The 129,681-nt window shown below is 36.9% G+C and overlaps 7 protein-coding genes across 7 annotated transcripts; 5 read left to right on the forward strand and 2 right to left on the reverse strand.

The window, feature by feature from the left end:
- The first annotated feature begins 5,015 nt into the window (after window positions 1–5,015).
- LOC146729062 (uncharacterized) lies at window positions 5,016–7,505 on the forward strand. Its single transcript, XM_085495786.1, has 2 exons — window positions 5,016–5,559; window positions 6,196–7,505. The coding sequence occupies exons 1-2, from the start codon at window positions 5,016–5,018 to the stop codon at window positions 7,503–7,505; spliced, it is 1,854 nt and encodes a 617-aa protein (XP_085351912.1).
- A 5,111-nt stretch (window positions 7,506–12,616) lies between these two features.
- Window positions 12,617–36,461, forward strand: LOC144350865 (uncharacterized). Its single transcript, XM_085495556.1, has 16 exons — window positions 12,617–12,749; window positions 12,930–13,055; window positions 13,412–13,509; window positions 28,661–28,807; window positions 29,226–29,336; window positions 29,553–29,810; window positions 29,926–30,052; window positions 30,257–30,476; window positions 31,518–31,701; window positions 31,908–32,101; window positions 32,623–32,883; window positions 33,009–33,178; window positions 33,830–33,950; window positions 34,132–34,335; window positions 35,226–35,286; window positions 35,495–36,461. The coding sequence occupies exons 1-16, from the start codon at window positions 12,646–12,648 to the stop codon at window positions 35,863–35,865; spliced, it is 2,757 nt and encodes a 918-aa protein (XP_085351682.1). The 5' UTR covers window positions 12,617–12,645; the 3' UTR covers window positions 35,866–36,461.
- A 15,287-nt stretch (window positions 36,462–51,748) lies between these two features.
- LOC146729063 (uncharacterized) lies at window positions 51,749–69,352 on the forward strand. Its single transcript, XM_085495788.1, has 6 exons — window positions 51,749–52,103; window positions 63,196–63,342; window positions 68,152–68,262; window positions 68,432–68,689; window positions 68,788–68,914; window positions 69,118–69,352. The coding sequence occupies exons 1-6, from the start codon at window positions 51,749–51,751 to the stop codon at window positions 69,350–69,352; spliced, it is 1,233 nt and encodes a 410-aa protein (XP_085351914.1).
- Window positions 69,353–69,791: 439 nt separating this feature from the next.
- LOC144350864 (uncharacterized) lies at window positions 69,792–95,484 on the forward strand. The gene is made up of 47 exons (XM_085495626.1): window positions 69,792–69,912; window positions 70,102–70,295; window positions 70,454–70,711; window positions 70,826–71,034; window positions 71,257–71,377; window positions 71,532–71,717; window positions 72,281–72,493; window positions 72,959–73,233; window positions 73,345–73,477; window positions 73,691–73,909; window positions 74,010–74,178; window positions 74,358–74,647; window positions 74,827–75,027; window positions 75,144–75,279; window positions 75,447–75,633; window positions 75,855–76,067; window positions 76,179–76,362; window positions 77,199–77,401; window positions 77,526–77,760; window positions 78,630–78,836; window positions 78,998–79,103; window positions 80,244–80,360; window positions 80,481–80,648; window positions 80,745–80,893; window positions 81,309–81,437; window positions 81,588–81,726; window positions 84,988–85,174; window positions 85,351–85,562; window positions 85,659–85,771; window positions 85,862–85,981; window positions 86,139–86,267; window positions 86,545–86,766; window positions 87,187–87,324; window positions 87,448–87,625; window positions 87,715–87,849; window positions 88,052–88,198; window positions 88,303–88,433; window positions 88,670–88,814; window positions 88,933–89,093; window positions 89,570–89,807; window positions 91,030–91,551; window positions 91,776–91,985; window positions 92,133–92,323; window positions 92,455–92,560; window positions 93,095–93,417; window positions 94,136–94,337; window positions 95,175–95,484. Exons 1-47 carry the CDS (start codon window positions 69,807–69,809, stop codon window positions 95,438–95,440), a joined length of 8,823 nt encoding a protein of 2,940 aa, XP_085351752.1. The 5' UTR covers window positions 69,792–69,806; the 3' UTR covers window positions 95,441–95,484.
- Window positions 95,485–97,810: 2,326 nt separating this feature from the next.
- LOC144353822 (uncharacterized) lies at window positions 97,811–98,281 on the forward strand. The gene has a single exon (XM_078010102.2). It carries the CDS (start codon window positions 97,811–97,813, stop codon window positions 98,279–98,281), a length of 471 nt encoding a protein of 156 aa, XP_077866228.2.
- Window positions 98,282–104,972: 6,691 nt separating this feature from the next.
- Window positions 104,973–119,856, reverse strand: LOC102807761 (NXPE family member 1-like). The gene is made up of 5 exons (XM_006817706.3): window positions 119,770–119,856; window positions 119,029–119,480; window positions 117,626–118,174; window positions 107,575–107,627; window positions 104,973–107,419 (listed from the first exon to the last, which is right to left on the reverse strand). The coding sequence occupies exons 1-5, from the start codon at window positions 119,854–119,856 to the stop codon at window positions 106,689–106,691; spliced, it is 1,872 nt and encodes a 623-aa protein (XP_006817769.3). The 3' UTR covers window positions 104,973–106,688.
- Window positions 119,857–124,553: 4,697 nt separating this feature from the next.
- On the reverse strand, window positions 124,554–124,943 carry LOC102807653 (uncharacterized). The gene has a single exon (XM_006817705.1). The coding sequence runs from the start codon at window positions 124,941–124,943 to the stop codon at window positions 124,554–124,556; it is 390 nt and encodes a 129-aa protein (XP_006817768.1).
- Window positions 124,944–129,681: the final 4,738 nt, after the last annotated feature.

Consider the following 129,681-nt stretch of genomic DNA (forward strand, 5'->3'; position numbering starts at 1 on the left):
ATAAAATCTACTATTATGTTGCATCATTACTACTGTCTATGGCTAGTTTATTCAATTATTAATCAACAATGCGAAAACAATTCAGCTAGTCAGTGATAATCGGCTATTTATTACGACTTGTTTTATATTATAAACGAGAACAGAAGACCGAGTCACCATCCCATCTTACAGAATGTCATTATTTCTTACTAGTACTTGAATGCTGCGAGCCTGAAAAGATGACAATAGAGTTGAATTATAACTCCTTTACACCGTTTATTGTCGTTATTACACCTCATGTCAGACCATTAATTAAATGAGAACACACTAGAAACAGCGTTTGTATTAAGATGGCATGGCCGAGTATGAGCTCACTCAAATCGGACGTGCTTGCCAAAGGAGAAGACGCACTTTCAACCAAAAGTCCTGACGAATATTAAATTATTATATATTCATTTATTACGGATCCAAACACAATATTTAGATGAAATACAATTATGCTATTGAACGCGACTTCTTCAGATTTGTGATATTCCGAATGATATTTATTCGAAAAACAACTCACAGGAACGATAATCTGTTTCAGAGTGATGTGGTATATGATGTGACTTTGGTCTACACAGAAAATAATACGGATCTTCTTGTATAACGTTCAATGATTCATTGTCTTACTTAGCTACTTTCTACGAGACTTGTTAGGAATTTGTTTTTTTACAAATCTCTTGTTTTATACCTCCGGATCTATGCATCATTCTTTCACTAATTTTACCATTAACTGTATTGTCTGTGTTTTTTGGATGCAATTTTTGTGTCCGTGAACTTGTATTTTTCGTATGTGACTATTACTTAATGATCCAAGGTTGGATATGTTATCTTTCATTTTACTAAATACCGATTATATAACGGTTTCTGGGTAGGTGAGTGTTGTATTTGATATTGTAACTTATAATTGTCAATGTAATGGTTTTGTCTTGTATTGCGCGTTTTAGTAAGACACAATCGTCTAATTTTGTAATGCTGTCATAATTCATCATAATAGAACTACTGATGGCATATATCGAGTACAATTAATACCAGTGTAACTATTCATGGTATTATTTTACAGTATAGCTAATTTAATGTGTCTTATTTCCTTAATATCACAGCTGCGATAAAAAAAATCTACCATCTAAAAAATATAAAAATGACCAGTCACTAATGTCTGTTCCGACGAGCATTCACTGCCACGCTTTCTTCTCAAACTGCCGTTATTATTAGAAATACAGATCATATCACAATAATGACATTCCAGGTGAGTTCAGCTATCGGCGAAGTACCTTACCCAACATGTAATACGGTGAGTCCACAGTAGCAAATAATCGACTCTATGTTATCTACACCTTTTCATGTGACCGAGCACACAAACGAAATGAACCATATATACATCATGCATAACCTTACAGCGAGGTACATGCGTTATTAAGGCAGCGATTGGTTTGAAGGCTGTCGTGTTCGATCGGGTGTGGGCATGGAACAGAAACATGCGTTATTTGTATTCTGAATAAAAACATATGAAATACGAATTCATGCAACTCTCATTTTGTCAATTTCGATATTTTTGCGCAGCTTTTTGTTTAGATTCCGTGATTTATTCGTATTCTACGAATAACCGGTTGTTTCGATCAACCGTGAACAAACACATTTTGTGATAACTCTTTAGCATTTAGAAAATAATTTATTGGTATAGACTTAAAGCATATCATGGCTGCTATAAATGTCTCTTTGTAGCGCCAAACCGTATTTAGGTATTTAGGCGCCATCTAACGCCATTTTCGTATACTCGTTTGTTTTTATCTGCACATGAAGTGCAAATACTGCTGTATTTAAGCTTATCAAATTATTATATTGCTTTCAAATCGATTACAATACAAAAATAAATTATTTCCAATACGTTCCGACATTTGTTTTGATTTAGCAATACTTTTGTTGATATTCTGAATACTCCTACTGTGCCTACCAATAAATGCTCAAATCATGCAATTTTATGAACCCATTGCATGATGGGAATTATATGCCCATAGGCTGATTCTGTGAACATTCAGTATCTTTTTTCTCAAGTATATGCGTAATTTTGCTGTACGCTGCCCTCCATGTTTTATCGGTGTTCACACTGCGTACTTTAGTTTTTCGTCCTGCGGGTCACTGCAATGAATTATAATGAAACAAAGTAAAAATGTATCCGACTATTAGTGTATCTGAGGGCATTGGTGTATCTGAGGGCATGCTGTATAATGAATGGATATAATATGACAGTTGGCTGCATTGCAATATAAAGAGCTGGCGGCTGACTATGCAGAGATGTATTGTTGTTTCCAATAACTAATTTTCGCTGGGAGAGTGCTAGCTTGCACAAGATTCCCAAGCCAGGCTTGTATGCATACGTGCGGACAAGTACTTGTAATTATAATTTTTACTAGGTCTCATTTTTTAATGTTTAGGCAATATCGTTCAAATCAGTCCTGTATTTTGTGCCCGTTTTCAATGAGATAAATACGTTTCTCAGTGATTGTACACAGTGACTTCTTATTTTTGCTCAGTTTTCTCAATGTCAATTATGAGATAATTGTGCTGATGTATTGCAAACCATGTTATAAAATTCATATTATATACAGAGAAAACTAATGGATAACTTCTTTTACTGCTGTGCAGATTACTCTAAACAGATAATAATAACGATGTCTGAGAAATATGCCTTTGTTGTAATGCTCGAGCTTATAGCATATACAGGGATGTGAAAAAACAGGGGTTCTGTATGAAAACGATATCACCGAGTGGACTCTATACCACATTGTGTTCCATCAAACACACTCACACAATTAACAAAATATTTGGTGAGTAGGTCATAAGAGAGCGAACAGTATTGATTTCGTGGTTTTAATACTGCGTCTTCATTGGAAACAGACTATGAATCAAACGCATATAGCTTTGATGACAAAAGCTGTGTTATGTCAATGCACCTTATAATGCTCATAACATGTTAGATGAATTGTACATGTCGATGTATGTGATTGCAATAAAATACGTTGTATTTAGAAATAGGAAAATAGTTCAATAAAATACGGAGTATACCAGCCAAGGAATGGTCACCTAAATAATTGTACGTATTCTGTAACTTTTTCTGTGGGCCAGTTGTGCTCGAACTTGACAGGAAGGTTATACCTGCTCTCTAGCCAGGTGTAGAATACTGGCAAATGCATCTCCTCCTATAAATGTAGGAGTAAATATCTAGGACATATTTTGTTTTACACTGCTAGTATTTTTTTTCTTGATATCATTCTTTGTTACAAAGAAATTTGATCCGGAATTTGGGATAATTTTTTTCGTTACAAACGGTGTCAGAAATAGATTTAATCATTTATGTAACTTTATACATTTATATGAAACTCCGAATGAAACCAGCTTGACACGACTAAATTTCTGGTATTGTTGTCACCGTGACCGCGATCGTTTTTATCACGTGTGAGCTCGACCCCGAGCAAAATTTCGGGTATCTTCGGAGATCACGTGGGTATTTGATGAGAGAGCACACCAGGTGTACGAATATCACGAAAAAGGCGAGGCAGTTTTTGTGAGAAGTCTTCGAGTTTCGTTTGTCCGGGAACAACACTTTTACATGGGAAAGTTCTTCATAGACACGGCGTTGGATTACAGGGAGTGCCAGACGACTAATACAGGTGTGTTATTTCATGGGCAAGTCCCTAATTTATGTCATATCGGGAAAGGGCCACGTCATTGTTTTCCGGCGTGGTTGACTTGAGACATATCGCTGTATACTTCCAGGGAAATAGCCGTAAAGCCCGAGTTGGTTGGTTAGGAAGTGAGTTGAAGACGGATAAATAACCGCAGTAATTAAATATCGCTTTGTGGTATTCGCGAACGCAGACTTTCGGCGATTCTGTTACGAAAACGGGTTATTTGTGGTCCCAAGTGTGCGTGCTTTGTTCGGACAAAACGTTGTTGACATCGTGTCGCGTGTCATCATTGTGGATTGCTTGCTGTCGCGTGCCGCGTGTTGTGTCATCGTGTTGATTGTTCAGGTCGTGTGCCGTCTCCATTGTTTACCTGCTTTCGCGTGTATGCGTGTATCGGACGTTCATCGGTCGTTCCGCGTTGATGCGTACTGCTTCGTGTATCGAGAGACAATATCGCTTATTATTATAAAAGACATACATCGCCGAGAACTCTAGATAAGTGTATCACTTTATTGTTAAGTCTTTTAGAGCTTAAACCATTGTAATGATTCGTGAGCTCACCAAGGTTGTAAACCATTGCTTGGTGACATAAATTACATGCTGTATTTGTCATGCTCTTGATGATTATTAGAGATAAATTTAGTCTGTGCAGTTTGCCTTGAACTCAGTCGCAATTGTCATTTTATTTCGTTTTGTTCATAAAGTGGCGACCACCACGGCCGCTTTTCCGCCATTTTGTGACAACTGATGCCGAGACCAGGATTCACTTTAAGCTAGTTTGTGAGGACTGATATAAATTCTTTCTAAACACTATTTAGGCTCTTGGCGACTTGAGCTCATTGGCAACTGCCAGTTTTGGAGCTCGTCTCTAAGGCACACGTTGTAAATATTGGTAGGTCAATTTGTCAGGTCATCGTACAGAATAATGGATTACGAAAAATGGGTGATATTAGGAGAAAGGGCGGGACTGACTGGTGTGTCTCTTATAGAATTCGTTGAGAAGCGTGAGCAGCAGGTCATTGAGAGGGAGGAACGTTCTCAGAAGAGAGCAGAACAAAAACTACTGGAGGAGGAAAATAGAAAAAGAAAGGAGGAAGACAAGCAAAGTGCCCTCAGAAGGGAGGAGGAGGAAAGGCAGATCAGATTAAGTGAAATAGAACTGAAAATAAAAAAAAAGAACTGGCACAGATACAGCGAGAGGATACAGAGAGACTTGCACAGATCTAGAGAGAAGAAGACGAGAGGGAAATACAAATTTTGGAATTGAAGTCTGAGTTGCTATCAGTCCAAACCGGTGAGTCCAAAATGAATGCAGGGGAAAAGACTCTGCGTCCTAAACTAGCAAAATTTGAGGAAGGTGATGATATGGATGCCTTCATAGAAAGGTTTGAACGCTTTGCAAAAATACAGGGTTGGCCAACAAACACATGGGTGGTTAGTCTGAGTCCACTATTAGCAGGCAAGGGACTGGAGGTTTATGCCAGTATGCCGTCTGATGCGATGGATGACTATGATCTTCTAAAGAAGGCGCTGCTGAAAAGGTATGAGCTAACCGAAGAGGGATTTCACAAGAAATTCAGAGAAAACAAACCTGAAAAGGATGATACAGTGTTCCAGTTTATTGCACGGCTCAATCGATTCCTTTCAAGATGGATTGGAATGACAGGTATAGTTGAAACGTTTGAAGGACTAGTAGATTTGTTGATACGGGAACAATTTTTACATGTATGCTCCCCTGAACTTGCCCTGTTCCTGAAAGAAAGAGTACCTAAGAGTGTTGCAGAAATGACATGTTTAGCCGAGCAGTATGTGGAAGCTCATGGGGATAGCATTTCCCGGCTAACAAAAGGTAACCAGGGTAGCGTGAACAAAATAAACACGAAACCAAAATTTAATTCTCAACGGAAGCCTATGGATGCAAATGGGAAGAAAAAGGCATGTTTTATTTGCCATAAGGAAGGCCACTTTGCAGTGAAATGCCCAAAAAGAAAGAAGATGGCAGCCATCTGTGGGGTATAATAATACGCTTCAGTTGAACTTGATGGCAGAATAAAATAGTCAATGTGGATGCAAAACACGGTATGGTTTCTTGCTGGATAAACTGGCATAGAAACATGTAACACATGAATAAGGAGCCCCGAAACTCCGAAACTAGCCCTTTATATAGGTGCGAATCGAACGTGAGAGAAAACACGTAAGCGGGAAATACAAAATGAAGTATGCGGGAGAAAAAGATACAATACAGAGTAAAATGATTGGCTGAAATTAAATGATTCTAATTGGTCGAGAATTACTCAGAGGAATCCTTCATGCGAAAGGTAAACGAATTAACTATAGCGAAATGACATGTAATAATAATATTAGCAATATGAAAACGAATACAAATATATACTATGAATCTCCGACACCATCATCCCACAACTGCAAAACCAAGACAGTACCCTTAATGAACAATCAAAGCTGTCTCCCCACGATTCACTGTTAGAGTGTGTAGAAAATGGAAGGTTGAAACTGGCAAATGGAACAAGTGTACCTCTAGTTACTGGTGCATGTGATCAGCATCGACAGCCGGATGCAGACCATGGGCTGCCTGTATGTCGGGGATATGCGAATAAAACATTGGTGAGAGTGTTGAGGGATACAGGATGCAGTGGGGTAGCCATTAAGCAGAGTCTTGTGAGTGATGCTCAACTAACTGGTGATGAACATTTATGTACACTGATTGATGGCACTGTGCGAAGATTCCCAATTGCAAATGTTCATGTAGACACTCCGTATTATACGGGAGATGTCAAGGCAATGTGCATGAGAGAACCCATTTATGATTTGATTACAGGAAGCATTCCCGGGGTCAAATCGGTGCCAGATGAAAGGTGGTGCCCAAAAGGTGAGAGAGCCGCATTATCTGCAGTAACTACCAGGGCACAAGCTGAGCAAGGAAAACACCCTCTCAAAGCACTGAATATTCCGAAAATCAGAGTGGATGCCATTGGATTAGAAGAGCTAAAAAGAGCCCAGATGGAAGATTTGTCGCTTGGTAAATTATGGGAGGCAGCTCATGAAAGCAAGATGATGAAAACCAAAGGGCAGGGAAAGTATGAGATGGAGGTGAGAAAAGGTGTGCTGTATCGCATATACCATAAACCAAGAGGGCACATGTTCACAGAAGTAAAACAAATTGTTGTACCAACTAAGCTTAGAAATCAACTGATGATGCTGGCACACGAGTCTTTGGTAGGCGGGCACCTGGGCATGAAGAAAACCCTAGATCGACTAACTACAAGTTTTCACTGGCCTGGAGTCACCGCGGATGTTACTCAGTTTTGCAGATCATGTGACATTTGCCAAAAGACAATACCACGAGGAAAAATTCCCAAAGTACCGCTTGGTGTAATGCCGATAATTGATGAGCCATTTCACCGGGTGGCCATAGACCTAATTGGCCCAATAAGCCCGATATCGGACAAAGAGAATAGATACATCCTAGTCGTGGTGGACTTTGCAACAAGATACCCTGAAGCAATCGCATTACCAAAGATTGAGACTGAAAGAGTGGCTGAGGCATTGTTGGAGATATTCTGTCGGGTTGGGTTCCCAACAGAAATACTGAGTGATCGTAGGACACAATTTACATCCGATTTAATGAGGGAGGTTTGTAGGTTGGTGTCAGTTAGACAATTATTCACTAGCCCATACAATCCAAAATGCAATGGCCTATGTGAGCGAATCAATGGTGTGTTGAAGGGCATGGACCGGAAAATGTGCCAAGAGAGACCTAAGGACTGGGATAGATAACAGCCCGCCGTTTTGTTTGCCTATCGCGAAGTCCCACAGTCTAGTACTGGCTTTGCACCATTCGAGCTACTATATGGGCATACTGTGAGGGATCCAATGCAGCTTGTGAAAGAACTGTGGACAGAACAAGAGACACCAGAAGTGCGGAACACATACCAGTACGTTCTCGACCTTTGCAGTAGGCTAAAAGAAACATGTCAGTTAGCCCGAGACAGCCTGTTTGAGGCCCAAGGCAAGTACAAACACCATTATGATAAACGGAGCAAAAATCGAACATTCCAAGTTGGACAAAAAGTCACTCTACTCTTACCAACCGATCACAACAAATTATTGTTGCAGTGGAAAGGACCTTATGAGGTGGTACAGGTAATAAATTCTATGGATTACCAAGTTAATGTCAACGGCAAGCTCAAAGTATATCATGCCAATCTTTTGCGACAATATCATGAACGAGAAGAGGTGATGAAAGGGTTGGAGAGCAAACCTAGCCAAAAGGTGGCAGGTGTTGCAGTCATTGAGGCAGAGATGGCAGATGACTTAGGGGTGGTAGATGACGAGAATCTACTTGAACTTGGGGATATTGGAGGCAGAGAAACCTATCAAGATGTAAAAATCAGCAAGGATTTGACGGAGACACAAAGGAGTCAAGTTACTGATCTGATATACAAATACCGTGATATTTTCTCAGAGAATCCCGGTACAACACACCTAGGGACACATAAGATAGACCTCACTACTAACCAGCCCATCAGGGTAAAGCCATACCCTATACCATATGCTAAGAGAATTGAGATGGAGCAAGAAGTCCAGAAAATGCTTCGTGCAGGCGTGATTGAACCATCACAGTCAGAATACAATTCTCCAGTAGTAATGGTCAAGAAAAAGGATGGGTCCAACAGATTTTGTATTGACTTTTGTCGCCTGAATACAGTGACTAAGTTTGATACAGAGCCGATGGGTAACATTGAGGACACCCTTTCTGGACTCCGTCATGACAAGTATTTCACCAAGATAGACCTTAGCAAAGGCTACTGGCAGATTCCAGTAGAATTGAGTGCCAGGCACCTGACTACCTTTTCTACTGACTCAGGTAGTTACCAGTTCAGAAAAATGCCATTCGGCATGATAAATTCCGGGGCTTCATTCAATAGAATGATGCGGAAGCTTCTACGTGGATGTAGTGATGTTGAACACTACGTAGATGACATCCTTGGACATAGATACCTGGGAACGGCATTTAGAGCTTCTAACAGATTTGTTTGATTGAATTAAGAGGGCAGGACTGACAATAAGACCATCAAAATGCTTTATAGGCTACCATACTCTTGACTTTGTTGGTCATGTGGTCGTAAATGGGAATATTACTACAGACTCAGATAAAACCGTTAGAATACAAGAGGCAGAACGACCAAAGACAAAGAAACAGGTACGCTCATTTATGGGGCTAGCCGGGTTTTACAGCAAGTTCATTCCCAACTTTGCTGAAGTTGCTGTACCATTGACGGACTTGACCAAAAAAGGGCAACCAAACTTGGTGAGGTGGGGACAGCCACAAGCAAGAGCATTCCAAACTCTGAAGGACCTGCTGACTCGATCCCCAATATTGAGACTACCCAATTTTACCCGTCCTTTCATTGTACAAACAGATGCATCTGATGTGGGTGTGGGTGCAGTTTTAATGCAGGAATTTGAGGATGGACGCTTCCCTATAGCGTATGCCAGTAAGAAGTTGTTAGATAGAGAAAAAAATTACTCTACAATAGAGAGGGAAGGCTTAGCTATTGTTTTCGGCATCCGAAAGTTTCAGAAATATCTTTATGGAACAGAGTTTGTATTGAATACTGACCACAGACCACTTATGTATATGCACACTAATAGAGGTGAGAGTGGTAGACTCTTAAGATGGTCGTTATTTCTCCAAAGCTATAAATTTAGGATTGAGGCCATAAAGGGTTCAGAAAATGTAGCGGCAGACTACTTAAGTAGGCAGCAATAAACACTGGAAATCTATTTTGGGTTTAGAAAGTGGACGAGCACTTTCTGAAGGAAGGGTTTGTTGTCAGAAATAGATTTAATCATTTATGTAACTTTATACATTTATATGAAACTCCGAATGAAACCAGCTTGACACGACTAAATTTCTGGTATTGTTGTCACCGTGACCGCGATCGTTTTTATCACGTGTGAGCTCGACCCCGAGCAAAATTTCGGGTATCTTCGGAGATCACGTGGGTATTTGATGAGAGAGCACACCAGGTGTACGAATATCACGAAAAAGGCGAGGCAGTTTTTGTGAGAAGTCTTCGAGTTTCGTTTGTCCGGGAACAACACTTTTACATGGGAAAGTTCTTCATAGACACGGCGTTGGATTACAGGGAGTGCCAGACGACTAATACAGGTGTGTTATTTCATGGGCAAGTCCCTAATTTATGTCATATCGGGAAAGGGCCACGTCATTGTTTTCCGGCGTGGTTGACTTGAGACATATCGCTGTATACTTCCAGGGAAATAGCCGTAAAGCCTGAGTTGGTTGGTTAGGAAGTGAGTTGAAGACGGATAAATAACCGCAGTAATTAAATATCGCTTTGTGGTATTCGCGAACGCAGACTTTCGGCGATTCTGTTACGAAAACGGGTTATTTGTGGTCCCAAGTGTGCGTGCTTTGTTCGGACAAAACGTTGTTGACATCGTGTCGCGTGTCATCATTGTGGATTGCTTGCTGTCGCGTGCCGCGTGTTGTGTCATCGTGTTGATTGTTCAGGTCGTGTGCCGTCTCCATTGTTTACCTGCTTTCGCGTGTATGCGTGTATCGGACGTTCATCGGTCGTTCCGCGTTGATGCGTACTGCTTCGTGTATCGAGAGACAATATCGCTTATTATTATAAAAGACATACATCGCCGAGAACTCTAGATAAGTGTATCACTTTATTGTTAAGTCTTTTAGAGCTTAAACCATTGTAATGATTCGTGAGCTCACCAAGGTTGTAAACCATTGCTTGGTGACATAAATTACATGCTGTATTTTTCATGCTCTTGTTGATGATTATTAGAGATAAATATAGTCTGTGCAGCTTGCCTTGAACTCAGTCGCAATTGTCATTTTATTTCGTTTTGTTCATAAAGTGGCGACCACCGCGGCCGCTTTTCCGCCATTTTGTGACAAACGGCGTTTAAACTTTTCTGTTATTTATTTGGCTGGGCCATTTAAAAAACAAACACACATCTGTCCTTCCAAATGTCTGCCCTGGCATTGCCATGGCACTGCCTTAAAACTTAAAACTTGGCCATAGCTTTACGAAAAATAATTCTTTTAGTAAACATTTCGGGCATGTATATCTTTTATGTGTGTGTGCCCGAATTTACGATTCTGCTTTTACGTCAAGGCCAGTGCTTCCTCATAGGTCGACTACATACATGCATTTCAAATTGACGAAATAAAATCGAATCATTGTTTGCATCAATCAGCTTATCGTCGAACAGCCCGACTGCTTGTAATGTTTTACCTATTCGATAAATACCAAATCTAGTTGAATGTTCACCAGCAAATTTCACAGAAATAAATGTCGCATTGGCTTCCTAATTGAACAATACGGTGGCATCAATGACATCATTTTTTCACACAGAAATAGAAGCACTGTCGATCTTTAGTAAAACTGATAGAACATAACTGGTTTCTTGTAGAGAATATTAGAATAACGATCTTGGCAAGTATTATTGACAGTCACGATCTTAGTTGGGGTGAACCTTTTAATGCAATAGCAAGGGCATTTGAGATGGTGTATTTTGTTGTCATTTGTTTATTTTAGATTTTCAGAAACAGAATTTATTAAAATGTATTTTAACAACGGCTCAAGTGAATGTCAAATATGCCATATCCTTCCTCCCTTCCTTCTCCCTCTTTCCCTACTATTGTTACTGGTCTACGCCTTACTTGATGCGACTATGCACATTAATGAATTTATGAATTAATTACCGCTGGAATTGAATGTGTTAAATTATTATGTAACACTTCTATGAGTTTTAGTATGGCTGTGCATAGTGAAAGTAAAAATCCAATGAAATCAAGCGAAATTTGATAGCAAATTAGTTTTAATGAATTCAGTAACAATATTATAAAATGAAATAAATTAAATAGAGATAGTATGTATATATTTGTATGTGGAAGACTTGACTAGTGCATTCAAAAATATTATGATTTGGGGTCTGCAGCTTTTTTTTTTCGTTCTCATTTTTTTATTGTGAAAAGAAAATGGTGTTTTTATGACTGCAAACAATAAAACACTCAGAGTGCAATGCTATATCACCAACATGTCTCGCATGTTTCTTTTCATATTTGAGTGTTAACATAGAATTAATAACCTCAGTTGGATATAATAACTCCATCTATTCTACAGTATTATTTATTAATTTTATTTATTTATTTATTTATTTGGTGGTTTGTTTATGATGCTTTCGGTGGTGAGATTGCATGAGATATTTGACGTTCATTGAGCTCAGGGGAAAGCACATGGAACAAACGGTTTGTGCGGCACCATCAGATATGACGTCATTATCACAAACCTGATTTGACGTGCTCTGATGATCGCCATAAAAGCTTACCATCAAACATGGTGGATATGTGATGTATATCAACAACCAATGGCAATACGCCCTGCGTTTATGTATCAGTGGTTACACTAGGTAATTAAGCACTTGACAGTGGGCAAATTACAAGTAAATGAATTTTATTTAAGAAAGCACCTACAATTCAGATTTTACAGACTCTGTTGAACAGAGCTACAATGTAGGGATGTTTACAAGTCATAATCGTTTCATATGGTGCTTATGTTTTAGGTATTTCAAAATTCAGTAAATGTTTAAAGAGCGGTGGTCGTCGTGCAGAGTCCTGTTCGATATATGATTTATAGCGCTGTACACAACGCGTGTAAAATACATTGTTTACATGAAATTCGAACCCACGCTGCGTGACGACAACCGCCCATTAAACACTGTCACGTGTGGGCGAATCTTACAGACTGTTGGTGTACACATATTTGCCTGGTCATAGGGCAGCTTCAGTGTCTTGCCGCGTAAACTCGTAGTGACTTCATTGTTCGGACGCCGACGAAGTGAAAGTAAGTCAACTTGTAGGTGTGAAGCTATGACCAACAAGTACCGTTGCGCCTTTAAAAACAAAACGAATTGGGCGAACGTTTGTGTTTTCATTCTTTTCCTGTATCTCAGAACGAAGACGACATGCGCATGGTGAGTTCCCTGTACCCTTGTTATATAAATACAAACGTACACAAGGCAAGCTGACAGTCGTGCACACTAACCAATATAATCTAGCACACCAATTGATAGCTTCACTATATTCAATATCAGTGTAATAAAAATATATTGATACTATTCATGCATAACTCTATCTAACTTCTACTTTTATAGGCCAAACAGTTGTACTTTCCGAAATACCTCGAGTCAGCAGTTGTCTACATTGACAACTGTTTCTTACCAAGGACGATATTCGACAAGCTGTGGAATTTTGGGTTGGGATAGCTGCACTCGTTACAGGTTAGTTTTATCTACAAACGTACACTTTTGCATTTGATTTTCAACAGACTTTTCACGTGTGTAAATTAGTAATAAAGGAGTTAATGTTTGTCGAAATTGTCAATTGGGTAGATGATAGTAAAACTATTTCGTAATTTACCCTGTTCCTGTCAGCCCAAAGCCTGACATTTGATAGCCCAAACGAAAATATACACTTTTATCAACATAGGGGTTGACAGGCTTGACATTGGTTTATTTGTAACCCTCTATTACTAATTACAACTGGTGAGTTTGGTTGAACGAAAATAATAAATTTTTGTAACGTGGATTTAGATGGTATATAGTTCAACTTTTCTTTAATTTTATGCACCATACAGAACGTCTTATAGATACCAAAGACAGTACTATACAGGATACTACTATAGTTACTATCAGGATGATTGTGAAGGATATTGCGACTCATACCGATGTAACGGTAGGATATTGATTAATTTATAGTTGTATTCAAGTGTATGTTGTACAGTAACGACAAAAATGAATGAATTTACCTCGCCCGTAATGACAATATATGTTATTCCGCTGTCCTTTTTTAAATAATTAATTCAGTTGAGTGATGAAGTATATTTCTAAAGAGGCGAGTGAATATGTGGCTTCAAAATGTCTTTAACCTATTTATATTTGTTAAATAGTTCATGGTAATGTATGGTATTCAAATAGATATGATTAGTCCTTCTGTAGTAATTATAGTAGTTATCTCAACTAACATGAAGCATTAACTACTGTAGCAACCTATTTTCATACAATATGTTATAATATCGACTTACTGGTTCATGTACTACGAGGAGGCTGTAACTATTCCAGTGATGGATCTGCAAATGTCATCTGAAAGTATACATGATGTCTAGTGGCCGTCGCTTTGTTCGTTTTTTTTTCAGACGGGTTAACAAAGGTCATTTCCTGGTCTAATCTTGTGTTACAGTTAAACATAGGTGACATGTAACGACCAGATACAGACTATGATCTAAAGCAGGTTAAACACCCATAATTAGGATCGATTCTTCAATACCATCTGTTCTTGCGGGTTGTCTCGACCATCGTATTTTCAAAACATACAGTCATCTTAAGCATTATTTAAACTTGTATGTATTCGTTGACGTTCAAAATGCAAATATGACATGGCTGTCCTGGCTCTTATGACAGTCTTGATAAGAGACAGTTAACACATTCAGTTTCATAGCCTATTATTTTATTTACTGGGTTCTTAGCCGTCACACAGGATCTGACGATGTTCATTAATTCATGGAGAGCAGTTGTTTTGACGCATGCGCACTATTGTTCTTTGAATATACAGGGGTTACGGAATCGACTAGTCATGATGAACTATATCTGTAATGCCCACCAAAAATAGAAGTCCTCTAATTAGAATTCGTTATTTATTTATTCTTTCATTTATATATTTTTTTATTTATTAATTTATTTGTTTACTTACTTATTTAATTGTACAGTATTTACTATCTGTGCAATTTCTACATTTACTGTTGTTTTGTTTTTTGGTGAAATAAAAGTGTACTCAAACTAGGCTAATAATGTTAAGGTTCGTTTCTGTATTAATGCAAAGAATTTACTGTTGATCAAAATGAACACTCGTATGTAACATAGAAAACGCACAACAGACACGTTGAATTTGTTATTGTGTACCCATTAAAACGCCAGTATTCGACAGACTGGATTTGACAGTAGAATATGACTGAATATATTTCATAAAAGTTAATAATTACTTAATAATTAATAAAAGAAAATTATCATTTCACTTTAAAATTATAAATGTATGGGATATGTATGAAAATGATTTTCTTATCCAATATGGCCACCAGAAGACTTAATTAACATAAAGCATATATTTGATTAGGGGTTATAACAATATAGAGACTATGTGACAAATTTTCAAACGTTTCCCAAACCTAAATGCAATTAATATATAGAATGGTTTTAGAAAAACAATATTTTAAACCATTTTGCATTTGTACACACTATTTTTCATCCCTGAAATAGATAGCGCACATGTCAATGCTGATGCAATACTTAAACTTCTTATAGATAACAATATGCAAATTAATTTACACATACAATCAATGAGTCGAGTATCCAAACTTGTACACGAATTTGAAGACTCATTAACTACTTCCAATCCAATACAATACTAAACAACATCGTCAGAAAAATATTGAAATTCATAAACCGAGGGCTTGCTTATTTTAGTATAATGTTAAATGAGTTTGAAATACAAGCCTTGTAATGCCTTATAAAGAATATTTTCAAAATGGCGCGAATTACCTTCTTGTTTACGTGACGCAAAGTATCCCACTGAAGATATGGTTAAACATCAATACCAAATGTAGTTGAGAATACATTGATTGTAAAGAATTGTATTCAGTTTTGAGTTATATTCTCGGTGTTACCAACACCGGTATGACGTATATGTAATCGGCAGTTTTCAAACTTTATTTCGTTAGCTTCGAGAAACATACTGAAAAAAGACAGATTCAGCCAAGTGTACCAACATATATCAACCGACAGAACAGTGGTAGGACGGATGTCAATTGTTACTACTCAAATTTCAGGGTCGACGCGTATGACACTTGTTAACAGAGTAATTAGGTCGTTGTGAATAGCTAGCTACATGTACTGTAAAAGGGTTAATTATTCACTGGGTTTTAATTTTGCTTACATCGCTGACTAGAAAATGCGCTAAATTAAAACATAGTAAATATGTAAAATTGAGCATAGAACACATTATCTAAATGATAAAACCATGAATTTAAAACCAACTGACTATGCCAGAAATGCTAAATTAGTCATATTAGAGTATTTGAATGTTAAAAGAAATTTCCGGTACCTGAACTAATTTCTGTTAACTATGGACCTCGGTTTTTAGATTCGAAGTGGCGAAAGGGCGGTGGTCGTCGACGTGCAGCGCGTGCTCGAATTTCATGTAAGTAAACAATGTATATTACACGTGTGGTATACATCGCTATGAGTGCCTTATCGAACATGAGGCAGCGTGACGACCACCGGCATTTAATCGGAGGAAAAATCACAACGTCCCTTTTCTGTGGAAAACCGTTCGCGTACCCTTCATTTATTTAATCTTTGCCATTTTTTTTGATAGAACCTTCCGCTCAGCAACATTAGCTATTTCTATGCGCATTTACTAGTTATCCGCGTCATTCCTTCGCGTTCCAGACGCCTAACACTGATTATTCTCGTAATTATTCTCGTACTTATACTAGTGGTAAGTAACATAATGCGATGTAGGAGGTGACATCGGAATCGTATTATTAAAATACATCCACCGTGACAGTAGCCGAGGCAATTTATATAAGGTGCTATATTACGTATAATCATTTGACTATATCATTTGAAAATCGTGTACGCGATTCTATCGAAGTGTGGACCGGTTTGATGAGCAGTCGTATTCGCAAGAGTAGCTGAATTTAGTGAAATTGTTGGCATTTATAATACACAAATTACGCTTATCTCAGATCGGTTTAGTCCACTTTTAACCAGAACAGTTACAGACTCTGTACAATAGTCCATTTCCGGGTTCAATTAGACAAAGAATGAGATGCCATGTTATCATACATGCCCCAGAGAAATAATACCACTCAAACGACCTATATACACAGGTCTAACGAACTCAAACAACTACCTCAATTGTCACTTGTTATCACTCGGGGTTATCAAGTGACCCGATTAGCGTCTGCAGGTTGTATTGGTGCTTTAGCTTTTATGTAATGATATGGTCTCATGATGATATACCATTCCAATCGCCAAGCGTAAATGATATATTAAACGTGACCCGACAAACACATGGGGGTTGCATGGGTGCCGTATTTCTTTTCCCGCCAATATGGTACACTGAAGATGCTAATGAAAAATCACATGCTAAGAATCACACAATGCGCAAATCAAATTGTTGACTGGTGGTTATTATATTTACTAATGGCGTTATACGGAATGTACACACGGGTGTCGCGACTCAATGAAGCGTTAACGACTTATTGAATTACTCAAGTTGAGCCACTTAAGTGATTCTTATCTGCTTCAAGAAACCGACACCATTGCCTCAGATGAGCCGCAATGGTAAGATGGGTGATGGGAACCCACGCTCTGTTTTCATGAGACTACACATTCCACTGGTATTGCTATGTTAGTATATTATTGCCGTTATAATGTTGTCTAAATGTAGATCTAACGGTATTGATTAATTACAGGCGAGGTTTACCTCTAACAAATAATCACTGCTTGCCCTGAGGAGGGTCAGCTTCCTTAGTGATGTCGGCGTATGGTGATTACGCTTCTGCCTAAAAAGGGCAGCAATTGTTTAATGAAAAACTAGAGACCTGTGAGTATTCTAAGTGCGGAATACAAGATTCTAACGAAAGCATCTCAACCAGGCTAAGATCTGTAATTGGTAACATCATTCAGGATGATCAAAGCTACTCTATACTTGGAAGGCAAATTTTGACAACATACACCTAGTGCGCGACGTAAATACGTTCCCTAACCCAAATGATATTCAGCTCGTTATTGTCACAGGGGAAAGCCTTTAACCGGATAAATCATTTCTATTTAAAACACTCGAAGCCTTTGGTTTTGGCAATCAGTTTCTAAAATACACGAAACTGATATATACTGGCACATAGAGTCTTGTACGCATAAAAAATGCCCTTACAAGCCATATACCTTTTTCACGAGGCAAGCGCCAAGGTTATTCATTCTCCAGAGAACTCTATTCTATTGCAATAGAACCAAATCTGCTAAAATAAGAAGCAAGAGCGATATAAATGTTGTTGAAGTAATTAACTCCGGTGGACAACACGTGAATCTCATCGTTATGATGATATCAGCTTCTTTCTTACCCAGCGATTTTTTATACACCAGAAATGTCATATAGAGGACTCTATCAGCTCTTCGCTTCAAAGTTATTACACCGGTTTATGTGTCTGTGCCCGCCGAAACATATGGTTGACTACTTGCATACTCTTTTTATTGAGTTCTTTTGGCAGGGACGCAACTGGATCCCAACCAAATATTACTTTATATGTCAAACCATGAAGGTAGACAGGGTTTAATTACCCCTCTTCACGAGCAGCTACTTACCGCCTACAGTATGTAAACGGTATCTCTATTCTGGTTTAAAGCATCCCAGTTTTATTTTCACGGACTATTTTTTAAGACAAGTGATTTGCTTGAACTACAATAAACAGCTATTTGTTATTACTCCACCCAAATTGTGTCTCTGATTTCTATAGCGATATACGAGTATTGAAAACCTGGTACTTATGTACACAATAAAGGAAAAGTGAACCACATATCAAGAAGTATGTGGAGAAACGTTATTTTCAACAATCTAATTGTGCAACCATTACAACACAAACCACTAAATATTTTGCGCTTTCGTGAATCAGGACTGACGAAAATTGAAGATTTGTTGGGAAATTGTAACCGGTTGAATTACACGGATCCGTGTCGATTTATTCAAAAAGACTGCTATATATCGCCCTCAACATTGTACATAGAGCCATACCACCACAATGGATTTTTTTAAATAGACATGGCATTGACAGTGACATCACATTACATCACTTTACCTAAAATACCCACTTGAGCTAACGTATATCGATGATGACAGCGATATTCTTTTAAACTGTTCTCTATAAAAATTCGAATAGGGGGAAATATACAAAAGCAAAACATCAGGAAGTACAAGAGCCTCTATGATACTGTATGGGGAATATCGTTATCGTTCAACCACGAAGAAATGACCAACTTCAAAGACTGCTTGCTTGCTCTGATCACAAAGAAAGACTGTGGTCTGATTTTTCTTAAGTCTAAATTACGTAACACAGATGCATGTCTCTTTTGTCATGAAACCCATGATATGGGTCACATTATCAACCACATTTCAATGACAATCCATAGACTACTTTACATTGGCAAAGTTCAACAATCCTCCAAGTCACCATATCTTATGCTATTTATTCACAACTATGAGAACGGCTACCCACGTGAACAGGAATGACAACATGAAAAAACAATTTTCAGACTGATGTTCGCAAAGGTTAAGAAATGAATACAACTACCACATGGTGAATTGTTCTCTAAATAATTGTATATCGCTGTGGTGCATCATCGATGCCTTATCCACCATGGACTACACCGTGTGCCAAAAGTTGGTTCACATTTATTAGCAATCAATAAAATAAAAACATACTGACACAATCCCATAATCCCACTGTATCCCCCTTTCATTTTAATAACAGATTTAAGCCGCTCAGACACAGAGTGCACCAATTCCTTAAGTATCGAGGGCTAAATGTTCTCCCATTCCTTCACTACCTTTGCATTTAGCTGCTTCATGGACATAGGGGATCGAAAGCCGAAGATTCTGTCATTCAGTATCCCCCAGCAGTTCTCAATTGGATTTAATCTGGTGAGTTGAGGGCCATTCTTCTTTACGGAGAAAGCCAGAAAGTTTTCTGAAAACACCACTCCTAGCTCACCCGGGCGGTATGAGCAGGTGCATCATCTTGCACGAACACCATGTCTGAGCATCGTTCTTCCGGCCGGTGAAAAGATTACTCTTCTTCTTTCTGCTCATGCTGGGCACCAGTGTCGGTACCAGTATCTCCTGTAGATAGTATTAAGCGTTTACTGTGGTCTCTGTGGGACTATGTGAAGCACAGATATCCCATCGTACGGGCACTCACTTCACCTGCGCAGAAGGAGACACGTTATCAGCACTATCGGTGTAGAACCGATCATTTTTAAACAAATACAGTTCTTCCAGTCCTCTGGGATCAACTTGGCATACTTTCTGACGAACGACAGCTTCTTCACTTTGTGGATCTCCGTCAGTCCTTGTATTTTTGGTCTTTTGTATGCCCTCAAACTCTGGCAGTGAGTACACAAGGACGTCCAGATCGGGGTTTATATTCAAGGCCTGCTCATTTCTTGTGACGCTTGGTCCACCCATCTTACAGTCCTCCCCAAGGATGTGGCAACCTGCTCACAAGTGTTGCCCACACTACAAAGGGCAACCAGCTGGTTGACCAGGTGGTGTCGGATGTGAGAATAATAATGGGTAAATGCCTGTAGTTGAACAGTACAACCTTTGTATATTGTTTCGTAAATGAAGTGTTTACGACGTGAATCGCTAACAAAGACTTGTAATTTTTCATTTTCGCTCTTTTCAAAGATTGTTTTAAATTATTTTGTGTACATACCTTTATTAATGCATTGCAATATTAATTTTCTTTTAAACTTGGGAATATAAAACTCAAACGCGTCACAGTGACTACATGTGGCATTGAAAAACAATTCATCTACGTAGCTCATAAGTAGAGACTAGGCATTCACACAACACCTTGAAATCGTTGGTGTTGACGTTCAAAAGTATTTGTTATTAATAATGAGGGGGAAAGATATAATCCCCAATGGGATCGGTTGAGCACGGTATATTGTGTGAATACAGTTAGTTGTTATTTATTGTTATGCATCTATTCACCTATGTAGTTTAGGTGGGTTTCGTGTTCCTCCGCCCAACACACTAGTTTCAATATTAATTCATTCCTCATTATTAATATTTTCAATGGAGAATAATGTATTACCCCCTCCCCTTAATTCATACACTCATTTAATTAATGTGTCCAAGAATTGCCTCGGACGACATGCGGCGCGAGTTTGAAATCATAAAACAGATAAATATATATCTCGCGAGTTATTGTTAATGATCGATGAAACAATAAATGTAATCAAATTATCGTGTCCTCATTGGCAAGCTGTTTGTGAATTATAACTTAACTGGTAGCTTCTGACGTTTGATGGCGTTATATATGGGGAACCTTTTACCCGCGTATGAGCGAAATTGATCGCATAGTACTTATTTCCTAGTAAATTATCACGGCCTGTTTCCGGGTTCAATCTTTCGTTCTCGAATCAGGTCAGGTAGGTACTGGAGATTATAGTCTAGATTTCCACGCTCTGTTTCTAGGCTGTAGCCGACGACTGGTGAACCTTAACAATACTCTTCTCACGGCGAAATTCATTTTACAGTTCTAGAAGCTCTCGCTAACTGAGACTGAAAGGAAGGAATTAAAATCTGTTCATAACGTGCTCTTCGTCTAAAATTCCAGAAAATGTTTAAACAAATGCATAATTGTCTTCTGCCCTCAAACAAATCTTCTTTGAACAACATTCTCCTACATTGTGTGCGTTACTTACAATTATTTTAAATCAGTTACTGTCTCCGAATCAGAAAGAAGCATGCATACTAAACTAATCAGATCCTGCCAACTCGATAAGAAGCCCGGGATTGTGTCACCGTCTTCTGCCAACTTGTTACAAAGCCTGTTATTGAGTAGCTGGGGTTTGTCAACCCCGACACGAAGCCCGTTAAGACCAAGAGCTGGGATTAATCGCCAGATCCTGACAACTCTACACGAAGCCATGGATTTAGTTGTCAGATCCCACCTGCGAATTCGACATGAAAACTAGGTGCGAGTCATCGTCTTCTGCAAACTCACACAAAGCCCTGGTGTGTGTCAACAGATTCTACTTATTTTAAGACCAGGGTTGAGTCGTCGTATCATGCTAATAAAAAATAAGCTCCGGCTTCATTTACCAGATACAACTTAATACAAATACCGGGTGTCTCATCAGATCCGGTCAATTTGACATAAATCCCGGAGTTGACTGTGTCAAAATCATGCAACTGCCACGGCTCACGATGGTTCAATTGTGATGTCTAGTTTTCGGCGCTAACTCGGAATATCTAGGCTGCCAGGACTCGTTTAAAAAGTATCAGTTGTTTGAATTTCTGAATATAAATCACCCCAGTAATTTATACTTCATAAAGGAAACCCACACTATTCCCTCCGATTAACGAACTTGGCAAGTTATATGGAGGGCCCCTGTTTTAATATTATGGTCTTGACCAACAGCCCGAGGGCAGACAACAAATTATGTCACTGCCCGAATGACCATGTGTTATCAGGTTTATCACATCTAACAGACATCCACCATGCACAATTCCATCTACTATTACATCTCCTACAAATTACTTATATTTGAAGTATCATTACTCAATACCATATATACATCGTTTACTAAAACATACGGGAAATACGCACAGTAGTAAATGTTATTTTATTATACTTGTTTTAATAACTGTGTTTCAGCAATGTGAATCACTCAATTTATCGAGTATAGCATTTTTGAAATGAATTGAGAAAATATCAAATTTACTCCACCACTCGCCAAATAAAAATCTCAGAGTCACTGAAATTACTTACTGACGAAAGTCGCACACCTTCTTTTCACAAGCCACACACATTTTCGGTGAGCATGTTTGGGAAAAAATATCCGTATTTTTCGTAGTTTTTACAGCATTGACATTCCATACATGTTATACAATTTAGCTGTGAATATAGAATGGCAGCATCTTTCTGCGACAATTTTACCACAATGGTGCAAACGATGTGTTTTTGTCGAAGGAGTCTCCTCAAGTACGTGAATATGTTTTTACACGAACCTCTATAATCTACAAGTAACCTGTAGAATGCTGTGTGGGTCATATTTTTATATTGATTTTTGTTGCAAATAGTTACCAAACAATGAGAAATATATAGGATTGAATATTAGACCTCTCAGGTGGCTTCACATGCATAGTTCAAGACTGCCTAACCGGTGCTTACACCAGGTTTTAGTTACAGCACCTAGACGGTCTGTGGTTACAGCTTCATGTTCCGAGTAATCGCATGAAATTGACATGACAATAGAAATTCATGAAAGACTGGCACTCCCATGCAATTAACAGCAAGTGAAATTCCTGGGATTGAAACATATATTTTGAAGTCACTGATGTAGGCAATGAAAAACTTCAAGTTGACATAAAGACAAGGTACTAGTAGTTTATTTCATCAGTGTTCAACTAGATTATAATTAATTTGTTTATTTCAATTTCTCCTGAAGTCAAATAGAATACACTGGTGAAACACGGAAGTAACCGTGGGTGAAAGGATGTTTTGGGGTGTAGATTACATTGTGTATGGAGTGGTAGGGTCGGGTGTAGTTTGTTCATATCCAACTCTTATGAAGTCACGTAGAATTTCACTTAATTTATTTTCAAACATTACATGTGAATCCAATTTTCACTGTGCTGTGTCTCAATAGAGTATGAGGGAAATGGAATTTTCACTGAAATTTAGTTCAGGGGAAAAATGTTTTTAGTGATAATGAAGTATTATGACAGAACCCCATACCCTCGCCGTGGCTTTCAATGCGTATGGAAGTTATTTTCACGAGTGATGCTGCCGTACTTTCACTAGCGAAGCCACGGGGAGGGCGTGGGGTTCTGTTATTATTATATATGTCTCATATTCTATTACTTGATGTTAAAGAAAGAACGTGCAACAAACCGGGATAGAAATTTAGGTCTGGGAACCCAATTGCCCATTAATATGCTCCAAGACAGTACTGCGACCTAGCAACGCGTGTCAGTGTAGAACGCGTGTCACTACGTGTGAAAATAAAATAATCAGACATCTGATTTGAGTCATTGTCCAAATAAATAACTCGTGGATTTTTAAGCGCGGTGGTCGTCGCGCAGCGCGTGTTCGAATTTCTTGTAAATAAACAATGTATTTTACACGCATTGTATACGTTGCTATGAGTCCCATACCGAACAGGACGCGACACAACGACTGTCTCCCTTTAGTTGGGACCACGATAGAACCAGAACTTATGCTCCAGTCAATGTCAACCCCCCGTGACCCTCCCAACCTCGGGGTTTAGTAGGGGATTTGGAAATTATTGTTGTGAAATTTGCGAAATGCCCCACCTTCTGGGGCAAGATGGATAGGAAAATCCGCACCCAAAACAAACCCCCACATTTCTCCCACCGATCGCCACTGTCTGCCATGCTTGCTATCAGCAGAGTACTAGCGATGCTAGCGTCGATGACGGGACACAAAACACGGCTATCCCCCCCCCCTCCACGGGCACAGTTTGGCTGTAAACCCTGTCTGATGCCCCACATTTGTCCCGCATTGCCCAAGGTGGGAGGGGTTGGGGTTTACATTGACTGGAGCATTAAACTGGGCTACTACGATACACGGTTTATGTTGAAGTTAAAAGTTCCTCCACAGATGCCGTGCAACTGCGGTACTTCACTGACGGAATGACTTTCGTTGACATCGGTCGTCGCTGACTCGTGAGCTGCACATTACAACTACGTTTGTGATGTTGCTTGCTGGTCGTGGATAGACTGAATCTTGGTTACCGGTAAATGTTGCTCATTTGGCGTTGGTAATCTTTATTTGGAACTGAGTAACGCCGCAACGTCGCCAGCAGAAACCTCCTGGTATCTCGATAGTTGCGGCTCCATAGTTGTATGATTTTACTGCGGGTCCAGGCTGCGGGTGAATCTTCCGAGAGCCCTTTAAGATTTATAAAACTCAGTTTCCAGGTGGTAAACATACATTAAGTTCTCCCAATCCTAGTTTTCTATGTGATGTACATGTAACATGCCAACAATGCTGGTGAATGATTTGAACCTGACAAAAATAGCAGACGGAAATGTGTTTACAAAATAAAAATAGTTCGGTAGCCAATGGAAATACCATGTTTATTTGCATATCGACCGTGAAAATATCGAAAACATTATTGCGTGGGTGACATGCAAATTAGTTTTAATCAAAATAAGTGACTGCCTAAAATTACCATTACTGTATGTACTGCAAGTATATTTATGTACCCCAAGGGAAAAATATTGTATTTCTAAATATTGTTTATTTCGGCTATGTTTCGAAAAACAGTACTCCTGAAGGGACTACTTTATTTGCGCTCAGACCTCATTTGCATTGCATTTGCATATTAATGCGAGATGTAGACGCACCCTATTATAGTAAAAATATCTCTATATCCACAGACTTTGTTATATCCTACATCGTCTACATCGCGCATTAAAATCTGCATATAACATTAGCGAGTAACAAAGATTGTGATGAAGGAAAGAGTGGTATAAACAAATATCAGTGATTACTTGAAATAGATACCAGGAAGGGGGGGGGTAAAAGAAAAGTTATATAACATTTTATTATTCAATAATTTATTAAAATACATAAGTTTGCCCAACTCCCTGTGATACAACACCTCAGACATAGCTCATTGTACTCGGCTTGAGTGTGGGCACAAAGTTACTATTTGGATTTTTGATATCTTTTTTCATTAATGAGAAAGTTGACCCCAAAGTTAGAGGAACTGTTCACCTGGAATGGCTTTTTAACTCTTCTGTGATTTTTTTGGCTTGGCTGATTTTGTTCATACTTGACAAGTAGGTCGTACCATCACTAATTGGAAAAACAATCCTGACCCACCGCTACCATGCCAACAGCCAAAATCTGTTTTTTGAATACTCTCGCCTCAAATTTATTACCTCCTACCAGTCTTGTAACAGCAGTGGCCAAATGATCATGCCTTTTATTCTGGCTACGTTGCGCACTGGTAAGAGATCACCGGCGCCGACATTGTTACACTGTATCAACGTAATTCCAACGCAACTTCGAATAAACTGTAAATGCTGCCTCCAATCTAGAAAATACTATCGCAAAACGGTTGGAAATAATACATTTAACGGCTGAATACGTCCTAGCAATAAAATAAAGTGACTTTTAAAGACTGAATGTTATTTTGCGAACCTCGTATATGGTGCCTAGTTTTAGTTATAAACCGACGTTAGCTTCACGACGTTCATGTCCTTCCACGGTAACAGCCGAAAACATATTGCTTGTTTTTTACCGGCTTGTTTTCATTGGCAACCTAAGTATTTTTATTTTGTAAACAAATTTTCATCTGCTATTTTTATCCAGTTCAAATCGTTCAGCAACATTTTTGGCATATTAGGTGTACATCACATGGAATACTACGATTGAGCATCGTCCGCCTGCACGGTGTTGTTCCGTTCGGACATTCCTCCCTCTACAACACCGTGCGGTAATGAGTCACGTGGTTGCGCGATAGAAGGTTTACCGACCAATAGAATGCTTTGTTACAAAGACTGCCAGAAAGCGCTCGGAGCTCTGCATTTCTGATATTTTTGGCTTCATTACTGCCGATATGTGTTGCAGTGATATCACAAGCTTTGGGGTATAACACCTACTCTTCTATAATAGTCAACAGTGGTGACAACACTATTACCACTATTATTAAGTAAAGCTTGAATAGCTTTGGTCTGAATATCAGTGACTTGCATGATGTATGGATATTGTCGCTGTATCGCCTCGACATCCAAGCCAACACAGATTTAGCTGTGCTCAGCGACATTTATTCTCGGGTCAGGCATTTTCACCACCTGGCAACCATCATGGTGAAACAAAGACCACTAAATTAACAGAAAACGGTATTTTGGGATGGTTGTTGTTACCCCCTGCATATGCAAACTATTTAAATTTGGTTGGATTTCTTCAAAGTTAAGTTTGTGCTGTTTTCTCGATTTTTTGACCAGTGCACAGCAGCTCGCGCAGTCCATAGAAATACATGGTAGAGTGGTGCGCGTCTTAAATAGCAACGTGGGGCGTTTAGTGACTTAGCTCCGCCTCGAAGATTTTGATAGCTTGACCAAGCGCGTTGAAGAAAGAAGTTATATGATTGGCTGTTGTTAAACTGATTCTAAACTGTGAGGGCATTGTCACATACACATAGTCCTAATGAAATACTTCAAGGTGATATAGAGTGGAGTGCTTCGCCGGAACATTCACCTTGAAAATTCAAGATGCGATTGAGAGAACTTGATATATGTTGACCGAGTTTTATCATAGTACGAAGTACCAGGAGGCTTCTGCTGGCAACGTTGCGGCGTTACTCAGTTCCAAATAAAGATTACCAACGCCAAATGAGCAACATTTTAACTGGTAATCAAGATTAATTTAATCCATGACTAACAAGCAACATCGCAAGCGAAGTTGTAGCATGCAGAACTAGTAAGTCATCCCGTCAGTGGAGTATCGCAGTAGCACGGCATGTTTGCCTTCAGCATTGTATGCAAATGAATCACGTGGTGTGCCGTTCTCGTTCAAACCCAGGGTTCGATCAATAGGGGAGTTTCAGTAAAAAACACATTACAAATCATGCAAGTTCAACATTTTCAAACCAATATACTAAAACTGAAACGCTCAGCGATGTAAAAAAAGATAGATATTACTTTTCAGTATACACATCTCTGATTATACAATCCCTCACATATTCTACTCCCAATTATTCCTGCGTAAAATGGAATAGCCTCTTTCCATGTTGACATTCTCAGTAAAATCATGTGATAGGCTTTTACAATTGGCTGTTACATACTATTTCGCCGGTCTGGAAAATGTGTTTAATTAGCCCTCATTCAAGCGACAATGCACATTTCCCAGTGGGAGTGAACCTAGCTCGAATCTGCCATTAAAAAATAGGGGTGTTTTCAGCAAAAAACGAATAATCCTTGAGTGCACACAATACACTGAATTTTAGAACAAATATTGCATTAGTTACAGCAGCAGAATACCACAGAAATATCAGACGAAACATGAAAACACTATATATTGTATTTCGGTCTGAACCCTCTCTGTTGCAATTCCAGGGATTACCCCCTTATGTGCAACCATTTTCCACCTTTGTATCACCCAACCCTGAAAACAAATTCTTAATACCACGCTGAAGCGTTTGGTAATAAGATGGGTTGAGGATTTCAATTACTACATTTCCAAGGATGGTATACATTTGTAAACAAATCATTCACTCATGGACGTTCACAGAAGACATTAATAGAGGATGTGTTGTGAATGAAGACCAAACGCACACAGCGTACTTTGACTAAAACGTCATGATGCTATGTAAATCACTTTTCAACGAGCGAAGTATAATATAGACAATTTATTGCACGTGATATTGAAACTCAGCAACGCCATATTTCTATTCATGTTTACTTTATCACACGTGTTTACAAGTATTTGATTTATTTGTGATTCATAATCTCTCCAGTTATGATAGATTGAATACATTGAACCCCAATTAGGTTAATCCCATACGGCTAGGCAGTTCAGTGCAATAGTGCAATGCAGTAATTATCTGTATTTCAATAATTATAATGCAAATTCCGGTCTGCTGACTGTTTATGGATGAGGCAGATTGAACTGTTGACATCATACCTATGGTTCAACTGTAGTAGTGCATTATTTCACGATATAATTGCGTACAATCAGTTTTAAGTAAAAAGCTCAGATGTTATTAATTGGAACAAGTAATTATTTTGTTTGATTACTGCAAATATTTGTCGATATAGAGACGACGTTTGGCGCAGAGTTACATTTTTTGGCCAATACATTCTGTTTTAAAAGTTATGTACATTTAATCAGTATCAGTGCTAAATACGAAATTATGTGATTTTTTCACGGTATTTGCATATTTCACGGTCATATTACATGGTCATGGTCAAACACTCTGAACTGCATATCTAACAATACTAACGCATATATATATAGCATTACAAAATACAATACAAATTTTACTTTCACTGTTTTTACTTACAGCTTGTATAGCTATTGCTAACTGCCAAGAATTACGTTGTACTTCATCAACGAATCATACATGTGAACGATGTATCTATGAGAGAGGTCCGAATATTACTGCATATCAATTGATAGATGACGGTGGATATTTTAACAGGATATGTGAACGTAAGTTAATGTCACACTATGATAGTATTACGCGAATATGTGTATTTTCCATTGTGTTGTGATCTGTTCACCATGTAAAACATCACAAACAACAATAGATATAATTATATAATTGGTATAATTATTCATAAGAGTATATGACGATGATAGTCTATGTACTTGAATGTACACTATTTGGAGATTGTTAAAAGTCCGACGGCCACGAGAAGTATTTTTGCCCCTCAAATAATGCATCAAATGGTATTCCATTTTCTACCATCCGTACCGCGTCTACTTCCACTGGCCAATATGTGCAGCCATGGCAACGACGGACACGACAAATGAACATATCCCGTGGCGTTCTCGCTCCCAACGAGATCTCGACTGCCATTTGTGAATGCGGGATACATGTACTTACCATATACACGTACAATTACAGAGAGATGCTCCTGGCGTCCAGATAGTCAGTTTTGTTACCCTGGACGATGCACGACAACGCCCTCAACGTGTTCATGTGCACCGAACTTCAGTGGAAATAACTGCCTGCAAAGTAGGTGTATATATTTCATAACTGTGAAATAATGAACAAGTTCTGATAAAAATATTTCACTATTTGCTTTTTCGTGCCATCATATTTATCGTTTTGCCGTGTTTATTTTCGTTTCAAAATGTTTGGCTATTATCAGATAACATTTAAATTATAATACCAATATTGAATTTATATCTCTCTCCAATGTAGTAACATACATGTATTCTTATGTTTCAGTGAATACATCTGCCGTCATGCAATACTGTTCAGGAACACTGATTCAGACGACAGGTGACTACAGAGTGAACGCCGACTGTGACGATTACGTGACGGCACCTACAACTGTTTACACAAATATCCAACCAGATCGTATCCAGGTTGAGTGGCATAACAGTTACACAGGTCCTAACGCCGCTGATTGGCCACAGCAGTATTATGTGGAAGATTTCAAAGTTGGCGTCATTTCAGCATCTTATGATTGGTGGGTTATCAGAGGTAAGATTGCAGACAAGTTGAGTTTATCATTTTATATCGAGTTAATTAATCGAGTTTTTGAATGTTCGTAAATTTGTACTCAACATCTAATATTTCCGGTATTTTGTTTATCTAGGTGCAAATTATGTCAAAAATGGGAATGTCACATGTTTTATTGGATACAGTCAGGACAATCCACATCAAGCTATGCACGACTGTGACGTCACAGGTGATATTGTTTTCAGCTTTCAACATGGGGACAGGTACGACTACAAATAAGGATATAAAACTTTGCTGCGATAAATTGCGTTTTTTAATGTTGCATCTTGTAAACTAAACAATTGATTAATTTTAGTTTACATACGAATTCAAACTCGCCTCACCAAATCAAGTGACAGTACACTCAGCCACTCAAGTTCGAAGTTCATTTTGTCATATTATTCATAATAGAATTTTATTTTTGACAGGATTTACTTCACAGCAAAGGCTCGCAATGGTGGATACATTACTATAAGGAATTATGACCCACCTTCCAATTATACAATTAATCCAAAGAATTATTACACAGGAATAGATATAGCACATACCGCAGACTTTACCCTGGACTATCAGCCTCCAGAACATTGTACAGTTACCAGAAGTTGCTCTGATAATATGCTCGATAGGGGCCCAGCGATAACTAAAACTGTGAGTCAACTTTGTTGCATTAAAGTTGCATTCTTAATTTTATTATATGCAAAACACTGATTATTGTGACCACCATAAAATATAATAAAATCAGTCGGTTTGGCAAGAAATCCTGAAATAATGTAATAGAGAAGACGTCAGTGAATGCCATGGTGTGTATTACCCGAACCTAACAAAATGTTGTAATCACTCAAAGTCTGTTTAGGAATGACTTCTAAACTCAATTTCGTGATCACATGAATACTGATACTTAAATGGTCAGTGAGTTTTTTTTACAGATCATACAATACGTCATATATTGTTACAGATTGGTTCTTCACCAAGAGTCTGTAAATGTACGTTTCATCAAACGCGCACTCCAAAATATACTACCCGTTCTTACCAAAGCCACGAATAGACTACTGCTACAGTGAAATCATATACGGAGCGAGTGTGAATTGTTCGACAAACATGAATGTATGGTCGGATATCTCGATATCTTAAGGCTGGTCGTCTCGTTGCGAAGTGCCAATGCCACTTGACTAATTCACACTCTTAAGTGGCAGAGATAACTTCGCCGAGTGTTGTCTGTTGTAGTGTTTTTTTCAAATATTGCATTGTTGCCAATCCGTGCCCAATACACTCTTTTGCCTCCTATTTCCTGTGTTCGCGGCATTTCTGGACAATAGCACTTTGCCTAACTGATGCTAATGGAATTCTACCAAACTCAAAATACACTAACTTGTGAAGACGGCAGCGAATGTTCACATTGTTTGGTTATTTTTTTTTCTCCGCACACATTCTGCTGATATGGTGCTATAAATACCAAGCTTCCAGTTAGCTACTTTTGGTAGCCTGAGTACGCTCCACCACGTCGTGTCACAGGTGACTGTCACATTTGAAACATTGAACCCGCCTACTGTCATTGTAGGCCATGTCCACTTTCAACTACGAATAACTCAACTTGTGGTAGTGTTATTACGTAGTTGTTAAACTTTGTTGTGTGTTTGATTGCTTATTAAAAATCACTACTACTTCTTAATATTTCTATTATCACCACAGCGTGATATATCTGTTCAGTATAGTGGTTGGCATGACGATCTGTCTGGTATACTACGATATGCGTATGAAGTATATAAGATGCAAGCATATGGTGATGTATTAGGATATAGGTCAATACCCCCCGTGATGAGTGGACAAGTAGATCCACCAGCTACACAGTTTACTATCACATTAAATCACCCAGGTATAGTAGATCTACCAGGTACACAGTTTTCTATCCAATTAAGTACCCCAGGTATATTATATCTACCAACTACATAGTTCACTATCTCATTAAGTAACCCAGGTATAGTAGATCTACAAGCTACACACGTACAATACAATTACCGCCCATAGAAGTGATAAATTCAACATATTAATTAAATAAATTAATATATCCTTACATTCCAGGAGTGTATTGTGTTATGCTGACTGTTGATGACGTAGCTGGTAATCATAATAGAGCCAGGCGATTCCTAATATTTGATGATGTCAACGGAGTTAATACAACAGACCAGTTCCTTATATGGGTTGACTCTGCAGCGGAAAATACCACCCACCTTTGGCAAACTGATCTTCAAGATTCAAATAATACTGGGCCACAAGTAAGAGGTCGCTGTCTTTCTCCTTTAGTCCATAGCTGCAGGAGGCCATTGGTGCACCCATGATCACACGTACCTCCTCCAGCCATTTCTGTCATCAGCAAGATGGTAAAGCTGCTCCCCATTCTCTATCCATTCTTCGATGTCACCTTCCCATTCTCTTCTTGGCCGTCCACTGTTTCTGCATCCTTCAACCTTCCCTTGCATAACACAATATGTTTTGTTAGACTGTTTACAGAGGACGCTGTAAACAACACCAAACTACAACAATAAGTGTTATGCCATAGAGTGACAGACACGTACGTCGGCACGAAAAGCAGGCGTACGTCGTTTCGGTGCAACCTGGTCTGTCGTGATGTAGTGCTATGAAGACAGAATCGATGAAACGCCGACCACGACATTAGTTGGGTTGGCCAATTTTACATATACATTACCAGCTAGTACGTCATATACATCTCATTGTGTCTTATGTTGACGGTATTTCCTTTTATAGACTATAAATATATGCAATGACTCCCTCACAGGTTGTGCTGCACTGGCCAGGACACTTTTATAACTGGTTTCACAAGGAACACAAATTTCTTAATGCCATTGAAGATAATTCACCTCCATTGACGCCAGATTATGAAGAAGTCACAGGTCAACCTCCAACAACCAGATCACGTGAGGCAATACCGAATGTCAACGCCATCGTTCGATTCGAAGTAAATTACGGCATAGACCACCAGGGAGGGCGTACAATTACTTCTCCTTCTGAAAACTGGCATGACGTTGAGAATATTAAGGTGAGTGGTGACGTTCAATCCGCATACCACTACGAGAGTATTTTTTTGTCCTAAACCTTGTACATTATCTGGTCTCTGATTATTTATGTCCTTTGTCTTCAACTAACCTTTCTTTTTTTCTACAGGTTGAAAAGCAAAGAATTAATATACCTCGCCGCGATGGCGATTCCATTCATTTATGGGTGAGAGCTACAGATGTGATGGGCAATACAAACCAGGACGATGTACTGATTCACGTAGATTCGTCACCGCCAGCGATTCATGACATACCAAGGATCGATGAATCACAGACAAGGTGCATTCTTTTTGTTTCGGTACAATATATCGCATATAATTTCGGAAATATAACATCTCAGCCGAACTCAAATCCGGGCTTGACTATCTAAGCTAACGTCCCCGCTCGATTGAATTCATAGTTTTGCAGCTTTATTGGTCGGGAAGTATACCCTTTTGCTCGAAAGCTGTGCGAGTTCCGCCGGGATAAAACGTTAAAAATGAATTACAATGTCATCATTTATAAATGAAGTTATTAATTCATCGCTAAGGCCCTGTGATGAGTCATATAAATTCTTAATCATGCTGTAAAGCGGCAAATGGGAGACATGTGTCAAAAGAAGAAACGTATGTTTTCAAAATTGTCTGAAGAAAGTGTTCTTCTCCACGAGTCTTCCCTTTACTTTGGTCAATAATTACTTCCCACACAAATAACAGATAATCAAACTGTGATTAGAAAATGAAATTACATTCTTTACACCCACCTTACGCTCACTTGTCTACAAAACGTGTGGCGATATTGATGCATGAAAACACGTGATACGCATTTGTTATTTGCATATTCCTAATTCACGACACACCATACATATAAAGCCCCTCCACATGTTCCAGAATTTTGGACACCATTTTCTCACGTTTGTTGGTTTTAAATACCCATTATTTTCGCATCCAGGATTATTTTTCGAACCTACGACGAGCATAGTGGATTACTTAATATTCATTGGAATTTGACTGCCATGTCTGACGTCAACGTTTCACTTGGCGAGGAAAACATAGCTATCAGAAGGCCACTGGTATGTCCGTATAATTAGAACATAATTTGTGTACATACGCCAAATAAGCACATATACCGCTCGCAAATGAACGAATAACAATGTTGTTGTGTAAAGTCTAAAGATAAACAATTTATGAACCGCACGGGTGTGTCTAACGCGATCCTTGCTATGCATTACCGATGTATATCTTCGTTTTCAGATCGGCATTTCGTTGTGTGATCTTCCAAGCTGTGCTTGCATACCGAAAGATGGCGAGTGTTATTTTAGGGATTACGACGTGGAACTCAATGAAGACTTGCTGGGCATAACAACCGAAGACCGCGAAGAAAATAAAGAATATGATTATTTATTTACAGTCACAGTAACAAACAATGCCATGCTCACGACGACAAGATCGGCCCAGGTACAGTTAATTCAGAAAAGCATAATTTATACCAAACAGAATATGGTTATTTTACGCGTAACTTAAGCATGGTGGACACTTGCTCAACTTTTGGCCACGATTTTGTCGTGGCAAGTCGTGCCACGGCTTTGTTGTAAGCATGTTGTCTCTGTGATGAGTTGTCTCTTCGCTGGCAATCTCTGGAATGGCGAACTCGTCGTGAGCTGCTCGTTCCATGCGCAAACTTTTCGTGAAGTGCGTAAAGTAGTCGTGAACTATTCGTGCCATCAATGCAGAGACAACTTATATCACAGAGACAACATGCCTAAAACAAAAGAGCCAAAAAATAACCAGGGGTTGGGGAGGACCCCTTTTTATATTACTTGCCCAAGTCGGCACGACACCGTCCGAATTGCGCAAACTCGTCGTGCCAATGTGAGAAGTGCGTAAATTATGCGCAAACTATGCGTAAACTATGCATGAACTCGTGCCAGTTCGTGTTAACGTGGACACTGAGGGGCACGCATTCGTGAACTCGTCGTGAACTATGTGTGAGCAGTGCGGGAGCCTCCCAGTACGTGCCCCAAAATGGCACGAAAAGTCGTGCAAGTGTCAGCCTTGCTTTAAATTGTCATAGAAGGGTCGGTCGAGCGGATATATGTGACCCACCCCGTCCTAGTTAATGTGCATATACAGGTATACTGTATCATCTGTGGCCATTATTTATTTACACGCATTATCCCAACTGCATTTTAATGAAACGATACAACTATATATTACCAGACCAGTTCATATGCTTAGATAATTTCACGTAGATGCAATAGGTAGGCCTAAATCGATTTTTAAGGTAATAGATTGTACATGGACATGTGTTAAACATTTTAAGCACGTTCACTTATTATTTTATTCAGATTACGGTAAATGCAAGTGCACTTTTTGTTGGTCCGCTGATTACAACACCCGACTACATAGGTGAGGAAATCTCAAGAAATTATCACATGCCTAATAGAAAATTCGTGATTTGAAACACATTAGGAGATGGGTTTCTGATGAAAGTTGATACTGTTGGTAGATAGTGGGTAAAATATTGAAGTACACAGCATGTGTATAACAGTAGGAGATGACTTACCGGTGTCAGTATTTTCTCAAATAACATTGTTATATCCATTTTCTTTTGCAGACCCCAATATTTTGTTACCATCTGCAAGTGCTACAGGGACTGCCTTGGTTGTTATAGTGGTTACTATTATAGTTGTAGTTGTCTTATGTCGCAGAAAAAGGACAAGTAAAGAAAAAGGAAGAGACAGCATTGACAACGCATCATCAACAAACCAGCTAAACAATACCGTTGGCAGCCATTACACTGATATCACAGAAAATGACCAGCATTACATGTCCATCATTAAGAATGACGTCAAAGTGAATGAATACGAATCCATCGTTGGCGGTAAACAGCACTACGCTGATGTCAATAAAAACGACATCCAGGAGAATATCTACGAAACTCCTACCAATGTAAAGAATAACGAGTATGAATTAGTACGATACTGAGTTGATATCCTAGGGTATCTAACCATTATAAATGTAACATGGCAATCATATGTAGACAAGAATTAATGAATCACTTTTAACGGCTACAACGCGCATGCGCATTGAGTAATACAATTTTCAGAAATCATTACAACCGGGTGGGATATGATGCATCAATATAACCAGTCCTTAATTTACATCTAAAAATGGCCGACTCAACTACTATCATGAAACAAATGCAATGATGATGTAATTTACAGACAATGCAACCCTTTTTGTATACTCGACTTTTTGATCATTCATTTCCACTACATGCATTATTACTCTTTAAATGAATAAAAACCAGTTGTTTAGCTTCATGTGTTTGTAATTTACGTAGTTACTAATAGTAATCGAAACATTTGTTTTGAAGTTATTAACCTTAACATTTACATTACTGTCGTTAAGCATTTCTCAACAAATGACAATATTTTATTGTAATTAGTGTCTGAGGCTTGACTTGTATGACTTAACCGCAATATGATAGCAATTGGATTATTATAAACAGATATATGTGTTCGCTGTGTTAAGTTGTGAAATACGCTTAAATAAATATACTCTCTTCAATTTTCAAGAAATATACTCTAGTCCTTTAAATTTCCATACACCCATATTATTTGAATTGACAATATTACATGTGATTGCCATAGAGAATAAGTTAATGCATACTATCAGTCATAAACACTTGTGATTTTTGCAACTGTATGCAGACGTGCACCACGCTCAGCTACAGTAACTGACACATAAAAGGTATGGGCTAAATTGTGTGTAATCTACAAGCAGTTACAAGCTAGGACAAACATTAACATATTATTAGCTTCCACTTCAGTAGATTTTTCAGTAGAAAGCGAGGGGTATGTTTGTCCAATTTAGTCTATTCGATAGGACCTTGCTGCAATTCGTGATAGTTCATTGGTATGTAGCCGCATGGCCAGTGGTGAGTCTACATGGTCATGTTCGGTCTCTGCCAGCAGTGCATATACCCCACATTGGATCTACTTATACCATGCATGGCTTTTATTCTGTCAGGATTTCATCGGAACATTGGCCTGATTGGTTGCTGAATCAGACTCTAGATGGAGCATGGTTAGTCTTGAAATTTGAAGGCAGACATGCATTCAACACTTTGTGGTTTGTATCTAGACCATGTGCTTGGCCATACTGTCATCGCCGCCGACTTGCATCTAGGGCAACAATTTGTCGCTAGTTTTCAAGTGAGCTGGTCACAGACTTCATGCTTGAACACACGTGAGAAGAGCAATCTATCAACATCACACATGGTCCAGTGAAAGATGTCACACATTTTAATTCACACCTATATATAATGTAATAGACCATTTTCCGGTCAATGCGAGACCCCGCGTTATGCGTGAAATCGAACGTAAAAATAGAACAAACAAAGGTCATAGCGTCGTAGTGACGACGAACATCGCGTGGGATTTGACAAACGCAAAATTATTTAGGGCAATATTTGCATAATGTACTGTACACATTTTATTATGACAAATTTCGATGAAGTAAGGGTATTCAAACGGAATATTGCCCTTTCAAAGATCGTCCGTTCGATGTGAGCTACGAAATAAAGAAATTCTAGTTAAAAATCAAATCGTTCGATTTTTGTGGCAGACGTTCGGCACGCGTGTTTCATGCAATTCGCGAGATCTCGCAATTGTGCGGAAAATCACCTATTACCACTAAGACTGTTGACACCAGAAAATCTGAGATCATATGGTAGAGGTGCAACCTCTGATTCCACCGCCACTTTTCACAGAATACCACACTTCATAAGCCAGTGTGCAAGACCGAATGGCTACATGTACATGGTGGCTCTTTGTCTTAGGAATGCATATCTGGCAAACACCTTCACACCCTATTGAAGTTTACAGTAAAAAATGACTTACAAATTTAATGTATGTATATGGTTGGGTCCACTGGTGTTTACAAGGATGTGCGAGGCTTCAGTCGTTTAACTCCACACTAGGTTCGTAGTTTATTTACTCATACAGCGACAAATTGATTCTCCATTACTCAGGGGAGGGTACCCTGTCTGGGAATTGTCAGTACAATTACAGTTGAGGTTCAAGGCATCCCTGAAAGTACAGATCTGGATGCTCCCATTACTTGCCAGACAAATAAATGAGATACAATTCACCCATTCATTGCGGACTGTTCCAATCTTAACCTGTACATAGGACACGTATAATGGACCTGCACGATCAAGGTCTCTATGGCACTTTCTACTTTTACAGCTACAGGAACTTGAATGAGCTGGAAGTGACCGAATTTATATTTTGAACATTCTTTAAAAAATAGTAATCAACAGTTTGTTTCAGACTGTTATGGGTTGGTGAAACTTACCTGACATTTCAAAACCATCAAGTGCTTCTTTTTTCCGAGATGTTGTAAAATTGCTATGCCTTCGTTCAACTCTTTCTTGCCACTCACTGAAGTAATCCAGGAAATCGTCTTCAAACCACTAAAAATAAAATCTATATGAACAACTGATACAATTGTATTTACTATCAAGTACTACAGCTTCAAAATTGAACTTACAAACTATATTGTTTTTTTTATTTAACACTATATAACCTTTAGCCAGGTTCGATTTACTTTTCCTCATATGCTTCTCCTTGCATGGCACATTGAGATAGTCAAAAAACTTATCCATATACATAATAAATTTGGCGGTTTCCGATGCTTCAGGTCGTCGCAATCATTGCACAGCATATGATACAGTTTCACCCAACGAAAGTTCATACAAGAAGCAATGGAAAAAGTCAAATTCTGTACAGTGTTACTGAAACAAGGCTGTGAGACATTGTGACGTCATTTAATCGAACATTGATACAAAACTGTAGAAAGATAGAAAATGTTAACAGGTTAATTACTTAAAATGAAAGCTGCAAAATTAAGGCAATTAAAGCGTGTTATTTGGATGCGCCGTGGGCGTTCCAGGCTGAATTTTTGGCCTTCATGAAATTGACTGCTCAACCTTTCTTAAATTACGTAATATTCAATGGTACAAATTTAATGCAATTTCTTTGTGAATACCTGATACAAAATAGAATTCGAGCATACGTTTCGTCTATACACAATACATACTCGATACAAAAATAGAATACATTCCGATGCCGTGAAATATCATGCACCTGCGAAATAGATATATCTTTCAATGTACATTTCAATCACACATGCACCACGACTACAAATACCACAATTACTTAGCCCGATTAATAAATCGGTGATTATGATACACATGAACAAATTTCAAACGGTTATACTTAATCAGAGCTAATTATAAACAATAAAGAAACAAGTTCTTCAACACATTGACGAACCACTAAGGCAAAGGCACCACGCTGGCTATGTGCCCCGTGTATTACTACAACTGAAGTTGCCAAAAACTGTTTACATGTTACGAAATATGGTTGAATGACAAGTTGATATCGTACTGGTCATACAATACACAGGATTGAGACTGGATGACATGGTTTCGGTGCACAAACCAAGAAGGACAAAGATATTACCAAATTCGGATACCCACAACGTGTTACCATGATACAGACCACGAGCCCAAGTGACCAGGGTGATTGAATATTGATATTGACTGGTCTGACAGATTAGGCAATTACAATCAAATTTTAACACATTTCACTGAATGAGGAAGAAACACATTCAAAATAAAAAGCTGTTTTCCCTAATGTCAGTCACCCTCTATGGCATACATACATAAACATACAAATCACTCATAATTTCCATAGCCCGACAAGAAGTAGCAAGTATAGGAATGTAAGTTACTCTTGTTTGTACCCTTGTGTTGATACCCTTTGTAATACAGTTCGAATAAAGTTCATTACGTTTTCATTAATTACAAATAGCGAATATTTCAAGACACATATCACATGCTGTAAATTATAGTACAATAGCTTCACTAACCTATTCAGATAATATTGGTGAAGTATTGTCATATACCATAACTATAGTGCCAGCAGGAAATCTTGTCTTGACAATACTGATGGGTGTTTTGGCGATTCATGGCTGGTCATCAATTCAAATCCAGAACAGGTGGACAAAATACTGTAAATTCCAAGGTATAGGAAGGGATGTAAAACTCATAGCCTAAAACACCAGTCCTTGATAAACAAATATTCTGTCCATAAAAGTATTACCTGTGTAGATTTGGCAATCCTGACAAAATGGCAGCTGATTCACAGTACACGCTTTAGCGAGTTGCCTTCACGTAACTTCGTTTGCCTGGGTTAATGAATATATAGCATACAAAATGAGGTTGAGAAAACAAAGTGGCAGTGATGTGTGGGCCATTATTTTTTTTCAGGAATGTAGAATTGCAGGAGTAAATCCAATAATCAAAAAGTCTAAGAACAATGACATAAATTGGCGAGTTATTGCTGAAGTTCCCTAAAATTCTTATTACCTATTATGCTCTGTTAAATCTATGGCAATCACATCTGCTCGTGCCTTGCATTTTTTCTCCTTTCGTAGTTTTTCATCAAATTTGAAAATTCTGCATAGAGATTCCTCGTTAATGAATGATTTCTGAGCAGCTAGTTCCTTTAACTGTGTTTTCAGCCTATATTAGACTCGCCTAATGTCATTTTGTTGTTATCAGGTAATGTTTGTTACACCCAAAAATGTTCCATCGCAAACAATCAACGATGGTACATTCCCACAACAGCCAGGCCAATACATCTCTGAACTTAATGTCAAGTCGGAGCATGTGAATGGAATACGCCATTATATATGACATTAAGCTTTTGTTGTTAAACGTCACAGACCTGTTAAAAATATTGAAATAATAAGTAAATCAAACACGGTTATTCCGAATCTCAAATGAAAAATTGCAGTGTTGATGTTACACTATACACCCCCATTGTCTTTTAAAGTTAGTCCTGAATGTACCTATGCAGATATGGGTACTAAAAACAATTAGTTTATTTATTTACGTGTTACGCGGTACTTACGTGATCTGTTATGATTAGCATAGCCATTTAATAACGTAAAGTATTTAGTAACAAAATGAATGTAGCGAAATTTCTGGTTTTTATTTTTCTTGTACTGCGGTACGGAAAAGACATACGTTTGGCCCGCATCTGTTCATAGCTAAATTGTCTATAAGCAGTTGGCAGTATCGGTCCCACACAGTCTTCAGAGAATAGACCTCTCCTTTATACAAGCCTCTTTGCAATTCTTCCATCACGTTGCGGAAACAAAAGATAGTGTCATCGATTCCTCCTTCTATGTCAGCTAGTTTAGAATTACGACGCTCAAAAGTTCTGTAACAATTCAAATGATATTACCCTTCAGAAGCAGGAAGATCATAGATATCTGCAAGTCTGTATCGCATCACCTTATCACGTATTGACAATTTAATTATTTTTCTGGAAGTAGCCAATGTCTGACACTGAGATAGTTTTATAACAGGCTTCACTTCTTGACAGAGCATGCATTTATTCCAGTCAACAGCAATACGTCTTGGTCGCTTAGCACTAGGACTTTCTTGAACTGGATCAACGGATGATGATTGCTGCATTCTGTTTATGAACTTGTTTTTCAAACATCTAACATTGGTAGCATTAGTCAGTGACGAATAACAAGAATGGTGCCATTTCAGCTGTGATGATAACTTTTCCATATTATTATGATGGATGCGGTCATACAATTTCATAAATGTATCATCGTCATACTTCTGTCTTTCAGTGGATTTTTCTATCAGTTTTTCAAGTCCCATGACTGTAGCATTGCGCATCTGAGAGACCTGGTGCTAGAATTTGGGGAAAATACACATTGGCATATAACACACTTGCTGAAATCAATGTCTGTGCCATTTCCATCTCTTTTTTGTTCAAGTGACAGAGTAGCTTCCATCTTTTAACAGCTGTATCATTACTGAAAACATAAAGAAGAGAAGATACATCTAATATTCCGAACTGGGAAAGTTATAGAATTCATGACTTTTGGTAGAAAATTGATTCACATACCCTTCAGGTTTATAGATTGGCAATTTGTCCAAGAAAACGCTCTCAACTAAAAAAGTTTTAATCTAGCCCTCCAAATAATGGCATCATCGTAAACGTAGGCATCAAATATATACATTTTGACTCTAAAAAATAATTTCTACCTTATGTAGTTACTGAGATAATTAAGTTTATTAAACAGGTGATTTCATGGCGGCCATTTTGAAATCCAAGATGGCGACCAAAACAAACCCAAAATGCCCGGATGCCAACAACTTTTTTCATGAACCTAAGTAGTATTAGAATCAGTTTATATAGGTTGGCATATTCTAACAAGAGTCATGGTCTCATTTCATTTCTAGAGTATTTTTTTCAGAATTCCATCCTGACTACAACTACTTAATATTTCTATTATTTCTACAGGGTGATATAACTTTACAGTATAGTGGTTGGCATAACGACCTTTCTGGTATATTACGATATGAATATGAAGTATACAAGATGCAAGCCTACGGTAATATATTTGGATACAGATCAATACCACCTGTACTGAGTGGACAAGTAGATCTACCAGATACACAGTTTACTATCACTTTAAATGACCCAGGTATAGTAGATCTACCAGATACACAGTTTACTATCACATTAAATGACGCATGTATATGTAACCCTCGTTTAACGCTGCATTTCGGCCCCTGGTTATGCCAGCTTGTATTCCCATAGTCTGTGTGCACTGGTGCATACACGTAATTGGTTAGAGCTATATGAGGCCCTCACTGTTTGTGGTTCCAATTACGTTTGTTGGCTGTATGCCAACCTCTTCCTCGGGAACCTTTGTTGTGAGTGTAATGCAGTGTGGCTATTGTCGCACATGTGCTACTGTGCGCTATACTCTTTTTTTGGATATGTGATTATATTTAGAGGTTGATTTGGAAAGTAGTTTTTATGACATTTTTATGAGCATTACTTGTGTTGTAATTTACTGTGTATTACGGAACGACTTAGTTGTTTTGGGGGTGTACAGGGCTGAGAGCGAAAGGGCTCTCTCTCCTGGCGCCGAGCGGTCAACAGCACATGGCACATTGGCAGCAAGCTACAATTCTTGGAAGAAAAGAGAAAGAAGTAGGAAGCGGAACGTGAAACACTGTTGTTACGGTGCCTCGTTGGAACGCTAAATCAATCCATGACCGAACTTTTATCGCAGCTGGTAGGTGAACTATTACTGTTCGGAAAGGAGCCCCGAAGCATCTTTGATTGTAATCGAACGTTGAACAATTATCACGTGAACTTTTGTTGCATCAAGACTTTGTGATCTACATCATTGTAGCTTTTTGTGGGTAGTGAGAGCACTTTTTCCCGTCTTGTGTAGTTGTGGCCGCCGAGATTGCGTCATTTTCCCGTAGCACGCCCGTGAATTTTCTCCGTGCGTTGCCTTGGCCGTTTTGGCCGCCGCTTGTGGTCGTTATCAAAGGTAGTTCTCTACCATTGCGCGTTTAGTATTAGGCCTTTGCACTATGTTGTTTCGGCTGTTTTTTGGCGAGATTCGTTTTGGTCACTCTTTTTGAGAAACCACAGCGAGTTTCTTTGATAGATTAGTTAAGCTGTTCAGATAGTCGCATTTTGTGATTGCTGCTGTGAGGTGATTTTACTGATTTTATTGTGACGTTGTGTGTGTGTTGATCATTGTATTTACCCCGCCTTGTTTGTGTGCGTGTTTGGGTACATGTATGTGTGTTTATACCGAGTTGGGGATTTGGTATTTACTCTGTGGACGTTGTTAACTTTTTTCATCCACACGCCCTGCTTCTTGTATAGCGTGGAACTGCTGTGGGCGGCATTTATTGCTTTGTTCGAGGTGTTTTATTTGTATAGCAGTTAGGCATTTTACTGTGCTTGGCTTGAGTGTTAGGCACTGCCAGGTTAATTTAGTTAATCACTAGGCAAGTTCCTGGTAGGTTAATTTTATGTACTTTAATTTTTCCAGTGACAAGGCGCCACTGGGTTAATTTGGTTAGCCTGTTGGATTGATTTATTTTGATCATTGACCTGGTTTAATTGCAAGGTCCTGTCGGGTTAATATTGTGTACAATTTAATAGTAGGCTTTACTTCATTGTATTGTGTGGTAAGGCTCATATTGACGTTATTGCATTGAATCGAGAGTAAACCAGTAAATATATGTGTTGGCTGAATTTTTGCGTTGACTGACTCATTCCCTGACTGTATCTGCATACCAACTTCTCTACTTCAGACCCTCAAGTCTGTTCTTGGACTGGTGAACGGAGGTTTCATAATCTGCCTCACCCCGTCGGAGTCCCATGAAAGCTGGAGAGCGATGGTGGCAAATTGGCGCCCAAATGTGTTGGCTCGGTTGGTAATTGTACAACAAAATTGGTGTTTGTGCGTGTGGATCGTTGTTCGGTTACATTGGAGCAAGAGTGGAACAGAAACCGTCCATTGTTGGTTTACAGTCAAGGATGATCAGTCGTTATTCGGTTGTGGAATTGGGTTCACTTTGTGCTTGTGGTGGAGTAGTTCATCAATTTGAATACTCTTGTGTTGGCTCTTATCTTTTTTTGGTTATTGGTATACATTGGTCAAAATGGCAGAAAGTGGTTCTTTTTTGGATACACCTGCGTGGGGTGGAACAGTACCATCACCTGCGTCGGGTAATATGTAACGTACCAAGATATACAGGCAATTGCTCGATGAGAGTGAGGCCGCTGAGCTGCACGAGAGAGCCCACAGATTGGTAGACAAGGAGCTTAAAAAGAGACAAACTGACGAGATTCTCAAGGAGGTAATGCACAAGGAACGTGAACGTCGCTCTCGTGAGATGGGTAGTCTGCGTGACGGAGTCTGCCTGAGGGAAAGCATCATTGAATGCCCTGTAATGGAAATGCTGAAAAGTGCAACACCACCTGCGAATGGCATTGAATGGGGAGAACGCATCCGATATGCATTGGCCCTGGTGCAAACGTAAGACCTCATGTGCCTACATTCTCCAGCAGTGACCAATGCAAGGGGGATGTGGCCTTCCGACAATGGAAGTATGCTATTGATTGCTTGAGGAAAGACGAGACTTTGTCACTAAGCATGTTGAATACCGAAATAAAGGCGTCGTTGAAGGATGAATTGGTTATGAATATGGGTGAAGATGCGCACATTGGTGACATCATTTCGACATTGGAAATTCCTATGGCCAGGTGGAGAGTGGTTCGATGGTACTAAAGAGGTTTTACAAGGACAGTTGGCAGAGGGAAGGTGAAGGTATAAAGGACTACTGCATGCGCTTGCAACTCGTGCTCGCGCGGAGGCATTGCCGCTGCCGAGGTAGACCAGACATTTAGAACTGTTTTTTGGCATAATATGCGCAACAGAGATGTTGACCTTTCAACAACTATGGTGTGAGACTCTCAGGGCTGAGCAGGATGAGCAGGAATGCTCTGACAGGACAAGGAGTAACAAGACTGCTGCTGTCAAGGGTCATGTATCACTGGCTGGATGATCGTGATGATGATAGGCAACATGATGATGCAGAGAAAAAGATTATGATGGCGCTGTTGAAGCAGCAAGCCGATGTCATAGAACTGATGAAGGAGAGATTAATAGTCAAAGATGCAATGGTGCCAGTGTCTGGTGAGGGTGCCCAAGCTTTCAAACCTGAACCCCGTGACAAGACAGTGCGACGGCCCCAGGTCGATGTTATGTTCGTGGTGAGTTGGGTCACATAGCCAAGAAGTGTCCAACCAGGATGGGGAAGTACAGTAATTTAACGCAATTGGGCTTCCAATCTCACACTGTGTTTCAAACGCATAATGCTCTAACCCAAGTTATAAAAAGCACATTGTGCATATAAAAGTTGAGTCTATACTAGTAGTACACAATGATTGACAGCATGAACAGCTATGTACAATGGCGTATACGAATGCAATCAGATACTAAAACGTCATAGCTTTGAAAAGTACCCGGATGTTGAATATGTTGGATCGTTATTCATTCCCCTCCATGAATGGACTCCATGGTGTTTAATTGCAAGCACTTCACATGTCTTTCCAAGCTACAGTTATAATTAAAACGAAATTAAACCACTGCAATATTATTTCGAATATAGTTTAAAATATACACAACTATAAATTATGGCCGCATTTATGTTCGCTTTAAACATTCACCTGAGAGACAGATGTGTCTTGTATAACATTCAAGGTCCAACGACGAAGTGCTTCATGATCAGGTTTTTCAGGAATGCCCACGTTGTTTGCCGCGGATGCTGCACCGAACGAAATGAATGCCATGGGGTATAGAAATGCATCCAAATCAAGTACAGCTTAATAACTGACGCACATACTGTAAAAAAAAACTATCCAGCTGGCATTGGGTGAAATTCCCTGGCTTGCTAAGTAAGTAAGTATGCAAGGCTTGAATGGGGCACAATTGATCGTTATTGATTTATGACAATGTCTTTATGGCAATGTTCTGTGTTATACGTTTTAAGTCTGAGAAAGGCACAAACGCTGGTAGTGAATGTAACGTCTTCCAAACATAAATTCAGTATTGAACCAAAAATGGATTAGACACAGCACATGATAAACAGCCAAAGACAAAACAGCATCATTTAAAAAGCATGGTATGCATGTATGATGTGAATACACGTATTCTAAGTGTTTCAAAACAACGTGCTGCAACATCTGCTGTGAAAGGTGATCTCGATCTCGCACTCAAGTGCACGTGTCTGAAAAATTTGTTACAAAGACCATTATCACATTCTCGGAAATCATAGGAAGACAAGTCACTGAGCACATAACATTATGCAAATTAAATCTGATAAAATATGATAATCCAGTATACTTGTCTAGTATTCTATGTCACCAATCAATTCCGCAATTGTCTAATCTCCTGGGCTTAGGAGTATGGTGGACCACGTGTTTTCTGCAGTATGAGAACCAGGTACCGGAATATCTGCAATGATAGAGAATGGGAGAGTGAATCAGCAATATCATTTTGAACTTCAGGTAGGTATAGTGTAGCGATAATTATTTTCTATGACTGTCATAAGTTTATTGATATCATTGCACTGTGAGGATATCCTTCTCTTTTTAATGATTTGCACCATAGCCTGTCCATCTCAGCGGTACCTAACATTTTTCTGTAACCAATAGCTACACCGCAACAATGCAACAAGAACCACCTAGTGTACAATTCTAAGAATGCTATGGAGAATGTACTATGGGATGACTTTTAACTTGTTCCTATAGATTTTGTAGCATAGGCGCAGTGAAATACTTGTGCGATATATGATTTCTCAGGCAGTGATTGAGCTTTAGTTCTGAAATTAAAATAAAATATTAAAATTAATTCATTACATCTGTTCTATTTTTTATAGAAGAACCTTCCCAAATAAAAGAAATTCTAAAATTTAAAAACATAAGAGGTAGTCACTAAACCATGTACTTTCACACTCAAGCAAGAGAATAGACATGTTGGTGAACTTGCCTTGCACCGTGAGTATTTTATTGTTTACACTCTGTAACATACCATTTTTTCACAAATAAAAAAAATTAAAAAAAAAGAACTGCAGACCTCACTTCTTTATATTTTTGAGTGGGCCAGCATGTTTCCCCGTACAAACATACACATAATATTTCTATTTGGTTTATTTTATTTAAAAAAAAAGTATATTTTAGAAGCATAACAATACAACGACTAGATTTGGTGTCACAGTTTGCTCCCATTTCATACTGGAATATTGCCAGCAATAATTAATAAAGCTTGTTCAGAAAACCATTAATTCCCGACAACATATTCAATGGCTAGTTCTCAGGATTTACAACAGTAAATAAATAAACAGAAATCAGTTTGATGCCATGTTTTTAGACGACACTGCCACATCGCACATATATTCAACACTGCCATATCGAATTTGGATTTGGACCATAACATTTCAAGCTGCAGGGTGTCTGAACAATGACTCAACAAACAATAAACACATCTTCCACCTACCACACACATTTTAGCCACAATTGAACAACCAAGAAAGCAACAAATATCAGGCTGCATCCTGAAAACAACGAGATACCGCATTACAACCAGTCAATACAAACATTAAATCCTCCACCCCTCCTAGTACACCATACAACATTAAAGGTTCCTATACTCATTTGCATCTATGTACAACAATCTTAGCCAATAGATGCACCTGACTCATCAAACTTTTGACCAACCACTCATTCTAAATATTGTTGAGTGAGGCCGCTATTTACTAATCAGAGGAATCTTTTAAACAAATTAAAGATATATATATATATATATGTTAAATGTTTACCTTAAGATATTATAAAAGGTATAGACATAATATAGATCTAGACACACTTGTTATTATTTTAATCACATTTCTAACAGGTAATAAACGAGATATACACAAGTTACCACTTACAGAACAGCACAAAGTTGTGTGATAAGTACTTTGATTTGAATAATTACTAAATAAAGCAAACATAATGTTGACATAATTTTGTAATTAGGAATCGCCCATGTATTCGTAAGTGGTGTCTTGGCAATACAAGTAATGTCATGCGCTTCGAGTATATACTCGAATATATATTGAGTAGAATAAAGTATTTGTTGTTTCTTCTAACAAACACTAATATGTTATTTTACTATAAATCAAAATGTAAACCATACGAAGCATTTACTTAGGATAGACATGAATAATCAATCCTGAAAAAAGTCATTGAAAACAATTGAATCGTCTAGAAGTTAAATAGTTTGAAGTTGAAATTTTGAGTAAAAAATAAAACTGAGATAATCGCCATTTTGTAAAAAAAAGTGATAGAACGAATCATTCATTCGCTTCATATGTGTAAAAGAAACTCATAGAAATACACCATACACCAACATTTGTTGATGTGTAATCGTCAGGTAAAAAAATAAAACAAAATATTTACAATTCGAGGGAAAGTCTGTTATCAATTCAACTGAGGGAGCGGCACAATGTATTACGTAAAGCCGATGAGATATTCATACAGTTATATAAACATAGCGATCGCCATTGGGGGGGGGGGGGGTGAGTCTAAATTTACCTTCCCCTAAATCTTTAAAAAATACTTTTTATGACGCAGTTTCCGCGTTACTCGGTGAATTGAACCGTGCGAAGGTAGATGACCCGGTTGAAATGGGCCCTATTATTTTTTGCTACACAACGGCTATTCGCAGTTTTTACTACTCAATAACCCAAACGCTGGTGAAGCAAATTCGAAATAAAGTCACATTGGAAGGGGAACTATTGTAAATCGAGGCAGGTATTATTTAACTACAGACAAGACAGGTCGATGAAAATTAAACAAACACTGACCTCTGGAAATACCTCATTCATAGAGTGCCTTAGTACCAGAGGTCACCGATTACGGCCATACAACGTACTTTGCGACATCGCTACCGGTGCATGCTAGCTGACAAGGGGGTTTCCGATTAAGGTACCCAATATGGCATTGCAGAGTGCATGGTTTTTCCGCGGTGTTTAAAAACAGCATCTCGTTGCGGATTTTTCTGTAATTTCCTGGGTATTTTTTTTTATTTTTAATTAACCGAGCATTTTATGCTTGTGTATCGATGACAGCAACAGTAGTGTTGTTTGTCAATTGCATCGCAATTCTATCAGCACGGTTATCGTTACAGCGAAAAATATTTACTTCAGTTTTAAAATGCCGTTGGAGTAACTAGGTGTGGAAACATTTTGTAGTTTCTCCCACGATGTGAAAAAGCTTGAAATCTATGCACTAAGAAAACAAAAAAAATTGTGGCCTTGTGTTGCGCAAAAATTAATTCGCCCTTTCAGGACTTCCTCCTACATGAAAATAAATGAAAAATCAAATTATTCAAAGGGTGAAAAAGTTTACTTGTCATTTACAACTGTATGTTTTGTTTCATTCCGCTTGCTTGGTGGAAGCGTCTACGTCTTGTCCGTAACTGAGGCCAGGTATCATTTGCATATAACATCAACAGTGACTTGTCAATCAAAGAGCAACGTAAACAAACTTTCGGGACTTTTAATCACATACGCCTGCCTCGGTTTAATATATTTTAAAATTGATTTTTGAGTATGTTCCCGCATTAACAAAACTCCGAAATTTAACACTATCTAGCCAAGACTGTCTGAGTGCCTACGAACCTGCATCTCTACCTTAAATACGTTCCAAAACACCTAATATTTTCTTAGTATATTTCATACTAAATTGTGTTACTTGTGTACTGTACGCTAATAAAGGGCAGTCCTATTTTGGATTAGATCTCTAAAAAAGATAAATAAATCCGGCAATGTATTCTATTGGCGGTGATTATCGATATGTACCATGAGTCTGTAGCGTGAAATCCGAAGAAGATTACGTTATATAAAAACTGATTCACCTAAATTGCATGTTCCATCTGATATGATAACAATATCAGATATTTGATCCATGTGGTATGATGGTATCTCCTGATATCAATTGTCCGCAGTGGAATAATATCGTATGCTCTATTATCACATGAACAAGCAGCATTTACCCTGTTTAAAAAAATAAGCGGCTTTTATACCTTGGCCGTTCTACGTTGTAGAATCTAATAATTTTTTCGCGTATGTTTCAAGCATGAGATGGTGACTTTGATCGAGATTATCTAGACCTTTACAACGTAATAGTGATATTTCTGACGTGACGTCAAAACTATAGACGATAAGATGCAATCTCCGGGTTTTTTTTGCCGATAATAAAGTAATTTTTTGTCATCTGCTCTGGTAATTGTCTAATTCAGTGTACATATACAGTATTCCAATCAATAACATAGTTGTTCGGTAATATGTCTCTGCTACTGACGATTTGTCGTGTTGTTCAACATGTACAATTACAATATTATTTACTTACAGCAATTTAGAGATTTTAATTTCGCCAAAATTCATGATACTGAGAATATTATAGTGCCACTTATTGAAAGGTTTTTGGGTTGGTGTTTTGGGTTGTAGACAAAATATCATGGTTGCCGCGAAGTTTTAGGCACCTGTTAGTCAAATTACACGTTTGTTTTTAATCTGTGTAAGATACCACACGTAGTAGAAAGCGATAGATTAAGTAGCGCCTGGTCTGCATGAGTCGTCTAAAATCACGATAGAGTACAATTTCTTTGTGTATTTCTAGTTGACCGTCGGAAACTTAGACACACATGTTTGGTGTTATTGACAACGGCGATTTATTAGTACTTCGTCTGGTGCTGTCTTTTCGTTGGTTACACTTTATGGGTATTGTAAATTATTCGCACTGAATAGTTTTTATGACTAGTATTGTTTTTTTAATGGTCAAACTATTCATGATTTTTATAAAGTTATCATTAGTGGATGGCGTATCATGTGCATATCATTGATATTCTGATATTGTACTGACTATTGAACTATGTATATTAACGCATTTTTTGTAGTTTATCTGTGTACTGACGATTTATTTAGTTGCTCAGTTACGAGAAATTATGTAGGTTTTCATCTTTGTGTATGTACTTTATCTAGGGTTAGGGTCTTTCATAGCTCTATTGACAATACTTATTATTTGTATTTTTTATTGCAGTTAATCGTTCGTCATATGGAATAAAGTTACAGCATCAAGGTTGGGGCTTTGTTTCATCACTGAGGAAGGAATTGGAATCACCCGCCAGTTGACAAATATGGACAGCTAATTTATTAATTATTCAAGTAGGTAACCTCTGATCATGTCTCACATGATCAAAGGCCAAAGGTGCATATGTGCATATTCATAGTGGGCTTAACAGGTATCGTATAGCAAGCGGAGAAACAGACGGGGGAAGCTGGGCCATCGCATCAACAGTTCCCAGCGTGATTGCAGAAGTCACACCATTGTATGTTTGATCCACCATGCATCCCATGCGCTGTGTGACGTTGTTACTAGTAATATTATCACTAATCAACGAAAGCGAAACTATAATTTTTGGTCGCCGCCGTCGACGTCGTTCACCAACACCTTGCAGTCCAAGTGATTGTGTCGTCAGCGATTGGTCGTCATGGGGAGCGTGCTCCATTCCGTGTGGGACGACTGGTACACAAAACAGTACCAGAACTGTGATAACCCCCGACAGTTGTGGTGGCTCTTGTACAGAATCACTTTCTAGATCCCAATCGTGTAACAACCCCGGATGTCACGGTCACGGTACTCCTCTGTCATCGAGTTGTAGTTGTGAGGATGAGTGGCACGGTACATGCTGCGAAAATCGTAAGTTGACGAGGTTATAATTCAGAGCTAATATGTAACAAGTATATCCTTTGGTGCTGCACAATTACGCAATAACTGAACATATGTTTAAATAGTTACATCATGACAAGTATCCAATAGTGCAAGCAAAGAGTGTATTGATTAAATTGAATATATCTCTCGATTGTTGACGTTTAACACACGCATTTGCCTATGATTGCCCTAAGAAACGCACACCCCATTTGTCATGGCATTGTGTAATTCAGTTATATGGATTTTATGTTCTGCTTGTAAGCATGGGAGTGGTTCGTACTGGACTGTCGACCTGACACATGACATTTGAGACTCCCAACAAATGTGTATGTGTAGCTTTGGGGTGGCAGAGTTCAAGTCAGATAAACCACCCTGTCTGTTGATTTTGTGGGGGGGGGGGGGGCGATAAAATGGACATTTGTCTTCATGTGCCTTGATTTTCAAAACAATTACATATAATTATATTATCAAGCAAATTAAATTGAATTGTCATTGGGAAGTGACGTCAATTTATATTTAAAGTTAATTAAATATCTGACCAAAAACTCAAACTTGGACTATTCTGTCAAATTAAACACATACTAAGTTGGTTTCCATTTCAAACAATGATTCAGTCTCATAATCTAGCGAAAAGTGGTAGAAATTAGTTTTAGCAATAATGTACCCAAGAGATAACATAACAATAAGCGTGTTGCCTTGTATGAGTAGCATAGTGGGTTTGATTCGCGGAGGCACCTGCTTACTCAGTAGTATAAATCAACTTACCGACTGCCCTGCCTTATAAACACGCGTTGTGAGGATATAAAGAGCACGTCCAAGTAACATTTAAATAAAACCATCAAACAAGACAACAGTACATTCAATGTACAGAGATGTTCTCCATATTTGAAATTAAATTGGAATAAGGAAAATCACAATTTATGTCGTTATTTCCATTCAAAGTAAACAACTACAAATACAAAATTACCCTCTCTACATCCATTTCAATTCTGTATTTTTTTTTTATTTTCATTCTTTAAAACAACCACATGCAATTTAATTTTAGAACCAACAATGATCTATTGTGAAAAATATAATTTTGAAATTACTTTGTACTTATTATGTTGTTCTTGTATTATCTTGACCATTCTCACTAAATTCATATAGAAAGATGTAATAAAATAACTGTCGTGAAGCACAATCTTACGTGGCGAATAAATGAATCATATTTGTACAACGTGGAAATGTTAAAACCCACTTTTCCTGGCCCGTTTTCCCCAGTTTCCTTCTTCGACTGCTTTTCACGGATATGACGTTGATTACTCTCCCACCACCTTGAATTTGCCATCTAAACACCGACTGTATTCGATGTAGTCATATTAACTCAATTATGATGAAAGCTCGGAATAAAAACAAAGATGCTGCGCATATCATCCAAGAATTGTTCGATACCCTTAGTGATAGTCTTGGTTTGTCCGATCACATAATCACATATCTTACCATTTGATGACATTATAGGGGCAGTGGAACTATTTAAAAAAAATATTTTTATTGTGCGGTATCAATCTAAAAATATCAATATTTATATCAATGACTAAATATCAATGACTAATACAGACAGTAATTTTATTTTATTGACATGGTCCTAACATGAGTTGTATGCAAAGGAGTCTCTTGAATGAAAACACGTGCATAGTGATCTGTTTAATCATATCCAATTTTTAACCCGAAATGAAATTGGCACATGTTCCTTATAAACGGGACAAAGAAACAAACAAGTATAAATTTAAGTATCAAAAATCTGACAGATTTGGTGATTTCTTGTAGATAAGTTCAATTCTCTATTTTTAGAAAATATTTTGCCACTTTTGTGAAAAATTATATTTTCAACTTGTTCTTGAAAACAACGGGTTTAATTGCTATGATACTTCGTATGTAGTTTTTTTTGGTAGAATTTTGGCGATTTGTTCATTTAATAATATCTTCAATACCTTATTTTAGATAAATATTTGTGTCACCTTTGATAAAAAATGAGATTTTCGACTTCTTTTTGAAGACTACAAACCCGATTGCTTTGATATTTTAAGTTTGTTTGAGGAAGTTAGTTGACATATTTCTGAATAGCCAGAACCAAACCACTTTTTTGTGTTTAAACGCATTTTGTTCTATGGCTGTGCGTAACTCGTTTTGACTGTCATAATGCAATTGTAGGACAGCGGAGTTCTCTTGACCGTCAGGTCTTTTGTTTTGCAGTAAAACACAAATCTTTTGAATAAAAACAAACACATGCATTGTGATCTGTTTAATCATATCCAATTTTTAACCCGAATTAAAATTGGTACATGTCCTTATAAGTGAGACAAAGAAACAATCAAGTATAAATCTACGTATCAAATGAACTTTAGATTGCTCTTATCAAACAATTGAGCATTAGATTTATGGTGAGAGATCACAATGCACAGCTTAACTAATGATTAATCACATTTAAACAACACGTAAGCAGTTCACCTGGGTTAAGGCTCCAAAGATCACAACATACTTTTCAAGGTTGTAACAAAGAAGGTTGCATATTTATTGTTGTGAATTTATTGCGAATGAAATCAGAATGTTCAGAACGTGTATCACAGAGTCGATCGAGAATGGAAAAAGTGCTTTTCGACTACTTCTTGAAAACCAGCAGCTCATTGCTTTGATACATGGTATGTAGGTGCCTTGGGTGGCTCTCTGTCGGATTTGGTGATTTCTTGTAGATAAGTTCAATTCTCTATTTTAAGAAAGTATTTTGCCATTTTTGTGAAAAATTATATTTTCAACTTCTTGAAAATTACGGGTTTAATTGCTATGATACTTAGTATCTAGTTTCTTTTGGTAGAATTTTGGCGATTTGTTCATTTAATTATATCTTCAATACCTTCGTTCAGACAAATATTTGTGTCACCTTTGATAAAAAATGAGATTTTCGACTTCTTTTTGAAGACTACAAACCCGATTGCTTTGATATTTTAAGTTTGTTTGAGGAATTTAGTTGACATATTTCTCAATAGCCAGAACCAAACCACTTTTTTGTGTTTAAACGCATTTTCTTCTATGGCTGTGCGTATCTTGTTTTGACTGCCATAATGCTATTGTAGGACAGCGGAGTTCTCTTGACTGTCAGGTCTCTTGTTTTGTAGTAAAACATAATTTTTTGAATAAAAACAAACACATGCATTGTGATCTGTTTAATCATATCCAGTTTTTACAATCGTTTTCACTAAACATTGGACAATCAGATTGTGGTAAATGTTGATACATCAGAGCAAGTACCTAATGAAATTGCCACTGATTTTATCACTACTAATCAAAACATTATAACTGTAGCCTAAACATTTTTGATACAATGTATACCTGTCTGAGTCCAAGGCGCCATTCTCTCTTTTATTGTTTGCGCAAGACATTTCGTTTTTTTAGCATGAACAGTGTGAATTCTGACCAGCATTGCTAATTTACAATGATCTTTGGACAATGGCTGAATATCTTTTCAAGCTACATTTTACTTATTACACGGAGGACAGAATTGTTCCCATCTATGTTAAAGAAGACGAGTTTATGTGCATGTCATATCAACATTTTGTTGAATATCCATGCGAACAGATTGCTTTTTTAAGGCGAATGCAGGCTATTCGTCTGCAAATCATCAAGGAAATACAAGTGAATATATATTGTTTTAATACTGGTACAAGTTGACTTCCATTTCAGTTCGTATTGACCAGTTTTTGGCGGAAAGCAAATCACACTTTCTCTATCAAAAATTTGACATGCCCTGGGCGTGATGTGACCAATGGCGTCTGCTATAGCAAACTCAGTAAATCTATAAGAAAATTCCTGGTTTCCCCCCAAATACGATTTTATAGACCGAACACATTGTTCACAGATTATACTGCGGACTGTATGGTGGTTGAAAAATTAGGTGCATTCCTTGCTGTTGTAATAAATGTACCAAATTAGGTTCGACAATCCTGGCGGAATGAAAACCACAATTATCCTTGATTACACAATATCCCGGTGCCAAACAACGATTTCCAACATGGTCTTCTACATTGACTGCTTCAAAGAAAAAGTTCATCATTTCTATAGCATTGGAAGGTCCAACAATGATATCAGATTGTTCGACACCAAATATACTTGTAAGCAGGTTTATTGTGTAATTAATATTAGACGCAAACCGCTGTATTTCTGACGCCGGTGTACCAATTTCTGCATGCCCGTAACACCAGTTTCCAGTAGACTAAAAATATATACGAATGACAGACGCCTCGTCAAACCAGTGCAGCTGTTCTGGTCTAAAATCAGAAATGTTATCGATAAAATCAAGCATTTGTTGTTCGTTAATGTCAGTCGTTGACTTTGCAGCAATTACAAGGTCGTAGGAAGCAAAAAATACAAGTATTTGGTCTGGCCATCCATCGAGGGCCGTAGGTCCGAGGCGTATGTTGACGTGGGCCTAAGGACCACGTCTGCTAGGGGGATCCGTGGTGGCACACATTATCTTGGCGTAACTTTGACCGAATTTCACGCCGATAAATACTAGGCTGTCGCCGTTTATAAAATTCAATATGCTGTAAAATATTGCCAGTCAAGCATGTTCTGTTACCACGTTTTCGTCCGTGCTTCCCAGCTGAAACATCACTGCTAGTAATAAGTTTAGTGCATATATTATTCGCAGTACTTTTTGACACCCTAGTTTGTTGTGCAAAACTGCAAATTGACAATTTTCTGTCGTACACTAAATTGTGTGTCGAATTATGAGACTGCATTTTTTCACCAAATTACATGTACTCCTGACTTTCCCGCGTTATATGCTCTGGGTGTCTGGACACACTACTGGGACACGCACAAACGTAACATTTTATGTAAATGAGTTGAGTACAGACAGTTATACATTGTATCAAACATGTTTAGGCTACAGTTATGATGTTTTGAATAGTAGTGATAAAATCACTGGCAATTTCATTAGGTACTTGCTCTGATGTATCAACATTTACCACAATCTGATTGTCCAATGTTTAGTGAAAACGATTGTAACCCGAAATAAAATTGATACATGTTCCTTATAAACGAGACAAAGAAACAATCAAGTATAAATCTAGGTATAAAATAAACTTTAGATTGCTCTTATCAAACAATTGAGCATTAGATTTATGGTGAGATATCACAATGCACAGCTTAACTACTAATTAATCACATTTAAACAGCACGTAAGCAATTCGCCTGGGTTAAGGCGCCGAAGGTCACAACATACTTTTCAAGCTTGTAACAAAAAAGGTTGCATATTTATTGTTGTGAATATATTGCGAATGAAATCAGAATGTTCAGAACGTGTATCACAGAGTCGATTGAGAGTGGAAAAAGTTGCTTTTCGACTACTTCTTGAAAACCAGCAGCTCATTGCTTTGATACATGGAATGTAGGTGCCTTGGGTTGTCCTCTGTCAGATTTGGTGATTTCTTGTAGATAAGTTCAATTCTCTATTTTTAGAAAGTATTTTGTCATTTTTGTGAAAAATTATATTTTCAACTTCTTCTTGAAAATTACGGTTTAATTGCTATGATACTTAGTATCTAGTTTCTTTTGGTAGAATTTGGCGATTTGTTCATTTAATAATATCTTCAATACCTTATTTCAGACACATATTTGTGTCACCTTTGATAAAAAATGAGATTTTCGACTTCTTTTTGAAGACTACAAACCCGATTGCTTTGATATTTTAGGTTTGTTTGAGGAATTTAGTTGACATATTTCTCAATAGCCAGAACCAAATTACTTATTTTGTGTTTAAACGCATTTTGTTCTATGGCTGTGCGTTTCTAGTTTTGGCTGTCATTGTAGGACAGCAGAATTCTCTTGACTGTCAGGTCTTTTGTTTTGTAGTAAAACACAAATCTTTTGAATAAAAACAAACACGTGCATTGTGGTTCATTTAATCATATCCAATTTTTAACGCGAATTAAAATTGGTACATGTTCCTTATAAATGAGACAAAGAAACAATCAAGTATAAATCTAGGTATAAAATAAACTTTAGATTGCTCTTATCAAACAATTGAGCATTAGATTTATGGTGAGATATCACAATGCACGGTTTAACTACTAATTAATCACATTTAAACATCACGTAAGCAGTTCACCTAGGTTAAGGCTCCAAAGGTCACAACATACTTTTCAAGCTTGTAACAAAGAAGGTTGCATATTTATTGTTGTGAATATATTGCGAATGAAATCAAAATGTTCAGAACGTGTACCACAGAGTCAATCGAGTGTAAAATGCACTTTTCGACTACATTTGATAACCAGCTGCTCAATTGCTTTGATACATGGTTTGTAGTTGCCCTTGGGTGGAACTCAGATTTGGTCATTTTTTGTAGAATTTAGCAAATATTTTGTAATTTTTATGAAAAATGCAATTTCGACTCATTGAAAACTACTAGCTCAATAGCTATGATACTTTGTATGCAGTTACTTTTGATAAATTTTGTCAGCTTTTTTTTCTTTTAGTGACGGTATCTGCAATTTATTTTTGACATTTCTCACTTAGGGTAAAAAAAATGATATTTTAGAATTCTTCTTGAATTTGAGGTTGGTTTGAGAAAGTTAAGTTGACACATTCTCAACAATAAGAGCCAAACTACCTGTTGTTGTTAAAGGCACATTGTTCTATGGCTGTACATTCATTGTTTTGGCTGCCATAATGTTCTTGTAGGACAGAAGGAATATTCTATCCATCAGGTCGCTTGTTTTGTAGTAAAACACAAATATTGTGAATTAAAAAAAAAAAACACGTGCATTGTGATCCATTTAATCAACTCAAATTTTTAACCCGCAATACAATTGGTACATGTTCCTTATAAACGAGACAAAGAAACAATCAAGTATAAATCTAGGTATAAAATAAACTTTAGATTGCTCTTATCAAATAATTGAGCATTAGATTTATGGTGAGATATCACAATGCACAGCTTAACTACTAATTAATCACATTTAAACAGCACGTAAGCAGTTCACCTGGGTTAAGGCTCTGAAGGTCACAATGTGCTTTTCAAGGCTGTTACAAGGAAGGTGCCATATTTATTGTTGTGAATTTTATTGCAAATTTGAAAATCAGAGTGTTCAGAACGTGTATCACAGAGTCAATCGAGTGTAAAAATGCACTTTTCGACTACTATTTGATAACCAGCAGTTCAATTGTTTTGATACATGATATGTAGGTTCTTGGATGCACGTCTGTCAGATTTGCTCATTTTGTGTAGATAAGTTGAGTTCCTTAACTTTAGAAAATATTTTGCAATTTTTATGAAAAATGCTATTTTCTACATAAGCAGAGTCGATCGGGTATATGTATTAGAAGCCAGTTCAATATTAAATTAGCGTATCAAATGCTATATATATATATAAGACATATTTATCATTATAAGTTTATTACGAAGATACCTCAAAGTATGCACGCAGGCAGTACAGCGGCAGTATCGACCGACTGCCAGTGAAGGTCGATGCGACAGCGTACTGTTTGAGTGCATACTTTGAGGTATCTTCGTAATAGCCTTATTATTATACATCTTTTCCTTCCAAGGATACATCATGGGGAATGCCAAAATCTAAAAAGTTTAGAACAAAATCAGCTAACTTCTTTGTATGGAGTCCGGTCAAACCCTGGTGGCTGCCATGTTTGTTATTTTATCAAAGGACGCTTACGCGGTATTTCACGGGGTATTTTCCTCCTATCATATTAGAAAATGCGAATTCCAAATATGGAATGATTACGCGCGTAAGCGTTCTCTAATAATAAAAACAAACATGCCACCAGGGTTTGACCGGACTCCACTGAAAGATGTTCGCTGATTTTGTTCTAAACTTTTTGGATTTCGGCATTCCCATAGTGTATCCTTGGAAGAAAAAGATGTATAATAATAAGGTTATTACGAGAATACCCCAAAGTATGCACTCAAACAGTACGGCACGCATTGAAGCTGTGCGTTGGTCGATATCCCAGCTGTACTGTACTGTCTTCGTGCATACTTTAAGGTATTATTGTAATAACCTTATATTATTTTATACCAGTATATTGATGATGTTAATCTATCGATTTGATTGGTCCAAACAAAAAAAATTGCATATGCAAATAATTGTATATTTGCTAATGCACATTTGCGCTAAACAAAGTGGCCCTGGAACATGAATCTACTACAGGTTTAATGCGGAAATACATAAAACCGGTAGTATTTGATTTTTAGGGAAATTAGAGGTTGAATTTTGGAAACATGTTGGAATAATTATCAAATTAAAAACATCTGAAAAATGATATACTCATACATAATATTGCTTTTTGTTAATGGCGAGCGTCGGTCTTTGGGTGATAGTCGTTCGCCAAACAAACCTAAACGAACGCCAGAACGTCTTATCCTCAGTGTTGGGACTTTGAATTGCGAACCTCCAACAAAGAAAACACGATCTTTAAGTTTAACTGGTGACCAACTAGATGAGATTGAGGGATTGAAGAATGACAAAATGAAAAATTGTACAAGGCACAAGCAACAATGATTGCCACCAATGACAACCGGTGCCCCGTAGCTGCGTTCGAATTCTAGCTGACAAAATTGCACCCGGGTAAGTGCCATCTGTTTCAAAGACCACGGGATAACGCATAATTGGACGACGATATATGGTATTGTACTTCTCCGCTGGGAGTAATTAAATTAGGGGAGATAATGAGGTAATTTCGAAAGCTGCAAATTTGTCCCGAGTGTACACTAACCACTGTATGAAAGCGACGGCGTACAGTTCTCCATTCGGGCAGAGTTGAAACAAGCATACCATGTACGTGTCACAAAAACGATGCGAGCATCCGATCTTGTACCAACAAACTTACCTCAGAACAACGACATAACTTGTCTGGCATACTATCTCAAAACCTTGGTTATACCAAAGATGTATCCAGCTCAGATGGTGGGCCTGAGGTCAGGAAGGTCACCTTTTGTTATGCAACTAAATCGAGATCGCACGATTATGTGCACAGTTGTTGAATGTGTGCGTGTGATTAACTGATCAAAACAGAGAAAGCTGGTACAAGTACTACTAATACCAATTATTATTGTCAAAAATGGTAATATATTGCTAGAAAACTCCCAGTGAGGAACGTGCTCGTCTATTGTATCATAACCTTCGACCGGAGCACGTGACGTCATTGACACGTCTGTTTCGTAAATCAAGGTAAATGCAAAGCAACACAACAACTAAAAAAATGTAGTATTAATCAATATATCCTTCATTTATGTGTGGAGATAGTGGATGATCGGTATTACCGCTAGTTGGAAATGTTGTCATGCACCTCGTCCATCTGCGCGTATGTTCTATTGAGTGCGTTTTGGTCATTACAACAAAAACAAAATCAGAATCAAACAAATCATCAAACAAAGGCGCCGACCACGCGCGCTGGAAATAAATAGAACACGTTGCGACAGTCTCACCAGCCCCGTTCAAACACGCACTATAATTATGCTGCCATTGGCAGCGTTTGTTTTGTCATGTCTCACAACTGAAAGTCCAAGCTGACTTTGTTTTGGCTGTAATAAATCAATGCCTAGAAAACATTATATTGATGCCGCTAAACTGTGATTGATGCCGCAAACATACTTCCGATGCTGCAAGATTCATAATCGATGCCGCAACGACTCTAAGTTGTAATTCATTCGAAGGCGTTAAAATAACAATTGATGCCGACAAATATCTTGCATACAGTTTGGGCATGTAATTAGAGTCGCGTTCAGGCTTACGTGAGTAGACTTATGCAGCACGCATCCTGCTCATTGGTCAAGCAATCAATAATCAGACAACAACTAGTCATACGACTGGTTGATTAATAGGCAGTACATTGAACGTAGCGCATTAACCGACAGTCATATCAAAACACTTACGTGCGTGCTCGACCAACAAAACCAGGACAGATATGGGACAAGGAATTAAACTTTAACAGCCGTTACTATTTTAGTTTGAAACACAATTGAATGTTTAAACGACATTTAAGACGTACTACATAAATAAGCATTGCCTTGTTTTCTAATAATTACGACTCTCCGTTTCGATGTAAATCTTATTAAACATATTTTGAACTGGTCCCGACAATTATTATCAGATACGAGGAAAATATTAGCATCCCTGAAATAGTATACTTCTAAATGTTAATATCGAGAACAGAAATGTTGTCAACCATGAGTGAGCTGTGTGGTTGATATATTTCGATACCTTTAAACAAGGCAGGTGTTTGTTTAGCGAAAACTGTCATAAAACGCTTAAACATTCTTCTCGTCAGAGCCACTAAACACACTAATCTGTGTATTTTACACATTTAAATCGGTCAAAATGTTTGGCCGTCATATTTGATTATTCAAATGCTTAATTTTACTTAATTACTTAATTTATTTAAATTTAATTATATCACTTGACACGCAATCTGGTGTGTATCATATATGTCAAACATAACTTCTCAAAAACACATCCAAATTGGACATGTGCTTTGATGGCCATATTGTATTTTTATGTTGCACTTGTGCATGCTGGTGGGCGATAATCCTGTGTATTAAGCTGCCATGGTACATTGGTGACGTAACATCTATTTTCTGATCAAGAAGTGTGTCACAGTAGTTCTCCTAGGCTGTTGGTTAAAATTATGCTCATTGCTGTGCTTACCGCAAACAGTTGTAGGACCCTAGTTATTTTCATAGTGAGAGTCATATATTACAAGAAACACACATGAATGTGGTGATACATGTTTATTTTAATTCAATTAAGTATTGGATAACAGAAACAAAATTGTCAAAATTAATCGGTGTCAATCAAAAGATCACATTGCGGGTTTCATGGTCAGTGTAATTCGGCAACTGTTCTGAAAAGTTATTTTGTATGAAATCACCTGTTTAGTATGTTTAAGAATAATGACTAAAATGAACATTAAACTCGTGGTTTGTCGAAATAATTTCATTTTTAATTTTTTAAAAGAAATAATATCTAAACATATTCACAAATTGCGATATTACATTCGATAAAAATGTAACTGTTGTTGTTACTTACAGCTTGTACAGCTATTGCTAACTGTCAGCAGTTACAGTGTACGTCATCAACGAATCAAGCATGTCATCGATGTAATTATGACAGAGGTGGAGATATTATTGCATATCAATTGCTAGATTACGGTGGATATCCAAACAGAATATGTGAACGTAAGTTCTTTTCTTACTATTATAGTGTTACAATGATACACCAAAAAGTATGCGGTATTTTCGAGCTGATTCAGTTTTTCCACTCAGGCATTTGATTTGATAATCTTTAATATAATTTTCAAGAGACATATCTTGAGCGCCCGTGATGTGTCTGGCGTCAGCAGGCACACAAGTGATAATAAAATAAATAAGACAACATATGAAAATTTGTGCTTACAACTGGTTTTTAATCCGTGTCGAAAACGTGCACAGAATGGTCGTTTTGTGCACGTTATCGACACGGCTTATCAGCTACCTCAAGTGCCAAATCCATGAAATAAACAACCAATGTCAATAGAGTAGCCTAGGTGTTAAAAATGGATTAAGTACTGGCAAACCAACTTCTGCATAGGTATGTTTCTAAACGCTTGCTTTTTAGCTGATTTAGTCATCATTTTTGAACTCAGAAGCCCGCAAAACCTGATATTACATGTGAGAACGAAACAAATCCGTCGAGATTTCACGTTTTCCCGTAAAAGGGATGCTGGCTGTTCCCTCTCTGGACTCCCTCCCCGCGTATACTAGTACTGGTACTACCATGGATTAGTACCTTCCATGGTACTACCAACTCTAACCATGTCCCCATTTGGTGACGCATGTCAACTATAAATGGGCATCAATACTCATTTCGCCCAATATTTCGCTTTTATAACATTTTATAACATTTTATAACATATCACTTAATTTCCGACCGGAAACACGACCATGTTTTTATCCCTTTTTTTTCTCACTCGCTTATTAAAAAACACTGACCGCTTGTTCAAACACTGAACACTGGCACATGAGTTGTCGAAATGGTTGTTTTAGTGCTAAAGTTATTATTTAATTTCGAACGACACTTCCAAACCATCATACTTTGTTTCGTTCGCGAACGTACAGCGGGACTGTGTTCCGTTTGAATCCAGGGCTGCTATATCGTTTCAACAACATGATTATCGAGACAATTACGTGATACAGGCAATGCTAACTCCTTAGGGCAGAGAGCAGATACATCAGGAACATATTGATGCCACGGCCATGTATTTAAAATGCGAGTATGCAGACGGGCGATATTTCTGGGTTCGCGCGCTCGAAAAAATAAGCGAAAATTATTCAACAGGCGGTTGCAAAAGCGATTAAAAATGATAATCGAAAAGCAGAAGCGAGCAGGAGGTTGGGTGAAATAAGTGCTGTACATTCAGGTCCTTTGTAAAAATACGATCGGCCAAGATCTATATAATTCTGAGGCACGCTAGAGACAGACAAAATGCAGTTTTAAATATTGACACCGTTCGTATTTTTTAAATGAGTCAAAAAATAAATAAATTGTATGCTGCTTAAGCGATGATGGATCGAAACAGACTCGTTTTGCAAGTTTTATCGGCTACGTTCTGCTGAAGATATAAGACTTCACTTTCGGAGTTATTACCGAAGATAATGTACAACAGCAAAAAACAACAACATTTGGTTATGTGAAATAGAGTAGCATTCATGTAGGTTCAATCAGTACTGTTGTATCGCCTATTTCGTCAACCGAACGTTACTACCCGTACCTGCTCGTCGATTATTATTGCAAATGTCATTTTTTTTCCAGAATCAATTGGGTGTAAGTACGTTATTTTAGAATGATTTTCATTTGGTTTCACCAAAGACAATTGTCTTTGGTTTCACGTGATAGTTAATCTGATTTATCATATATCATTACAAACACGAAGTCCTCGGCATGGGTCAGAGTACTAGTATACCCCAGACCACTCGTTTTGATGAATGGTCTGGGTCACGTGGGTCGGGGTGTGGCTTGTGGGTAAGAATAGAAAATGAATTTCGGTGAGGTTGTGATTATTTGGATTTTTGAGAACGGATTTTTACTATTGAAATGAAATTATCACGTCTAGGGGTGAATTGTTAATAGGTGAAGTGATGTTAAAAACATAAGTAGTTCATCTTCTTGCGTACACTGCAACAACAAAGGTTTATTTTCTAACGCAGATCTCCAGTCAAGAGGGTGGCGTTTGGACGTAACCCCGGAGTTAAACCATAGACAATATAGTAGGAAGGACAAGCAACTCCAGCGATTCTATTGTAGCAGGGTAGGCTGGAAAAAAGTTAAGCTGATTTAAACTAACCGTTAACATAAACTAAATATTTATTTCCATTTCTCGTTAAGGTAGAGATGCCTGACAGGTGTTTTAATTAGTTAATTAGGCAATCAAGATGACCTCCCTTGTCTACAAAACTATATACAACCAAAACAAAGTCAGCTTGGACATTCAGTTGTGAGACATGACAAAATAAACGGTGCCAGTGATAGATTTCGCGAATAAAAGAACAAAATAAACCTAATCAAAGGAGCCGACCACGCGCGTTCGAAATATATAGAACTGACGAGAAATTTCGCCTGCATCTTTCACTCACGCAAACGCACACACATGCTATTTCCGTATATTGAATACGATCGCAACGGAAGGGACTAGTTTAAATCATCTTTGTATTAACACAACTTGAAAGCAACAGTCTCACACTGAATATATGTTTATAAATTATCAAACTAAACAATCAATGAAGCGGACTGCGTAATTTCGTTGATGAGAGTCGCCTACGGTATTCCATCGGTATTCTAAATGGCCGTTGCTGATCACGAGTCCCCGTGTGTAGATGATTTACTCGATGTTTTTTTTTTTCGGATTTTGATGACGGTGGAAATGATAGTGAAGAAGATCCAAACGCAGTAGACACAGCAATTCATGTTAACAACTCTGTGTGTGTGATTCAGAGCCCGGGCATCAACATCGAAAATAGCGAAGATTTGCGTTTTCTTGATCGTCACGTAAAAGAAACCCTTTGAAACGCTAACAAAAAACCGAAAATAGTGAAAATAAAATAATAAAGACAATCGTGCCTCATTTATTCACAAGTATTCGAGTTATTTTGTTGAAATTATTAATAAAAACAGGGTATAACGTAGGTAGACGTGCATTCAGGCTGAAAGACTGGACGTGTAGTCAAGATGGCGACAGACGTGAAAACGGAAAACGGAATGAAACTCTATTAAAGAAATGCGAGACAGACAACAACAAAAAACAAGTGTAGTCAGTGAAAATAACAAAATTTGACGATTCATGCATCATGAAAACAATAATATTCGTGTATTTTGTCGAATACGGGGTACAAACTTACACATGCATTCCGTTTGAAAGAGTGTGAATAAGTAGTCAAGATGACGACAGACATGAAAACGGACGGATTGAAAGTTAATTTCAAAATAAGTGCAAGACAGAGAACAACAAAAACCGAGCACAGTCGGTGGAAAATAACATAATAAGAAGATTCATGCATCATGAAAACTAAAATATTCGAGTATTTTGTCGAAAACGGGGTACAACCTTAGACATGACATCCGGTTGAAAGAGTGTGAGCTATTGTCAAGATGATGACAGACGAGAGAACATACGGATTCAAAGTCTGTTTGAAAAAAAAATGCGTGGCAGAGAAAAATAAAAAACGAGCATAGTCGGTAAACAATAACATAATAAGATTCATGCACCATGAAAACAAAATATCCAAATATTTTGTCGAAAATGGGGTACAGACTGAATATAACATGTACAGAAACATTACTGCCGTCTGAAACTAACTTTAAATTTTATTCAATTAATTAGTGACATCGCATGGAAGTAAATATGAAGTCATGGTTTACTTGCTCATCATAATATTCCAGCCCTGCTTACGTTGGGCATACGGCGTTTGACATTGGTGTTACTATACTACTATACTGTCTATGGTTAAACAGGGCCCAAATTGATAGGGAGTAAAACACGGAAGTGGAAGAGCTGTCCATGCATTGACCAATCACACAAGAGCTCACAAACACCAACGAAATATTTGTTGTTGTACTTAACAAAGGGGTTTGGCACTAAAAACAATGGAACGTTTATAGGCTTAACGTTGGATTTAGATCGTGTTATAATCCAAATCCCCTACTAAGACTTGTAAGCACCAATTTTCATATGAAGTTGATAAACGGGTATTTCAGTTCCTACAAATCTGAAAAAAAAAACTATCCAGTTGGGCAACATTAAGCCATCCGCTCATAAAATTCGTCCGAATTCGTCGTTTTTGTATGGAAAATACCTAATTACACGAAGTACATAGAGCACTTTCTCGGAGTATTCGCAACCGAAACCGTCATCCAGCTGTAAGACATGCGCTAATTGGCTCCCGAGTTTTCAAGATGGCTGCCTATATACTAAATATCGGTAAATAAATCGCATTTATTTTCTTATCACTTGTACGCCAGCTGACTGTGTGTGATTCCGATTCTATTGCATCGATTTGCCAGTTTACAATATAAAACATCGCATATATAGTATATAACAGGTAATGCAGTTAGTCTATTCAATGTACTTGCATATACCTCATTAACGAGATTGTCATGGAGACCTCGTTGATAATGAGAGAACCACGATACTTACTTTTGTATTGCAAATAATGCATCAAATAGTTCTCAATGGTCAACCATCTCCACGTTCACTTTTCCAATTACTATGCAGGCACGGTACGTGGAACCGTGGATGTGAAACATATGGGAAAAGTTCCTTTTGTACCTCCACACTTAAACCTAACTCTAGGCCTCACCACGCCCCCAATTCATTCTTATATGCCCCCTTTAGATAACTTAGGAGAGACGCCGGCGTGTAGGGAGAGAGTTGGTGTTAGAGTTAGGGGGGTACAAAAGGAACTCTTTCCTAAATATGAATATGGTATATTGACCGTGTGCATGTACATTTGCAGAGAGATGCTCCTGGCGTCCAGATAGTAAGTTTTGTTATCCTGGTAAATGTACGACAACGCCCTCTACGTGTACATGTGCACCGTACTTCAGTGGAAATAACTGTCTGCAAAGTAGGTGTATATAGTTTATCACTGGTTATTATTAATGAACGAATTATAAATCTTTGGCCGAATATTTTTCATCATGGTTATCTGAAGTGTTTAAATATTTGACATTGTGAATTTCAATACCAATATTAAATTTAGAGTAATAAAATAAACTTGTATCTTTATGTTTCAGTGAATACACCTCCCGTCATGCTATACTGTTTAGGAACACTGATTCAGACGAAAGGTGACAACAGAGCAGACGCCGACTGTGACGATCACGTGATGGCACCTACAACTGTTTACACAAATATTCAACCAGATCGTATCAAGGTTGAGTGGCAAAACAGTTACACAGGTCCTAACGCCACTGATTGGCCACAGCAGTATTATGTGGAAGATTTCAAAGTTGGCGTCATTTCAGCATCCTATGATTGGTGGGTTATCAGAGGTAAGCGTTGCAGAAAAGTTTTGTTTTATTATGTTTATCGAGTTATCTGTAATGTTCGTGAATTTATACTCTATATCTCCGGTGTTTTGTTTATTAAGATGGAGGTAATGTCAAAACTGGAACAGTCACATGCTCTATTGAATACAATAAAGACAATCCAAATCAAGCTTTGCAAGATTGTGACTTAACAGATGATATTGATTTAGATTTTCAACACGGGGACAGGTACGTACTGCAAAAAGAGTTATTAGATTTGCTATGATAACTCGTGTTCTTCAATGTTGCATCTTCTAATCCCTTGCATTCATCGATTTTAGCGCACATATTAATTCGTTTTACCAAACAATCAGCTGTGTTTAAGATCAAAGTGTTTTTTTTGTGTGTGTGAAATATTCATGATAAAATCTCCACGGTTTGCTTTCTGGTAGGTTTTACTTCAGTACAATGGCCCGCAATGGTGGATACATTACTATAAGAAATTATGATGGAACTTCCGGTTACACGATTAATCCAAAGAATTATTACAGTGGAGTTGATGTAGCACACACCGCAGACTTTACACTGGACTATCAGCCTCCAGCACATTGCAAAGTTACCGGAAGCTGCTCTGATAATATGCTCGATATTGGCCAAGCCATAACTAAAATCGTAAGTCGATTCTGAAAATGTATGTTCAAATAACACTTGAAATTTTCTGTCCTTTTGTGTTATATGTCGATGTCATCCAGCTGATTTCTGTGTTCACCATGAAATATGACACTTTCATCAAATCTTGAAAATGTTGAAGCTAGGCTGAACTAGAATACTTGGCGTTTGGTATGAAAATCAGAAAAAACAGATTTATGTATTCACTTCATGTCACTCTGTCCTATGTGGAGATCCCTTCAAAATTGTCTTGAATACGATTAACACGAACTTTACACAATAATCACACAGACAGGAAATGATACTTTAAGTCAAATAAAAAAAATGTGTAAACTGAGGCTTTATCGCACGTAAATCTTTTATTGGCTACTCAATATTTCTATTATCGTAATAGGCTGATATAACTGTGCTGTATAATGGTTGGCATGACGACCTTTCTGGTATACTAAAATATGATTATGAAGTATATAAGATGCAAGCATATGGTGATGTATTGGGATATAGGTCAATACGACCTGTATTGAGTGGACAAGTAGATCCACCAGCTACACAGTTCAGTATCTCAATAAGTGACCCAGGTAATGTAGACCTACCGGCTACACAGTTAACTAACTCATTAAGTGACCCATGTGTAGTAGATCTGCAAGCTTCAGAGCTATGTCATTAATTGATCCAGCTGATGTAGTTACAAGTACTCCATAGATAGATATGATAGATTCGATTGACACATTTTAATGTTGTCAATGTTTTATAACTCAACATTCCAGGAGTATATTGTGTCCTGTTGACTGTTTTCGACGCAGCGGGAAACCATAATAGAGCCAGGCGGTTTCTGATATTTGACGACGTCAATGGAGTTAATATAACAGACCAGAATCCTCTCTGGGTTGACACTGCAGCGGAGAATACTAGCTACATTTGGCAAACTGATCTTCAAGATTCCAGTTACGCTGGTCCACAGGTGAGGGACAGTCAAGTACTTCATATCAAGGAAATGCTACCACAATACTAATTATGTTTGCATGTGTGATATATGTGTATAAAATAAAATTTCTATCTTATATTAAATGCAAAAAATGTGTCATACTTACTGACGTGCGTTTATTGTTACCCTCACAGGTATGGCTAAAATGGCCAGGACATTTCTACAATTTGTTTCACCGTGAACATAAATTTCTTAATGCCATTGACAATTCATCTTCACTGACATCACAATATGAAGAAGTCACAGGTCAGCCACCAGCAACCAGGTCACGTGAGGCGATACCAAACATCAATGCGATTGTGCGATTCGAAGTAAATTATGGCATAGATCACCAAGGAGGTCGCACTATCACTTCTCCTACTGGAAGCTGGTTGGACGTTGATGATATATTGGTGAGTTATGATGTATAATGCATATTGGTTGAGTTGTTATCAGTCAATTCTTTGTTAGGTCTATATGAATTTAGCAATTTAATTTTAATTATTAATTTGACATATCTTCTACAGACAGAACAACAGCAATTCGACATACCACGCAACGATGGCGATTCCATTCATTTATGGGTGAGAGCTACAGACGTGATGGGCAATACAAACCAAGATGATGTTCTAATTCACGTGGACTCATCGCCACCAGAAATCCATGATATATCGTTAATGAGACATGGACTACCACAGCTAGCAGTGCACAATTCTGTTGACCTGTATGATATGAGGTTGGTGTACAACCATTTCTCTTTGCGACATTGTAGGCTATTCATGTCAGGTCAAAGGTCATAACATAGGTATTATTATTATATAGTCAAGTTTCTACTGCTTGATTATTTGTACCACAACGACAAGGTATCTGTTGTTGGTGCTACTGTTTACTTATTACCATATATTTAATTGTATGTGTACTAATCTATTGACTACTCTCCGACAACCATCCTAAACAGGGTTGTTTTCCAAACATATGACGATCACAGCGGGTTACATAACATACACTGGAAACTAGCAGACATGGCAGACGGTAATGTGGTACATGGTGAAGGTCAAGTTGCTGTCAGAAGACCAATAGTAAGTGTAGTGTCTGGTGACAAATTACGTCAATCAATCCATTAATTCCGTTCACTGTTGCAAGTTCTGCGTACATACTTATTTCGTGTTTGAATTCACTCATTCCGTATCACAGCGTCGTGGGCATTTGAACAATTTTGGCTTATTTTTTCAGGTTGGCAACACTATATGTGACCCCCCGAACTGCGGATGTATACAAAAAGACAACGAATGTTACTACAGAGATTATGCAATTGAACTTAATGCCAATAATACTTTAACTGGAAACCATGACCATGATTATATATTCACCATTACAGTAACAAACAACGCCATGCTTGTGGATGTAAAGATCTTCCAGGTAAAGTGTCGTGTCATTCTGGCAGGTTATATGTGTCTAGTTGTGTGTATATCATGCATCCATCATGTAATATATAACAATGGCACCCAAATGATGGCTGTGGAAACATAACTGGGTTGTATTTTTCATATATTTTCTATAATGGGTGAACAATAAGGGTATTCCACGATTTTAGTAACATATGTAATATATGTAATATATTGAGTTAATTATTATGACACATCTGTCACCGTAAGACCATAAGTTACAGCGTGCCGTAAATTTGCGGTATTTTACGGGGTATTTTCATCCTAAATATTAGGAAATGCAAACTCCAAATATGGAAAAATTACGTTCGTAAGCTTCCTCCAATAATAATAATAATAATAACAAACACTAGAGTTTTACCGGATTCAACCCAAAAGAGTTCGCTGATTCTGATCTAAACATTTGGATTCCGGCATTCCCATGGTGTATCAATTGCAGAGAAAAGATGTTAATAAAAAGGTCATTACGAAAATACCTCAAATTATTCTCGTAATAAGCTCATAATATTAGTATGTATATGCATTTCCTTTCACCAGATTACGGTTGACACAAGTCCGCCACATGAGGGCACTGTACACGATAGTAGGCCAGGAAATAGAGACTTGGACTATCAACAGGACACTGAAATCTTCGCATCTTGGGATGGATTTTTTGACAGAGAAAGTGGTATACTCTTCTATGTTTACTTCTTTGGCGACAGCTGTTCAGAAATACAGAATAGCACATTTGAAATTCCAACAGCAGAGCTGGTACGTTAAACATATATGTGCGTTTAAGATTTACGCATGAAGCTCATTTCTGTTCAATACATGTGAAATATATGTTTGTTATTTTTTATGCTTTTGAACGCAAAACACATATGAATGGGAATTAACAACTCATAACATTAATTCGTAGAACATCTCATTTTCATAAACAAACATCTTCCTCAAACCACCCTCACCGTCTTCCTACGATTAAGGATTATGTTTAGTATTATTGAACCTATCAACGTTAATTTCTGCGATGCACAGCTAGCCAGATTATTTGAAATAAATGTCATCAACTGCATTTGAGAGAAAACATACGTTCGATATGTACATGTTGACATTAGGAGATTTATAAATGGTGTCTCGTGTATATGGTGCATTATAAAGCACATATGTACTGCACAAATTACTATGAATATAATTGTTATACTGAATTGTTTTAAACCTTATTTTGTTTTTGTGTAGACAATGAATACTACTTCGACGTACGCAACATGGACAGCCCCAGGTACGGGAACATATTACTGTACTGTAGCTGCATACAATGCAGCATTACAACCATCAAAACAGGTTTGCTCTGATGGTGTCACGATTGATACTACGCCCCCAACAATCAGTGAAATTGTTATTGACAATGTTACTATAAAACCCGGTATGGTCAAAAATGATGATGGTGACGTGTGGATGGCGAATACGTTAAGATATCGCCACTTAGTGGTGAATGTTTCTGACGAGTGCAGGTACATGATCTTTCTCGGTTACTTGTCATCTACAACACAGTGTTCCAATAATCGAGGAATTAAACGGCACATTCTAGTTTAATTGCACCGTGTTCTTTGATCTATTAACAGAAATATAGCAAGACTTGACAGTGATATTGAACTACTGCCTTTAAACCCAACTGAAGATATCATAAGTACCGACACTGAATGCATAGATGCTGGACCTTTATCAACTGTTATATATTACCATGAAGAAAACCATGTATGTTCTACTACTTTAGTATACGCTATACAAATGATGTTTCCCTCATATAAGTCGTTATATAGTTGATAAAAATGTATTATAATTAAAACACATATACACAACATCACTTTTACGTCAAATGACAGAATGAATTTTAAATCACATGATTACATGCATTAGATAGTATGGTACATACTGCTATATCTAATTATATTATTTTTAATATCTTAGTTCTCGTTGAGTTGGCAAGGAGATGATCCCGAAAGTGGGATATATGACTATGAAGTTGGTTTAAGTTCCACATATTCTGAACTGAGTCCTGACATACTACCCTTTACCTCCACCAATTCACACAAGCATTTCTTCACTTACCATCCTAATTTAGCTGAAGGTTTAGAATTTTATGTGGTTTTGAAAGCCATCAACCGAGCAGAGTTGACACAAACAAAGGTCAGTCAAATGATTCTTATGAAGTGTGTTATTTTGGGTTCAGTGATTTTTTTTGTAGAACCAACATAATATGCAAAATATATGACTATATTGTTCACAGATTATTGGACCAGTTTTTGTTGAGGTGACACCCCCAGTCTTCACTGGCAACATCGATGTTATCTTGGAAACATATAATGAAGTAGATTACCTTGTAGCACGGTGGAATCAAGATGATTTTTTTGATTCTGAAGATAATGAGCCTCTGACATGGTTTGAGTTTGGCGTTGGTAAATAAACAAATTAAAGCTTATTATAACTCAGTTCATTTGTATATTGTAGTCAATCTCGGATTACTTTTGTATTCTGATTCATGGAATCAATTCTTTACAATAACATTCTATCCGTAAATCAGCAGTTATTGGTATAACCATATTTAATCTACATCTAATGTATTCTGGTTTTACAGGTACAACTACCCATGATACCAATATATTAGATTTCACAATATTAGACAACCATCATGACAATGATCTATGTGTATTTGAAAGACCACCTTCATGTGTTGCTATATTGGTTGATAAACTTAATTGGCATCTACATGGGGAGCATTCCTACTATGTATTCATCCGTGTAACAAACACTGCTGGGTTATTCAGTATTGCAAAGTCAGCAGCTTACAGGCATGTGATTGAACCACCATCGAAAGGCATTGTATTTGATATCCTTCCACTAAGTGAATATACCGAGTTATATGGGGTAGGTGACGTCACTTTGATGTATACAATGGATATATTATGTTTATATCAATAACCTCCGATCTGCGAAAGTAATATGTGTGGTATGATGGTGATAATAACATGTTGTTTGTTCTACATGTGGATTACTTGTCATATTGAAATAATTCACTCAGATAAGTTACGTTTATCTTTTGCCAGGAACCTAATGACATAGATTTCCAGACTTCTACAGCATCACTAAATATCAGATGGTCCGGGTTTGTCCATCCATATCTGGATGTAAATTATGAAGCTGCTTTAGGCACGATACCTGGTGGAGACGACGTTGTGGGTTTTCAAGATGTGGACAACGACCAAAGTTATTTCGAATTTGATGGACTGAACTTAGCCAAATTCAGGGTAATATTACAAAACCTACCAAACGCCTTTTTTCAAGATATGCTGATTACTATTTTTACTTGAACTTGAATAATATTTATGTTTTATTTTTGTCATTGGACGTCATAACTATATAGAAATACTTCTCAACTATCAGAGCGTCCAATGATGTTGGCAATGTTTCAGTGAGTTCCGATGGAGTGTGGATACTTTCAGAGAAAGATATGTTGATGTCAACAACGGTTTATGATGGTTTGGGTTGTACTGGAACAGGTATTGAGTATTTTAACTTTGCAAGAGATCTTTAAACCTTTGTTAACGATGGAAATGATGTTTTTAAATCCCTTTAATTATATTCCACTCAGTCGTAATGCTTATTTTAGTATGAAGATTATTGAGAATTTTCAAAAGATTCCCTTTTGTTACATTTTGTTTTACAGGTTCAGGCTTATCAACAGTACACATGAATACTGGAAACGCCAGTAACGATGGTCATGTTTGCCAAGAAGATATTGATTTCCAGGTGTCAATGTCTTCATTTTCCTCACATTGGAGCATATCAGGTAATATGAGTGATTTTATAACACACGTTTACTGGGGAGTACAGAGATTTGAACAAATAAATGGGTAAGTGTCCATAAACAAGCTTCGATTGCATTGTTGCACACATAGTACTAAATGTTATAACTGATATGATTCGAACTCACGACTACGACAATCGCCTCGCCATTGCAAGATCATGTGCTACCTATCACGCCACAATCACTGTGCTGTAAGGCCAGAGTTCGGAATTTGGATGTTTGAAATATGATCAATAAAGTATTAACATTTTTATTGTTGATCTGTAGATCTGATGTATGGGACTTTGTGAAAGACTTTGAAAACTTTGGTATGGCTTACACTGCTCACACGGCTATGCAACTTCACCCTGGTAACATGTATCGTTCTATCGTGAAATTCTGCCACACTGTCGGATGTTTTCAATCTGTTACTAGTGATGGTGTCATCATTCTGCCATATCCACCATCATCTGAAGGCATCTCGTATGTCGTGTATAATAAGTACGTATGTATAAAAATGGCAAAACATTTATGATGGTAAATAATTGTTGTTAAGTAAAACGTTGTAGAAACACTCATACACCTTGATTTTTGCATAATCTTTTATTGAAGTGAGACAGATGAAGTGGAGTTTTCGTGGCACAGTTTTGGACACAGCCTACCAATGGCAGTTCCTGACGTTATTGACTACATTGACTATTATGAGTGGACAATATCTATCAAAACCACTAGTCACCATGCTGATACCTTGTATGTCTGGCAGTTGGTTGACGAGCCCTTATATACAGGGAATGAGGTAAACTCGTCCTAATAATTTACATAAAAGACGCAATGTTGACTTAATGCTATACTTTTAAGTAATATAAATGACATATAGTTGTATATAATTTTATAAATTACTTAACTTCTGTTTTTAAAAAAATACGTTCTTATGTACTTCATCTTTAAATAATTGACGTAATGGTGTACTCTGATCTTGTTTCAACTTTACCAGGTTGTGCTCTTGGTCACGTGGATGTGAATCGCATGTAAATCTTTCAAAATAATATTTTACTTGTTTCTTCATGTGGTTATAATAAGTTTTATCTGATATTCTTCCAGCTTAGGAGTGTCAATCATAATAAAATGCCCCCCCAAGTTCCGTTTTGCTGTCACTGGCATGTATAAACACGCCTCCTCCCAAAACAAATGTTTTTCTTCGTTTTTCTGACATATGTTGCTGTACCTTTTAGGAACTTTTATACAATTCATGTTACAATACAACACTAATACAGTACGTATGTATTGAGGAACATGAATATTAATTATAAAGGCAAATGGATATTTGTTGAACAAGAAGGTGTAAGTGTAAGGAATAGATATTCCTCGTTTTGTAGTGTAGATTTTCCTTCCTTAAGCTTATTCTACCATTCTTTACACTGTTTATTCTAAGATACACCAAAAACTGTTTTCATCATAAATAATGTTATTATAATAATCTAATGATCATGAACTATATTTCTTTCATAGATATATTCTTGTATCGTTTCGAAACAGTTATTCATTGATATTTTATCTCTCATTATTGTGGCCAACATTTAGTGAATATAAAGTGATTGCCGGTCAGAAACGATTAACTTTTCTTCTTTAAAGATTTCTTATCGAGCATCACTTAAACACAAGTTACAATTCACTGAGTGTTTACAAATTGGTCTCCGTGGTTACACTAAAGCTGGTCTCTACACCACTGTATATAAAGACATATACGACTGTGATGCATACAATCCTGTACTGATTGTACCGAACATAGTGATAGATGCCTCTGGTAGTTGGGATCAAAAGAGCAATGATAATGGGTGAGTGCACCTATTTTTGTACTGAAATACTAAAAATTCATTGTGTCCGACAAACTGTGTAATTATAGTTTTCTCAAAGCCACTTTAGTTCAATTCCCACCATATCACACCATCATTATTATAGGGATATATTTCTTGAAATAAATGCCCACTGGAACCAGCCTGATGCTGAATATACTAGAGCGACACATACACTCTCTGCAGTGTGGCCTACTCTACGATATAATAAGTATGACTGGAAGGTTATATCTGACGACAGCGTCCAACGGTGGGCGTATTTGAAATCCAACGATGGACATATTACCTATGAGGAGTATGACTGTAGCTCCCCAGAAGTGATGGCCTGTGGAAGTACAAATGTGAGTGCAATGATATATACCTTTATATCTAGGGAAGATTTATTTATTACAGTTAATCTCAAATCTGTTAATCGCTCAAATAAACGATAATTTTGGCTAAAGCTGGACATACAGCTTTAATTCCAGTTAAGGATGTAGTCGAGGTTTTTTTCTTTGAAAATATCAAATTTACTTTTTTTTCCATAATCTCTTATACGAATATACGAAGCATGCATTTAACTAAAAAAAACAATTGTAGAGATGATTTAGGAGGGTAATACATTTTGAATAAATCTGAGATACATTGTGTTTTATATTTGTTTTGATTTTTCACACTTAAGTAAACATCGATATTTGGGGTTAGTCTAGAGAGTTGATCTCGACTCCCAGCTGCTCCACGATGGTAATTTTTGGCATAGGTATTCTCTGATAGCTGCTAATGAAATCTGGCAAAGATAGTTTGTCTACCACTTTGACTTTAGAAAATACGACACAACTCTCCCCTATGTGAACTCTGAAACAGGGTACCATATTTCAAAACAACCTTGAAGATGTTTTTAAAAAGCATTATGAGGTAAAAATCTAAGTCACGCAACAGTAGACGAACTGGGAAATTAAATTCAAACTTTCTATAGTATCTCTGAATTCCGCAAACATCATTTCTGTGGCCTCATTTAAGTTTCTTAAAAAAATTTAAAAAAAAAAAAATTGTTGGAATATTAATTTCATATTATTTGAAAAATAAGCTTTTTAAAAATATATAGATTGATGGGATTCAAAGAATATGTTACTTCAGAAATGTGCTATGCAATTGCAATAGCAATAACCTCTACTACATTCATATACAATTACGATTTCATCACTGAGAATATGTGAATTTATCTTAAAAGGAACACTTCATCAACATACACGATTTACCATTGGTACATGGCCAAAGATATTATGTATGTATGTATTCAAACACCACGAAAAAGGTATATGAATATGTAGAAGTGTTACTACCGGAGATGTCAGTGTGTTCCGATGGCATCACCGTCGACCAAAGCCCACCTTTACAAGGCAATGTATGGATTGGATGGAGAGAACAACATTATCAAGTGAGTAGTTTAGTCTTGTTTGCCCTTCGATGTCATATATCAGCTCAACACGATTGATGCTACACATTATCATCAACTACAATAAATACAATCACATAACTACGTTTCAACATTAATAATTATATACATGTTTTTTTCTACTTCAATACTTGACTGTGTAGTCGGCTATATCTGAACTTGTTGTTAACTGGCAGTCATTTGTTGACGTAGAAGAGGAAGGCCGTACCACTCATCATTCAGGAATTCGAAAATACGAATATGCTATTGGTGAGTTATCTATGAAAACAAATAACCTTTTGTCCCAAAAATCATATTTTGTAAAAGCTTTTATTGAATACCTTAAAACAGCATACAACCCTAGATTTTCTGCTGGGTCATTCAAATATAAACAAAGAAAGGACTTACTGTGGAGTAATTTTTCCAAGAAGTGAATAATTCCCATGAACGTGTAATCAAGCTTAACTTGAAGTGTGACATCAAGTAGAATTTTGGGATTTTGTCTCACCATCCATAGCCAGTCATGGATTTAAAACATTTCACATCAAACACATATCCACAATATATCGATAAAGTTCCCTCTATCAAAAATCCTCAGTTTATTGATTATATTCCAATGATATATCCTGCTGAACTGGAAGTTAGAGAAAGTGCAATCTACTTCTGCTGTGAACGCACAACACAATGCGATTAACGACTTGAACCAAACAGGAAACAATACAATTGAGAGATTCAACAATCAGTTGCATTGCCAGTGTACAGCGCTGTACGTACGCTAATTTAACAAAAAATGTTGAGTATGCTTTGTTATTTGCTCATGAGTTCAATACATAACATTTGACAAAGGCATGGCATTTCTAATATCCATTATTTTCAGAAATTTCGGAAAACCAATAGCTCAGTCGTTAAACAGTTCTATCTGCTGTTGTTGATGGTTCTAACTCCTTACTTGGGCAGCTATCTGTAGCAATTACAGTTAGCATACAGCATACAGTGGATTTATTATGTCATGTTTTCGACATACTTTGATACCAATTCTACAGTCTGCTCCTCTACCCACTTTCACTTAATGATGATTTTCGTACGTATTGATGACTGTTGCAGCTGCCATCACCCTCTGTTTTGAGAGGCAAAACACACATATCGGCGCACCTTCATTTTCAGCTTAAAGCATATTATGCGATTTTATCCATTATAATCCTACATATATCAGTATTTAATAAATAGAAGAAAACGTATTTCCACCATTTATGCGCCACCTATTTGTTTGTCAGTCATTTTTTTTGAATGTGTATTTTTGAATGTGTACATATATTTGACTATACATTTTGATAACAGGTGGATGGGTTGTTCCACAGTTAAAATAAATGATTGATTCTGTCAATTACTTGTTTTTTTTTGCTGTTTCAGGGTCCTCACCTTATGGAGTAGATGTACAAGACTTCATAGATGTTGGAATTACAAACAGAGCTGTGGCTCATGGTTTAAATTTACAGAATGGATATACATATTATGCTACTGTGAAAGGTAACAATCAAATTTATCTTACATGAGCTTTTAGAAACATGAATTTACTGTGATTATTATGCCGCGTTAATTTCTCTAAACAATCACAAATTAAAATAAATATGTTTATGTTATTTTAAGCAACCGATTTTGTGGGCCTAACCACTATATCTGTATCACCTGGAGTCACCATAGATACAAAGCCACCATTGAAGACAGATGTGAAAATCAACATTGGTGGTTCTTTTCATATTTCAACTTCATCCGTCAGTGCGAGTTGGCAAGGACTGTTTATTGATTTAGAAAGTGGTAAGTGTATGTAAGAAGATCATAAAAATAGTGTGCTCAGTTCGATAACACCTGGCATAACGTATATTTTTTGTTACTACAATTTTCTATATACAGGTATTTCGATATATGAATGGGCAGTTGGATCGCAGCCAGGTTTAGCAGATATTATGCCATTTACTGTTACTAACTCCGAGGAAGGAACATCAGATGAAAACATTGACCTTGACCTAAAAGAAGGCCATGCTTATTATGTCTTAGTTAAGGTGAGATGAAATGGATTGTACTTTGAGTGATGCACTGAAGTTAGAGGACACATAAACACCACCCACATATACATCTTAATAAATATAACTTGGTGTTTAGAGGAATGGTTAACTTGTTCGACCGGTATCAGATAAATTGCATGTCAGAACCCGTGATCGGCTCCCACTCAAGGTGTTAACAATATATATACCCTTGTCAGCTGCTCAAAGTCAACAATTTTGAGGTGTTGGTCGTGCATCGTTTAACTGTGTGCATGAATAATCAAATCTTTTAATGAGTAAACGTACTCGGACCCGAGCAACATGAAAAACAAACTGCTAAATATTTAATAAATATAAATTAAATATGCATCACTGGAAAACACTTTTAGAGTGGATTCGTGATTTGAATAATTGTACGGATACTATTTTCTAGGCATACAATGGAGCTGGAATGTCAACCATGGCAACATCATGGGCCACTATTGTTGATGCGTCACCTCCAATTGCTGGTTATGTTTATGATGGAAATGTTTCTGCTGATACAATCGACTTAGATTTCCAGGTATATTAAATATCACGTCTAATATACAAGAAAAATGATGCACAAAGAATTTCACAATTTCATCAACATTGTGTATTGGCTGTAGGTAATAAAATAAAATAGTTCACATTCCAGAAATATATGTTAAATGACACTTTCATATAATTACAGACGGATTTAAGTAGCCTTACGGCAAGGTGGACTGGTTTCAGTGACCCACATTCTGGTATTGCTACATATACATGGACAATTGGTACATGCAAAGGTTGTGACGATACACGGGGAGAGCAGTATGTGGGTGTAGTAACTGGTAAGTGATCATACAAATGAATACAATACTGGTCGGTTGAACGTAGACTGTCGACAGTCAGTCGTACCTAATATTCTGTTATTATTAATAAATATTGTGTATAAACGTAATAGGCGTGAATAAATTGCAAACACGTTTCTCCCGCTACTAGGATCACCCACGACTTACGCGAAATTTGTTTTGACTGTATTATACGCAATTGCGACACATTCCACAGCAGTTTTTGATATCATGACTAAAAAAGATCTTGACGAATGCATTATAAAAGTGCTGGAACGTTTTGACTGTCATTATATTTCTTGCAAAGAATATCAGCGAGACACTTTCACAAACTACACAGAGGGAGGAGGTGTGTTCGTCTGCGTGCCGTGTTGACATTAGTCTTGTCAAAAAGAACCCGTTTCAAAACCAGGGATTCCCCACTTCCAGTTGTCATTCTCTTACAGGAAAATGCCTGCGACTTTTCAATAACTCTCGCTTAGTTTGTTGAAATTTCTTCCTGAACTCATCCACGTTTTTATGCAGAGGCGAAGCTCTCAGTCCACATTTTCTGCACGCATACTAACTGGCAAGATGTAGATCGATCGTCCTTGCCACAACAAATTAGATTTCTTCGCATGTCGTAGTACAGTTTTCTTCCGGTTTTCTATATTTCCTATTTGTCTGTCACAAACAGTGCACGTTGTTTCCTTGGTTCTAAACGATTTGAAGTTTTCTTTGCTATTTTGGTGGGAGAGACTGTATTCATAACGTGAACAACTCAGGGGTCATTTAGAAATCATTTAGAATAAATTTACATACATTATGTAAATATAATTTATTTCATGACGTCAGCATCAACTATGAATTATGCATATCAACTAGAAACATGCAGACGGGGACAATCTCACGGGACTTAAGACCCTTGAGTGGAATGGTTCGCATTTTCCATCAGACGCCTTCGGCGTTCGAATGTCTAGGAAACACAATTACATTAGGCCTAAGAACTGTCGACAGTCTAAGTTCAACGCTCTGTGTGTTGTCGTCTGGGTTAGGTGGATTGCTCTTGTCTGGCCCTTATTATTGTGAGTGTTTTCTGTCATTGCTATAAATTATGCAGTCTGATGTGAATATATTTATGGAAATTTGGTATGTGTAGTTGTGGATTTAGTTGGGCTAGTAATATTGTGGCAGCATCGAGAATGAACCTATTAATTGAGTTTAAATTGGTCAACATGGTATTTATATTGAAAATCCCCATTTTGAAGATATCCATTTTATCAAACTGTCCCTCTTCACTTGACAATTCGATTACTGATGCTATAGCTAATGAGCATGTTATGAGTGATCCCACTCTGGGGCAAAATGCCATCATCAAAACATGTCTTTTAAAGTCTTGTCAGCGCAAGCTTGATGTACACTTCTGACACAGATCTGAATAATAATTGTTTATTACCTATCACTCAAAGTCAGACATATAATATTTAATATTCGTCTGACAAACTTACTTGTTTTGCACATGACACAAATAATATGTAAATAACGAATGTAATAGTGATCAAAATGCCACAGATGAATCTTGTTACATATTCACCTGACACGTTGCACGACAAAGAATTAACATAGTACCATCAGATACTGAGATAAACAATCATGAGACCGATGATGCAACAGATAATATATATTGATCCTAAGAGGACTGGAAAAAAAACATACAGGTTCTAAATCCCATGTCAACTGTGATAAACAAAAAGACGACCATTTGAGCGATGAGAATAAGTCTGACCTAAGTTTAAACAAAGAAAATGATAATTCAAATGAAAATGGAAATAAAATAAAAATGTTCAGATTCTTGATGGTTCCCCTTTCCCATTCCAAGCATCACCATTGCCACTGACGGTAGTAACAGTTGCGTATGAATACCGGCTTTTTTGTATGTGACTGATTTTTGGGTGATGTGGAAAACACTTTGCATATAAATATACAGACATGATGGGACCTCGGAAAAAAATAAAATTACTCATAAAGCAATATTTTGCACTCACACAATATAAAAACAAAACAGAAAAACATTCGATGGCTTGGAAATGGAAATCCACACTACGTACCGCGCTGAAACAGCTACACTGCAAACAAAAAACGTCTTGTTCAACATAAAAACATGCATGTGCGACATAAGCTTCTTCCAGTTAGAGAAAAGAAATATCAACAAAAAGGCGTTCTCAGGTTCCTAGATAACAGTAACTGAAAATCAAACACTGAAATAAAAACGCACAATCAAGCATAAATGTTACAGTAGTACATACTTGATAACATTGATATTGTGATTTAAAATAATCTACCTGAAGGCCTGTTGAATCTGGGCAAACAGACTCTGATGAACCGATCACGTTTGACAAACTGAGCGCTACTGTCACGCTTTTGCTCATAGTGCCTATCTGACTGGGAGATTGCTGTTCTGTTCCTTTTTCGTGATGAGGTGGAAATTCTCATGTTCAACCATACTTTCGTATTCCTAGCTGGTAGTTCATAATTATACGCCCCTCTATCCAAGACAGTTTAGTTCCAGCCGCACACAAAGCGTTTTTGCTAGTTAGCGTACATGACTAAAGCTGTGACCCTGTCGTAATAAACGGCAAAACAAGATTAGAATCAGAACCTCTGGAAATTCTCAATCGAAATATTAAGTCAAGACTTCAAACTAATTATAAATATTCACGAATTCTGAACAAAGTTTAAGATTGCGTAGACGTTGGAAAAGATTCGCATTCTTCTATACATATGTTTGGAAATTTCAGTCATCGGGATCGAAGTTTGTTACGATAAAAAGAAATTCGCTGTATTTAAAGAAACAATTATTGACACTCACGTACACGAGTGTACAACCAAGCCTGTAACAGTGCACAGGAGCCAATATTCCCATCTACTTAGTGGCTTGTCTACACACACGCTTGTCACCTTCTCTCCTTTAATAATTCTAATTTCCCCTTGGAATGCGGAAATGGGGTTGATACCCCATTGAAAGCAATGCGCCCTGTCGGCACATAAGAAAGGAAACATTCTGTTGCTATATTTCTGTAGGCCTTGAATTATAGTATGGGGAGGTCGTGGCTTCTTTTTGGAAACCAGTGAGGCTGGCATGCCTTTGATATTTTTGGTCTTTTCCAATCTTGTATTCAAGCATCTGTGAATTAAAAGTCACAATACAATAGATATCACCATTACTATGTATGTGTGTTGTGTATTCGCTACTGTAAACTTCTGTATTATGCTTATTTACAGAAATGACAGCAAGTAACCTGAATTTAAATCCTGGTTTCACGTATTATACGACGGTTACAGCTTGTAATGCTGCTAAACTATGCACAACAGTGACGTCAGATGGTGTTCTAGTAGATAATTCTCCCCCTGTCAGAGGCGCAGTGCTTGATGGGATTAGTGATGGTGACATTGCCTTTCAATCATCAAGGTATTGTTATAATTTATTCATGAAATCTTCAAATATACATCTTGAGCGATATGAAACTTTATACTACTTTATATTGAATGCTGTATACGATTAATGTCATGTAGTCTATCACATGGGATATTATGCAAATCGCTCCAAATATACATTCCTAACAATAACATATCTGATTCCGTCAGATCAACAATAGCTGCACACTGGTACGGATTCCATGACCCGCAGTCACAGTTATCACATTACGAATGGAAAGCAGGGACCATCATTGGAGGAGGTGACATTGTACCAACAACAAAGCTGCATTTAATGGAGAAAGTATTTATTTCCCAATTGTCACAGGATTTGCCCCTAAACACTGTAATATATGTCACGGTGAGGGCGTACAACAAAGCAGGTGTGTCACATAATTCTGGCAAAAAAACTTGACATTCAATTAATGTTACAATACATTGTGTTGCAATTGCTTACATCGTTTTTACTCTTCAATTAGGACTTTTTGTCGAAAAATCTTCCAATGGTTTTGCAGTTGATGAAACCCCTCCAAACTCATTAACATCTGCCGCCTTCAACACTAGTCAGGGATCGTTCATGGACAACACTCAGGTATAGACATCTTTCTAAATTCTACTCGATCTTTACTACCAACTCATTGCAGCATTGGCTAAAATATTGATTTCTCTTTTTCTCTCTTAGACATGGCGATCCTTCTTGAAAGTAACATGGAATGTCAGTGACCAAGAGAGCCATATTGAAAAACAGAGTGTTTCAATTTTTACACATCAACAGTCCGAGTTAAATATTGATCCAGTAAAGGTCAGTTACTGCTGATAACAGACAAGTTATATTTTTTAAGAAATGTGTACCTTATAGAGTTATCCATATTCAAATGTGTTTAATGTAACATGTTGTACATGTATCAGTGTTCTTTCAGTGGTACTGCAATTAACTGCAATTAATTGTCATTTGTCAGGTCAATGGTGGTGATCGAGAATATACATTCACAGATTTATCTCTAAATGATGGTTATATATATTATGCTAAAGTTATATCATGTAACAGAGCTAAGCTGTGCACATCGAGTTTCAGCCAAGGTTTACTGGTAAGTTTAGGATTATATATTGAAACATAATATAAAGAAACTTAAACTGTAGCTTAATGGTCGGATTATGTGTTTCATGGTTGCTCTCCCTTAACAAAAAAAAACTGCAATATTATTTCAATGTTTACGACATTGTTTGTACATTTTTCAGTTTCAAGAATTATGTACCCATTGCTTTATTTCACTCGAAGTGCCACTTGTGTCTCTCTCCTGCCAACTTTTCGACCATTAAACTAGTTTCTAATTCTAATTGTTTTTCTTTTTTAATGATACATAGGTCGATTCAACGCCACCCACAGTTGGTATGTTTGCTGTAGATACGGAACATGCGGCAGACCTGGCAAGACATAGAGATGGATGGATGACTTATAGTTTAGCTCAAGGTAGCAACCCATCACAAATCAACATAGCATGGCTGGGTTTTGCCGATATTCACTCTGGCATTAGTCACTATTTTATCACTGTCGGCACATACTTCAGTGGGAATGACTTAACCTTGGTGAGATTGTATTAATTAAACAAAATCACTAAATGGCTCGAATTTATGTTATGTGCAGGTCATATTTCTATAGTAAATGAAACATGGTACCGGAACTATAGTCTCATGTAAACGTTTGTATTTCATGTTAGGCTGATTTCAATTTATGATCTCGTTCGAGTACTGACATTTCTAAATATAATCACCCCACCTTTGATGGCCTCTTGCCGGCTACTCATTTGTACTTATAATCAATTAAGCCGCTAATAGTTCAATGCTGACCATTCTACATATAATCACCACTACTTCTGATGGTCTCAACATTCTACATGCCATTACAACTATCTTTAATGATCTAGTGACCAATCTCCATGCCTGCCATATGAATGTGCTTTTCAGAATTGTGAAGAACATATCATTATTGTGAATTGTGTTTCACAGAATTATCCTGTGCGAGTTGATTACAATGATGGCATACCACACTACGATGAGGGCGTTATACAAACAGTTACGATAGAAGTTAAAAGAGACATATCTCCGGGAGAACATATTTATGTGTCAATATGGGCAGTGAATGGCGTATGTATTTTAATAACTTTTATTTTGAAAATGTTTACTGTGCTTTGATATGACTTATTTTTGTAATTACATAACAACTTATTCATGTAATACATTATAGATATATACATATACGCATTACAGGTTGGACTACGTAGTTATGAAGCCCATGATACATTTGAGGTGGTGTCGTCCAACTACAACGGTGGAATATTGTCTTTATTGCGTCGTTGCTCGGTGCAGTCATGTCAAGGTCATTGCACATGCGCACCACAGAATCTGCTCTGCCCTGAGACGGGAGATAATTGCTTTAATGTCACAGGTAACGTTTCAGTTTTATAGTGGTCTCTGCCGTTCTTACAGATTTTCATTAATGATTGTTATACTAATAACTGTTAAATTGTTGCCTAGGTGATACAACGTACTCACAAGTTGAGATTATTGACGTCATAGATTATCGGAAATTAGACGATGAAAGCTTTGAAGATAAAGATTATACTCCGTCGAAATGTTCATTGGCGGCAAAGTGGAAGACTTCGTCCGGAGGTAGGGATATCAGAAAGCATTTACTAGTACCTTAGTCGCTGAGTTACGTATGCGCCCGGATGTCTTGACAACATGCAATGGTCATAATGTTATATTAATCATGAGAAATCACAATGTGAGATGGAATGAATGATTTATTGGGCATTGACAGGACTTTGTTCGTTCGGTAGGTATTGATTGCTTGTTGTTGTTTTTATTATAGGTTTACATTCGGTAATAAGATATGAATGGTCTGCTGGAAGTAAGGGTGAACTAACCGGGAACGGTGTACTAGATGTTGCAATTGATCGTTTGTGGCACGACGTCGGTCTTGAAACGAATGCAGTTCTAATGTTGGAAAGAAACAAGTGTAAGTCTTATATTGTAAAACCATTTATCATGATAATTTTTCTCTCAATATTTTCTAGGATGCTAACTGACTTGTAATTGTTTATTCGTCTCCTTATAATGTAGTTTCTCTTAGACCAAACGTTGTATATGTATTCTACGTCAAGGCATGGTACGATGATGATACATATGCCATTTTTCGATCTGATGGGGTGCAATCAGACTCAACGTCGCCTGTCCTATCAACTACCAGAAAGGTATACTATAAATATTTTAATCAGTCTATTTCGTTACACAATTAATGCCTTCCATGAGTGTATTAGTGTGTCTGTAATTCTCGATGGCAACAAGATCATGCCATGACAGACATAATTTACGATTCATAAATTGTGAAAACACACAAAATTCATCTAATATTACCATGTTTCATACAACAAATTACCAAAAAACTTAGGTATATATTCAAATAGCTGTTCTATATTTAATTGTTAAGGTGAAAGACATCGTGGATCTAAGTAATACATTGGATACAGATTTTACAACATCTACAAGTTCTATTGGTATATCATGGAATAATGTATTTATAGATTCACGAGGTATCGCATATTTCAGTGTGTCCCTGAGTACACACATTGGAGGTAAGTGTGAGTTGTACATTGAATAACAACATCCCGTTTCAATATATATATATATATATATATATATATATCGTGCATTTGAAGAGTGTAACGACTGATATCAACTATTTCTTTATAGGTGAAGATATCTCGCCCTTTAGTTCAAACACAGTCTCAAATTCAGTTTTCAAAGTGCAGCTCACTGGTTTATCGTTATTGAAAGGAGTGGAGTATTACTCTAATGTGCGAGCAATTAACAATGCAGGGCTCTATATAACATCGTCATCGGATGGGTTTATTGTGAGTACTCTTAAGTAATATTTTTTCCGTTGGAAATAAAGTTCGTGACTACATAATTAAAAGCAAGTTTTCTGTTTAACAATTGCGAAGTTCATTGAAGTTTACGAGCCATTAACTTATTCAGATAAAGTATAAAACAATACACCTAGCAACATAAAGATTTAGCTTTTCCGCAAATAGCCATGTCATCACTCATTAGACCTAAAACACAATGAAAATATTATCCCGTGACTCATGCACATTCGAATACCGCAAAACGTTTATCGCTTCTTGCTGCAATAGGGACAAGATTTTTTTTGAGAATACTTCAGTACTGGACCCATCGCTATCCCTACGCGTCAGTCTATACGATCACCGTACTACTACCTTCGTGAATAATTGGAATATTCTCATAGTATCGTCAATGGTTGTGCATCATATGTGCAAATGCCAATTCTCTCATGTTCTCTTATAAGTTTGCCTTGTTCCACATACAGGTTGACAACACTGTTCCAACAACAGGCGTAGTTTATGACGGCCTTGGTTTACACGATGCTGAATACCAAAATATCACTGACACGATCTCTGCCTCATGGTATGGCTTCTCAGATTTACAATCCTATATCAACCATTACCTTTGGTGTGTTGGTAGCTCTCCCGGCGCTGATGATATTGTAGCGTGTGAGAATGTTGGATTACAATTATCAGCGTCAAAATCAGCTGTTTTATCCAATGGTTGGTACCAATTTAACATAATTTAATATTATTAAATTGTATTGCATATTGATAACATATTGATCAACTATATATTGCGTTTGAATTTTCAGGACTGTCATTTTTTCCTGATGAAAGTAATTGCCGTCAAGCAACCGTCTAATCTTCTTTTTTTATAAGAATGCGATATAAATATATTGTTCTAAACTACACTTCCACTTATTTCGCCAAGAATGAAACTAATGCCACCACTTTTTACAGTGAAGAAGACATTGTCCTCATGCTTGAATTGTTGATAGATTATATATTTGTTAGGTTTGAAGGACATACATTTCAACAAATTATCGGTATTCTAATGGGAGCCAACTGTGCTCCCTTGCTGGCCGACTTGTTTTTATTCTCGTATGAGACCGACTTTCTTCAGAAGCTAAATCTTTTAATTTTACATTTAGATATATTGATGATGTCCTTTCCATCTGTTGTGATTCGCTATCATTGATATAGCCCACAGAACTAGACATTGAAGAAACTACAGAATCAGCTTCCTCTGCCTCACATTTACCTCGAATTTGACAACAATGGTCATCTTTCTACCAGAATTTATGACAAAAGAGATGATTTAAATCTCACTATCATCAATTTTCCAAACCTTAACAGCAATATACCTGTTTCCCTCGCTTATGGCGTTAACATATATCAGCTTATCCGTTATGGCAGAGCATGCAGTATGTATTCTGATTTTTTTTTAACAACGACATGGTCTTCTCTGTTTTAAACTATTAAGTCAAGGGTTTATAAGAGAAAGACTGAAGTATCATGTTTCTATGAAACATATGGTAATAGAAGCGCTGGATGTCAATTGTCCTGCACGAGGATTACCTACAAATTCACGATTGTGACTCAGAGAGATATATGGAGGGTGCCACATGTGGAGCAAGATGTGCTCAGTCTTTTCGAAACACCTGACATCACCTGTTGGTTTGTGCCTTGAGGTCCATGTATCTCTCTCACCTATTTGACAGTGTGTGTCCCCTGTGTGTTCTCGAATTTGTAAATATTGCCTTTTGACATTGATTGTTTGGATTATAGTTAGGTATTGTTGCTTGTATTTTCTCAGATAAAGATCTTTACTAATATGTATTGAATTTATTGTAATTATAAAGCAATGGGACAATATATAATATCCAGTGTATATACTCAATATATAGATTTACAAGTTCATAAATAAATAATTTTGTTGTAGGACAGAAATATTTTTCCAAGGTGATAGCAGTTGATGGTGCAGGGCTACACTCTGAAGCGGCATTCTCCAATGGAGTTGTTATAGACAGCACACAACCCACTGTTGTGGAACGGTTGTTGTTTGGTGAGAACGTTCTGCACAACCCTTCATTCGAGAATAATACTGCATGGCTAATCGATGGAAACAGTGAGATCAAGTCACACAACCAGTATGCACAACATGGTGACACATTCTTACAACTATACGGCAAAGTATACCAGAGTTTTCAATCGGTTATCGGAAGCAAGTACCAAGTAATATTCTACGCAAGTCATATATACCCGTCATCGACTCCATTACTATCACAAGAAGGATTCATTCAACTTCCTGAAAGTCATCACGTTTTTCCTCTCCATCAACGACCAGGCAGACATGACAATCACCAAGACATTGATAACTTGACATGGAAACGCCATATATTCTATTTTATTGCGAAGGAAACAAGTTCTACAATTACGATTGGATCAGTGGGATTGAATGATGGTGGGTATAGTTGTGATTTAAATATGGAATACTAATTACAGACCCCACTATTTCAAACAATGATATATTAAGTTTGTCAAGTAGCAAAATAAATTTTGATATTGTTTTATCATATTATTTTTATTATGTTTGAAAAATCGGATATGTCCGAAGGAGCATGTATTGCTCATTTCTGCGTGATTTGTATGTAATTTATTTTTCTCGCACGTACAACTCTTTTCCAGGCATCGCCATTGACAATGTGCAAGTACGATACATTGGGCTGGGACCACAGAATCCTCCAACAAATTCAAATCTAATGAATCAGTTGTCGAGTCCAGTACATGTGGAGACACTTGTACAACATGAGTGGAACTCTGTCCACGCAATATGGCATGCTGTCGATGTGGAAAGCCCAATAATTGATTCTACGTGGGCTATTGGCACTGTTCAAGGTAACAACTATGTGTCCAATTGTATGACCTCATACAGACATGTATTTTATTGACAATGAAAACCAATCAATTTGCGAAAGAAGTGTAATGTTTCAGTATGGCGATTTTTGCCGAGTATTTTTTATTACACCGTGTTCTTCCTTACAGGCGGAACACAGTTACAGGGATTTACATCAGTGGGACGTAATACACACGGTGATAACGATGATCTTATTTTGAATTCTGGATCTTCTATCTTTGTAACGGTGGTCATGTTGAATGCTGCTGGTCTTCGGACAGTCATTTATTCCGACCCAATTCTTGTAGACTTGACTCCTCCCCAGTTATGTTGCATACTGGTATGTATTTCAACTAAACTGATCATATGTCTTAATAGAGCTATTTGCAATAAACAGATTTACAACAACATAATCAGAGCTTCAGTCAATAGCAAGAATTAATGTTGGTTTTATTTTTTATCTCGAAATAGAACGGTAACAGTGATAATGTAGGATTTCAGAGTACTAATACTATTAAACTTAACTGGCAAGTAACAGATGCTGAAAGTGGTGTTAACTACTGTGAGTGGGCAATAGGTAAGTTACTAAATTCGTCTTGGAAATCACCTGTAAATGTGTGTGTTTTCGTCAACCTGTGGCAGTAAACACTTATATAGGAATTGTGTACGAATTGTTTAGGATTAATCATATATGCATCTCTATACATCTGTAACAATAACGACTCACAGCGCCATATTGGACGAGAAGTTGGTTATACGCGTATAATCGATTACGAATACAATATGGCATTGTGGGTAGTTCAACATTGTTATTCCGATAGAGCATGCACAAGTATCTGGTAATAGTTATGTTATCTTGCTTACGTTGACTGCAGAATGCCTTGGCCCCGATCATAAACGCGCGCATCACTCTATACGCAGGTGATTTACATGTTAAGTGCTGTACTTGTCATGGTTTTTAATAATGCGAATTTATTTTTACGTCACATACCCGTAACACAGACAATCATTTGTTGTTACTGATTTGAAAACAGTCATCAGATATGGCCAGTGCAATGTTTTATACCCGCATTTGCGCACGTCAGATTGATATATCTGTATTTTATTTCAGGGTTAAGTCCAGGATCTTCTGAAATACAGGCATTCGAAAGAACAGACACGCTTATCTCATCAGAATCTGAATTGTCTGTTACACATGGACAAACGGTGTTTAGTACAGTGCGATGTCAGAATAATGCTGGATTTCAAGGCCAGATTACGTCAGATGGTGTTACCATAGTTACACAACCACCAATTACAGATCACGCTATCCTGTTTTTGACAACGAGTTCCGTCACTCAGTATCCCACACGAGGCTACCATCAAGCACAGACTGATGCTATTAATATTGCATGGGAAGGATTCGATGATATCACCGGAATTGAATACTATGAGGTAAGAAATAATATATATTCATTGATTACAATACATGTTTTACTCTTTGCTCAATCTTGTAGCAGGCCTCAAAAAGCAGACTAGAGCAGTGCGTTTACAGTTCGAGTACATTGGCGTATACGATAAATAACCCACAGCCATCAAAAGAGCAAATAAACAACACGAAAAAGTCTAGATTAAACATATTACATTATATATTAACTCCAGATCCAATATGTTGAAGAATTATATTACGATTTTAAACTATGACAGACAATGGCAGTTTCCCAGATTCCTATTTTCTATAACAACTCATAAGCATACATTTTAGTGTGTTTCAACTATATGTTGGAACGTGGAAAGTCTGTTTCAAAGTGGGTTGGCCTTGGTCAAAAAGAACGAGATATGGGTTTTATCATTTAATATTCTGTGTCATATTTTGTAACTTTTGAAACGTGTTTTGACTGCACTTCAGATTGTATACCACAGGATTCGTAAATATTGTTTTTACTGATAAGACCATGTTTTGCAATGTACCGTGTATGTAGTTTGGTCGTGGTTTTGTGTTCATGAACTTTTCTTTTTCCCTGTGGAACGTTTGTGAAATTATAAAATACTGACTATATCTATATCGGTTTTCTGACTGGGGGTGTACTGGTAAATATTATTTACTATGTTTCCGTTCTGCACTGTACCCTATATTAAATAACTAATCACATTCTACCCATTTAATTAACAGTACAAGATTGGGGGCTATGACGTTGACGCAAGTTGGTTCAAAGTTGGTGATAACGGCCATCTATTCACAGTAATGAAAGGTGTAATGTTAACATCTTATAAAACGTACCAAGTTTATCTGAAAGCTGTCAATTATGCTGGTTTTGAAAGTGATGTGTTAGTCTCCAACATAACTGTGGAAACAGAAGCACCAATTATAAGAAGTAGGTCTCAGTTTGTTATTTATGATTCTATATTATAAATTAAGTACGTTTTTGCTTCTTATAGTGCATTGATGATATGTTTGATCTTCAAACATTAATACTAATTACCTGAGTCAAGTTGCCCAACTGATTGGATAAAACTGATATGCATACTTTTAAATTATGAAAGCAGATTTGTGGTTATTCGCCTTAAAATTATTTGCATTTGTTATATGTTAACAGTTCTATTACAATAAGAACATAATAAAAAACGCTCATCTTTTCGTGAAAAGAGCAAAGATTCGTTGTTAATATGTTTTAAGGCTCTATATAAATATAGAGAATTATGATTCTGATGTAAATAGAAATGCCAGAATAACCATAATTTATTTATTTCGAGTAACGCATTACATCTGTCTGCTTATCTGAGAGTTATTTCCACTTTATTGTGTCAATAACATTGACAGTGGATGAGCGATTAGACAAATCTGTGCAGTTTATTCCCAAGTTCAAAAAACTACCCTAGAGTACTAATTTGTATCAGGTAAAACTGTCACACTATATTACACTACATGTTCTCTTGTTGCAATGTTTGACACAGGATGTCAGCCACGTTATTAACGTAGTACTCACGTATTCTTCCATCTGGCATCAGAACATACTTTTAATACAAAAAAATCCATTTTTTTCAAGCATATATACCTTAAAAGCGTACCCGAAAACAGAGATATGATACGCCTATTACAGTGTTATGTCATATTATAGTGCATTACACTTTATAGAAACAAAATTCCACTTATCAATACATTTATGATATTCCTAATTACGTAAACAAGCTATAAGTTGTTTTTTCTTCAGATGCAGATATCCAAAGTGTCTGGCCTCGTGAATGGGAAATGACATTGGACTGGACAGATGTATTCAGTAGCAATTCGTCTTTAGTTTACGAAGTCACAATCGGCACAGTAAAGGGTGGGATGGACGTACTGAAATGGACAGAAACAACAGATACACATCTGCGCATGACTGATGTTAATCATGCATTGGAACACTATGTAGCTATAACTGCGATAAATGAAGCAGGATTGTACACTACTAAAACGTTCGTGGTGTCCTATTCCTAGGAAACAATCCATTTTATATGACATTTACTCTAGATGTACAGTTATCATATGGAAATGGGTTGACTATACAATAATATAATATAATATAATATAATTTACATATGCTATCAGAATTATCATACTAACGATGACTAATATTTTCAAGTGTGTTAACGCCATTTACATAATAGTTGTCATTCATATCTTAACCTGATTTTACTAAATTGTGAGTGTAAACGATTTAACGACATGTACAGTGATGTAAAACACGATGCTTATGTTATATATGTATGCATCTTTCTCTATATATAAACGGAAACTGCATTATCACATGTAATGTGTCAGACTGTTCGTACTTGTTTATTTGTATTACAGTAAGCTCAGTTTTATTTTGTTATATTTACCATTTGGATATTGTTACTGCTATTCACTCTCACTATGAAATGTGAATCAACAACCCTATTACTGAGCGATAATCATCTAAATTTTGCTAATGCGTAATGAATATTCATATATATATATATATATATATATATATATATATATATATATATATATATATATATATATATATATATATATATATATATATATATATATATATATGTGATATATATATATATATGAGATTCAATCATGTCACTTCAATTAATTAGTCTGTGAAGTATGGCATTTAACCAAGTAGCCACACCGGCGTGAGGGGTTAGCAGCACAACAATTACAACTAATCCGGTAGCTTCTGCTAGCTCGGTGCGGTTAATACTTTGTTCAGGTTCGTCGACCAATAGACGCTATCAATGCTCCCAAGGTAAAAGCAGCAGAAGCTACTTAGCTTGTCGTCGCAACCAGTGGCAGCTGCAACTATCACTGGTTCCTTCATATGAAAGGCATGGGTGGTGTTGTTGATATTTGTTGTTGTTCTCATTGGAAACGTGGTACATGTGGTAAATCGTTAAAATCACATCAGAAATATTAATTAGTTCTGAGTGTAGTTTTTAGCATTTACTAATCGGTCATATATAGGCATCAGTATGAGAAAGTTGTCTAATTGATGAAAAAAAGTAATTAAAATGCACGATTTCAACTCTATAATAAACATGTATGTGGGATATCACAAAGCACCCACGCGTAAAGTTATTTTGAAATATGATGAGTAGTAGACGCATCTGAAATAACCTACCATTGGTTATTGATGTAAATTAAACAATTGATATGAACGGATTTCAATCCTTACCTAATCAGGTCTGTCAATTACCACAGAGCATCCATGCACATAGTTTCATTTGTTGATTGGCTCTTAAAATGTTATTGCAAAACTAAAAATTACTTAATATGCAAATTAGGTAGTCATTATGAACCAATTCAAAAAAAAACTAATTAGATCTATGTATTGTGCCAGAGGGTCTTTGAGCCAAGTTTCATAGTAATTTGATGAACAATTATAGAGATATTGATGAAACATACATACATACATATACCTGGAAAGATTCCCTACGTGTGTTTTGAAGATCAAAACTCAATTTTTATCTCTGGACGGAGAGAATTTAGGAAACCTAACAGCGATTAAAATGCATTTTTAATTCTCCCAAACCGAACTTGTCACATCACCACACTTATGTATGTACAGAAACACATCTAAAACAACCATGAATACATTGTTATTTTTTCCGCTGTACAAGTGGTCAAGTGTTTTAGATATGGCTTGCCTGGAGTATGACATTATTATTCTAGGGAAAAAAAGACAAACATTCTTTTTTGCAAGCATGTGCCTCAAGCAGAATTTTATTTTTAAACAAATTTAAAAAGCTTAGAACGGACTTCCATGTGGTGTATGTTTCAGGGGCATGACTATAAACATTCAAAATTAATAAAGTAGTAATAGCTGTAATTTTTAACATTTTTAGTTTAAATACATGTATAACCACACAAGGAACTTTGTAAATGCAATGCAAATCAATCCATTCCTGTGAAAGATAAAGATGGAAAGACCATTTCATCTGAACATGGTCAAGCTGAACGTTGGTTCCAACACTTCACAGAAGTATTAAATAAACCATAACCAGAATTACCGGCACATCTTAAACCAGCCAGAAACTATTTGGATATCAACATAGATCCTCCAACTACAGAAGAAATGATGAAAGCAATTCAAAGTTTAAAAAATGGTAAAGCTGTAGGCTTCGATGCCATTTACGCTGAAATGCTAAAAGCAGATATAGACACTGCCACAAACTCCCTTACCAAACCAAAAATGAAATTCCGGATGATTGGCGTAAAGGGCTTATCGTAAAACTTCCAAAGAAGGGTCATTTGGCAAACTGTGACAATTGGCGGGGAATTACCCTCCTATCAATTCCAAGCAAATTCTTCTGCAAAATCTTGTTCAATATAATGGAAACAGCCATTGATGCAAAGCACAGACCAGAACAGGCCGGTTTCAGACGCAGAAAGAGGTGCATTGACCAATTTTTTGCATTACGAAACATCATGGAACAATGTTTGGAATGGAATGCATCACTCTTTATAAATTACATCGACTATAAGAAGGCGTTCGATAGTGTACATCGAGACAGCCTGTGGAGGATATTAGGAGCTTATGGAATTCACCCAAAATTCACCCAACTAATCAAGACAATTTATGTAGACTTTGAGTGCAGCATCATCCAAAACAACGCTCTTTCAGACTGGTTCAAAGTTGAGTCAGGAGTACGACAAAGATGCATACTCTCACCCATGCTCTTCCTTATTACCCTTGACTGGGTAATGAGAAACACAACTGTCGGCAAAGCAAGAGGAATACAATGGTCCATGTTTTCCAAACTTGACGATCTGGATTTTGCAGACGATATAGCTCTGCTTTAATCATGACTAGACCATATGCAAGTAAAGACCAATAGGCTCTCTAGGTTTGCAGCACAAACAGGACTGTCAATCAATGAGAAAAACACACAGCTATTGAAAATCAACACAACAAACTAAACCCCACTCATAATTCAGGGTAAGGCCAGCAATGAAGTTGATGACTTCACTTACCTGGGCAGTAATGTAAGCAAAAAGGTCAGCACAAGTAAAGACATCAAATCAAGAATAGCCAAAGCCAGGAATGCCTTCATAAAACTAAATCCAATTTGGAAATCCAACCAATACAGTCAGAAGCTTAAACTCAAGCTATACAATAGTAATGTAAAATCTGTCCTTCTTTATGCATCCGAATGTTGGTGTGTAACAAAATCCGACATAATCAAGTTATCATCTTTCCACATTGTTGCAAAATATTCTGGCCAGTGATCATATCCAATGATAATCTCTATAGGCAAACACATTCTAAGGACATTATTATTGAAATTAAGAGCCGAAGACTGAGATGGTTGGGCCATGTTCTTAGAATTCCACACGACTCATTCCCCAGCACTTCGCTGGACACCACAGGGTCAACGAAACAGAAGGAGGCCAAAAACCAAATGGAGAAGAACCATTACCACAGAACATAAAGATGACCAAATCTCACCGAAATACTGTTTAAGATACAATTGTATGAACAATGTGACTCTACATAGGGTAAATGTAAAATGTGATTTGAAAACTAAATACCGAGTAGTCGCCACGTTCCTTAAAATCAGTAGTTATTAATTAATTTCAGTATATAGCGCCCTCTGGAGACCTGGCCGCAAATTCGTGGCCACCGTGCGATTGAGTGATTTACTGTACAGTAAATTTGAGTTATTGTAACCATAAGTAGTATGAACTGTTATCAATATCAATATCGTGAAAACAATATACATGTAAACATGCCAAAATCAAACATGAACCCACAGCGGTTATTATTAGGTTTGAAACTATTGGATACATTGTAGACACAACGAAGGTTTGCATGTTAAAAATGATGACAACAATTCTGCCCTCATGTCACTTTCCTTTCATCTCATGTATCCCTTGTATTGTTAAATTTCATGTATAGCAAAGTAAAAATAAATATTTACTGAAAACGAAAATTGAAAATATCATTATTATAAAGAAATCTTATATTTACATTATTGCTTAATAATGAAGTTACATCAAGGTTATTTCAGACTATCAAGTATCGGAGAATTTATGTTAACCTAAATTTGTGTATTAAAATTTGAAAATATGGACACAGATTTTTGATTACATTGTTGTGATATGAAATATTACATTACATTACATTACATTATATTATATTATATTATATTATATTATATTATATTATATTATATTATATTATATTATATTATATATTATATTATATTATATTATATTATATTATATTATATTATATTATATTATATTAAATTATATTATATTATATTATATTATATTATATTATATTATATTATATTATATTATATTATATTATATTATATTATATTATGTTTTTGGTTCACGGGTAAAATAAAATAAAGACGATCACGTAACAGTACAAAAACACCTTGGAACCCCGTAGGCCGGTGACACCGGTTCGCACTTAAGGGGGTACCACCACCCCCCCCCCTGCCAAATTCCAAGGGAAAATCAAAACATTTAAAACACAGAACAAGTAACATAAAATATATATGCGCTGCTGTAAGTGTGTGCAATGATAGCCCACCAAGAGGACAGAACTCTTGGCTCCTGTGCGTGTGCTAAGTTTGCTAATACAATGATGTTCGTTTGACATTGTATCGATGTTGAACAACAAGACAATGCATCTCCCTGTTTTAAATAGATCATAACTGCCACAATTACAGTAGAATTCGTAGTGTGTTGTCCTCGATTTTACATAGTGCATCCTCTGTAGTCCACATAAATTCAAATTCAGGCAGTTGGTTCGTGAACCGGGAACATTCATTTTCTGTTTCAAGCCTCGACATAATGCTTTGAATAACAATTTCCAGAGGCTCACTCGAGCCTTTGTTTTGCCTTTTATTACGACGGCTGACATGAATTGCATCCTTAGCCATGCACGCTAAGAAACAAAATATACCTTGTGCCTTGCTAGACATAAAGTGCTTTGCGCGATGGGGTGGTAAAATGGTGAACCACCAAATAGGCATGCGAAAGTCTGGTTGAAGCAGTCGCGACGTGATGTTATTAAAATAATGGAGTAAGGCGCTATTTGATGGACAATCATAAAAAAATGTGATGAAGTGTGTCAACTTCATCACAAAAAGGACTTTTATCAGAATTGTTCAAACGAGTTTTGAACAGAAATCTCCTCGTCGGAAAGGCACCATGGGCAATACGCCACTGCAGATCCCCATATTTGTTAATGACTGGTGTTTCATAGCAATCCTTGAAGTTGGGTTTAGCACTTTCAGGCAGACTAAGGATGTCCCGCCAAACAGTGTCAAGTTTTTGTGGGTGTTGTGTTATTGACTGGACACGTATTATATATTTATAGATTGCGCCCTTTTCAAACCTATATAGTGGCAAATTTAGTTCATCAGAAAAGTGCAGTTCAAAGCTATGATGTGAAAGAGGTTGATTAGACTTCCCGTTCCCTTTGAAGTAGGTGTTGATAGTATCTTTCCATTTGGTAGGAATAGAATCGTGAATGACCTTGATACTGAGATGGAGAATACGCTCCGAATGGATTATATATTATATTATATTATCAGCGTTCAGAGTTTAGTTGCCCGTACAATATCGAGATGTCTTGCTATATTTTCAAAACTGTCATATTGACCTTTACCGAACCTCTAAAAAAGTCAAAGCAAAGCTACTTAAAAGATTTAATCTGATTGGCTACCCAGACTGTTGACTGATTTCTGTTTTGCAATCTACGCATCCAATGCGTGAACCAACTATTTTATGGATCGAACCCGCAAGCTCATGTGACGAAAGAAACCACCGCCACGTCCGGCTTGCGATGACTTTATAGTACGTTCACATGCCACAGTACTCAATGCCGACCGATTGTGCGCCGGACGACAGAATAGGACCGAGAGGTTAAATACGTACCAATCATGAAACGCGAACGCTCATTTGAATACCATGCTACATTGTACTGCCCTCTATCGACAAATGCTTATGTAACTTCGTTCATCAATAGTCAACTGGACATGATAAATACGAGAAATAACAAAGGAATGAGAAATATATTCAAAACGTCGAAACAAATTAATGGAAAGTCGGATGAGTGTGCATAATGTGTCGCCACAGTCACTTGGAAATCAAGGAAAGTTACATAAACATGAAGTAGTTTGTCAATAATTTCAGTATATATGCGTGGAGTATCCGAAATGCAGACCTAGTCGAAACAAATAAAAAAAGCTGCATGGAAACGTTGCATCGAAAAACAAGAAAGATGAATGGAAAATCGGACACTGTTGATGGAAAGTCGTCAAACATACATAAGTACGTGGAATGAGGACAAATTGTACGGGAAGTCGGAAAAATCTGAATGAAAAGTCGAAAAAGTATATGAAAAGCCCCACAAATTGCAAGGAAAGATATGAGTTCATTATGCATATATGATGTACATTTCATGCGATGTTTTGCATCATCCATTGTTTTACGCACGAGTAGTATTTGTGTGATCTTGAAACGTGTTTGTCATTGATGTTTTGCCCTTTCTCAGTCAAACTTGGGTTGTTAAATTTGTACAATCTAAAAGCCACGAATCAGTAAAAAGTCGACTATTTCTTCTACTCATTCCTCGAATTTTAAGTGTGCGATTATGAAGTATTTACAATTCAAAATTACAGACTGTTGTGACTGGAATATATTGGAAGATCAGGGAGAAAATTTAATTTTCAATTAAACCAATCTACACTGGATTTTATCCAAGCTGCTTTTATAAATGCTAGGTTTCTTCCTTACATTTCACGGTAAACAAACAAATTTAAGTACATTTTTGGTGAAAAATAAGATTACCCATATTTAGGCAATGTGATTGAACCCAGAATAGCAAGTTTTCGTACTTTTTTTGCGTTTTTAACAATTCTGTGTTTGCAACGGGCAAAACAGGTTTTTAGCTCTATATCTATAATGTGACGGATTTAAATTGTATTTAATTTAACTGAGCGTGTTGTTGGATATCGTACTAGAAATACCAGCATGCATGTGTTTGAATATCAAATGCGTAGTATAATCTATGTGACATTCGATCGGAACATCCAGGAACTCGAAAACTGCATTTCGAGCTCAGTTCGAGCTTGCATCGAGTTGGCAGGTGTCCTGCATCTATATATACTTCCAGAGCTATGAACATTCCAGCTATTGTGCATGGTTGGCCAATCTTGGCAATTTAACCTGTACATTTCTATATCTTCACCAAAGTAGTCCGATCATGGATAAGTAAGTGGCGCGGTGATGGTAACATTGTCATAATGTATCTTGACGATGTTCTTGGTGCTGGAGCTATCTTGAAGTCTCCTATGTGTACTACCGATGCAGGGAGGGGTGACTTAAAACGTTTTGGTGTTGTTGCTCACGAACAGAAGTCTGAATGATCCCCAGTGCTCAACATGGAACAAAGTATGATTTTAATTATGGAAGAGTGACTTGGTCGTTATCGTTTAGCTATCGGTAAGGCAACTATTGGGAGTGAAATTGTCCTTACTGAATATGTACAAACTAAAGAGGTAGCCCATATTACGGGCTAGATAATAACTTTACGAGTTCGTGTAGGCAATATTGTCTTGGTCATATCATGTACACAAAAGGAGTAAAAGCGTACTGACGATTGCCCCAAATATATTTGTGTGCGCTATAGTATTTCCCTGAAATTAGACTGGATCCCAAGGAAAGCAACATTAAACATTAAACATTAAACTTCGACAGGTCCAAAACAAGCGATCCAACAATACACATGATATGTTAAAATTGTGTCAGAAAACGGATGACGAAGATTAGACTTTTTGTTGCCAATGATTTGGGTAAATTGTCACCAATTGATATTACTCATGTTGATGTCTAATGAGATCAGAAGTATTTCAGTTGAAAGAATCGGTTCTACGATCTCAATCAAAGGTAAATTCGAATTAGTACAAGAAGTTAAAAATCTGCGCAACGAAATGAATTTCATAAAAAATGTTTTGAAAATCAGGATAGACGGGCCGGGCCTCCAAGAATACAGTCTAAGGACTGTGGGAATTTGCGTGAAAAGGTATTGAAAGACGGGAAGCAAGACAAGGGTGATAATCAGACCATATATGCATATATTTTATGTGTACTAGCATGAGTAGGAATGTAACACCTTTTAATACAGATAGGGGCTTCAAAACTGTGACGCCGCATGCTGCCGAGGTAGTCATGAATAGTCACTTGTTCGTAATGACAGTGGCTTCACAATAGTCACAAGCCGGCGACGAAGGCACCCTCAGCCGACTGTTCGAACAGCCAGTGAGCAAGAGTCATGCGCCATCACAGCGGTTCATAATAGGTTAGTGATCGTAGTACGCAAAAGGAGTACTCATTCAGGTAACGAAGTAACGAATTTACTATTATCAATAAGTATTTCTGATTTCCTAAACACTGCTTTGATTGTGACTTTTATCTTGTAAGCACGATAAAAATATTTTTAGATTGAGAGACTTTATTTTCAGCTTGCATAGCCGCCATGTAGGAAGGTTGGGTTCATTGCTATCGTATCTGGATGCCTTCAATGACCTGATGCTAATGTACTTTTTTTGCCTAATCAAGTGTCTTATTTGACACTAAAGATCGTAAGCTTGATTTTTTGGGGGGAATAAAACTAACCATTTTCTGCTACTTCATGCTACCTAAATTGGGTTTTCGTGTTGTCGTGCAATGCTGATGCTATAACAAATGTCCATTACTCAGTAAAGTACCGAAATGAAACAACTGTGTATCAGGATCGTCCTCTCATTCCGATATATTATAAATTTGTTACCCATGATTCGTTTTACAATAATTCACGCATTTGGTATGGTTCAGCAAAAATGTGCAAGAAATGGCTCATTCTCTTTTGATGAAGTGTGATGGTACAGTTTCACTTCACTCTCACTACAGTTTCAGAATGTTAAATTGCCGAAAAAATCGACGATAAGGATCAATTTCACTTCAGTTTAACTAAAACAACAGATACCCACAGTATAAGTGTGACGTTTGGCATTACTCAAGCACTTTAACTCAGGCATTTTGGCATTGGTTTCATATTGTGAGATTATGAGCATTTGTGTATAATAAAGACTGTCAACAACGTGCTTTAAACGGTCAACTGGATATTTTGCATGTAGCATATATGGCCATAGCTTCTTACGGAAAATATATAATAATTATTATTGTATTAGTCACGTAGTTTGGTCACCGTCTTAGATTTTCGTTAAAATGGCAAACATTTGAAGAATTTGTTTCTTGGGATTGTTTTAACCAATCAACTTGATGTTTGGCATGTAGCATATATCGCTCCTGTTTCATCCAAAAAATATCAGTCACATAGTATTTTCGGCGAAAACGAACACAAGTTTCTCATTAATGCTTTAACTGATCAATTTGATATTCTACGTGTAGCATGTATGACTAAAGCATCATATCTGAAAATTAATGTATAAATAAGCGGTACATGTTAAAGCATATTTAGCCATTTAGGTTTACGGTCAAATATGATTTATTTTACTAAGAACATCAAATGCTTTAATATTATACTAAGAGCGTGGTCACCAAGCAAAGTTTGTTTTACAGGTAGATGGTGGGAGAGACATTAATTGATCCTATTCATTAAGAAAGTCGCGCCAGAGGGATATATATAAAATTGTGATTGATGATGTTGGTCATACTCCCAAGCGGAATATCTCCACGATTATGCCACCATCCCAACCACAGTCCATCTGTTTTATCACAATTTATGTCCTGATCATAAGTGGCAAGAGTGTTACAATAGAGAACTCGTCCAAGTAGGTCATTGGCGAATGAGGAATTTATAATTTCACTGCCCTAAACAGATTCTTCTTTGATCGGATATGAATTAGATGTGTTTGTAGGGAATAAAAACAAATACGAGAATATGCCTCCTCATTAATGGCTTAGGTGATGGGATTTAAATACAGTGTGTGAATCCATTGCAACAGTGATGGACGAAAATTAAAAGATTTTAGTGCAGACAATATAAAAGCTGATTCTACACTGTCAAATGCTATACAAGAGTCGACAGCTAACACAATCTCAGATCAATCAAGTTCAAAGTGCAATTTCTACCTTTTTCTTTACATCTAACAAATTTATAACAATTGGCTGTTGGATACAAACAATAGACCCGGGACAAATGCAGAATTCTATCCTCCAACCATCATTTCCACAAGGTTTTTGTACGTGGTAAACACTTCATGGCAAGGACGGGTTTCAGTTTGAGTAAGGACGTCCTAATATTATTTATTCATTTCATTGTTTAACTTAGGTATTGCTTTTTTGTATATCACAGTACTATCTGAAACTCAAGCTGATGGGTACCTTTTACAAAGATAAATGTATAATTATTTTGTTTCTCGCATTATGTGACAACATCACTTTTTGTGTTAATTCATTGTGTTTTGTTTGAACTGTAATATCGTTATATTTTACTAAACTAAGACAATATTGATTATTATATTATCGCATTGTCAATAACAGTCAATTTTATGGTGTTGTTGCTGCAGAATCATTTCAATAATGAAATCCATTATTGACCCTTGAAGCCCCGAACCATAGAAACGAATACGCAGATGTTGGAAACGAATAATGGATCTGATTTTAATCAGATTGTGACTGGGTAAACCCGGGTATGCGGCTCAACACAATGCAAATGACTGACCTTTTAAATTATGTAGATTCGAGGTCCAGTGACTTTGAAAGAGTTCTGTTATCCATGGATTTTTCTGCTTTATACTGGCATCAAATTAACTGGTATTGACAACGCTACAAAATAATAATAATGAACTAACCGCCACCCCATAATGAATTCAAGCATATTTTATGCTCCATATATGTGCTCGCCTCAACCCTTGTACATTATGCGGTTCTTTGACTATTACTTTTTTAATTGTAATAATTCGTCTCCGATAATGCAATCGTATTTTCCATTCACTAGATTTTGTTTTCCTGAACTTAATAGTGCAATTTTTTTTATTAAAAAATAAACAAGATTGAAGCAACTATACAATTATCGCATTCACGTATGAACACATTAGCATTAATTAGTCTTACATTATCTTGATCATGGCTATTATTGTTTTGTTACTGCATACTGCAGAGGTGCTTCATTAATGTAATAATAATTAATACTATAATACTATAAGTAATTACTACTATACTCGTGATTTATCAGCTGAAACTACTGCATCATCGCCATTTCTGGACATACATAGGATAGCGCGAGAAACGACTCTTGACGTCGGACCGTAGGTCCCATGTGAATAGTGTTTTCCTGAAATGCCGAATTTGTCAAATCCCAAGGGTCTAGGAAGAGGACGCCGGTTCCACCAAATACGCGTCGTTGTATTCTGTTCATATCGTAGATTATCCAGCTGTTGCTGTGTATGTTCTGTGATTTATATAGGCTATACCACGCATTTCCTAATTTTAATAGAACTTTCGAATTTGGACACCTTTGAAATAGTCGTTCCACTGCCAGCTTCACTCGCACAAGACGTTCCACATATGCTCTGGTAGACCAAGACACGTAGTGGAAACAGAAATTTAGAAGCACTATTGGCCTTTTGGATTGGCATTGTTCTTTGGTAATTTTATCAATCATATCGCTTTCGAATACAGTCTCCATAATCGGAACTTTTGGGCCGGCAAGTCTGGGGGTCATGAAATGAAAGTTTTTCTTCCACACTTCTGGTGATTTGATAAACTCGTTAGTTAATGGACCAAGGGTAGAGTCACCAACACCAAGCACCTCCGTGTCAGCTAAGCATTTGTCAATTTCTTCTTGTTCCCACTGTTTACTCTGACAAACGAGAGGAACGAAAGTGGTATTGTTCTCCCAGTAGCCATCTGATAACGGTATAGGTAGATCGGGACCACACATCGGCAGTTGTGGGGGACTAACGACATCATCTGCAATAAGGAAAAAAAATACACACATTCATTCATTCATTCATTAATTCATTCATTATTAATTCATTCATTCATTCATGAATTATTAATTAATTAATTAATTCATTCATTCATTCATTCATTCATTCATTCATTATTCATTTGTTTATACTTACCCAATATATTTAACTTTATTGGAGTTCCTTTTAATTTCACGGTGCTATATTTGCTGCAAATATGAGAATATATGTGTGTGATAATATCCTGAATTTGGATGGTCGTGTATTTGGATTGATTTAAAACGATTCACAACATAATACATTTTAAAAATATGCACAAATAACACTGAACATTTATTACCAGACCTAGTCTCAAAATATATTCCCAAGTGTGTTTATCTTAGGTAATCTTACACAAATTATAGTAAACTCTAGTCTGGGACCCGCAAATAAACAATATGTTATATATGCAATTGACCTAAGTAGACGACCAGAGATGGCTATTATTCTTGTAACCGAGGGTTATAATGTAAATTATTCATTAATTTGTTAGTTTTATAGTGTGTATGTTTTTTTTTCTGGGCAGGTAAGTTTATGTCGACCTATCTGCATTATGCACGTTGTTTAGATATGAGTATATCGCCGTCTATAGTGAGAAATATGTAGGTGAGGTTGGAAGACAAGGAATCAGTTTTTTTCAGTGACCCATTGTTAACAACTTAGAATTATTCTGTTTTGGTTTTAAATATGTAGTAGATCATTGATTTATCATTTGAAATCGTATATTTATAGTAGAAACCTTTTCAGATCGATAAGGTCAAAGTTCGAAGGAAAAAATCCCTCGAGCATGGGTTGTCCGTGTCTCGCCAGTAATGCAATGATCGCATCGTGGACATGACTTACTCCTAGAAATTGTGCTTTTTGATGCAATAGAATTGAGTGCTGAACTAGAATCTTCACGTCAAGGGCTGAAGGGAGATTAGGTGTGAGTACTGTAAGGTTTGTCAAGTGTCGGACTTAATTGAGGCATCTGGAAACCGTTTTTTATATCGGACTGACTGCCTCTTTGATGAGTAAACTGCATGCTGTGTCATCGCCTTGTGGGAAATCGACATTGCTTTCAAGAGGCTTATTGATTTATTAAGTCAAAATAGTGTGCACATGGAGCTGTGAAAATTATTGTAAACTAAGGTACATAATCCGGTTGCAAATCAGGGACTTTTTGAATGACATTGCTCATTAAGTAAAGATCCCTTACCCTGACCTGTGAATAAATGATTATGCTCCATGTTCGAATTTTGTGAGTTTTTATGTTATTTTTAATCGTTGTATTGCCTGCGTTTGACGATTCATGCCAAGCCACCCTTATTGGGTTTTATGGTTATGATCCAGTGCTGCAATTCCAAGGACCCTTAAATAAATACTTTTGAGTTATCTGAACTTGCCCGGTTTTTGAGTGGAAAGGGTTCAGAATTAATAATTAAGGCTGTCTTGACTGGCGTGGGTATTTGGAAGTCTAATTGACTTCCAGTGTCCGAAATTAGGACCCTGTTTAGTGTTGAAGTGTCCTAGAGCCAAATTCTCAATGTTGAATTCCATCTACTATAGCGATAACCACACACCTGTGCGAATTTGCGTATAATCCACTTCAAGTCTCTAATCATGTATAACTATTTCACTATTATTATAAATGTCATGAATACAATACAATAAAATATGGAAGCAAATATTGAACAAGTCTATGAGTTTTGTGGTAATATTTGTATTATACTATTTGAGCTTCTTAGTGTTCTATGTCTATTGCATGCCCACCATAAAACTGGTTCATACTAACGTACTACTAACTGACGTATGCAAATACGGATAGTTTTCTTACAGCCCCTGATTGAAATGATGCTATCAAAGATGCCAATGATAAGGCTCGTGATTGATTTCATGTGTGGTAAGACAAGGTTTCATCTACCATTATATATTCAATATCATGTTTGTAGTTTGCAATTTTTATTTGCAATATAAATGAAGCGCAAAACATCAGAGTCTATGGCAAAGTCCCTAATACATGAACAGCGCAATGCATTTTGGAAGGATGTTGACACACGTGTCAGACCGCCCTGTCCAGCATCTTCGTCTTGAAAATCAGTAACCTGAGTGTTTTGGTGTTCAATATACTACTACCTCTTAGATTTTCTTTCGATATTGTATTTTTTTGAATATTTTGAGTCATTTATGTCAAAACTGCTATTTCCGACGTTTTCTTGAAAACTACCAGCTCAATTCATTTGGTACATGTTATGTAGGTATCTTGGGTTAATCTCTGTTAGATCTTTTTGTGACGATATTAACTATTCTCAATTCTTAGCCATTATTTTTTCATGTTTGGAAAAATAAAATTATACGTGGGCATGCTTTGACATGTATGTGGAATCATCAATAGAAAGAAACTAGAAGAGAAAACTTGTTCACATTTTATTTAGTAAAACAATGGAATAGTTGAATTACATAAACAATGCGACACGTGTTATGTACAACGCCAGGCAAAATAATATTAATCATTTATAATCCTTAAGTAAATAACACATCTGGTGTTTGTTCAAGCTGTGGGTCTCGCTAGGTTGTTGTATCTTGTTTATAAATGTACTATTTGTTTTTACTGATAGTTTCAGCAATAGGGCCTTTGGTATCAGTATTTCAGAAAATCCTTTGATTTCCAACAACAGATAATTTCAATATGAATTATTGTAATATGTATGAAATGTAAGTCGGGAGGCAGTCGGCCACCATCCGCCACCCCGGAAATAGTTTCGACCACACACAGTCTTTTGTACATTTATTTAGATTTTAGATTACTAAATATATAGAACAGAAAGGATTCAATCAACAAGATATAAAACATGTGTGTGTGTCCGAAATTACATTATTTACGAGAATCCACTACACCGCGAAGAAAATTCAAGAACTTCACTGCGCTTGTGCAACGACCTCACCCGGAAGTTTTAGCGCTCGGAAGATTCTTCGCATGACACCGGGCTTCAAATGAGCCATTACAAGTTTGTAATTTCGTACGAATTATGACATTTAATGTGGACACTGGTTTATACACTTACAAAAAACAGGATTTGTGTACGAATTACGGAAGAATAGAATAGCTGTTTAAGTTTTACACCTTGCTCATGTCTACGAAATTACGTTTTTTTTATTTATTTAAAGTATATTATTACGAAAACAATTGATTACAGCTTACGAAAATACCCCATGCCGACCATCATATCACATGATTCGCAACTACGGGTTGTAAATCGGGCACACAAATGTTTATGACTTATTTAAAAAAATCGGTGATTGTCAAAGCTGAGGGCGATAGAACGGTCAACCAAACTAATTGCACAAACAACAATATGTTATCTGAAATAATTGAAATGAGTGCAATTTTGGCGCGACACACAAAGCTTACCTACACGCTACAATTCGGTCTATCATCACGTTGTGAATGTATCGTGCACACATGATTTCTAAAATATAAAAGAAAGCGAAAAACGTAAAAATGAAATTCGCTTATAAAGCCCATGCACATATCATGACCGATGTTAGGTTCTATAATGAGGTACAATCAATCATAATTTGATCTAAAATGCGATATACTTTTCACCTTCAAATGATCTATGACGAGGTATGGATTTGGAAGTTTGGTTAAAACAGCCTTACTAATGGATCTATAAAAATATGTCCTATAACGTCAGTAACTCGGTGCCCCGGTACAACATTTCCAATTGAGACGAGTCGTAGCAGTGTGTGTGTGTACGACCATGAGTGCACAGTTTTCAGTTGAGACGGAGTAAGATTTTTCCACATTGGAACATTCTGGTAGTCACCGACTCCCTCCAACTATTTATAAAACTTATAACCAATGAAAAGACAGAATTCAGTTACATGACTCAACATTTACCAATAAACACTATGTGGTATAGACAAAATATTTCTATATGAACTATAATAATATAAGGTTATTACGAAGATAATACTCAGACAGTACGCCGTCACATCGACCTCCGCTGCGCGTCGGACGATACTCCTGGTACTGTTGTTGTGTATACTTTGAGGTATACACGTAATAACCTTATTCTTATACATATTTTCCTTCCAAGAATACATCATGGGAATCATGCCGAAAACCAAAATGTTTAGAACAAAATCAGCGAACCCTGGTGACAGCCATGTTTGTTTTTATCATTAGAGGACGCTTGCGCGCGTAATCATTCCATATTTGGAATTTGCATTTCCTAATATGGTAGGATGAAAATACCCCGTAAAATACCGCAAAAAATACAGCACGCTGTAACTTATGGCGCTAACGTGACAGTATATAATAATAATTTGTAATACTCAAGAATGAAAAAAAAACTAATCATGTACTTTGGATATTAAAAACGATGATAGAATCTCAATTGCCAAACCGGATATATGCGTAGATCGAATTGGTACTTGAGTACTAGATAGATGAAGTTGTATGACATCGTATTATAATAGTAGAAACAAACCAAATGAAGGTTCAAAACCACGTGAACACGTGTATCCCATCTACGGCGGTGATAATAATACATGAACTTATAATTGCAAAACAATATGGATCTATACCTTTAACTCTTAAACAACCATAGTGTTAATCACAATAACAGGGAAAAATATATACTAGTATGCAAGTTATCGCAAAACATGCGTAAATTATCACGCGTAGTATTTCTTCGCAAAGTTAAGTTAAAGAGCTACGCGTTTATGTCAAGTCATTGCACTCGATATTAATTTAAACTCTTCATTGTACGTCACGTATAGCAAGATTTTAGTAAATATACATACGAGTTTTACACTATGCCGTTATATAGATTTAAAAATACTTAAACAATACGAGACACAAATGCATCATCTTCAGCTCACTGGGGTGCATAGAGTTTCCTATTTGTTTTCTTTAGAAATTAAATAATTTGTGTTACCGTGATTTTCAAGTAACCGATCAATTTTCATGTACCCAAATAGCAGAAGAATTTCCAAGAAGCCGACCGATTTTCATGTAGCTGACCGATTTTCATATAGCCGACCGATTTTCATATAGCCGACCGATTTTCATATAGCCGGCCGATTTTCATGTAACCGACCGATTTTCATGTAGCCGACCGATTTTCATGTAGCGGAGCAATTTTCAAGTTGCCCACCGACCTTTTTTCAAGTAGCTGAGCGATTTTCAAATAGCGGACGGATTTTCATCTAGCGGACCAATTGTATATATTGGCCACCGTAGGTAAGACGAGAAAATGAATTACGATGAGGTTGTGATTATTCAGATTTTTGACAACGGATTTTTACTTTTGAAATGAAATTATCACGTCACGTCTATCATGTTAAAAAATATAAGTTGTTCATCGTCTTGCATACACCGCAACAACAAAATATTACTTTTCAACACAGATCACGAGAGTGGCGTCTGATAGGGAGTAAAACACATAATTGGAAGAGCTGTCCATGCATTGACCAATCACACAAGAGCTCACAAACACCAACAAAATATTTGTTGTTGTACTTAACAAAGGGGTTTGACACTAAAAACAATGGAACGTTTATAGGCTCGTGTTATAATCTAAATCCTCCTTGGTAGAGTTGTAAGCACACATTTTCATATGTTCTGTTATATAGGAAGGTTGTGTCTTTTTCAATGTCTATGTTGATAAACTGAATATCCAACTTAAAAATACTATGTGTGAATGTCTATTTTATTTTAGTCAACAATAATTGAAAACATCAGCTCTATTGGAAGCTGTACATACCCTGGTCACAGATTGACTACGGATTTGATTGATGTACTAATTATTACATTTAATGTTACGTTTTGTTTGTTGCGTTCTTGCTATAGATAGTTAAGGTCCGCTTGTTTCGTCTCCCTGTTTTTATGAACGATATTGTTTCTGGACATTCTTAATTCAACAGCAATTTCATACGCACTCGTGCCTTCGATTTGGAAAAAAATTGAAGAATAAGCTATTTAAAAAAATTTGACCTAAATTGTGGTATACTGGAAGTTATCGATATGTAAACCAATTTGAAGAATTTTACATTATCTGATGTGGAGTTTCCACTATATCTGAATAGAATAAAAGTTAGATCATTCAATAGAGGTGTACCAGTAAGCAAACCCTGATTTCATCACGGAGCACCTTAGCATAGACTAGTTTCACAGTTTCTTTTCAAACTTTCCTTTTACTTCTGTGCACAAGATAATGTACACTGTTAGTATCGTCGTCAATGACAATATTGATATAGTGTGGTCACAAATTATTCCATCATCTATGGAAATCAGTTTCTATAGCATGTATCGTGTTTATAGAATTAAGGTTTGTGAGTACAGCAAGGTGGTCTAGTTTTGATACGAACTTTGCATTTTAGCGTTCATCTTCAGTTGATATAGATTGTGTATTATGATTTTTTTTATTTTTCATAAGGGCTGGATTTTGGATATGGGGTGTGATAACATCCTTAAATGTATACCAATGGTTTCAAGATTCAAGTAGATAGAAATCTAGTGATACAATGCGAAATGTATGTATATTGTCCAGACTTGTACAACGCATATACGTATGTATTGCTCCCTTTAAAACGACACATCAACTGAAATACCTAGTTCTCAGTGATTTATAATCCAAATTAGGATAAATATCCATAGTCAAATCTAGAAATCGCGCAATGGAGATTGATGGAACATACACACGTTTCTTGCATCATGTACAAAAGATCAACTGGGGACAACATGTCACAAATAAAGACATCTATGGTAATCTATACAAGTATCTGAAACAATCAGAAAACCAAGACTCAGACTAGCGGGACACTGCTTCAGACACAACAAACCAGCGTCCTTGGACAGATAAGACCTGACAGGCCTGTAGATGACTACGTATCCTGGCTCTAAAAGAATACTGGTCTAAGCATTGAAAAACAAAACATTCTGATGAGGAACAGATAATTCTGGAGGAAACCATAGCGGATTTTGTGCCATCTCGATGTTGGAGATGTACATTGGTATGGAGATCCAAGAACGAGTTGTACTTGACTGATTACTAATTTGTCTGCAGTAAACACGGAAAAAGTCTTGATTCCCATGACAGTGACCTGAGGCTACAAGAACCACATAATGCATTCGTCATGAAAGACGTTACATCAGCAACCAGACTTGCAAATGAACTTGATAATCATCTTGATTTTATAGTTGAAACAATCAAGGGATTCAGAAGAATCGTCGAGAACAGTCCAAAACATACAGTTACTGGGACACCTTCTTCGATGATGGTGATATACTACTTACTACACATGTTGAGAGCTGAACGTGAAGGTAATTTTATCCTACATCTCAATGCTGTATGTGATACTCTACACTGGCGTTGTGCAGCTGGCAGACATACATATGCCAAATATCTGCCAACGTATGTAGCAGATATGAAAGCATTGGAGCAAGAACACCCTGAAAGCTACAAACACCTGTGTGAAGGTGGATTTTTTGTCCGAAGGTCAGCTAATCGAAAACTTAACTGTGTTGCAAAAGACCAAGCCTTAGAACAAACTGTGAATAGAGATGGTAAAAGTAAAGGAGGTGTGATTGGCTTAACACTGCGTAAAGGTGCCCTTTCACGCTGGTTGAAGACAAGACATGTAACTGCTGAGTATCTAGAAGCATCATTTAAGTCACTCTGCAATACCAATACCAATGCTGAAACATTTCATGAAGAATTAAGAAATTCCAGGATTGCAAGGGATGAACAAGATGTATGCAAGATTGTAGAAACTATTACACAATACCAGAATCCATTCGATCTGTATACTGTTCCCCCACAGCTAATCAACATTGCTACAGGTCAAGTGGCCTCAACAGAGGTAAGCAAAAGCCTAACTACATTCCTTGAGAATGATAAAAAGAAGCACAACAACTTTCTTACAACACGGCTTGTAGAAAGTACCAAATCAAGGAGCTTTTGGGATCCCGAACCTCGCATGAAAACCCTAACTTTTGTAGACATGCGGAAATCTGTGTTGACTAGAAAGTCAGATAAGTTTATGGTTGATTCAGAGGTACTCTTCCGTCGAATTTTAGTAGTCTCTAAGAAGAGAGATGTCAACCTGAAAACTGTACTAGAGCACGAACTGGCTGCTGTGCCTCCTTCTCTCTTTCATGACGATGGCACCATGAGAAAATGTACTAAATCTGACCTTGCTAAGAAACTTGAAGCCACTTGCGAGAAATTACACAGCCTGATTACAGGTCCAACAACAGCTTATGTTATTGATGGTATGGCACTTTTACAAAGTCACATATATCATCAAAGGCAATCGCGCTGTACCCAGCTACCGAACAGCTTTTGTATCAGCAATTCTCACATGTGGTCAACAAATAATTATTGCTGGTGCCTTTGCTGATGTTTGTTTAGTTAAATGTGTAACAAGAACTGGCATATCTGACCTGCCACACCTTTTTAGTTCACAAGAGGAGGCCGATACAAGAATGGTACTGCATGCAATTGACATGTCTTCTAACTTTGAGCGGATTATAGTTCGTAGTGATGACACTGTTGTTTTAGTACTTCTTTTGTACTACACGAGTAAAGACATGTTGGGTTCTTCAGTATATATGCATGCAGGTCACGTCAATCGTCAGAGGTACATACCAATCAACACTATTGTGGAGAAAATAGGACAGGATCTATGTCATAGTCTACCTGCAGCACACGCCCTGACTGGATGTGACAGTACAAGTAGTTTTTTCAAGGTGGGAAAACGCACAGCTTACACAAAACTGGTGGATCATATGAGATATGTTTTAGCCTCAACAACTGATAAGTCAGCTTCCACCAACGGAAGATTCATTCATGCAGCATGTGATGAGACCCAGGTATCAGACAGCAATATGGTTTCAAAGTCACGTTGCAAATCAAGAACTTTGGCAACCAATTGGAAATGGATGGAGACTAACAGAAGATGAACAGCTTGAGCCAGTCATGTATACTAAAGATGTCGCACCAATTCAAGTGCGAGACCTGACACATCTCTACTGTACTGACCATAACTGTAATGTGAACAGGAAATGTCAGTGCCTACAGACAGGACTAAAGTGTGCAGAATTTTGTGTGTGCCATGAACATTATTGCAACAATACTGATTGTAATATTGAGTCTGACAGTGACACTGATGATTAGTGATTCAGTTTGTTAATATTGTAATGTTAGATATGATCGCCCACTTCAACTCTGTTTAAAGCATATATTCACGGAAGCTAGACTTTGCAGCTTGATAAATTTATAAACATAGGCATCATACCTATTACCAACTACTACACATTTATTGATGCTGTTTCTAACTTGTAACATAAATGAGCCATGGAATAATATTATTGCTTGATATTCCATTCTGATATATACATTAGATTATGGTATATAATGAACTTAAAGTGTTTTTCTTATGAACAAAGAGTATTTGCTACATCAAATAATGTGCTCTGATGCAATGTTGCGCAATGTCGTTATTTCACTAAATGATGCTTGTGAATGAAAAATAACCAACATTTAATTACGTTTGTTGTGTATGAAACATTGTGAGCATGTTTAAAAATAATCAAATGTGTTGCATTGTACAATCTTAAATGACTGAAACTGATAATTTCAATGAATAAATTTTAAACAGATGTGTTTTACAATATATTGGGCCAATTCCTGTAATTAGTATTTTTATACTGAAAATACCAATACGCAACTTGTAAAAACCATTAAAATAGTTATTATTTTATGCAAATGAGATAATTAGCATAAATTCCAATACAGTTAAAATGGAAATTAAAATGCTTCAGTTTGATACCAGTTTGATATTTCTTTCTTAAGAATTAAAGAAGTTATGGCAAAATCAAAATTCTTTGTGTTTTATTTCAATTTAATACTAGTAACCATGGAAACATGCACTGTAAACGTATACCAGGCCAACATTTCTCACCACACCTATGTTTTCTTTCAGAAGACATATGTCTGAACTAAAATAACACAGGAGGTGACTTGTTATACCACATGAGGGGATTGCTCCCATTTTACGCCCCTTTTTGGAAATGGCCACTGGTTTATTACTGATTTCCACTTCTGATCTGCTACTATCTGATTTTTTTAAATTATTGAATAAATTAATTTAACAAAGTTTAAAATTAAATACCCACCTTTCATGTAGATACTGAATCTTTTTTATTTCATCTGTAGCAACACGGTTCAATCCAGTAACACCCGCCCAAATGTTGGTAATCTGGTCACATCTGAATCGATCTAGTTTTTTACAAGCAAACACTGTTTTTCCCAAAGAGTTAGGATTAATATATTCACATCTGTTTGTCCATACGCCTTCGTTGATGAGAGAACAACGGGTATCCTCTGTATTTTTACCATCGCTGTAGTTGGCAGCAAATCCCAGAATTTCTTCTTTTCTTCTCACTATATCTTTCATGTAAGTGATAGCTTCCCTTGTATAAGATAGTGCAATATCTATTGTTGCTTCGCCAGACCAGGCTGCATAGAAATAAACATGGTATGTGCCGTTGCCATGATCAACAACACGACCAGCCGTACTCATACCTAGTCGAACATTCGTCATGCCAGCAGTGAAAAAGTCACCTCCTCTGTTTCGTTTACGGCCATTCTGATCGATGGTTTCGATACTAACACAAATATATGTGCCTTTGCGAATATTTTTTTTCGCATTCCGCACTACAAGTCTAAACAAGAAAAAAACAAAAATAAAGTTGTCAACTGATAGTCCTTCTCATCTATTCAGTCTGAACAAAAACTGTTTGCTTATTTGCATGTTTGTTCCAACATTGTTTTTATGTAATAACTAATTCACTACAATACATGTAGGTTTCATAGATGCCTTCATAGATTTTGTCACATTCTTTGCGAATTATAAAAATATAACTTGTCCAATATTGCATCAAATACGTTCACGGCAATCATGTGCTGGTTATTGTTTTTGTGTGATTTGAAGTCGTGTGTGATTCATTCAAAACTTCTTATTTCGAATGCTTGCACATTACGGTAATGGTGATTTTTGTTCGATATGATTCAAGGTTTGACTTTTGGGATTTAAAATTAAAAAGCAACATGAATATAAGACAACAAAAGAAGTAAAACCTATGAATGATAAATTGTTTACACCTGTAATGAAGCATTACCTAGAACACATATAATAATTATAGCCTGGTACCCAGAGATAATTCTCACCTCATAATAATATTGTTTCGATGACATGCTCCTAAGATATATCATTGTTCAAAAACAAGCGAGTGTCTTTGGATGGTGTTAAGAGCTGGAATCAATTTTGGGCAACATACTTATTCAAATTATTGAGAGGGTATAATAATCACATTAATGCAATATCAATTATTGTTGTGTAATGAATGAACTGTTGTTCAAATGATGGTCTTAATGTCGCTGTGAACCAAGAGTATATTTTAAAATTAATCAAAAAATATCATGTGTCGCAAAATATAATTTCATGTTCTGGAAAGTTTTCAGAAATGATATGAGTAAGTATTTTTTTTCTCAAGCAACAATGAGATCATACTATTACCTAGTTTCATTAACTGACGTTTGTTGCAGCTCTCCACTACCTAAATTGAAAGGCATTTTATAAACCTTCTTGTCTTCGTTATAACTGTTTCTATGAATCCATTCCAACTCATCAACTACGTTCATCCATTCCATTGCAAATGGGTTATACTTTCTGTAAGGATATAAGTCCACGGTCATTTTCTTCACAGCTTCGTCTACCCCCACATTTTTGTCCACCCCAACAGTTTTTTTCAATTCATCTTGTTTCGGTGATTCGCCATTAGCACTATTAATCCGTTGTTTACTGGAGTCAGCAGTACTCTTGTTTGTCCTTGGTTCATCTATGTCGATACGGGGACGAGAAGCCGTTACATCATTTGTCGCTGCTTGTTTCAGTTTACCCTGAATAGTGACTGTGCGAGATTGTATCGAAGACACATCTTCATTTGATGACGGAGATCTAACAAGATCCTGTAAGCGAGTATAATATTTTAAGGTGTCATGGTGGCATACCATCCTTTACACATGTATTACTGAACCACGATTACATTATGAAACATGTGATATTGTTTTCGTATGTGTATAATTAACCTCCTAACATTGCAAAACAAGTGTGCACATTTGATATCATTTTATTTCAGTATTACAATCATTATAATCAAGAAACCATTTGACCACCGGTGTGGATTTACAAATAAAAGCTATTTGAAAAATAAAGTCAAGATGATTAATTTCGAGAATATGTTTTAAAATAACTTACCCTCTGGGAGAAATAATACCCAATAAATAAACCAATACAAATAAAACACACTCTTTCCCCGCCAGCCTTAATTCGTGAAAACGCCATATATACAATTAGATAAAATAGCACGTTTATGATAAAAGTAGTCTGAAATAGATATTGGAAAGGGGAATGATACAAACTAATACCGACACAATAATGTATTTACTCAATGAATAACGATAATTATTATAAGAAATTCAATCAAATCAAATTACAGTAAGTTGAAAAACCTGTCACAAATCGTATATTGACATAAAACATATACTTACCAACGCAGTATCGCATCCTACGTGTACATGAGTCAAATGATACTCTAAAATCACCGCATAAATCAACTATAGGGTGGCTATAGATTCACACACACATGCGTGCATTACAGCTGACGTTTGAATAAATAATTACAAATCTACGCCTTAAACGAGCATGCGCATCGTGTACGCCGTCGATTGTTATCTCACAAAAAAGGAACCTGACCGATGATAGGTACATGGTATGCACACGTGCAACTATTTTAATATATAATGCTGTATAAACATTGTGGCTGTTATAGATGTGTACCGTAGACTGCATAAAAGGGTTACCTATTCTAACTCATGTACATGAATCGTTTTAGGTTGAAACATTTCATGTGTGTGTGTTTTCTAAAATACTACAGAATACAAAAAAACTTCAGTTATTGTTATTTGTGTATATGTCGTATACAAAAACACATACGAAACATGTATCGTCGGGTTTTTTAAGTTAAAACATTGGATGCGTGTTTGTTTTCAGAAGTGCTTCAAAATAAAATAATTTGAAAAAAAAGTGTTTTAGTTACTCTCATGAACACAAATGTGCCTTATACATTACCACTTTTTGAAACATTTATAGTGTTTTGAGTTGAAACATCGTCGGTGAATTTGTTTTCCGAATGCTTCAAATTGAATAGTTTTTTTATACATGCTTAAATCACATGTAAATATACCCTGGTGCGATTAAAACCCTTTTTTTATTTAATATAATACACGTTTTAATATAAAATTTGAGCTTTCAGTACAAATAGTATGTTTTAATAAAAAACATGAAAGTGCTTTCAATAATTACTACGTAAGCGCTTGTAATAGATTAAATAGGTTCTGTTTTGTTATAAAATAATTCGCGTTTGTGTATGCATGGGGGCGTGATTTACATTTACATTTGCTATATTAATTATGATTTTAGTACTCGCTGCACTTTAATATGTATAAATGCGTATCGATTCAATATTTCTACTGTATTTAATTGTGATTTCCGATTTGGAATATGTACACTGTGTATTGCACACATGTGCCTTGGCATGAGCGGCAGTTTGAACGCTGGCTAGACTATTGTTCCCGTGAATATATAAACAATGAAGAGATGGTTTTCCATTGTAAAATACACGCACAGAAATGGACTCAGCTTGTGTGGTTGAATGAACGGACAAAAGGTGTATAATATTGTCTATATATCAATGGTATCATACCAATTAATATGCATCCGACATGAATTCTGAGACATATAATGTCAGGAAAACAAATGTTTTATTTGCTAACAAAACACGTAAGTAAAATATTAACTATATTGCACATTTGCATTATACAGTGTGACATGCAATGAACAACATTCGTCTTGTCTACCGGAAGTGATAAGCTCAAATTATAGCTGATTATGCATAATTTTTTCGTTATGCGTGGGTGAGTGCTTGTTTAATTTAGCTTTTTATTTCCAGGGTCTTTCACTGTTTAAAAAATGGATTTGTTGATTATTGTTTTGGGCAAACTTATGCCCATAGTAACAGTGATTTCTTTCAAAAATACTAAAACACGAATGTTTTGATAGAAAATACATATGTTTTTTAATTGAACATTATGTTGCCAATGTAAATAGTGTGTTTAAATGAAAAACATGAAAGTGCTTCCAAAGGGTTACCATGTATATGCATGTTAATAGAAACAATATATACCATTTTGCTATCAAGTAAGTTCCCTCTTGTATAGCAGGTATTTTTTTAATTGGTGTGTAATCACAAATATACATTCGCTATATTTATTGTAATTATGATTTTAAGAAGCGCTTTCCTTTAATATTTAGAGATGTATAACCATATAATATTCAATCTGTATTTAATAGGGATTGCTATAGACTCGTGGTGTCATACAAATTAATATACATGCGACATCAATTCGGAAACATGATGTCAACAACAACAAATATGTTATATTTACTAACAAAACATTAATGTGTCATTGAAGGGTTTATTAATAGGCCATTTATGCAAGCAGTATTGGCAAAATTGAGTGAAAAGTCTTGAGACTCGTTAGTGATTATTATGGTATATATGCCGCTTAGACAATCACCGAATGTGACCTGATTCAATGAATAATGAGATAAGTCATGACATTACCTTCAGAAAACAATGTTATGTCAAGGACCAGATTGTGGAAGAATCAATTTTATGTTTGCTTATATGGTCTTACCGATTATCAATTTTAGTATTTTCAATAATAAAAAGCTTTATATATTCATATATTTTGCGAGTTTGCGTACCTGTCACAAGTTAAATAACCGATGAAATTAAACATTAACGGTGTTGTTATCAATGCTTGAACACTCAAACCCATACGTTTTAATTGATATGTTAATTTGCGAAGTTTATAATTTATGATAGTTTTGCAGTCAATTATTAAATATAAAGCTCCTGGTACTTGTAGATTACGAAACAGTGGTGTAGAGTTTTATTATTCATGTAGTTGTGTCCTAATTCCTCTATCACCATGTATAACTATCATCAGTTCTGTATAGGGACAATTAAACTACAATTGTTTGCAAACAATGGCACAAAGCATTCCCCAAAAACTACATAGTGGTTTTTGAGCCGAAAATATTAAAGTGAGAACCAGACAGAAGAAAGTGGCCTATAAAAACAAGTCAAATGACTATTTTCATTCTACATATTACATCACATAACTGTCAATAGACTTCGTTTAAATACAGGCCAGTCAGTAACCATAACTTCGGTAATAGCGTCCTCTTCGTCGAAAAACGAATAGGAAGTAAAAAAACTGATCTCAACTAAAGAGGGCTTCAATCGAAATAAAATGTCATATTTATGAGAAAAGGGTTTGATATGATATTATGTTGTGACATAAATTGTAAGTAAAACGAACTTTTAGAAAACAGACCCCTTGATGTGTTAATGAAAAGCTCAGATGTTTGAACACTTTGCAACAACCTATCACACATGTTTATTTTTAGACTGCTGATACAGTCACTGGGTGGTGTAGTCACCATAATTTGAGATACATACATCATGGTGATTGTGAAATACCTTAGAATGTGCTGAGCCCAGTGGTGTTGGCAATGAAAACAGATACAACCCGAGTCTCCTATATTAAATTGGTAGAGCTTGGACAAAGAGTGGGTTATTCCACTACCAAAATTGTCCTCCTCTGTACACTGATTTGTCCGTTATTTCGAGATAACTAAATATTTTGTAGGATACATGTTATTGTTTGCATGACCATACATCAGTAGTAGTATTTATGTTTAGACTTGTGTGAAAACCTTCAGTCAGAAAGGTGACCTTACTTGATCCTGTAACATCTTGTGATGCAGGTTCCAACATCCAGTGAGCTGTATCCTATACATAGGTACATATGCAGACGTGCTGTGCAGTAATCCCTGCTCATCAACAGGAACCACTGACGCCCCTGCCCGAATGGCTCCCGTGATACCAGTGCTACTAGTAGCATCAGATAGCAGTGCAGTTGCCGATACTTCTGAACACAGAGTACAAGTTTAAATTATAGTGCAGCTGCTTCGACAGTGTGCCAGATACGAAAGAACGCAACATTGTACATTGCTGTTCACTGGGGAGTAGAGTGTTTCCCGCAGCATCGATCAAGTCTTAAGTTGTATTTGTTTACTGTATATCCCCGTCCCTTGCTGGTTCTAGTGATTAACACCCTGTACTATTTATGTATTAAAGTGAAGGAAACCTTATATATTGTGTTGTTTTAATTTATTGTATTTGTTACAGGTATATTTCCTCCCATGCACTGCCTCAGTTGTGGTGATATATTTTCACCAAACGATCCCCAACCCGTGACTGCGGACAAACTGAAGAGAGAAGACTTATCAGATAAGCACACTACCAGAGATGTCACCCGATCAGCATTGGCAGGGACACAGGTTGTCATAGCAGATTATGGCTTGCGTACCCCTGAACACAATCAACTGGCAGACGGCTGACTAACCCCACCTCAGAGTTATTTGAGGGAATAAAGGAGCCGACAGTTAAACCAAAGTCGTGCAGAGAAAAACACTGAAGAGAGAGAATGCTTTCCGGCAGAGGGGGATGTATCTTGTAACAAGGCCCAATATAATTCCAGAAAAATGTAATCGGAAAACGCCGTTGAGAGACTACAAGGCATACTTTGATCATCTTCCAGAATTGGATCTATTTTATAGACATGGCTTGTCTTTTTAACAGTCATTCTAATCTCACTATGAAGACCTTTGAGAAATATGTGCAACTCATCTGGGAAGTGACTTCTTTGTACATAAGTCACAATGCATCTTTCTGTCTCTTGTAGTATGTCACTATCAAGAGATGCAGACTTGAGGTTTACTCTAGACCTAATTTTTCCTATCTTGTCATCATCAAGGTGCTCTCGTTTTTCAGGATCTACATCTGCAGACATACTCCCTCGCACTTGTTTTTTCTCAGACTGTCCCAACGTTGTAAATTTTCTTACCAGTTAAGATCCATTCTCTGTCCGCTTCAGTGACATCCAGCTTGAAAAAAGTGAAATTAGACTACTCATGAAGCTAGATTGCTCATCTATTAGAACAATATCTGAGAGCTTCTTCACTTCAGGATCCTCATCGTGAATCCTCTCTAAAACTACTTGATTCCCTGGCCATTCAGATTCTGGAGACCACAGTAAACCTGGAGCAGTAACCCATTGCTTGCATTTTATGAAGTCAGTTATTATCAAACCCCTTGAAACATCATCTGCTGGGTTTAATTTCGTATTCATGTACCTCCACCGAGACACCTCTGATCCCTCATGAATTGTAGACACATTGTTAGAGACAAATATATGGAAGCGTGTAGTCTCATTAGTGATGTATCTCAGCACTGACATGCTATCTGTCTAAAAATAGGACTTGTCAATGTTGTAATCCAACTCTCTTTTCAGTTTCTCATTCATTCGTACTGAAAGCATTGCTGCAGTCAGTTACATGCGGGGTATCGTCACCTTTTTAAGGGGTGCAATCCTAGGTTTTCTCAGAAGTATGGTGCAATGAATTTCTCCTCTCCCATTGACCAGACGCAGATACGATACCAATCCATATCCTTGTTCACTGGCATCACTGAAATTATGTACTTGACATGAAAGTACTTCACCAAAATGTTTAGGTTTATAACACCTCGCAACTGAGAATGGCTCCTATTTTGGCAAGCCAGACAGCCATTTCTGCCACACCTGAAGACAAGCCCCTTCAGTAAGCTCATCCCATTCACTGCCTTGCTGCCACAAGCTTTGTAAAAGTATTCTTGCAGGGAGTATAAATGGTGACACAAGGTCGAGTACATCGTAGATGGAACTGAAGATGGACAATATTCCCCTCCTAGTGGTTGGTCGGTCTAGCACAATAATCTTGAAGCCAAGCATGTCTAGTTCAAACAACCAAAACACTCCTAAAGCACGCTCACAGGAAGATCATCATAGTTGAGGTTAAGTTATTTAACTTCCTTAGAACACTCTTCAGTCTGAATCGACTCTAGGACAATGCGACTGTTACTCATCCATTTTGTTAGGTTAAATCCACCTCGTTGATACAGATCTCTCAGGTCATGTACCAAACTTATAGCTTTTGTTTCAGATTCTACAGACTGTAAACAGTCATCAACATAGAAGTTTCTAAGGACTGTAGTCACAACATCTGCACCAATGTAGTTTTTGTTATCTTCAGTGGTTCTTTGAAGTGCAGTATTGGCACAGCTGGGGGAAGATACCGCCCCAAACAAATGAACTGTCATAGCATATACTTCCGGTTGTCTATCTAAGTTAATATTAGGCCACCAAAAAAAATCGCAGACAGTCACAGTCATTTTTTGGAATCCATACCTGATGAAACATTGCTTCAATGTCAGCCATCAAAGCGACGAACTCTTGTCTGAAGCGTAGCAACACACCAAGTAAGTTGTTTGTTAAATCTGGCCGTTGTAACAGATGATCATTCAATGCTGTCCCCTGGAACCTGGCTGCATAGTCAAAAACAACATCTATCTTCCCTGGATTTCGTGGGTGGTAAACACTGTGATGTGGAACATACGAAACTTTGCCATCACTTCTACCAAGTTTATCTTCATAAACTTTCACTGCATATCCCTTGCTTATAATGCTTTCCATGGAGGCTGTGTAATCCTTTTAAAATTCAGGATAATTCTTCTCAACACATTTAAGTCGTTTGGTAGCATATCCTTTATTGTACGGCAGCTTAACATCATCATCTAGAAAGGGTAAAATGGTCTGATAATGTCCATTAACATGACTGATGCATTCATTCACTTTCATTGTGAACGTCTTGTCTTCCTGGGAGGGCTCCCCCTTGTCGTCAAGTGAACGCTCAGAAAAATCAAAATTTGTAGAGCTTCTTACCATAAGATCCAACTGCTTCAGCTCTTCTGATTTCCAGAGGCGTGTATGCATCTGGTATCGCATACCCAATCAAAAAACCCACATCAGCGTTAATCTGGAAGACAGGAACTTCCTGCAGATGGGACCAATAAGAAATACCATCCTGGGTTGAAATACAGTGTCGCAACACTGGCATCTTATCCTTTGTATAAACCTTTGGAAGATCAATAGCATTTTTACATTGGAGATCACACACTTCAAGACCATGAACAATATAGGTGTTCATGACATGTGGTACTCTCATAGTGTCGAGTGTAATTTTCACCTTTCTTCCAATCAAACCAAGTTTCCTTACTAAACTCTCAGTACAGAAATTGATGCTGCTCCTAGGGTCGGGAAATGGTAAGTTTCAATTGCACTTTCACAGGAACAATTGTCATGGTACATTCATCATCTCCGGCCTCCATATAACACTTTTCCTTTGAAGCCATACTTGCCCAGGCACTCACAGGACCAGGCTCAAACTTTGATTCAACTTTAATTCAAATTTATCGAGAACTTTTGTCTTTGCCTCAGCGATTTCTGTTTCCAAGGCTAACTTTTTCTCTTTAACTTTATTGCTATTTTTGCTTCTCCTTCTTCTTTCAATCTCAAGTTTCTTGCGCTGGTCTAATGCAGCAAGCCTATTCAACAATTCTGCTTTACGCTGTTCTTCCTTGAATCTAGCAGCAAATAGTGAACTGGATCGAGAAGAGGCTACACTACTTTGATATCTCCTTAATCTATTTCTTGTATAAGTGCCAACACTGGAAACGCTGTCTTCTGGACTTATTCCGTGTGTCTTCCTTGATTGAGAATCCTGTTTACTAATCCAGACACTCACTTTACGGTTAAAGCCTTGACATGCCTGTTCATGCTTTCCAAACCGACTTGACTGAAATTCCCACTGCTCTTGGCCGAACAAGTATTTGACATATGCATCATGGGTATCCAGAAATTATTTGTATACATCCATCCACGCTGTGTATTTTCTTATTACAATGTTTACATTTGTGGGTGTTTCTATTGGACCCAGTATTTGGTCTGTCATGGCATGCAGCTGCATGCACAGTGACTTCAGTTTTTTTTCTATGAATTCCCATTCATAATCAAAACCAGTGGGTATTTTTATCTGGGTATTGCGATGGATATCTGAACGATCACTACTCACGTGACTTCCCTTTCTGGCGGACTCTTCAATGAAACTATGCATACCCAAATTTGGGTCAGTATATCGATAATCCATGTTCAAGACAAAAACTTGCCTATTACGTCAATAGAATGTAGGACGCAAACAATTACTAAAGGCTAATGCTCGACCCCTTGTTGGATTATTGGGCGTTGTCATTGCGCTCTCCAAAAACATAAGAAACAAATGTTCGAACATAAACTTTAAGTGCACTTTATTCCTTTCCAACACTGAGAAACGATTGACTGAAAAGTATACAGAGAAATAAAGAACATAAGTAAACAATACATTTCACGTAATCGATCAATATGCACAGTATACATGTACAATAATATTACTATCATCATAGCGATTACCTCACGAAGGGTACAAATATCTCAACACATCTTAAAAATACATGGAATTATACGCAGTAGATCGTTAAGCCTAAAGACTAGCGTGATCGGTAAACACGAGTCACATGTATATGAAGCAATGACTTCAAACAAACATTGCAAACAGTCAGTAGTTCAAACAAACATGAAAAATTATATGTATGCTCACTGTAATTAGACCGCAACAACCAACAACCTAAACTTCGCTTAGTGTAGCTCACTCGACTGCTATAATTCATGCAAATGCGTCAAAACACCAGCAATACATGCTGTGATCCGCCATTTCTCTCTGCTTTTTCCCGGTGCTGTAAACAGCCACCTCACCATATCTCAACTACAGAGGGCGACATACTGTACAATAGCAAATTAGTATAACGTTATTTGGCCATAACCATACAATTGTCATCTTACATTCGATAGAGTGGTAGATGAGATTATAATCGATAACATTATGATCTTCAAATACCAGGTATCAAAGGCTGTGTGAGAAAATGTAAAAGGTAAATGGAACTTATGCTGTTGAATTCAAAAACATTAAAAATAGAATGAATTCATATTATGTCATGTTGCTGCTTTGCAAATATAATTTACATGAAAATCAAAACAAATTGCAAAGGAAAACACGACACGAGTAATTGTATTGTAAGTATTGCCTCATCCATTGTATTACTTACCTAGTAGAGAGTAGAGTTCTGACTTTGAAACGTGTTTGTCCTTGGTGTTTTGCCCTGTGTTTGTTAAACATGTGTTGTTTAAATTTGTACATTCTAAAAGTGACAAATCAGTAAAAAGTCCACCATTTCTTCTACTTAATTTTCAAATTTTAGAGTACAATTATAAAGTATTCAAAATTTAAGATTACAGACTGTTGTGGCAGGAATATATTGAAAGATTAGGGAAAAACATAATTTTGCAGTCAATCAAACCGGGGCTTCGTCTATCCTGTATTGAATGTCAGTTTTCTTCCATGTTTTTCATGGTCGACAATCAAATTTAAGTTCATTGTTTTTTTGGGCAAAAGGGAACCCTTCTGTAGGCAATGTGATTGAAATGAGCAGCTATGCTCTCTTTCTGTTTATCTTTGTTTACGATCACGATCTATCGACATTGTTTGTTTTCTTTCAGGATAGCGTGTTTCATTATTACTTTTTTGCTTGTCTAACAATTTAGTGTTTGCTAAAAGTGGGTGTGGTTTCTAAAATATGTTTTCATAAGTCTAACAATTCAGCAGTAAGGCAGGTTAAATGTGAACGTGAATCTGGTTTCAGCAAAACATGCAGACTGTTGTATAATGAACGAGTTGCCAAATAGCTAACTTTAGATTTCCTTAATTAATATGCATTTATAAACAAATCAATTACTATGCATTTAATTTTACAATTAATAACAATATTCTAGCGTCACACAGTGTAATGAGTTGTCTTGTCGTTTCATATAGGGCATGGCTCTATTGAGGGCGCAGTGCTGTACACTGAAAGGTGTGACGTAATAGTACAAGTAGTGGTAATTCTGCACATTGCCACAGAGTAACCACCATACACATTTGTTGCACCACATTCGTATTTTGTTTCAGAAAGCGAATGTGGGCATGCAGGCCGTTATCGTTTCTCGTATAGTGTTATGTTGGCACCTGTAC

This window comes from Saccoglossus kowalevskii, chromosome 22, assembly GCF_978046115.1.
Source record: "Saccoglossus kowalevskii chromosome 22, keSacKowa6.1, whole genome shotgun sequence".
Lineage (NCBI taxonomy): Eukaryota > Metazoa > Hemichordata > Enteropneusta > Harrimaniidae > Saccoglossus > Saccoglossus kowalevskii.

Bases quoted from the DNA above. Each gene is read 5' to 3' on its own strand.
- LOC146729062 (XM_085495786.1), top strand. From the start codon at position 5,016: ATGAATGCAGGGGAAAAGACTCTGCGTCCTAAACTAGCAAAATTTGAG. The intron at 5,560-6,195 runs GTAACCAGGGTA...ATTCACTGTTAG, and splicing joins CATTTCCCGGCTAACAAAAG to AGTGTGTAGAAAATGGAAGG.
- LOC144350865 (XM_085495556.1), top strand. From the start codon at position 12,646: ATGACCAACAAGTACCGTTGCGCCTTTAAAAACAAAACGAATTGGGCG. The intron at 13,056-13,411 runs GTTAGTTTTATC...TGCACCATACAG, and splicing joins GATAGCTGCACTCGTTACAG to AACGTCTTATAGATACCAAA. The intron at 28,808-29,225 runs GTAAGTTAATGT...GTACAATTACAG, and splicing joins TTTTAACAGGATATGTGAAC to AGAGATGCTCCTGGCGTCCA.
- LOC146729063 (XM_085495788.1), top strand. From the start codon at position 51,749: ATGCATCCCATGCGCTGTGTGACGTTGTTACTAGTAATATTATCACTA. The intron at 63,343-68,151 runs GTAAGTTCTTTT...GTACATTTGCAG, and splicing joins TCCAAACAGAATATGTGAAC to AGAGATGCTCCTGGCGTCCA. The intron at 68,690-68,787 runs GTAAGCGTTGCA...TTGTTTATTAAG, and splicing joins TGATTGGTGGGTTATCAGAG to ATGGAGGTAATGTCAAAACT.
- LOC144350864 (XM_085495626.1), top strand. From the start codon at position 69,807: ATGCAAGCATATGGTGATGTATTGGGATATAGGTCAATACGACCTGTA. The intron at 78,837-78,997 runs GTGAGTAGTTTA...TTGACTGTGTAG, and splicing joins GGAGAGAACAACATTATCAA to TCGGCTATATCTGAACTTGT. The intron at 81,727-84,987 runs GTAAGTGATCAT...GCTTATTTACAG, and splicing joins GTATGTGGGTGTAGTAACTG to AAATGACAGCAAGTAACCTG.
- LOC144353822 (XM_078010102.2), top strand. From the start codon at position 97,811: ATGGAAACAGCCATTGATGCAAAGCACAGACCAGAACAGGCCGGTTTC.
- LOC102807761 (XM_006817706.3), bottom strand. From the start codon at position 119,856: ATGGCGTTTTCACGAATTAAGGCTGGCGGGGAAAGAGTGTGTTTTATT. The intron at 119,481-119,769 runs GTAAGTTATTTT...ACTCGCTTACAG, and splicing joins GGTATTATTTCTCCCAGAGG to GATCTTGTTAGATCTCCGTC. The intron at 107,628-117,625 runs GTGGGTATTTAA...TCATATTTGCAG, and splicing joins ATTCAGTATCTACATGAAAG to CAAATATAGCACCGTGAAAT.
- LOC102807653 (XM_006817705.1), bottom strand. From the start codon at position 124,943: ATGTCAGTGCTGAGATACATCACTAATGAGACTACACGCTTCCATATA.